Source organism: Gopherus evgoodei, chromosome 3 (genome assembly GCF_007399415.2).
Source record: "Gopherus evgoodei ecotype Sinaloan lineage chromosome 3, rGopEvg1_v1.p, whole genome shotgun sequence".
Taxonomy (NCBI): domain Eukaryota; kingdom Metazoa; phylum Chordata; order Testudines; family Testudinidae; genus Gopherus; species Gopherus evgoodei.
In genome coordinates this window covers 5,892,511-6,019,030 of record NC_044324.1, presented here as the reverse complement: position 1 = coordinate 6,019,030, position 126,520 = coordinate 5,892,511, and the positions used below count along the sequence as shown (strand labels likewise).

Here is a 126,520-nt window from a genome sequence, read left to right as displayed (position 1 = left end):
GGCTGAGCTGACCACGGTCCCTGTTAGCATGTGATGGGTGCTGACCAGTCGCAGCGTGGAATGTATCCTGGCTGGCCTGTCACTCCTGCACTAGAGAGAGCCTCCTGCAAGCCACCGCTCTCCGATCTAGGCACTGAGAAACCAAAATGTGGCAGTTTTGTCTGTGTAATGTGCTACATCTTCACTATTTATGAGCCTTTCCCACGGGCTCTAGGATTTGGTTTCAGCAAGCGGGGAAAGCTTGTGGGAAGATTGGGTCAAGTGACTGAGCCGGCGGGGAACCCTAATAGTTGTTCCACCATGTGCAGGGCGCTGAGATCAGCCTTTAGCAGCTGCCTCCCTGCCCAGGTAAATAGAGCAGGGCCTGGGGAGTTACGGCTCCTGCTGTCCTAAACTTCGCTCCCCTTGAGTCCTGGCTGTTACCCCCCAGGGACTTGGTGAAAGCTTACAAGGCGACTCCCCCTTCTCCGCAGGGATGGCCCTAGCACCCTCGGGGGCTGCCCCAGAGAGGGGCAGTGTGGTAGAGTCGGTGCATTGTTGGGGGGGATTGTATGTGCGTGGAAGCGATGGCACTTGGTGCTCTGTTCCAGCAGACGGACATACATGGACAGCAATGAGCAGACATGTAGAGCGAGTCTGCACAGGCCCCTTATTGGTGATGGCTGTCGTCAGATGCTACCGCTGTGGTGATCTGCTCAATGTTGATATCAGTCGGCTGCGTGTGTGCGTGTGTTCCTCTGTGTGCTGCCCCAGCTCTGCGCAGATCGCTGACACCGCAAACCCCGAGAGAACCCCCAGTGACGCCAGACTCTAGTAAGGTACGAAGGCACGTTGGCCAGGTTTATTGTCAGAGAAACGTAGTCTCCAGCTTTCCCTGGCATAGAAGTCCAAGCTGCTGCTGAGGTGCGGCTAGCTAGTACATATGTGCCCCCTAGGCCGGACAAAGGCACCACCCCAGGGATGCATTCTTATACACAGGTACAAAGACATTACACATCACTCCTGACATTGAGATGCAACCCCACTACATAGCAAGATGCTGCCTTTCCCCTTGTACATGTTGGTTCGAACAAAACAACTTTATATATCATATTAGCCTTTTGGCCCTGTCATTGGGATGAGTCAGCCTGTTCCTTGTTATCTGTGTGGCGTGTACGAGGATGGGAATGTTCTGATATCTGGGGTCCAGTACCTTTTAGGTGTGTCTCTTTTCGCAGCATCAGCCCTTTCCTTGCCAGCTCCTATGAGCAGGGCCTGCCTGCCTCTGGGTCACAGCTTCACTTTGCTTTGTGTTAGCAAAGTCCTGACCTTTACTTTAGCTCAGGCCTTAGGCCTCATACTGGGCCTCTGATCCCAAGGTTTGTATCTCAGGTCCTCCTCTTACTACAATGGCTAGTCTGCAGCCCGCCCCCCTGGCTGCTGCAAAGGGCCCATGGTTACAATTCCCCTTTGCCCCAGCTCTCCATTGTTACCCCGGCTTAGATCGTCAGTTCAGCCCAATGCTGTAGCCGGGAGACTCCATCCGGTCTCGGGTTGTGCTGCAGCCAGGGGGTGAGGGATTAAAGCCCTGGCTAATTTCTGCTTCCCCCTTGTTTACACGGAGGCAGCTCCTTGGAGCGTCAGAGCCTTTCATGCGCTGCACTGCTGGAATCAGCGCCCGCCAGGGCCCCTTTCGGCCCAGCCCCTCGCAGGGAAGTCATACGGCCAGGCACTAGGTGAATAAAGTCCAAGCCCAGAACAGACCATGGAGATTATCTAGTCTGACCCCCCCGCCATATAACAGAGGCCAGAGAACTCCCCCAAACTAATTCCTAGAGCAGAGCTGGAAAACAGTCCAATCGTAGACATGACCATTGCTGGAGGATCTCTCAGGACCCCGGGTGAATTGTTCAAGTGGTTAATTACCCTCACAGTTACAAATTTACACTTTCTTTCCAGTCTGAATGTGTTTAGTGTCAATTCCCAGCTGTTGGATTGGGTTATGCCTTTGTCTGCTAGGTCGGAGAGCCCGTTGCCGAATATAGGAACTTCCAGACTCAGCAAGTCACCTCTTAACCCGCTCTGTGTTCAGTGCAATAGATCCGAGGAGCTCAATCTGCCTGTGTCTGTGTAACAGAGAGCACTGGAGCAATGCTCCCCCCATGGAAATGGTCTTCATTAGGGCAAGTTTGATGCAGGTGGGAGCTCAGAGGCTGGTGAGGGTTGTTCACTTCTGTGGTGTTTGTGAGCTGCTTGTCTGACTCTCCCCCAGTGGTGGGCTTTCCAGCTGGCAGCCCAGTTCCTTGCAGACTGTACCGTGCCACACCTGCCTAGAGCACATAGTAACAAGACACCCCTCTCAGCCAGGGCAGCTCCGTGCTAGAATCAGCCGGGCATGGCAGAGGTATGCAGAGGACGTCTTGGCTGGACGCTGCTCTTTGCAGATCGGTGGTTGTGAGAGTAACGTGTACATAGAGTCCCATTCTGCCCCAAAGCTTCCAGTAAACTACACGCCCTTTGCCGCTGAAAGGCAGCCAACGCAGGCGCCAGTCACCCTGAGAGTCTGTACCTGGGGGGCTGAAGATCTGTGTAATTGACTAACTTCCTCCCCCTCCCCCCCAATCACTTTATCTAACCTGACCGGCTCATTGCATCTGCCCGAGAGTCCGACTTGTGGGTCCAGGAAGTCTAAGCATTGGAGTCCCTGAGTTTAGGCCTGTAAACCATTGCCCCTGGGAATGGATCCCTGCTCTTCCTGCCTTTACGGAGGAAGAGCCTGTGCTCATTTCACACTCAGGTTCTGGGTAGCTCTGGAAATAAGTGAGGATTTGGTAGGGTCTGATCTGTAATAGGATGGGGAGCAAAAGCCCCTGTCTTCCCCTGCTGCCATCTGCTCTGGTGTGCCAGCCCCAGCCTTTGTTTCTAACGCACTGCTGCAGGCAGATGGCACCAGGCCTACCCTAGTGTGGGGGTTACTTATGTTCCAGCAGCTGGAGTGGAAGCCTGGTAAGCTATCACCAAGGCCCGAGGGATGAACTTTCTAGCTGCAGTGGTGTATTCAATCAATCAGAGCTGGCTTTAAGCCCACAGGGTTTTGTTTAACCGGGGAGGCTCTAGGCCAGCAACGCAAACACGTAACTGCAACAGCAATTATCCTGTTTGCAGAAGAGACACTTTGAGCTGGCTTTTACAGGCAACTGCAGCCATTTGCAGAGTGAGCCTTTTTTAGCAACTGGAGGCTGCAGGAGTTAAGTGGCCAGACAACAGAGGACATGTCTAGCTCTGTGAAACACCTTGGAAAGCATGGCCATCCAGATTGAGGGCGTGGAGATGGCATCACTCTGTCCTATCGCTGTCGGGTGGCTTAGATGGAAGCATTTCTTTTGCTTTGTAAAGAAAGTCGGCTCTGTCTTTGCCACCTGGCACTGTAGCAGTTAAAGCAAGGGATTGGAAAGCAGGACACCTGGGTTCTGTTTCCCAGCTTTAGGGAGTGCTGCCAAGTGGTTCGAGCCAGGGGTGGGGAGCTAGGACTGCTGCGTTCTACTCTTGGACCAGTATTCGGCACACTGTGGGACTTCAGGGAAACAGAGGGTGGAAAAGCCCAAAGCACCAGACTGGGGTATTCACCCCCTCCTTGGAACAGCTGTTTTATAGCAGCATCTCATGAGCCCTCATCTCATTTCAAGTTCCCTGTGACCTTTTTTTGCCTGTTTAAAAGAAACATCTTCAAGCCGTTTGGGACACAATCTCTGTTGTAGTCAGAATGCCAAAGGATCCAATCCTGCTCCAACTGAAATCAGACTCCCCGATGACTGCAGGAACAGTGTCCTGGGAAGTCGAGTTTACACAGAGAAGCTTGGTGAGTAAAAGCAGGGATTAGGTAACCTGTAAAACTGGAAGACCAGAACGGTTGCTACAGTCAACTGTGGACAAGAAAAGCAGCTTTGCCCATCACACAGGATCTGTTCTGCAAGGGAAGGACAAATAGTCTGGCCACAGCCGTGCTGCTGCCAGGAAAGCTTTCAGCAAGATAAGCCTATAACAAGAAGACACAAACATGCAGTTTGCAGAATCAGAGATTTTGCCCAGAGAACAACATGGAAAGGAGACAATGTACAAGGCACTAGCCTGAGTCAGAACTGCACTGGCTTCTCCAGCCTGGCCCTGGCTGGCCTGCGTGACCTTGGGCCCACTCTCTATGGCCTAGTTTCCACATCTCGAAAGCGGCGATAACGATACTTTCAGGCCGTTGCAAAGCGTTTTGAGATTGATGGATAAGAGCGAAATGAGTCCTATCCTATAGCAATCTTCCTCGGGCCTCAACATTGCAGCTGTGCCACAGAAGCCACACAGGAAGTTCAGGGGGTTGGGGAGGGGGTTGTCACATTCCTCTCCCCAGCACTTTGAGTCAAAATCTTCACAAGCCACCTGAGTAAAACCCTGCCCTGGTTCGAATGTCAAAAAGGGAGAGATTTTTCACACCAAAATGGTGTGAAATTGGTCCAAACTGCAGCCGTTCCGGAGGAAAAAGCTGGCCTGCCTCGGTGTAGGTCTGCAGAGTGCAGTGTGTTGGGGCAGGAGCCTGGGAGAGCATGGGGCAATGCTCAGGGGCTTTGCAAACGCAAACATGATGCCAACCCCCCTGTGACTCGGTGCAAGAAGCCACGGCCTGGAAGCGGAGCCTGGCCCTGAGCAGCCCTTTCCCCCGGTTTCAGGTTAGCTCCCGAGCTGGAAGTGGGGCCACTTCCAAGCCAAAGCATGAGGCCCAGGCTGGGTGCCCAGCGGCCGCCCCTCCCAGCCAGGGGCCCCTGGCCCAGGCCCAGGCGATGCTGGAGCCCAGCCCCATGGCCTGGCCCACGTGAGGTGGCCTCAGCCCTCCCAGTGCAGGGCGGGGCGAGGCCCTGGACAGGCTCAGTGTAGAGACCAAGGGAGCCCCACCTGGCTACTACATCTGTATCAATGTCACTAGCCCCGCCTACCCGCCCTTTCTGGCCAATCATCAGGGCCTGCCCCACCCGGTGTAGCTGTCTGACCAATGAGGGGGGAAGAAGCGTGGTGGAATGCTCACTCAGCCCCGCCCATGCTACGGACCAATCAGAGCACGAGGGGGCGTGACTTTTACAGAGCCCGTCGGAGAGCGAAAGGGCGAGGCTGCGCCAAGGCCCCCCCTCCTGCCCAATCAGGAGCAGAGGGGCGAGGCTTAGGGGCCCCAGACCCCGCCCCTTCGCCGGTCTGACCAATGGGCCTGCGCGCGGGGCGTGGCCTGCGAGGGCCCCGCCCCCGGGCTGCCCGGCCCGGGCTCTGCAGCTGGGGGCGGGCGCGGCCAGAGCGGCGGCCCGATGGAGCAGCGGGAGGGTCCCGGGATCGGGCCCGGCTCGGGCGAGGCGCTGGCCGCCCTGGCCGCCTTCGGGAAGCTGCTGCTGAGCCTGGCGCCCGTGTACGTGGCCGGGCGGCTGGGCCTGAGCCTGGGCTTCGTGCTGCTCGGCCTGGCGCTGTACGCGGGCTGGCGGGCGGCGCGGCGCGCCAAGGAGCGGAGCCTGCGGGCCGCCCGCCGCCTGCTGCAGGACGAGGAGCGCCACGTGAGCGCCGCCGCCGCCGGCCTCTGCCTGAGCGCGCGGGAGCTGCCGGCCTGGGTGAGGAGGGGCCCCGCCCCCCGGGGGTTCCCCCTTCCCCCGGGATCCCCCACCTCCTTCCCCCCAGGGGTCCCCCGGGATCCCCCACCTCCTTCCCCGCCGGGAGCTGGCGGCCTGGGTGAGGAGGGGCCCCGCCCCCCGGGGGTTCCCCCTTCCCCCCGGGATCCCCCACCCGCTTCCCCGCCGGGAGCTGCCGGCCTGGGTGAGGAGGGGGCCCCGCCCCCTGGGGTTCCCCCTTCCCCCGGGATCCCCCACCCGCTTCCCCGCCGGGATCCCCCGGCTCCCCCCCGGGATCCCCCACCTCCTTCCCCGCTAGGAGCTGCCAGCCTGGGTGAGGAGGGGGCCCCGCCCCCTGGGGTTCCCCCTTCCCCCTACCCCCCCGGGATCCCCCCCTTCCCCGCCGGGATCCCCTGGCTCCCCCCCCGGCATCCCCCACCTCCTTCCCCGCCGGGAGCTGCCGGTCTGGGTGAGGAGGGGGCCCCGCCCCCTTGGGGTTCCCTGGCGCACCCCAGGGTTTCCCCATCCCCCCGGGATCCCCCCTTCCCCACCGGGAGCTGCCGGTCTGGGTGAGGAGAGGGGCCCCCAACCCCCCCCAGTATCCCCTTTCCCCTGCTGGGGTTCCCCCGCCCCCCTCGTCCCCCGGGATCCCCCACCCCTTTCCCGCAGAACCTGCTGGCCTGGGTGAGGAGAGGGGCCCCACCCCCCTGGGATCCCCCTGCCCCCCCTGGGGTTCCCCCGTCCCCCTCATCCCCCCCGGATCCCCCACCTCCTTCCCCACGGGAGCTGCTGGCCTGGGTGAGGAGAGCAGGACCCCCAGCGATCTCCTGCCTACTCTTCATCACCCTGGGACCCCCCTGCCCGCCTGGGTGAGGAGAGCGGGCCTCCCTGGGGGTCCCCTGCTCCCCCAGATCCCTGTAACGTCTGGGACCCCTGGGGATTCCCTCACCCCTCTGTGTTCCCCCATCCCACCAGGGATCCCCCATCCCTCCCACCTCCTCTTCACCTCCATGGGGATCACTCTCCCTAGAGCTGCTCGCCTGGGTGAGGACAGCACCTGCCCCCCCCCCGTTCCCTCTGCCCCACCCCTGGGGGACTTCCTGTTCTCTTCACCCCCCTCCCTGCCCTGAGCAGACCAGGCCTCCCTCAACTTGGACCCCTTCATCTCTGCCCCCCCCTTCACACATTCACTTCCACCAGGAGCTGCCTCAGCCCTGCCTCGAGATCCTGCTCCTTGGTCCCTGCCATCCTCTCTGCCTGCCCTCACCCAGCCCCTTGGGCATGGCACTCTCCGTCCTTGGCTGGGTCTGTCTATAGCAACCTTCTCCAAGGGCATCACATGCCCGTGTCCCTCCCAGAGACTGCGCCATTGCTTCTCCAGGAGCCCTTCGCTCTGGGCATCCAATTCCCTGCCTCTTCCTGTGCCAGGCTCCATCTCATGCCAGCCCTGCCCCATCCTGCCGCGTCCCTTCTCCTCTTCCCTCACTGCTTCTCCTTCTCCCCTTCCCAGTTGGCCGGGCTTTTCCGTCTCTGTGTGTGGGGAGCAGGTGGGGGTGAGAGGCTCGGGACTGGATCAGTGACGATGCAGGAGGGGCATCACAGCCCCCTTTTCCAGCAGCGGGAGCAGCCGGCCCTGGATTTTGCTGGGGCTCCCCAGCAGCTGGCTGCTGGTTCTTTTAGCACCGGCCATTCTGTGCTGAGCTGTGGCTCCAGCCAGAATCGAGCCAGCACGGAGCACCGGGCGCTCAGCTGCCAGCGAAGGGACCAGCTGAAGGAGGCTCTTGTGGAAGCGAAATCCTGAGCAGCCAGGAACAGAGGTCGGCAGCTTCAGTCTTAGGTGCTGAAAGTTAGACGCCGACATCCGGACAGGGCCGTGATCCGGCAAAGGCCCCAGGCTGTGTCACCGAGTCCATCCCTATTCAGGGGGACATGGGGCTTAAAGGCCCCTGGGCTCTGAGCATGTGCTTATGTGGCTTACTGAATCCAGGCCTTGGTTATTGCATCTGAAAACTAAACCAGTTCTTTGGGTGCTTCCGTACAGACCTGGTGTGAACGTTCTGGCTCGGGGCTGGGTTGGCTGGCATTAAACCTACGCTGAATTCCAAGTTAATTGGAGTAATTAACAATCGGTGCAGAGCCCATTTCACGCATTCTCTGCTGGGGCTTAACAGAACTAAAATCTAGCGACAGGGGAGTGTTTGTGTCCTGGTGCTTGTGCGGTTTTTACTTCTCCTTCGTCCCTCTTTGCCCACCAGAGTGTTTCAGGTACGCCTTGGACAAGATGGGGCTGGAGCAATCTTTAGAGCTCTGTTTTGTTAGGAAATAAAATAAAAGGCGGTGTTATATGTGGATTGAAGCTAGGAACCGCCACGGTGGGTCAGAGCAGGGGTCCATCTGAGTCTAGTATCCTGTCTCCAGCAGTGGCTTGACCCAGCTAATTCAAAGGGACAATTGTGGAATGACCTCCCCAGAGGGGAAGTTCCCTCCTGACCCCTATCAGTCTGAGGTTGACATGGGTCCTGAAGCATGAGGGTTCAGATCTCTTCCAAACTCTTCAGTAGGCTTTTTAAACCCTACCCCTGCAGTGTCTGCAACCAAAACCTCACAGCAAGGTGCTGCAGCAAGAGAACCTTAGCGTGATATGGGAAATTGCTCAGTTCACCAGCTCCTTGGGGCAGGGTCCAGAACAACAGCTGATCTGGTTTACGGACCCAAAATGGATGAAGATCAAGATGCTCTACACAGCATCAACAGTGACAAACAAAAAATCGATGTTGAAAAAAGTTTTTTTTGGCCACTGTGGTCAGGAACTGGGGCGGGGTGAAAGGAAGTGAGAATACAGATCTTTGCCTCCGGACTGGATGTCTTTCTGCCAGAGACGCACTTGCTCACCCAGCAGTTGTGGGCTGGGGGCAGGAATCAGGGCTGGGTGATTAGAATGGTGCCTTCTGCCCTGGAAACCCAGGATTTTAATCCTGAGTGATAAAGAAGAGCCGAAGTCTCATCTGTGGTTTAAAAATGTGTTAGGCCCTGTGTGTCTGGCAGCTGGGGTGGGGGAAGCGGGATGGGATGTGTGTGCGCTCGTCCCCTGGGATAAGGGATTCCTTACACACCATACATGGAGAGATTTCCCTGCACTGGCCTTGTGTTGCTCCGGGATGCCAGGAACATGAACCCGGCTACGCATGGTCCAACCCTGAGTGTGTTGGCCCCGTTTCCCCCCTCCTGTGGCGGAGGAGTGGGGATCGTACAGAGGCAGTGGGGAAGAGGCAGATCCCTTTTGCAAGGGGGCAGGGGAAGCCTGGGAGCCGCACATTGGAGTGTGTTCCTGTGTTTTCCGGCTGCCTACCTCGAGCCGTCTCTCCCCTGCTGGGACCAGCCAGGTGGGGCCGCCCCCTTCCCCAGCCAGGCTGGTGTAAAACGGGAGCGATCTGCTGCTGGGGTCTAAAGGTTGGGTTGTGAAACAGGCAAATGTCCTCTGGCCCTGGGCAAACCTGCCTATAAGGCGCATTAGAACGGAGCTCGGTCTCCAGGGCTTGTCCCCTTCCAGGCTGCCCCTCTGGGGCTGGCTAGTGCCAGTTGGCTGGGTGGCTCAGAGGCTGGTGGTCTGGGCCTCAGGGGACCTGGCTTTGCTGGGTGACTCTGAGCGAGTCACTCTGGCTCTCGGTGCCTCAGTTTCCCCACTCAGCCTTCATCTGTTTATTCAGCTCATGAGCTGTTTGGGGCAGCGACCGCCTCCTGTGGCTCCTGGCACAGCAGGCCCCTGAGCCTGGCCGGCCTCTCTAGGTGCTATCACAGTCCGACACTGCGTGCTGCAGCACCCTGAGGCCTGGTAGACTCGTTTCACAGGCCAGAATCGCTCCTGTCCCGGCTCCGCCCCGCTGGCCTCCAGAGGATGCCGCTGCTCTAAGCTGATGCATCCCCGCTCCTGACACGCATGGAATGCGGCTGAGTCACTGCCAGCCGCCTCCTCTGTTTTCTGCCATAACGGAAACACTGCTGCTGCGTCTTTCTCAGCCGCGGGCGCCCTTGGCAGCTGCTCCCCATCCACCTACCCGGCTCCGCGAACCTGCTGGGGGTGCGGGGGAGCGGCTGTGATGGACGCAGGCCCCTGTGGCTTGCTCATCCGTTGTCTCTAGACAGCTGCTTCCTGCCTCTTCCCCCAGACCTGCGGCCTCCAGGCCCCATGGGGAGCTGGCCCCACGGCCCAGCCCAAAGCCTGGGGAAGGGGGCAGAAAGGCTCCTGCTGGCTTTGGGTCAGGGCCACCGGCGGGGAGGGGGCAATAGGGAGCCCCTGGCTGACCCCAGCTGGGGAAACGGGTTCCCCCACAAGGTGCAGGTGGAGCCCAAAGCTGGGGGAGACTGAACTGCTCCTATAGAGACCCCCCGAGCTCCCAGCTGGGCGTGTGTGCAGGGCCAGGTCGCTCAGCAGCAGCTGTGTGACGGTAGCCATGTGGGGTGTGCCCGTGCGGAGCCCCTTGTGCAAAGCCGCGCGTGCCTGGGGCACCCCACCTCGATGGGAGATGCTCCCCGTAGTACAGGTGGGGACGGGCAGCCCTGACCAGAGCTGGGCTCTGCTGAGCCGCTGGCCGGCCCTGGAACTGTGAGCCCCAGCTGGGCTCTGCCTTCCTGGCGCCGGGGCAGGTCGGTCCCGGGAACAGACCCGGCAGGTTTGGAAGTGTCTCCTGGGCAGTGTTTGCTCTGCGGGGTGCAGCTCCTGCCCCATCCCCCAGGAGTGCTAGTCAAGTGGGGACGGGGGGGGTTGCGCTGCCTGAGCTGGGCCTGGTGTCTCGGTGCCAGCCTGGGGCACTTTCTCTTACGCTAGCTCTGCCGAGCCCTCCCTTGTGCTGAGCACAGGCCTCAAGTCGCCCTCACCAGCTGGCCCCCTCTCAGGTCAGCTTATTGTACAGATGGGGAAACTGAGGCACAGCAGGGCCCAGGGGGGCGGTGAGCTGGGAATAGAACCCAGGAGTCCTGACTCCCAGCTTGTGCCCACAACTCTCCCCTCTGCAGTGGGGCATAGGGGCGGTCTCTTGGCTTTAACCCTGGTTCCTTCCAGACAAACTCACCACTTCAGCAGATCTCCGAGCCGAGAAGAGCTCCCTGCCCGCCCCCTGCCAGTCGGCTTGAGTGCCCAGATGGTGGAGCCCTGGGGTGACCCAGGGACTTGGACTCTCAGTGTCTGGACAGTGGAGAGGCCTGCTTGGGTGGCAGGAGATCTGGGCTGTGTTCAATGGCTGCGGGTGCCCCCTCTCTGTGCCTCGGTTTCCCCATCTGGCCTGAGGCCAATGCTTTCTAGCAGCCCCGGACTATGAGAACTGCGGCTGCACTGGAGCAGGGCTTGGCAATCGCTCCCTGCTCCCAGTTTGCAGTGCCCCAAATATGTCCCCTCCAATGGACATGGGGTTTGTTATTGTAGGGTCACTCACAAGCACTGCTGCTCTTGGCGGTCTGAGAGCAGCGGAATGAGTGTGCCACCTTGTCACTGGAGCATCTGTCACGGGCATTAGGCAGGGCGTGCCCGTATGTTATTGTAGGGTGTCTCACAGGGCCGGGGCGGAGTGCTTGGCATATCGGTTTGTTTTTGTAGGGTCTCTCATGGGGGCTGTTGATCTTTTGGTTTTGCACTAATCCCCAGGTCCCTCTCTGGGCTCCCAACTCACCCTTGATCCGCTTCCCTGCAGGCGTCGTCCCCTCCCCTCCAGATCCCCAGAGCTCAGAAGGGTTGGTACCCCCCTGCCAGATCAGCCCCCCCTTCCCAAAAACCTCCCTGGCCACCCCCTTCCCCAGTGTCATTTCGGGGGGGGGGCAGGTCCCCCCTTTCCCGAGCTCTTGGCTTGTGCCACTGACCACTGGCAGCTCGTTAATCAGATGTTCTGGGAGCCCCCCCCAGCTGTGGGATCTCTGCCCGCTGGGTCCCATGGTTACCGCCCTGCACGTGATCTGCGGTGGCAGCAGCTCAGCACCGTATCTGGGGCCTGATGCCTCCCTTGTGATGGGTGAGGGAGGGGTCTAGTGTATGGGGGGTTGGGAGCAGAACTCCTCGGTTCTGCCACAGCTCGGGGCGGGGAGTGGGATCTAGGGGGATTGGGAGCCAGGACTCCTGGGTTCCATTCCAGCTCGGGATGGGAAGTGGGATCTGCTGGTTAAAGTGGGAGGAAGTGGTCCCAAGTCCACTGCTCATGCCTCGTATGGGAGGGTGCAGCCCGTGCGCCACTGGTCCCCTCCCCTCCTGTGCCCAGCTCCATGTGCTGCTCTCTGCCTTTGCCTGCGAGGGGAAGAAATGAAACAGCTTGTGGGAGGCTCTGGGCTCGCGGCTGCAAGGCAGCTGCGGGCCCCTTGGCTGCTCCAGCCGCCACCCTGCACACCCTCGTGCATAGAGCTGACAAAGTGGGGCAGGGTTTGGCTGGGGGCCAGGACTCTCTGTCCCCCGGCATCAAACCGTCACCTCCTGGTGCTGGGAACACACCCAGCCAGAGAGCCCCAGACATTGGCTCTGCGTGCTGCTCAGATCCGGCCCAGAGCCTGCTCGACGGCGACTGTTTGTGTCACTCATCTGTGTCTGTTCCAGAGCCCTTCGCAGGCTCTGTGCCAACAGGGAAATGCAGCCACCTCTGGGGTGGGACACGGGCTGGCTATCTAGGGATCCCTCACCCGGTGCTGAGCTGTGGCTGCCTCTGGGGTGGGACATGCGGGCTCTGTCGGGATCCCTCACCTGGCACTAAGATGTGGCTGGCTCTGGGGTGAGGCACTGCGGCCTGGGCACACCATGCAAGCGGGATTTTGAAGGGCTCAGCCATGCAGACAGGATGAGGTCTGAGCAGACACCCCCCCCTCTCCCTCCGGCCAGGCCAGGCCTTTTCAGCTCCCTGCGTCGCTGTCTGTGACCAGGATGCTGGCATGGGAGTAGGGACTGGACTCCATGGGCCCCCTGCCCCAGGGCGCACACCCTTAGCTGATGGGCTCTGAAGGGGTGGGAGAAGGGGAGGCTGATTCTGCGGTGTCCCCCCTTGATCCTAGCCGGCATGTGGGAGTCATGCCCCGGAGGCCCCCTCTCCTCGTACTCGACGCCTTCTGCCCACTCCTGACTCCCTGGCGCCTTCTCTTCCCCGCCCCGGTCACCACTCCTCCTTGGCCCGGTGCCGGTCACCGTGCCCGGCCCGTCCTGGGCTCCCTGTCAGAGCCGTCTTTTCCATCCGCACCCCAAGCTCCTCAACCTCCAGTCACTGGCCCCCAAAACTAGCTCCCGGTCCCCCTGTCCCTTGGGGAGGCCAGGCCCAGGTCATGGGGACAGAGGAAGCTGGTGCCCTCGGGGTGACAACCTCATGGGTTTGGTTTATGCTGAGCCCCCCAACCTCCTGCAGCTACGTTCTTAAACCTGGATTGAGGGGGGAGTGTGGGGCTGAACATGTGAGACGGGCACCCCGGGTTTTCCTTTGATTTGCCTCGTGGGGAACCCGAAGGGCCCCTGGCACCCCTGCTTCCTGCCCTGCCAGCAGCACTGCGGGGGCACCACCCCACAGCCCCAGCAGGCCAGCCTGCGTCTCTGTAATGCTGGGGGCTGACTTGCTCCACGGGGCGGGGGCCAGGCCCGGGGTCTCATGTGCCGCCACGTTGCCGTTTCCCCTGTCGCCAGGCCAGGCCGTGCTGCAGGCAAAACATCTGCACACACAGAGCCCCAGTGCCCAGCTCGTGCCCAACGTCGCTGCAACCCGGGGCCCTCCTGTCTCCCTGTCCTGCCCCCCACCCCTTCGTGCCACACGTGGCGGGGAGCCAGGGGGCTTTGCCTTTGGGGTTGGTGCTGTGCACGGACAGATGGGGCCAAACTCCCTCTGAAGCCGGGCCCCAAAGAAATGGCCCCTGGTTCAGTATTGGGGGCGCCCAGGGCCTTCTCCTCCGGCGCTGGCAGCTCTCCTGCACCCCGGCATGATGCTGTGCTTCGGGGCTCGCTTGATGGGTCAGGCGTCTCCTGTGGTTTCTCTCTGCGGCCCCCACAGTTCTGAGAAGAGAGATGAAGAAACCTGCCCTCGGCCGCAGGCAGAATTGCTTCACGCCCTGGGTCTCCCTGATAAGCCGCCCTGGGGGCTGCAGCCTTTGACACTGAGGGTGCAACCGCTGCATCGTGGCCTCATTCCCGGAGCCCTCGGCCCATCCACTTGCTCCCCTGGATCGGGGCTCCTGGCCCGGCCCCTCCCTGCCTGCTGACCCAGACCTCCCTGCAGCTGGAATTGAAACCCCCGGCCCTTGGCACGTCTCGGGTTTTCCCTCCCCATGATAAGAGCCTGGTGCAAAGTGCAGCAAGAATCTCTGGAGCCCTTGGTACACGAGCAGTGTGGGGCCCCCATGCACTTCCCAGATCTCTCTCTCTCTCTCTCTCTCTCTCTCACACACACACACACACACACACCCTCTCTCTGTGGCTGGGGGGGGGGGTGTAACCCTGCTTTGCAAATGGGGAAACTGAGGGAGAGAAAGTGACTTACTCATGGTCACAGAATGGACAAGAACCCAGGAGTCCTGGCTCCCAGCCCTTCCCCCCGCTCTAACCAGCAGCCCCCACTCCCCTCCCAGAGCTGGGGAGAGAACCCAGGAGTCCTGGCTCCCAGCCCCCCCGCTCTAATCAGCAGCCCCCACTCCCCTCCCAGAGCCAAGGAGAGAACCCAAGCGTCCTGGCTCCCAGCCCTTCCCCCTGCTCTAACCACCAGCCCCCACTCCCCTCCCCAAGCTGTCTGATGGGCTCCGTCTGCCTTTGCAGGTCAGTTTCCCGGATGTGGAGAAGGCCGAATGGCTCAACAAGGTGAGTGCGAAGGGCGGGCAAGTGTCTGTCAGCCATTTGGGGCGGGGGGGGCTGGCTCTGCCCCCCAGCTAACACCCCTGCCCCCCACATGTCCCCTGCAGATCCTGGCCCAGGCCTGGCCTTTCTTCGGGCAGTACATGGAGAAGTTGCTGGTGGAGAATATCGCCCCCATGATCCGCGCCTCCAACACCCACCTGCAGACCTTCGCCTTCACCAAGGTTGACATGGGCGAGAAGGTAGGGCCCCCCTCTCCCCCGGGCCTCTACCTCACCCCTACCCCGCATCTCCTCAGCTGCTGCTGGGCCTAGCAGCACATGCAGCCCTGGGGGGCTGGCTGAGGCTCGGGGCAGGAGGGAATCTCTGCCTTGCTCCCTCCCTGCTGCAGGCCGAGACAGATGGAGCTGGGGGAGGGGGAAGGCATCCCAGGGGTGCACAGTCAGTGACCCCAGCCCTGTTAAAGCAGCCCCCCCACGAGCATGGGGGAGACCCTCCCAATCACATGGGCTGGGTGCACGTCCATCCCCTTAATTCGCCCGCAGCACGTGGCTTTCTTAAGCAGCTGCCATGTCCTGCCCCAGAAGCAGCCGCATTTCAGGGTTCGAGCCCTCTGGGGAGCCAGGATCTCTCCAGCGCGGCACGGGGTGGGTCATGCTCCCGTAACCGTCTGCCTCCTGCTTCCATCCAGCCCCTCAGGGTCATGGGCGTGAATGTTCACACTGGCCAGAACAAGAAGCAAATCCTGCTGGACCTGACTATCAGGTAAGGAGCCAGCTGCCTCCGCGCTGCCCCTAAGCAGCCAGCCCCAGCAGCGCAGCTCAGAGACTCGCCCGGGTGCCGAACGGGCCAGTTCTCAGCCCCTGCCCCTCTGGGCCAAGGGCCTGGTCGCGGGGACCAGGATCTCACCAGGAGGGACCGCAGGGTCTGTCTGTGGCCTGCAGCCTCGGTCCTTAAGCCTGGCTGCCCTGTGCAGTGCCTGGGGGGCAGGGAGATGGGTCTTGGCTCTCTGCTAGGGAGAGGATGGGGGTCCCTGATCTCGGGGGGAGCCAGTGTACGGTGAGGGGCATGCGAAGGGTTAAGCAAGGCGGGTGCCCCTCATGCTCCTGTCTCTGCAGCTACGTGGGGGACGTGCACATCGACGTGGAGGTGAAGAAATTCTTCTGCAAGGCTGGGGTGAAGGGGATGCAGGTGAGACAAGCCTGCGAGTCGGACCCAGCGGGGCAGGGGGTGTGGATCGGGGGCCAGCCCCCACTGCGTTGCTGGGACGGGCGCCAGCCAGGACCCAGTGCCTCCCACAGTCTTAGCCGAGGCTGAGAGGGTAGCTGGGATGGGGGAGCTGGTCGGGGGGGAGCTGGGGTGGGGGGAGGTGATGGGGGATTGCTGGGGGAGGCGTGGGGGGTTACTGGGATGGGGGAGCTAGGGGGAGGAGTGGGGGGTTACTGAGATGGGGAGCTGGGGGAGGCATAGGCGGGTTGCAGGGGTGTGGGAAGGTGGTGGTGGGGTTGCTGGAGGAGGCATGGGGGGGTTGCTGAAGGGGGGGAGCTGTGGGAGCCGTGGGGGAGTTACTGGGATAGGAGAGCTGATTGGGGAGTCATGGGGGGGTTGCTGGGATGTAGGGAGCTGGGGGAGTTACTGGGGTGGGGGGAAGGTGGTGGTGGGGTTGCTGAGGTGGGGGTTGCTGGAGGGGGGGAGCTGGGGGAGGCGTGGGGGGAAGTGGGGGAGCCATGGGGGAGTTCCTGGGGTGGGGGAAGTCTGCAGGGGTGGGGCCAGGCGCTCACTTTCCATCTCACCCCCCAGCTGCACGGGGTGCTGCGTGTCATCCTGGAGCCCCTCATCGGGGACATGCCCATCGTGGGGGCCCTGACCATGTTTTTCATCCGACGCCCCGTGAGTACAGCACCCCGCATGCCTGGGGGCTGCAGGGAGACCCGGCTCCGAGTCCCCCCCGGCTGAGGAGTGTGTGGGGTGCTGGGGACGAGGGTGGGAGGCCAGAGATCTGTGCCGGGGCAGGACCCGCTCTCTGGTCTGGAGGTGCAGATGGACTTGGGTTTCCCCTGGGCTCTGAGCACCAGGCTCTCCCCCCAGCGCAGCGACTTGGGGCTGTGGGGCATCAGTCCCTGGACGTGTCGTGACCCCACTGTCCCCTCCCCAGACACACACCTCTGCCCCCCGGCCTGGCTCCCGCTGTGGGGCAGGCCCAGGCTCTGGCTTGCTGGCCGCGGGGGGTTGAGTAAGGGGCCCCTGGGAGATGCCAAGATGCCTTTAGTGGGGGGGTGCTGATAAGAGCCCCCACCCCATCTGTCTGGGATTCCCAGTGTGCCCTCCAGCTGGGGGGAGCAGCTGGTGAGTCTAACCACCCCCCCCCTCACTTCTCCCCCCCCTCCAGACTCTGGACATTAACTGGACTGGGATGACCAACCTCCTGGACATCCCAGGGCTCAGGTGAGTCCCTGCACCCCCTACCCCAGGCTGGGGGGCCCCGTGCCCAGTGAATGCCCCACGCAGCAGGGAGTGGGATTGGAGGGCAGGGAGGCAACGCGGGGGGAGGCAGCGAGGTCCTTAATAATTTCTATCGATTCCCTGTCGGGTGGGGGTCTGCAAACCCCCCAAGCTGTGTCCACACCCCCATCCCCCACAGTCCAGCCGTTCCTTGGGTGCTCTCCCCACCCCCCACATTTTGGGATTGGTGGGAAACTGGCCCAGCCGGCTGAGCTCTGCCCATGCCCCCCCCTTCCCCCCCGCAGCTCCCTGTCGGACTCGATGATCATGGACTCCATTGCGGCTTTCCTGGTGCTACCCAACCGCCTGCTGGTGCCCCTGGTGCCCAACCTGCATGATGTGGCCCAGCTCCGCTCCCCGCTGCCCAGGGTAAGGCCGGCACCGTGCCTGGGGAGAGGGGCCAGGGCGCCAGGGCCTGGCTGAGTCTCTCCCCCCCACTCCGCAGGGGATTGTCCGCGTCCACCTCCGGGAGGCCAGGGACCTGCAGTCCAAGGACAAGTACGTGAAGGGGCTGATCGAGGGCAAGTCGGACCCCTACGCCCTCGTCCGCGTGGGCACCCAGGTCTTCACCAGCCAGGTCATCGACGAGAGCCTGAACCCCGCCTGGAACGAGACGTACGAGGTGAGCATACCCCACGGCCGGCCGGTGGGACTCAAACTTGGGGCGCCGAGCCCGACTCACCGGGGAGCCTCTCCGAGAGCCGCCCCTGGCCCGGGCGCTAGAGGGGACGGAGCCCTGAGTGGGGTGCATGTGGGTCTGGGCTTGCTGCACCCCTCCCCCATGCACTGACCCCTCCCACTTCTTCTGCCCCCCTCCCCAGTTCGTGGTGCACGAGGTGCCGGGCCAGGAGCTGGAGGTGGAAGTGTTTGACAAGGACCCCGACCAGGACGACTTCCTGGGCAGGTGAGAGACACGAGTGGGGGGCACCAGGCCAGGATCTGCTTCCGGGGCGGGAGCCCTGTTCTGGGGATGGGCAGAAACACAAGGGCTGAAGCCATGGGGGAGGCTGGGGCCAGATTCAACCCCCCCTCGAGCGGCGGGTTCTGACTGGGCGCTCACGGCGTCTGCTTCCGTCCCTTCCAGGATGAAGCTGGATTTCGGGGAGGTGCTGAAGGCCCGCGTGCTGGAGGAGGTTAGTGGAGCGGCAGGAGGGAATTGGGGCAGGTTTGGGGACGGCAGGGCTAGGGGGTGTGCATGGATCTGGGGCAGCAGGAGGGAATTGGGGTGGGTTTGGGGATGGCAGCAACGGAGAGAGTGCTGGGGCTGTGCATGGATCTGGGGCAGAGGGGGCGGCAGCAGGGAATTGGGGTGGGTTTGGGGACCGCAGGGCTGGGGGTGTGTGTGGATCTGGGGGTGGAGGGGGCGGCAGCAGGGAATTGGGGTGGGTTTGGGGACCGCAGGGCTGGGGGTGTGTGTGGATCTGGGGGTGGAGGGGGTGGCAGAAGGGAACTGGGGCAGGTTTGGGGACCGCAGGGCTGGGGGTGTGTGTGGATCTGGGGGTGGAGGGGGCGGCAGAAGGGAACTGGGGTGGGTTTGGGGGCAGCAGGGCTGGGGGTGTGTGTGGATCTGGGGGCAGAGGGGGTGGCAGGAGGGAATTGGGATGGGTTTGGGGACGGTAGGGCTGGGTGTATGTGTGGATCTGGGGGCAGAGGGGGCAGCAGGAGGGAGCTGGGGCAGGTTTGGGGACGGCAGGGCTGAGGGTGTGTGTGGATCTGGGGGTGGAGGGGGCGGCAGAAGGGAACTGGGGTGGGTTTGGGGACCGCAGGGCTGGGGGGGGGTGTGGATCTGGGGGCAGAGGGGGCGGCAGGAGGGAATTGGGATGGGTTTGGGGACGGTAGGGCTGGGTGTATGTGTGGATCTGGGGGCAGAGGGGGCAGCAGGAGGGAGTTGGGGCAGGTTTGGGGACGGCAGGGCTGAGGGTGTGTGTGGATCTGGGGGTGGAGGGGGCAGCAGGAGGGAATTGGGGTGGGTTTGGGGGCAGCAGGGCTGGGGGTGTGTGTGGATCTGGGGGCGGAGGGGACAGCAGGAGGAGTTTGGGGACAGTAGGGCTGGGGGTGTGTGTGGATCTGGGGGGCGTCCAACCAGGTGCGCAGGTGGGGGAGCTGGCTGGGAATTTCTTGACTCCACGTTTCCCTTGGGAGAGGCGGGTCGGTTGAGAGCGTCTCTCCGGGGACTGCGGGGGGGCGCCTGGGAACACTTGGGAAGGGAGACGGTTCCAGCCGTGGGGGGCCAGGCCAGGGGGCGGGATTGTCGGGTCAGGCCCAGCGTTTGGCTTCAGAAAAGGCCGGCTGAGTAACCCGGTTCAGGAAAAGTGTTCAAGATTTTGACTTTTTCTCCCAATTTGGGGCGGGGAAATTTTTCCGGGCCGAGAAACCTGTTTGCTGCTAGGCTCTGAGAGACACTCGGCCCGTGGGTGGGTGGGGGATCTGGGCGGGTCAGAGAGGTTCTCTCGGGATGGGGAGGTGAGTGGCTGGAGCAAGGTGAGGGGCACGGGGGCCTCAGGGGGGCTGAGGCTGGGGAAGGACAGACGGGGCTCAGGAGGGAGGTGAAGGAGCAGAGGGGGGAAGTGGGGGGCTGGGGTCTCTGGGATTCAGGGGCTGACCCATGTCCCGTCCCCCCGCAGTGGTTCCCGTTGCAGGACAGTGGCCGGGGTCAGCTCCACCTGCGTCTGGAGTGGCTCACGCTCCTGTCCGACGCCTCCAAGCTGGAGCAGGTGAGACCTGCCCCCCCCCCCCCCGAATGGGACCGGACCGAGAAGAGCGGAGTCTAGTGGTTAGAGCAGGGGGCTGGGAGGCGGGACTCCTGGGTTCTCTCCCCAGCTCTAGCAGGGGAGTGGGGTCTAGTAGAGCGAGGGGGGGTGGGAGCTGAGAGCCAGGACTCCTGGGTTCTGTCCCCAGCTCTGGGATTCCATCATCAGTTGACCACAGCCTCCATTTGTGCAGAGACCAGGGCGGTTGCGAGGATGGATAAGTTCAGCTTAAGATCCATGGGGGTGTTGGGGGAGACCAACTCCTGGGCAGACAAGAATGGGGGGGTCTATTGGGCCAGAGCTTTCAGGGGTGACTCTCCCCCTGCCCCAGGTCCTCCAGAGGAACCGGGGAATCTCCTCCAAGCCGGAGGCGCCATCGGCTGCCATCCTGGTTGTCTACCTGGACCGGGCCCAGGAGCTTCCCGTGAGTATCGGCGCCGTGGGTGGGGGGGCTGTCTGGGGCAGTGGGAGAAGGGGATCTGTGCTGGGGGGGGCTTGTCCCTGGAGGGTTGGGGGAGCACATTGGGGGAGAGGGTGTTTCCGGGGGAGGGGGAGGAGCCAATCTGGCCCCTGGCCCCTGGTTACTGTCAGTGACCACCCCCCCCCGTCTCCCCACAGCTGAAGAAGCCCGGCAAGGAGCCCAACCCCATGGTGCAGCTCTCGGTGCAGGACGTCACGCGGGAGAGCAGAGTGAGCCAGGGCTACGGGGCCCCTGCCAGCCCCCCTGGGCCACTGTGTGATGAGGGGGGTTGCAGAAAGAGCGGTGCCGAAACAGAGCCCCCCGCTCCTCCTGGCCCAGCCTCCCCCAGCAGGGGCCACTGTGGGAGCGGGGGCAGGAGCTGGGGGGTGCTCCCAGGAGGGGGCGCTGTGGGAGCACGGCAGGAGCTGGCTTGGGGTTCCCAGCAGGGGGTGCTGTGGGGTGGGGACAGGAGCTGGGGGGTGCTCCCAAGAGGGGGCGCTGTGGGAGCGTGGCAGGAGCTGGCTTGGGGGTCCCAGCAGGGGGTGCTGTGGGGTGGGGACAGGAGCTGGGGGGTGCTCCCAAGAGAGGGCGCTGTGGGAGCGCAGCAGGAGCTGGCTTGGGGGTCCCAGCAGGGGGCACTGTGGGAGCGGGGCAGGAGCTGGGGGGTGCTCCCAAGAGGGGGTGCTGTGGGGTGGGGGGCAGGAGCTGGGGGGTGCTCCCAGGAGGGGGCACTGTGGGAGCGCGGCAGGAGCTGGCTTGGGGTTCCCAGCAGGGGGTGCTGTGGGGTGGGGACAGGAGCTGGGGGGTGCTCCCAAGAGGGGGCGCTGTGGGAGCGTGGCAGGAGCTGGCTTGGGGGTCCCAGCAGGGGGTGCTGTGGGGTGGGGACAGGAGCTGGGGGGTGCTCCCAAGAGAGGGCGCTGTGGGAGCGCAGCAGGAGCTGGCTTGGGGGTCCCAGCAGGGGGCGCTGTGGGAGCGGGGCAGGAGCTGGGGGGTGCTCCCAAGAGGGGGTGCTGTGGGGTGGGGGGCAGGAGCTGGGGGTTGCTCCCAAGAGAGGGCGCTGTGGGAGCGCAGTAGGAGCTGGCTTGGGGGTCCCAGCAGGGGGCGCTGTGGGAGCGTGGCAGGAGCTGGCTTGGGGTTCCCAGCAGGGGGTGCTGTGGGGTGGGGACAGGAGCTGGGGGGTGCTCCCAAGAGGGGGCGCTGTGGGAGCGTGGCAGGAGCTGGCTTGGGGGTCCCAGCAGGGGGTGCTGTGGGGTGGGGGGCAGGAGCTGGGGGTTGCTCCCAAGAGAGGGCGCTGTGGGAGCGCAGCAGGAGCTGGCTTGGGGGTCCCAGCAGGGGGCGCTGTGGGAGCGGGGCAGGAGCTGGGGGGTGCTCCCAAGAGGGGGTGCTGTGGGGTGGGGGGCAGGAGCTGGGGGGTGCTCCCAAGAGGGGGCGCTGTGGGAGCGTGGCAGGAGCTGGCTTGGGGGTCCCAGCAGGGGGCGCTGTGGGAGCGGGGCAGGAGCTGGGGGGTGCTCCCAAGAGGGGGCGCTGTGGGAGCGTGGCAGGAGCTGGCTTTGGGGGTCCCAGCAGGGGGCGCTGTGGGAGCGGGGCAGGAGCTGGGGTGTGCTCCCAGCAGGGGGCGCTGTGGGGATCCCCCGTCTCCTGCCCCAGCCTCCCCCAGCAGGGGGCGCTGTAACCCCTCCCCATCTCCTCCCCCCAGGTTGTCTATAACACCAGCTCCCCAGTCTGGGACGACGCCTTCCGCTTCTTCCTCCAGGACCCAGCCAATCAGGACATCGACATCCAGGTGGGCCCCGCCCCCTACTGCCAGGCTCCACCCTCTGGCCCTAGCCCCGCCCTTTCCCCGTAACGGGAGCCCTTCTGCCCCCTGCAGGTGAAGGACGACACGCGCCAGACCAGCCTGGGCTCGCTCAGCGTCCGTCTGTCCCGCCTGCTGAGTGCCGAGGACCTGACGCTGGACCAGTGGTTCCAGCTGGAGAACTCGGGGCCAGGCAGCCGCATCTACATGAAGCTCGTCATGCGGGTGAAGCCGGGCTGGGGGGTGGATCTCGCGGGGGCGGGAGGTGTCCCCCAACAGCTGAGATCTCTGCAGCCACCATCAGCTGCCCCCAGGGAGGGGGGTTGATCCCAGCTCTGCGGAGAAGCCTCCTTGGCCCTCTGCCAGTGGCACCCCAGGGCCGTTAACGTCCGGCTGCCCCCACCAGGCAGCCGTGTCTGTCGTGACGCCCAGTGCCACTCTCCTCACAGATCCTGTTCCTGGACGCCCCCGAGGTCTGCAACACTCCCCAGCCGTGCGCCCCGGGGCAGTTGGACGGGGAAACCAGCACCTTTGCTGGCAGCAGTGTGGACATGCCGCCCCGGCCCAGCCGAGCCAGCCCTGACGCCCAGTTTGGCACCGAGGTACAGCTGCGGGGGGTTGGGGGATGGGCTTACCTCCCGCGGCACATATGGGCCCCGCAATCCGCCCCTCTTGTGGGGTACTGGGACGTCGAGCCCTGCACCCCGAGGCGACTGGTTCGAATCCAGCCCAGAGTGCTGTGTGCTCACCAGGCCATGGAGACCGAGCCCTCACGGGGGCTGCAAGCCTAGGGCTGGCGGGGGGGGCTCTCCTGTGCAGCGTCGGGGGCGGCTGTGGGGGGGAACCTGCCCCCGAGCAGGTCATGTGAACACCCCCTCCCTCCCCAGAGCGTGATCCGCATTCACCTGCTGGAAGCCGAGAACCTGATCGCCAAGGATAACTTTATGGGCGGCATGATCCGGGGCAAGTCGGACCCCTACGCCAAGGTGCGGCTGGGTGGGCAGAGCTTCCGCAGCCACGTCGTCAAGGAGGAGCTGAGCCCCCGCTGGAACGAGGTCTACGAGGTGAGGGGGGCGGGCTGGGGAGAGCCCTGGGGAGCAGAGCGGAGGGAGGCCGCTCCCCTTCCCGTGGGGCTCCGATGGGCCAGCGGGGCTGAGCCTGCCTAGGTCGGGAGGGGGCAGAGAGATGTTCTCCCCCCCCCCATTTTCCCTGAGTAGCCCTGAGGGGCAGAGGAGGTCCCATCCATCATTCTACAGATGGGGGAGCAGCACAAAGGGGGGGACTGCACAAGGTCATGCAGCGGTCAGATCTGGCCATGGAACCCAGGAGTCCTGGCTCAGCCCCCCCGCCACATCTAACCTACTAGGCTCCACTCCCCTCCCCTCCCCTCCCAGAGCTGGGGAGAACCCAGGAGTCCTGGCTCCCAGCCCCCCACTCCCCACCCCCGGTCTGTGCTGGGAGCAGGACCACGGCCGGGGGATGGTGGCTTCTGGTGACCCCCCCCCCCCGTCCCCCAGGTCGTTGTGAACGAGATCCCAGGCCAGGAGGTGGAGTTCGAGATCTACGACAAAGACATTGACAAGGACGACTTCCTGGGCAGGTGGGTCGGGACCAGAATCAAGCTGGGGAGGGGAAAGAATCAAACTGGGGCTCCTGGCCTCCCCCGCCCCACTCATGTCCTCGTGGGGTTCCCTGGTTCGGGGGGTGGCTGGGCCCCCCCAGGGCGTCTCTGCACCCTCTGCCTGGTCTGCAGGCCCCTCCGGCACACGACTCGGCTTTGGAGGGGGCCCACCCCCCAGACTGACCTGTGTTCTCCCCCCAGGTGTAAGATCGCCCTGAAGCGAGTCCTGAGCAGCCGGTTCATCGATGAGGTGGGCGCTTGCGGGCCCCCGGGGGGAGGGGGCAGGTGGGGGGGAGGGGGCAGACAGGGGGATCTGACCCCTGCTGCCTTTCTCCTTCCAGTGGCTCCCCCTGGAGGATGTGAAATCCGGCCGCCTCCACGTGAGGCTGGAGTGCCTGGCCCCCACCCCCAACAGCGCCGAGCTGGAGCAGGTACGGGGGGGCCCCCAGGATCCCAGGCAGGCTGCTGTGGGCTGGAGCAGGGGGACAGCCGCTGGGCGAGGGAGGGGGGTAGCGTCGGCTCTTAGCCCGTGAGGAGGGGGTGGGGCTAGAGCGATACGAGGGGGTTCAAGACACAGCAGGTGTCACAAGTGCCACGAGCTTGCTGGGTCTCAGCTCAGCTCACTGCCCCCCCACAGCAGAGTTGGCACCGGCCCATTGGGTATTGAATCCCCGAGAATCCCCAGCCCTCGCTCTGCGGGGGGGAGGCATGTGCTTGGCCCAGGGTTGGGCCCAGGGTTTGCTGTGTAGCCGGGACCCCGGGGTCACAGCCGCACCGCTCAGGCTGCAGGAGCCGTCCAAGACAGGGCCAGCACTGGGCTAGTGGAGGGCTGTGGGTCGGCAGTGAGGGGCACCAGCAGAGCTGGGGGTGGGGAGCCTAGGGCTGGGCTAGCAGGGAGCTGGCAAAGGGGTGAGCCCAGGACTGGGCTAGCAGGGGCTGTGGGTCGGCAGTGAGGGGCACCGGCAGAGCTGGGGGCGAGGGGATGTGGGGCAGGGAGAGCTAGGCTGCGTGCTAGGCGCTTGCTGTGAAGCCAGCCCTTGTGGTGGGAGTGCCAGGCCCCCCTTCCCTGCCTGCTGTTCTGGGCAGCCCCCTGGCACTGCCCCCCAGGGCCAGGGCTGGGGCTCACGCTGGCTCCGTTCCAGGTGCTGATGGTGAACAGCCTGACCCAGACCCAGCGGAGCGCGGAGCTGTCGTCCGCCCTGCTCTCCGTCTTCCTAGACCGGGCGGCTGACCTGCCGGTGAGCGCGGCCCCACCCCTCGGACTCCTGGGTCCCAGCCTCACACAGGCCTCCTGCTTCGCCCTCTCCAGGTGCTGGGCGTGGGGGGCGTCAGATCCCCCGTTTGCAGCCAGCCGGCCCCAGGCTGGGGGTCTCAGACACAGCCTGTTGTGCACCCCACTGTCTGATCCTGAGGGTGGGGCTGGCCCAGCTCCATGGGGCTTGTGCCCCCCTTGGTTTCTTCCACTCACCACCTCCCTTCTCCCCAGCTCCGGAAGGGCTCCAAGCCCCCCTGCCCCTACGTCAGCCTTTCCGTCCGGAACGTCTCCTACAAGAGCAAGGTAAGGGGGGCAGGGGGAGAGGCAGAGTGTGGGGCTTGTCCAGAGGTGGGGGCTGCCAGAGAGGGAGAGGCATTGGGACAAGTATGGGGGAGACTGGGGGGGTCCCTGTGGGGCCAGGGGATTGGTCTAGGGGGCTTGCCCTGTGCTGGAGCTGCTGGAGAGGGAGAGGCATTGGGACAGGTGGTGGAGTGGGTGTTGGGAGGGTGGGTACTTGTGACCAAGGGGGTGCCATGGGGAGGGGCACCCTGTGTGTTGGAGTGGGGGGTCCTGGCCTCTCTGCTTTCACAGGCTCCCCTGCCACCCCCCAGACCGCCACCTCCACCTCGGAGCCCATCTGGGACGAAGGCTTCTCCTTCCTCGTCAAGCGCCCCCACGTGGAGTCCTTGGAGCTGCAGGTAAATCCCAGTGCCCCCCCCACCCCGCCCCGCCCCCTCTCCACTGTCTGAGCCAGGCCTGAGCTCTGTCCCGCCCGCAGGTGAAGGACGAGGGGGGGCAGGGCCTGGGGTCGCTGAGCCTGCCCCTCACCCAGCTGCTGGCGGCTGAGACGCTGACGCTCGATCGCTGGTTCCCGCTCAGCCGCGCCGGCCCTGGCAGCCAGGTCCTGCTGCGAGTGCAGCTTGGGGTGAGTCACCCGGCGGGGGGGGGGGGGCTGGGTGCACTGGAGACTGAACCCCTCTGATCCCCTTGTCTCTCCCCGCCCCCCAGATCCTGGTCTCCCAGCACTCGGGGGCGGAGCCCCGCAGCGCCCCATCAGCTGGCGAGGAGGCTGAGAGCCCCCCCGGGGGGTCGGAGCCGGAGCTGTACGTCGGGGAGGACGGGGAGCCCGGGGCTGCCGGGCCTGCCCAGGAGCTGCGCCAGCGCCTCACCCACGTGGACAGGTGGGGGGCGCCCGAGGGGGGCAGAGTGCAGCTGCAGAGTCCGGCCCCCTGGATTCCCAACCCTTTCCTGGGGGACCCTGGGGCTCTCCCTGGGCTCGACCTGGCACTGCCAGGAGCCACCACTTGGGGGGCTCCTGTAATGCTGCTACTAACAAGCATGATATCATGGGGCTCGGATCTCAGCTGGGGGCTCTAGGGGCTACCGTAACACCACTAATAAAGGGCACACTACAGTGGTGCTACCGTAATGCAGCTAATAAAGCTCAAATAATAAAGAGGCTCAGCTGGGGCTTTAAGTGCTACCGTAATACTGCTAATAATGCACCCACCCAAACGGGCAGGATTCCGGTGCCCCCCCATAATGCTGCCCCCTCTCTCCTGCGCAGTAACTCGGAGCTGGTGGAGGGCCCCCTGGGCCAGCTGCAACTCACAGTCTGGTACCACATGGACGAGCGCAAGCTAGTTGTCATCGTACATTCCTGCAGGTACGATGCATGGCGCATGGCGCATGGCGACGCGGAGATGTCGGGACTCCTTTTAGGGCTGGGGGGAGGTTTCCCAGGACACCTGGGTTCTCCAGCTGCCCTGTATGAGCCTAAGTTCCTCTTGGCCAGCGGGGGGCTTGGTTCAGCCCCTTGTTATGGAACCAGCTGCCCTGAGCCGTGTGGAGCTTGCTGGACAGGCACGACGTTCCTCCTCCCGCTCCCAGGGGACCAACTCAGGCATGACCCCAGGGCTTCCAGGATCTCCCACCACTGGCTGGAGCTGGTGGGAGGTGCTGGGTGCCCATCGTCCCCCTGCCTGGAGCTCCCTACCAGCGGTTGTAAGGTCTGGGCCTTTGGGGTTCACCCCACATCCCTACGCAGGCTGGGCACCCAACGGGGCCCCCCAAGAGCTTGGCGCCAGCCCCCATCCGTGGCTCTCTGGGCACGTCTCTGCAGTGGCGGGGTGGCCAGCTTGGAAGGCAGAGCTTTGCTGCCCTCTGACCCCATCGCACTGTGTGTGTCCCCCTCCCGCACCTCCCCAGGAAGCTGAGGGCCAGTTCGAAGGACATTCCTGACCCCTATGTCTCTCTGATCCTCCTGCCTGACAAGAACCGCGTGACCAAGAGGAAAACCACCGTGCGGAAAAGGACTCTGAACCCCGAGTTCAATGAGAGGTGATGGGGGGCGGTGATGGGGCTAGGCAGGGGAGGCTTCTTCTCACTGGTGTGGGACCTGTGCCCAGGCTCCTCTCACACCTCTGTCTCCCCCCCGCCCCGCCCGGCAGGTTTGAGTGGGAACTGCCCCCGGAGGAGGCCACCCGGAGGAGGCTCGAGGCCTGCGTCAAAAACAGCGTCTCCTTCATGTCCCGGGAGAAGGAGCCCCTGGGGAAGGTAAGGGGGGGCCATTGCCATGGTTACCGCTGGGCTGTCGTGTTTCGAGGGGAGGAGAACAATCACCTGATTCCTGCTTCTCACCCCCCAGGTGCATCTTGACCTGTCGCAGATGGACCTGGCCCAGGTCAAGGCCCAGTGGTGAGTGGGGGGGAAGGGGCTGGGAACATCCCCTGCCCCAGCTGAGCAATGGGGGAGGCGGGCTGGGAAATCCCACAGCTGAGCAATGGGGGAGTCTGGGAATCTTCCCTGCCCCTCCCCCGAGCTGCAGCAATGGGGGGGGGGTCTGGGAATTCTCCCCCTTTCTGGGGAGAGCAGGTGAGTCCCCCTTGCGAAGTCCAGGGCCAGTGGGGCTCCCTGATTGCTGTGGGGCAGCTTCCCCCAGGCAGAGCAGCGCAGGGCCCCAGCCAGGGCGGGGCTCCCTCCAGAATGGGGCCCCATGTCCTGCATCCCCCAGACCTGAAAAATCTCAGGCTCCCCAGGAAGGATAGGGAGGCTCGGCTGCATCGGGGACCCCGAGCGCTGTGGCCAGAAGCAGCGGGCGCCCAGCTCGGCTCAGCAAAGACACCTGCTCCATGGGGCGGGATCTGGGCTGGGGGAGCGGTTCTGGAGGCAGCTGCCCCACCCGTTCATGCTCTTCCCCCTTGATCTTGCAGGCACAACTTGAAAGAGAACAGGAGCAGCTCTTAGTCCCCGTGACAGCCCCCGCTTCCCAGCAGGGCCCAGCCCACGCCCACCCCCCGTGGCACCAGCCTTCGCTCGCCTGGCTCTGAGCACTCGCATCTCTTCTGTTCTCTTCAGTGTAAAGCCATGCGGGGGGAGACACTGGGGGGAGGCTGTGGACAGGGGTGTCGCACGCCCCCCATTTCCTGCCCTGTGTCACTGATCAGGGATGCCAAACGCAATCTGCCTTTTAACTGACCAAAGAAAATGGACCCGCGGGCGGAGCCAGGTAGGGGCCTGGGGCCTTGTCAGCAGGCACTGGCTTTTGGGCACGATCCCAGATGTTGCAGGGGTCAGGCAGCAGGATGGGGCGTCCCCCACAAGAACCCCACCCACCTGGTCCAAAATGCAGGCCCTGCCAGACGGCACCGCGGGGCGGGAGTTGCTCGGCACCGGGGGACTCTGGCTGAGCTGCCGCAGTGTGGTAGAGAGAGCAGCCCAGATGCCATGGTGATGGGCATGGGTGAGACCCCGCCGAGCCGCGGAGGGCAGGGATCCCGTCCTGCCCAGCGAGAACCACAGGGGGTTTATCGCCCCAAGAAGGAAAGATCCCCCCTGACCCTGTACCCAGCAGCAGAGTTCCCAGCTCCAGCACAGAACCCCCTGGCCCCACTGCAAAATGTAGCCGCTCCTGCTCTTCGCTAAGGGTCTGGACCCCTCCCCCCCCGTGTCTCGCTCTCCCCAAGGTCCTCACCTTGTTTTTCTTTGTTGTATTTCTTTGTGCCAGTTTCTCGGCTTTTTTACGTTATTTATCTCACGTGCCTTTTAATTCTTGTTTTAAAAGCAGCCGGCTCAGGGGGGAGAGAGGCGGACTCCAGGCTGGCTGCACGGGGCAGAAGGCCTCTGCCCCCCCCCCCCCCCCCCGGGCATGGGTTGAAGGTAGATTCCTCTGGATGATGCCCTGGTCCCTCCCCGGGGGAGCCGCCCCCTGCTCAAGCCAAAAACTCTCATGCCGTATTTATCTGTATTGTGAAGACGCTGCTTTCTGAGTGTTTGCACCACGAAGGTCTCATGTGGCTGGCGTCAGCCGGGCACCCCCGCTGCCTGTGAGGCCGGGCCCACGCCTGCCAGGCCAGCACCGCTGTAACCCGCCTCTGTCAATAAAAGTGAGGAGTCGATCGACCCTGCGCCATTCATTTAACCCTCGAGGGCTGGTTCAAAGGGGAACCGCCCACATTCGACGGGGCCCCTCCAACCTCCCACCCCCCATGAGGTTCGGGCCTGGTTCTCAGGGGAGGGAGAGCTCAGAGGTTTGAGCTCACTGGCCTGCTAAACCTGGGGTTGTGAGTTCAATCTTTGAGGGGCCATTTAGGGACCTGGCGTAAAAATCTGTCTGGGGATTGGTCCTGCTTTGAGCAGGGGTTTGGACTCGATGACCTTATAGACTCTAAGACTGGAAGGGACCTCGAGAGGTCATCGAGTCCAGTCCCCTGCCCTCATGGCAGGACCAAATACTGTCTAGACCATCCCTGATAGACATTTATCTAACCTACTCTTAAATATCTCCAGCGATGGAGATTCCACACCCTCCCTAGGCAATTTATTCCAGTGTTTAACCACCCTGACAGTTAGGAACTTTTTCCTAATGTCCAACCTAAATCTCCCTTGCTGCAGATTAAGCCCATTGCTGCTTGTTCTATCATTGGAGGGGAAGGTGAACAAGTTTTCTCCCTCCTCCTGACGACACCCTTTTAGATACCTGATAACTGCTATCATGTCCCCTCTCAGTCTTCTCTTTTCCAAACTAAACAAACCCAATTCTTTCAGCCTTCCTTTGCAGGTCATGTTCTCAAGACCTTTAATCGTTCTTGTTGCTCTTCTCTGGACCCTCTCCAATTTCTCCACATCTTTCTTGAAATCCGGTGCCCAGAACTGGACACAATACTCCAGTTGAGGCCTGACCAGCGAAGAGTAGAGCAGAAGAATGACTTCTTGTGTCTTGTTTACAACACACCTGTTAATACATCCCAGAATCACCTTCTGAGGTCCCTTCCAACCCTAATCTTCTATAATTCTACCCCAACCTGGTAGGGAGCTGCCCTGGGGCTGGGCAGAGGTTAGACATCACCATCCTGTCTCTTGGCAAGTTCTCTGCTGTAGCCACGCTCTGCCCTCCCGCACCAGGGCCGGTGGATCAGAGCTGATGGAGGAGGACGCATCGTCTCTCAGGCGGCCCCTAGGCTCCCCCCTTGCCCCTGGGAACAAGCTGGGCCCCCGTTAACAGTGTTGCCAATTTGAAGGTTAAATCTGCAGATCTGGGCCAAGCCTGGCGTCCCCCTCCGCCTGCCGACCTTGGCCCCGGTGCCAGCGCTGGGCAGAACTGGCTTTCACCTGGCAACAGTGCTGCCGAAAGGGATTGTGAATCCCACGCTGCAGGGCTTGCACCCGGCTGGAGTACGGGGGCTGGCTTATCTCCCCGCGGCTGCCTGGCTTTGGCCCCCGTCAGAGACAGGCTCTTGGGCTCAGTCGGGCCGGGCCAGGCCGGGCACTGCCCCAGCGTAACAGCCCCTCTGCCCAGCAGAGGTGCCAGTGGGGAGGGCTGAGCCACAGGAGGGGTGCGATTTGCAGACTAAGCCAGGTTAATGCCCCGTGTGCGGCCTGGGGCTGTCCCTGAACAATCCTCTGGCTCTGCCCCCGTAGGCACCCAACCCCCTGCCGAGCCCAGGGATTACAGCCCCTAATCCCGTCCCCTGCTCCTGCCAATCGCAGCTCCTCCGGTGCCTTTCAGCTTCCCCCTGGGAGGAGCTGGGGTTCTGGGCTGAGCGGCTGGGGTGGCAGGACACCCCTCTGCCCCCGTTTCAGGGCTGAGGATCCCCTCCCTCCAGCTCTGCTATCTCTGTCCCCTCCCCCTGCTAGGGGGTGGAAGGGGCACCCCAGTGCTGGGCCCACAGCAGCGGGAGGAATGGGAGACCTGGGTGAGAGTGGCAGGCGGGGCCCAGAGCTGAGCTGGGGTCACACCTCCTCCCCCAGGGCCCAACAGGGGACCCTGCCTCTGCCAACCCAGGCCTGCTCCCCAGCTCCAGTGTAGGATGGACCCTGGGGGGCTTGTCTTGGGCCCCACCCCTCCAATGGGACAGGAGCTCTCAGCCTGCCCAGAACAGCTGCTGCGTGGGCCCCAATCCATGGGGGAAAGGGGGCAGCCGACGACTGGGTTCCAGCTGTGAATGGCCCATAGATCCCCACCCTCAGCCACGGGGGCAGGAGGAAGCTGCCCTGTTTAACAGGGGAAACTGAGGTACAGGGTGGGCACAACCCCACCAAGGGTGTGGAACTGGGGGGGAGCTGGCTTGGGTGACACCTAGCCGCCCCCTCCCCCCCACCTGGATTTATGCTCCAGGGCAGTGGAGCCAGACCCGCTCTTTGTGAGAGGGTGGGGGTGTGAAGGGGGTGTTGCATCTCCCCACCAAGTGCCAGGCCTGGACACCCCTCTTCCCTACACACCCCCCCAAGGCTGCTTGGCCTGACTCTTCCCTTCTGCTCCCCCACCTGCTGCGCCATGGGCCCCGCCCCCTGCTCAGCACTGCTGGGGCCCAGCCAGGCCGTCTTGTTAATAATAATATACGGAGAAACCCGCTTCATGGGACTGGGGGGGTACATAGCTCACCGATGGCCACCTGGACTTTTCCATCAACCCCTGCTTAGCTGGCAGGGCTGGGCCCAGGGCCAGAGCTGGCCAGTCCCCGCCTGGCCCAGGCATTTTCATTTACACTCAGGGTAATTTCCAGGTGCTAATGAACCCACCCAGCTCCTCGGGGGCTGAGGGAGCACACACCGATGCAGCCACCTCTGGGGTGGGCCACACCAGCAGCTTAGACATTGCTGCACCCAGCCCTGGCTAACTGGAGCTGGCGACGCTTCACAGCAGGGTAGGAAAGGCAGCAAATCATCAGCTGAATTTAAACCGGGGGGGGCACCTTCCAAAAGTCCTCCCCCCACCCCTGGAATATTACTGCCCACAAGGAGCTGCCCACGGGTTTATCTGAATTCTGGCACCACCACCTAGGTGGGGGGCGGGGGGACAGGTCAGAGGCAAAAGCACCCCCCCCCACAGCACAGCCCCTTCACAGCTCCACGTTGGGGTCACAGCCACCCCATCACTAGCCTGCAGCTCCCTGCGCATCACCCAGTCGCATACTGTGCCCTCTGCCCAGCTCTCTGCCCATGGCCAGCAGAGCAGCCCCCCACCCTCCCTTGGAGGGGGAGGGGGCTGTGTGGCCAAGTGCTGAGAGTGGACCCCGGACACCTGGGCTCTATTCCCGCGCTGGGAGGGGGCGGGGGCTAGTGTCTGGCTGGGGGAGCTGACGTCAGGGCACCTGGGTTCCAGGAGTCCTGGGGCCTGGGATGGGGGAGGGGGCTGGGAGCCAGGACTCCTGGGTCCCCGGCCCAGCACTGCGGCTTGGTCCCGGTGCCATTTGAGCAGAGGAAAGGGCCCTACTAGGTCCCCATTGGGCCCCATCTCCAGGGCGGGCAGTGCCCAGCCCTCACCGCCACCAACCCGTGTTCATGCACCTCCAGGCCCCTCGTGCTTGGGGGAGGATTTTCTCTGATGGGGGGGCACCGTGCTGGGGGCCTGGCCTGGCTCCCTGGTGCATGCTTGGCATGGCTGCCCCCTTGAGCTCGTCGCTAAGAAAAGCCCTGGAGCTGGGGGGGGGGGAGAAGCTGTCACTTCTGACAATGAATGATGCTCCCATTTGTAGCCCCCCCACCCCTCCCACTGCCCTTATCTAGCACTGCTACAGCCTGACGTCACCCCAGGCTATTTAAGCCAGGCTGGGCAGGGCCAGCCCCAGGCTGGGACTTCACGGCCCCGCAGCCTCGTCTGCCAGCCCCGCTTGCCTGGGCACGTGCCACCAGGCCCAGCCATCATGCCCCCCAAGAAGGATCTGCCCGTCAAGAAGCCGGTGGCCGCACCAGCCAAACCGGCCGTATCCAAGCCGGCCGTAGCCAAGCCAGCGGCTGCTGCAGCTAAGCCCAAAGCCCCAGAACCAGCCCCGGCCCCAGCCCCAGCCCCGGAGAAACCCAAGGAGCCACCGATTGACCTCTCTAAAGTGGTGGTATGTGGGGGCTGTGAAATGGGGGGCGGAGAGAGATCTGGGAGGGGGTGCATGGGGCCAGGACTGTGGCTGGGGGGGATCCCCACCCCCATTTAGCAGCAAAGCCGAGAGGTTTAGACCTGCCATGCGAGCGGGCCAGGGAGCCTGGTGGCTGGACGGCACAGAGCCAAGGACAGACAGGGTGCCCCTGACCCGGTCCACTGCACTGCTGCCTATTTGCCACAGGCGAGACCGATAAGAAAATGTCCCCCATCAGCCCCCCCTCCCCCCCAAGCTGCTTCCTCACGGCCCAAATACTGACCAGCACCTGCATTTTCAAGGAGTGGGCTGGAGCCCCTCCCCCCTACCTAGTGTGCCCCCCCCCGAAAGGGGCATGACCCAGAGGGTTCATGGGGTGCAGGCGGATTCCCCCAGACTCCATCAGGGACACAGCAGCTACCCTGGCCCCAGTGGGGAAGGGCCAGTATTAGCCCCTTTACAGGTGGGGAAACTGAGGCCCAGGCTGGGGCTTTGACTTCCCCCGTGTGAGTCGACAGCAGATCTTGGTCCAGAACCCAAGAGTTCTAGCTACCCCGCCCCCGTCTAACCACTTCCCTGCCCCAGCGCAACCCCTAGGTGCTCAGCAGTGGGGCTGAGGTGGGGCCGGGGACCGCAGCCAGGGGAACTTGCTTCATCTAACTGGGTCCCATCTAAGCAGCCAGAGACCAGCTCCTGGGTTCTAGCCATGGTGCCAGGAAATGGGGGGGGGGTCTGGTGGCTTGGAGAAGGGGTGCGGGGCTGGGAGCCAGGACTCCTGGGTTCTGTCTCTCGGTTGTTACTGCCTTTCTCCAACAATGGGCAGCGGCTCCACTCAGGCAGGAGCAAGCTGGGGGGCAGGGGGCTGTTAGCCAGTCATAGCTGGGGGGGGGGGCTGAGCACAGGTCACTGGGGCAGATAAATTTAGGTGGTGAGCAGGGCCCTGTTATTTTCATGACAGGCTGGAAGTGTCGGGGGGGGGGTGCTGGCGTGGGCCTGCATTCCCAGGCAGCCGGCTCGGGGACAGGTGGCTGCGGCCGGGGGATTAGCACCCGCTTTTCCGGGCAGATTTCTTCCAGCCCCAGCGCCAGGCATCGCTTTGCCAGGCCGCGCCAAGGGGGGGGGGTCGAGTTGCTGTGGGGTGGCCCAACTGGTCGCGGCTCTGTGCCGGGGGGGGCCGGCAGAATGCAGGCAGATTCCTGAGGCAGTGAGGTAGGGCCCCAATAAAGAGTGTGACCGGGGAGGGGGCGATCAGGCCCTTATATGAACACAGCTGCATGCATGGCCCAGAGCCCCCTGCTGGGAGAGACTGGGGCGGGCGAACCTGGACATCCCCGCCCCACAGCCAGGGCCCCCACACTGCTCCCCACAGCGCCCCTTGCTGGCGGACAATGAAGCGGGCGAACCTGGGCACCCCTCACAGCCAGGGCCCCCACCCTGCTCCCCACAGCGCCCCCTGCTGGTGGACAATGAAGCGGGCGAACCTGGGCACCCCTCACAGCCAGGGCCCCCACACTGCTCCCCACAGCGCCCCCTGCTGGTGGACAATGAAGCGGGCGAACCTGGGCACCCCTCACAGCCAGGGCCCCCACACTGCTCCCCACAGCGCCCCCTGCTGGCGGACACTGAAGCGGGCGAACCTGGGCACCCTTCACAGCCAGGGCCCCCACACTGCTCCCCACAGCACCCCCTGCTGGCAGAGACTGGGGCAGCGAACCTGGACACCCCCCCGCCCCACAGCCAGGGCCCCCGCCCTGCACCCCACAGTGCCCCTTGCTGGCGGACACTGGGGCGGGTGAAGCTGGGCACCCCACCCACAGCCAGGGCCCCCACCCTGCTCCCCACAGTGCCCCCTGCTGGCAGAGACTGGGGCGGACGAACCTGGGCACCCCTCACATACACAGCCAGGGCCCCTGCCCTGCTCCCCACAGCGCCCCCTGCTGGCAGACACTGGGGTGGGTGAAGCTGGGCACCCCCCCCATAGCCTGGACCCCTGCCCTGCTCCCCACAGCACCCCCTACTGGCAAACACTGGGGCAGGCGAACCTGGGCATCCCCTCACAGCCAGGGCCCTTGCCCTGCTCGCCACAGCGCCCCCTGCTGGCAGACACTGGGGTGTGCGAAGCTGGGCACCCCCCCCCATAGCCTGGGCCCCTACCCTGCTCCCCACAGCGCCCCCTGCTGGCAGAGACTGGGGCGGACGAACCTGGGCACCCCTCACATACACAGCCAGGGCCCCTGCCCTGCTCCCCACAGCGCCCCCTGCTGGCAGACACTGGGGTGGGCGAAGCTGGGCACCCCCCCCCATAGCCTGGACCCCTGCCCTGCTCCCCACAGCACCCCCTGCTGGCAAACACTGGGGCAGGCGAACCTGGGCACCCCCTCACAGCCAGGGCCCTCGCCCTGCTCGCCACAGCGCCCCCTGCTGGCAGACACTGGGGTGTGCGAAGCTGGGCACCCCCCCCCCATAGCCTGGGCCCCTACCCTGCTCCCCACAGCACCCCCTGCTGGCAAACACTGGGGCGGGCGAACCTGGGCACCCCCTCACAGCCTGGGCCCCTGCCCTGCTCCCCACAGCGCCCCCTGCTGGCAGAGACTGGGGCGGACAAACCTGGGCACCCTTCACATACACAGCCAGGGCCCCTGCCCTGCTCCCCACAGCGCCCCCTGCTGGCAGAGACTGGGGCGGACAAACCTGGGCACCCCCCACAGACACAGCCAGGGCCCTGCCCTACTCTCCACAGCGCCCCCTGCTGGCAGAGACTGGGGCGGACAAACTTGGGCACCCCCCACATACACAGCCAGGGCCCCTGCCCCGTTCCCCACAGCGCCCCCTGCTGGCAGACACTGGGGTGGGTGAACCTGGGCACCCCCCCCCACAGCCTGGGCCCCTGCCCTGCTCCCCACAGCGCCCCCTGCTGGCAGACACTGGGGTGGGCAAAGCTGGGCACCCCCCCAATAGCCTGGGCCCCTGCCTTGCTCCCCACAGTGCCCCCTGCTGGCAGAGACTGCAGCGGACAATCCTGGGCACCCTCCACATACACAGCCAGGGCCCCGCCCTGTGCCCCACAGCGCCCCCTGCTGGCAGAGACTGGGGCGGACAAACCTGGGCACCCTCCACATACACAGCCAGGGACCCTGCCCTGTGCCCCACAGTGCCCCCTACTGGCAGAAACTGGGGTGGGCGAAGCTGGGAACCCCCCCAATAGCCTGGGCCCCTGTCCTGCTCCCCACAGCGCCCCCTGCTGGCAGAGACTGGGGCGGACGAACCTGGGCACCCTCCACATACACAGCCAGGGATCCTGCCCTGCGCCCCACAGCACCCCCTGCTGGCAGACACTGGGGCAGGCGAAGCTGGGCAACCCCCCCCCAATAGCCTGGGCCCCTGCCCTGCTCCCTACAGCGCCCCCTGCTGGCAGACACTGCAGCGGACAATCCTGGGCACCCCCCCACACACAGCCAGGGCCCCTGCCCTGCTCCCCACAGCGCCCCCTGCTGGCAGACACTGGGGCGGGCGAAGCTGGGTACCCCTCACAGCCAGGGCCCCGCCCTTTACCCCACAGTGCCCCCTGCTGGCAGAGACTGGGGCGGGCGAACCTGGGCACCCTCCACATACACAGCCAGGGACCGTGCCCTGCTCCCCACAGCGCCCCCTGCTGGCAGACACTGGGGCAGGCGAAGCTGGGCACCCCCTCCCCAATAGCCTGGGCCCCTGCCCTGCTCCCCACAGCGCCCCCTGCTGGCAGACACTGGGGCAGGCGAAGCTGGGCACCCCCTCCCCAATAGCCTGGGCCCCTGCCCTGCTCCCCACAGCGCCCCCTTCTGGCAGAGACTGGGGCGGGCGAACCTGGGCACTCCCCCCCCAGCCTGGGACCCTGCCCTGCTCCCCACAGCGCCCCCTGCTGGCAGAGGCCGGGGCGGGAGCAGACTCAGCCCTCGCCTTATATTGAGCAAAACTCACAGGCCCGTTCACCGCCCCCAGCAACTGGGGCAGCTTCCTGTTTGCACCTTGGCATCAGGTCCTGTAAGGCCTCACCCCCCCCCCCGCAACTGAGCTCAGCCCCCAGGGCTCCCTGCCCCCCAACTCCATGGTAGACAGACGCAAAGGGGGGGGGTCTCTCAGCACCCCTCCCCCCCCGGAAGCTATGAATTTTGGCCAGCTGGCAGCTGCTTTCTCTCCCCCCGAAGAAAATGGCTGCCAGCCCCACTGAGCCTGAGGTCAGAGCGGTGAGGTCCGAGGCTCGCCCAGTGAGGCGTTTAGTGAGGTCAGGCTGGAGGGGTCCCGGGGGCCGAGCTTGGCCCCTGCAGCAGAGAGCTGGCGGGTGATACCCGGAGCATTCACCCCACTGCGCCCCCGGTCCTGTCACGTAGGCGCGGTAACGGACTTTGTGCAGCTCCCCCAAATCTTCATTCATGTCCCTGTTTCTGTCACTTCCTCTTTGCAGATTGAGTTTAGCAAGGACCAGCTGGAGGGTAAGTCGCTGGGCCGTGTGTCTGGGGGGTGGGGGGGTCACTCTTCTACCAGCCCTCACCCAGCTCTGGCCCCACTAAATCCAGTTGCTTCTCCCCCACTTATGCGGTTCCTGCCTTGGGCCTCTGTCCCCAGCAAGCTCCTGTGAGGTCCTAACCCATCCCCTGGGGGCAGAAACCCTGGGTATGTGGCATCTTCCATTAGCCTGCCATGGGGCGGGACCTGGGTGTGGGGGGCTCTGTCCAGGGAGCTCTCTCAACGTGGGGGTGTCGGGTTAAGATGCAAGCACCTGGCTGGCTGGCTGGCAGCTCCTGGGCTCTGAACGAGCCAGGCTCCTCCCGACACTCATCCCAGGCTCATAGGTAAAATGCAGTTCTGGTAGGGAGCTGGGATTAGAACTCCTGGCCTCCTGCTCTAAAACCACCGCCCTGGCCAGGTGAGCTAGAGGATTCCCTTCTTGGCCTGCAGCAGTAGCAGGTCTCTGCCACTTGTGGGCGTCCTGTCGCGTACAAACCAAGGCAGCAGGCTTTGGTGCCCTTGGGTGGTTAGGGGAGATCCCACAGCGACTCTGGGCAAGGTATGAACCCCTGTGTCCAGCATCACAATTGTGCATTAATTCAGCCACAACACCCCCCGCCGTTTCAATCCAACGCAGGCATGTGCTTCGCTTCCTGTCCTAAACCATCCTGTGGTGTTGCTAAGCAGCTGGCAGGCTCCACCCCAGAGGTGGCTGCATTTCAGTGGCGAGTGAGTTGAATCAGCAGCTGCCAGGCTCCACCCCAGAGGTGGCTGCATTTCAGTGGTGCATGAGCTGAATCAGCAGCTACCAGGCTCCACCCCAGTGGTGGCTGCATTTCAGTGGCGAGTGAGTTGAATCAGCAGCTGCCAGAGGTGGCTGTGTCTCAGCGATGTTCCCTGTGTGTAGTCTCAGATTTCGATGGGCTCTGGGGGTGATACAAGCGTGAGCAGCACGTCACGCCCAGAGTGGGATGCTGCCCCCTGGGATGGGGGTCTCTGGAGCTCTGTTCCTGGGTGAGGACTCCCGACTCCTGCTGGGGTTGGTGATCTCTGGGCTTTGCTGGCTGCTGGCAGGAAGGGCACTCCGGACTGGGCTGAGCCTCCCGCCATCCCGTCTGGCCCCGATCCTGGCATGAAGCAGGCAGGTTAGACTGGCAGAGGATCGCCAGTTCCAGTCCCTCTGACCTGTTCTGCTCCCCGCCTCCAGATTACAAGGAGGCTTTCCAGCTCTTTGATCGGGTCGGGGATGGCAAGATTCAGCTGAGCCAGTGCGGGGATGTGCTGCGGGCCCTGGGCCAGAACCCCACCAACGCCGAGGTCATGAAGGTGCTGGGCCACCCCAAGCCCGATGGTGAGCGAGCAGCCTCAGCAGCTGTGGGGCCAGGGTGAAGGGTGGGATTTGGCTTGGGCACTATCAGCCTGTGGCCAAAGCCCCAGCTTCTGGAGTCACGTGACATCACAGCCCCAGCTTGCACTGTGAGAAGGGAAAAACCTGGAATTCGGTGTAACGGCATCTGCCTGAGTCTGCAGAGAGCCTGAAACAGTTGCTCCAAAGGGAGAAAGGAATTGCCCCATGCGTCTTGGAGGGGTATTACTTCCAGGCACCCCTTGCTCTGGGGGGCTCCCCTCAGCCCCACCCGAGCAGCAGCTTGTGTGTGTGGTGGGAGTGGGTCTGGACCTACTAGCCCTTCAGAGACCCCCTGACTGCTGGGGTTAGCAATGGGAGTCCTCCTTTGGGTTTGGTTAGGCGATGTGATGGGGGGACATCAGGGGCCCCATGCAGTGCCATGGAGGCCAGACTGCCCTCCTCCAGCCACATGGGGGGGGCTGCATGGCAGGGTCCCTGGGGGCTCGGCCCGGCCTCAGTTTCTCCCTCCCGTGGCAGAGCTGAACTCCAGGCGGGTGGAGTTCGAGCAGTTCCTGCCCATGCTGCAGACCATCGCCAAGAACAAGGACCAGGGCACCTACGAGGACTACGTGGAGGGGCTGCGGGTCTTCGACAAGGAGGGGAACGGCACCGTCATGGGGGCTGAGCTGCGCCATGTGCTCTCCACGCTGGGTGAGCACCTCCTGCTGCTGGCAGAGGGGCCCCCGAGGCTGGCGAGGCTCAGCAAGTCTGGGGCAGGGGCCCGTGGATACGGTGCCAGGTCAGGGGCACCCCACCCAGGTGTCCTGCCCAGCACCAAGCACTGGCTGTGCTGAGGCTCAGCGTCCCTGCCGGGGCTGGGCAAGGCCTGTGGGCAGGGACGGGGAAGGAGGCAGCGTGCCCTGCTTCGGGTGGTGGGCATGGCTGTCGGTCAGGCACTGAGTGGGGGGTCAGGGCCCCCCAGAGTGAGCACCGGGCTGGGGGGTGGAACAGGGTTGTCGGTCTGGTACTGGGCAGTGGGGAATGCTCCCGCCCCCCAGGCTGTCAGGCAGGCACCGGACAGGTACAGGACCCCGCCAGGGATGTCAGTCTCGCACTAGATGGGAGGGCAGGGCTCCCCAGAATGGGCGGGAGGGAAACGCCCCCCCCCAGGGCTTTTGGTCTGGCACCCAGCAGGGACAGGGCCCCCTGGGCTGGTGGACGGGCACTGGGTGTATGGGGGGAACATCTCCCCAACACTAACGCGCTGCCCCCTCCGGCTGCAGGTGAAAAGCTGACGGAGGAGGAGGTGGACACCCTCCTGTCCGGGCACGAGGACGCCAACGGCTGCATCAACTACGAAGGTGAGAGCCCGGAGTCAGGGACCCTCCAGCCGCAGGGCTGGGAAACATGGGGGGGTGAGGCTCCCAAGGGAGGGACATCCAGGTGCCCCTGGGGGCCTGGTTCCTCTGCCTAAAACCTCTCTCCTCCCCCCCACAGCCTTCGTCAAGCACATCCTGTCTGGCTGAGCGGGGGCTGTGGGGTAAGTGCCCCCCGGGGCTTTTACTTTTCTGACTCTGTTTTGGGGGGTGGCTGCTCCTTTCTCCCCATTTTGCCATGAGTCTTAGTGGCTCTGCCCCTTGGCAGAGACCCGGGTGGACCATCTCCGTGCCCGGCGGATAATCTCTAACGTGTGTGTCTAATCCCTCTGCCCTGGAAGAGGTTCGTGTTTTTGGGGTGCTGCTACCACCCCCTAGCACCTCCCAGCAGCAGACCTCCGAGTGCAGGAGCCTCAGCCCCGTTCTGCAGAGGGGGAAACTGAGGCACAGGGACTTGCTCCGCTGCCAGCTGAGGTCCAGTGCCATCAGACAGGCACAACTCATTCAACGTCTCCTCCTGCTCCTCTCTGCAGCGCCGTGTCCCTCGCGGGGAACCGAGCCCGTCCCCAGGGGGACAGCCCAGCCCAAGCAAACCGAACACTTCTTGTGGGGCCCTGGGAGCTCTGTCCAGGGCACCGGCGTGGAAGGGCCCCATGCAAAGGGGGCAGCGTGGCTTTGCTTTAATCACTCAGGATAGGGCATCAGGACGCCTGGGTCCTATTCCCAGCTCTGCCATGTGCCTCGGTTTCCCCACCCACGAACATACTCACCATGCAGGGCTGCTGAGTGCTCTAACTCCTCAAAACCATCCCGACTCCGAGGGCCTCTGCTAGACCAGGGTCCTGTGGGCACAAGTCAAACCCGCCGGCCCAGCCATGCCGGGAGCACGATTCCCTCCAGCCTCTGGTCCTGGGGACAGAGATTCAGAACAAACTTGAGCCCTAGGTCCAGATCCTTCTCCATCCCCCACCCCCATGGGATCCCAGCTCCCCAGCCTGGACCCCGCCGGCGTCTCACTGTCTCTTCTTCTCTCCCCAGGCCGGGCAGGATGGGCCTAAGCAACTGATGCCTCCTCATCCCATTGCTCTGCGGGGCGGGGGGTCATATTCCCTGCCCCCTTTGTCTGTCTCTCTAACCCGCCCCACCCCCCACCCAATGGCTGTTGCGAAGGATTTCTACCACTGCCCAAGGAGAGCCCAAGACCTCAGGACTCCAGCGGCTGAGGATCCAGTGTGGGGGGATGCAGGCTCCCCCTGAGAGCAGCGGCCCAGCCTGCGGGTGCCCACCAAGCCGAGCCGTGGTCCCAATCCTGGGTGGGAAGGGACTCGATCCTCCCTGCGCCCGTCCTGCGTTTGGACAATAAAAACCGTTGGTTTGCAGAAGCTTCTGGCCCCTTGGATCTTGGCCACAGGGCCCGTCTCAGCATCCCTGGGTCGACCGGGCTGAGTTCTGCATCCCCTTTCAATGAGGGACGGCGGGGTGGGAGGGCCAAGCGTGGGAGCGCAGGCTGGAAAAGGCCCAGGGGCCGGCCCTGCAGGGCCCTGTGGGTCTCCCTGCACCCGGCCCAACGATTTCATTCCCATGCAGAAAGCAAGAGTTGGGAAATGAACCCCTGCTCCCCCTCAAAGGCTCAGCTGCGGGGCAGGGTGGAGGCAGGAGCCCCCCGCGCCAGCTAAGGCATGAATTGCAAACGCGACAGTTTATAGCAAGAACCGAGCGCCCCCCGGGAGGCGTTATGCCGGCACAGCCCTGGCGGGGTACGGTCACACCGGGTGCTGGCAGGGCGCGCCGGGTAGACAAGCTTCTCCAGGTGCCCAGAGCCAGGCCATGGCAGGGGGGCCTCGGAGGATTTCAGGGAATACAGCTGCCATTTCCTGTTCCTTAGGGGGTGAAAGGCTGGGCCTGGAGCAGCGGGGATCTGCCCCAGCAGCCAACCCGCCTGCCCCGCGCCCCGCAGCGCCCCCTGCTGGGGGTGAGAATTCCTGCCCATCTCGGGTGGTTTCCCCGCACTCAGACTTCACGCTCTGCTCTCGGCTTATTCACTGGTTCTTTTGCTGGGGTCTCAGGCTGCTTGAGTGTCTCAAAAAGCGTCAGCACAGGACGTCCCCCCGCCCCCCCAGCTTGCAGCAGCTTTCCAGAGCGAAAGCTTTTTGCAGCCCAAGGTCCCCTGGAAACTCTGCCCCGCAGTCACCGGGCAGCCACTCGCTGGGTCATTGCCCGTCCAGCGCATCTTCCCAGCCCAAAGCTGAACCCAGCTGAGGGCACCCGGGCTCCCTCCTCCCTATGTGCCCCCAGTCCCCCGCTGGGAACCCCTGCTCCCCATGTTCCCCTAGAGCCCCGCCTGGACCTCCCTGCTACCCATGTATAGTGCCCCCAATCCCCTGCTTAGACCCCCTGCTCCCATGTGCCCCCAGCCGCCCACTGGGCCCCTCCCTGCTCCCCGTGTGCCCCCAATCCCATGCTGGGACCCCCTCCTCCCCGTGTGCCCCCAGCCCCCCCGCTGGGACCCCCTGCTCCCCATGTGCCCCCAGCCCCCCCGCTGGGAACTCCCTGCTCCCCATGTGCCCCCAGCCCCCCCGCTGGGACTCCCTCTGCTCCCCGTCTCCCCATGCACCCCCAGACCCCTCTCTGGGACACCCCCAATCCCCGTCTCCCCATGCACCCCCAGACCCCCCTCTGGGACACCCCCAATCCCCGTCTCCCCATGCACCCCCAGACCCCCCTCTGGGACACCCCCAATCCCCGTCTCCCCATGCACCCCCAGACCCCCCTCTGGGACACCCCCAATCCCCGTCTCCCCATGCACCCCCAGACCCCCCTCTGGGACACCCCCAATCCCTGTCTCCCCATGCACCCCCAGACCTCCCTCTGGAACCCCCCCCGATTCCCGTCTCCCCATGCACCCCCAGACCCCCCTGTCTCTATGCCCCCCCGCCAGGCCCCATCTCGATGACTATCTATAGGCAAAGCCGGGGCTGGCTGATTCAGCCCCGCCCCCTCGCGGGGCCCTTCATGAATAATGCAGCAGCTAATTAGCATAACAAGTGACGCAGCGCCCTGCCTTGGGCAGCCACTGGCGCGCGGATGCCTGGGCGGTGACGTCAGAGCCAGTAGAAAGGGGCTGGCGGAGGCGAGTCCGCGCAGGGGCCATTGCAGGGAGCGGAGCCGGAGCAGCCATGGTGGGGCGAGCTCCGGGCGGTGCGCGGGACTGGGGGGGCGAGATCCGGGCGGTGCGCGGGACTGGGGGGGCGAGATCCGGGCGGTGCGCGGGACTGGGGGGGGGCAGCTCCGGGCGGGGGGCCGGTGCGCGGGACTGGGGGGCGAGCTCCGGGCGGTGCACGGGACTGGGGGGGGGCAGCTCCGGGCGGGGGGCCGGTGCGCGGGACTGGGGGGCGAGCTCCGGGCGGTGCACGGGACTGGGGGGGGGGCAGCTCCGGGCGGGGGGCCGGTGCACGGGACTGGGGGGGGGCAGCTCCGGGCGGGGGGCCGGTGCACCGGACTGGGGGGCGAGCTCCGGGGGGGGGCCATTGCAGGGAGCGGAGCCGCAGCAGCCATGGTGGGGCGAGCTCCGGGCGGTGTACGGGACTGGGGGGGGCGAGCTCCGGGCGGGGGGCCGGTGCACGGGACTGGGGGGGGCCAGCTCCGGGCGGGGGGGGGCGGTGCACGGGACTGGGGGGGCGAGCTCCGGGCGGGGGGGGGGCCGGTGCACGGGAGAGGGCAGGGTTAGGTTCTGGCCGCCCGAGGCCAGGGACATCCCCCAGGGCCTGACTCCAAGCGGGCCCCCCCCCCCGGAAGGGAGCCTGGTGACAGCGCTTGTGGGGGTGCGGGGCTCGCGGGAAAGGGGGGGCCGGGCAGCCCCGCTGACAGCGTCCCCCCGCCCCTGTGTTTGCCTTGCAGTGCGATTTCTCCGAGGATCAGACGGCCGGTAAGTGCCCATCCCCCCCTTGCGCGACCTCCGTCCTTGCGCGCTATTTTCATTTCGGGGGCGAATCCCTTGCGCGTCCCGCCGCCGCGGATGCACTTACCGCTCTCTCCCTCCCTTGCAGACCTTCCTCCTCCTCTGTCATTAGCCTCCACTCTCCTCCCGTAGCCTCTTTCTAGCCGGCCGGTAAGTGGGGCGGGGCGTGTTTGCTCCCCCCCCCCCCGCCCGGGTTAACACCGGGCCCCTTGTTTCTGAGGCGCAGGGGGTGAAATCTCTCCGGGCTGCTTTCGGCTCTTGCTGCTGTGGGGTTCCTGGCCCCCCCCAGCCCCGGGTCTGGGGGTGACTCACCCCCCCCTCCCCCCGTGCGTGCATGTCTCACCCAGGAGCAGTTTCCTGGCCAAGCCCTACGGGACCCGCCCAGCCTGCGAGTCTCCTTTCTGCGTTCCCCCAGCTAGGCCGGATGGGGCGCAGAGCTGGCTTTAGGGGCGCTGCGCGGCCCCCCTCGCCTGTGGGTTGCGGGGGGGGGGGCGGGGTGTGGCAGGCTGCGGGCAGGGTGTGATTGCACAGAGGAAAATGGCTGCAGAACTCCGCTCTCTGCTCCAAGTTGTGACAAACTCCCAGCCGAGCCGGCTGGTGCCCCCCAGTGCCCCGCCGCTGGGGGAGGGGGGGGCGGCTGCCCCACGGGTCGCGCCTGGAATGTTGTTTTGGAGGCGCAGCGCAATTCCTGCGCGGTGCCTTGCGCCTACTTCCTTATATGGGCACAAAACCCCGGCTGAGCGCAGGCTGTGCGCGGGGAGCGCCCCGCCGCGGGGAGGGGGGGAGGGCAGGGTTTAGCCAGCCCGGGAGCCGGGGGAGAGTGGGTCTCTGCGAACCCACTGGCCAGATCCTCTCTGGGTCCCTTTGCCAGTGTTTGCTTTGGCTAAAGCAGGAAGTGACTTCGGACTCCTGGGTTCTTTCCCCGTCTCTGGGAGGGGATTGGGGGTCTATGGGGTCAGGGGGCTGGGAGCCTGGACTCCTGGGTTCTTTCCTCATCTCTGGGAGGGGAGTGGGGTCTATGGGGGCTGGGAGCCTGGACTCCTGGGTTCTCTCCCCAGCTCTGGGAGGGGACTGCGTTATGCCTCTGTTCCATTCCTATCTTTGCCACTGGCTCTGGCCTGGGGCACTCTGCTTTCCTATCCGTAAATCCTGTCTCGCTGCCATGAGGCAGGCAGGTGGCTGTAACGTCTGTGAGCCTGTCTCATAGGAGGTGGCCCTACGGCCTCTTGCCCAGCCTTGGCTGCTGCCCTGTGGTCAAGTCTCTGATGCGAACCCCACTGGGGCTGGCCCATGGGACCTTGCGTGAGCCAATCCCCCACCAGGGTGAAGCCGGCCCTGGGACCAAGAGGAGCTAACTCGCTAGCCAGGGTGGATCTGTCCCCTGGCTCAGCCGTGGAGCCTGTGCGTTTCCCCTCTGAGATGGGGCTGATGCAGAGAGACACAGTGACTTGTCCCTGGGAATCTGGGGCAGAGCCAGGAATTGGAGCCAGGGCTCTGGTCTGGTGCATTATCCCTGAGGCCAGGCGGCCCGTCTAGCATGGGTTGCTGTAAAGGCAGGACACTAGACGTCTGGGGCCCACTCCCGTGCAGGGATCCTGGCCGATGCTGTCAGGAACCCTGGTGGGGAAGTTATCGAGGGCTCCTGTCTTATCGTGCTGAAGCGCCTGCTTTCCTGTGGGCCCCCAGCTGCCTTGAGGGGGCTTGGGGCTAATGCGGCTGCCCCGGCGCGTGCGGTTTGACTGGAGCCGGCTGGGTACCAGGAGGCTCAGGGCTGGCCAAGGGGAGTTTGTTGTTTGAACCAAGGGGCGCAGGGGGGATCAGCACTGGGGCCACAGTGACACCCTCCCTGCTTCCCCCCCCCACAGAGTTCAAGGAGGCTTTCCAGCTCTTTGACCGAACCGGAGATGGCAAGATCCTGTACAGCCAGTGCGGGGATGTGATGAGGGCCCTGGGCCAGAACCCCACCAATGCCGAGGTCATGAAGGTGCTGGGGAACCCCAAGAGCGATGGTGAGTGACTGGCAGGTGCCCTTCTCCCCGCCCCATTGGCTGGAGTGAGACTGGCTCAATGGGGTCAGACTGGGCACTGGCTCTGTTGCTCAGAATGAGGAGGCTAATCTTGGGCCTGGCCTCCCCAGACCAATGGGCTGGGCTGCGGGCGATCTGGGTTTGACTCTCCAGTGCAAGGGGCTTGAAGCTGGGTCTTCGCCATCCTAGATGTGCCACTGCCCCTCCCAGGCTGTGGGGTGCAGAGGGGGGTTCTCTATGAAAAAACCCCTGGGTCTTGGTTTTGTCCTAGTGTAGAATGAGAATTTTTTTCCCCCCAAATCTCAAATTTCTCACCCAGCTTTATGGTACGTGTCCCCTGTCTACACGGCACCCAACTGCGCAGAGCCCTGTACCCAGCATCACTCCCCCCGCCACCCTCAAACCTCTGCAGAATGGCTGGCATCTGTGGGGGCCTGCCCATCTCTGGGGGCCTGGAGCCTGGGAGGCATCGTGGTCACTGCTGTGAGCGTTACCATCCCATCCCATCCTGTCCCTCGCTGGGTCCTGGCACAGGAGGGATTTGATGCTGCGGCGAGCGAGCCCGTCCCCCTGGCAGGGTGCCCGGCCTGGCAGGCGGCTGCCCAGAGAGCTGGTCTCAGTCGTTCCCCCTTCTCTCGCCAGAGATGAACATGAAGACGCTGAGTTTCGAGCAGTTCCTGCCCATGATGCAGACCATCGCCAAGAACAAGGACCAGGGCTGCTTCGAGGACTACGTGGAAGGGCTGCGGGTCTTCGACAAGGAGGGGAACGGCACTGTCATGGGGGCCGAGATCCGCCACGTCCTCGTGACCCTGGGTGAGACACTGACACCGGCCTGGCAGAGGGGGCTGCTGCAGCTGGGGGAAGAGGGTAGCCAAAGGCCTGTGGCTGAGTCTCTCCCAGAGATGTCTGGGTCAGGGAGAAGCAGAGAAGACACCCCCCCCCCCCCCAAGGGTCTCTCCAAGGTGGCTGGCGCCAGCCCCCTGCTCCAGTTGCCACTTGGCAGATGCAGGGCAGTGACTAGGAGGAAGGTCCGTGTGTCTGGTCAGGGAGGGTCACGGAGGCTGGGTTTGCTGGGAGGGGGCCTGTAGTGAAATCCCATCTGTCCCACGCAGGGGAGAAGATGACAGAGGAAGAGGTGGAGATCCTGGTGGCCGGGCACGAAGACAGCAACGGCTGCATTAACTATGAAGGTGAGGGCTGGGGGGGCATCGGTGTCTTGGGATCAGCAGCTCTGGATTTATCTCTAGAGGTTGCTTAATCCTGTGGCACCCGGTGGCTTTGGCTCTCCTGCTGTGCTGGGGGGAGGTGGGGGTGGGGCTCCAACCTGGGGAGGGGGTGGGGTGCAAGTTGTCTGTCCCATGGCCAGGGTTTATTTTGGGACTAGCCCAGGGCCTATGGCTTGTTGTTTCCCTCCCCAGTGAGGACACTGCAGCTCCTCGGGGCATCTCCCACCCAAGAAACGAGGAGCCGGGGGCTGTGCTCAAACACCAGCCCCTGACCGTGCCTCTGGGGGCGAGGCCAGCTCCCCTCCCTGGGGCACGGATGCTGGGCCCGGCGGGTTGGGAGCTGGAGGCAGCTGGGCGCCGGCATGTCCCCAGGGATCGATCCCCTCATGCTCGTTTGCTCCGTGTGTCCGGTGCGTTTGCTTGATGATGTCTGTTCCTTCCAACAGCGTTTGTGAGGCACATCTTGTCAGGGTGAAGCCGAGCGGGGTATGCCTCTTCCCGAACCCCTTCCCTTACCTCCCCCTGCCCCCCTTGGTTTTGTTTTAAAGGAAGTCTGGTTTGCGCTCCCCCCCGCCAGCGTACCCCCCCTCGGCATGTCTCTGCATGTAGCTGACTCTGTCTAGTGGGGGAAAGAGGCGGCTCTGCTGGGGGGCCATCCACCAAGTTTAAAGCAAGACTGTGTCACCTGTGTGGGTGCGAGGGGAGATGGGGTCCAGGGGGAATCAGATGCAGCCTGGGCTGCTTGTGTCCTGTCTGGGGGGAGCTGCGTGTGCCTCTACCCCAGCAGGGCAGATGCACCCCACACACACCCCGCTCGTGGCTGAACCCGGGGCCGCTGGGCGTGTACTGTGGTGGGGAACCCCGGGCAGGAGGCGAGCGGGTTAACCCGACAGTCTTTCTTTAGGGAGCGGTGTAGTGGCTGCCTGCCTGGCCCCTTCTCTCTGTCTGATCCTCCCCCTCGAATGGCCTGGCCCCCGCTGGCCCTTCTCTGCTGTAGATAAAGTCAAGCTCTCCCCTCGCCTGGGGCAGGAAGCCATGTGGCTTGTAGGCCTCCTGTGCCTGCCAGTAGCTGTAGAAACCATGCTGCCCTCTTCTCTTCTCTTCTCTTCTCCCCCCTTCCCCCTCTGCCATTGCGGGGTCGTGTGCTGCTGCTGCGGACGGAAGAAAGTGTCCTGGGGCCATGGGCTGAAGAGTGGGGCCTGGGGCAGCAGCCGTGGCCTGGAGAGGGAGAAAGGGGCCCATGCTGTGGGAGACCTAGTTATTATCAGCTTTAGAGAAAGGGGCCTGTGCATGCCCCCTGGGCTGGGAGCCAGGAGCCCATATGGCTCTGGGGGGCCCAGGGCTCTCTGGGGGGGGGGGAGTGAAAAAGGGGGCCACTAGAGCACAGCTGCTGAAGACTCCTTGCAAACCCTGGAAGAACCTGCCTGGAAGCCCCAGGCCCTGGTCAGATTAGCCCCAAGGACCCTTTCTCCCCCAGCTACCAAGGCGCCTCTCCCGCTGTGGGGCAGCTGCCCGCCCTCATGCACACCCTTCTCTCCACAGAGCTTGTCCGGATGGTGCTGAGTGGATGAAGAGTCCAGCCGATCTCCCTGTCCTGTCCTGTCCCCCATGAGGCCTCGGCTCGCCGCCGGGCGCTCAGGTTTATTCTGTTCTGTGCCTTTTCTAGGCCCTGTGTAAACTTCTCCCTGTGTGGACCAGAAGGAGACTTCCAGTGCTGCAGGGGGTTGTCCTGGGGGTGCCCCTGGAGGTGGGGAGGGGGAGGATAAGTGATCCCTATTTTTTCTGGGGTTCCCTCCACCCCCTTCTAACCCCTGCAGCAGTGCTCAGTTGTTTCTCCTTCCAGTTGCTTTCACTTAATAAACGGTTTGGAAAGTGGTGGCTCTTGGCCCTGTTTGGAAAGCGGAGCGCAGGGCCTGAACACAGCTCCTGGAAAGGGAGCAGGAGCGTGAGAACAGCTCTGGAGATGGGTTCTGGAAAAACACACGGGTTACATGCCTAGCAGGATCCATATGGTCCAGGTCAGAAACTCTCAGCCTGGGACTCCTGCCCCTGGAAGCTGGATTGTTTGGAGCTGGAATTGTGTCAGTCTACCCTGGCCCTGACCGCTGGGCACCTTCTCACTACGGTATCTGGCCCTGTCCTCCAGAGAGATGGTATGTGCCAGCCCTGCCCCCCTTAGGGGCATGACAGGGCAGGAGGGGTGGGAGCCCCCTAGCAGGCTGTGATCAGGAGGCACTGGCCTGAGGGGCTGCTGGGTAAAGGGAGTGAGGACACCTGGACCCTGCCTATAGTAATGCCAACTCTTAAACCCTTTACAAGGGTGGGGAAACTGAGGCACGGATGGGGGGGGTGTTCCCAGCAGGTCACTAGCAGAGCTGCTGAGGGGTAGGGATGTGTTCTGCCCACTAGGCTGAGTGATGGAATAGAGGTGCATAAAGCAGCAACCCCTAATCCCACCCCTACCCCCTGGGGGCCAACTGTGTAGTGGGGAGACCCTGCCCTGCACAGCAGACCCACTGTCTGGCAATGGAATTAAAATGGCTGGTGTCCGATGATGAGGGGCAGGGGTGAGAGTGGCCCACAGCTGCTGTGCGTGGGGGGTGTCACCTGGCTCCAGTGACTGTCTGCATGGAGGGGGCACACACTGCCCCGGCAGGCAGCTAGCTATTAAATAGGGGACTGTGAGGGCAGGAACTCCAACCCCCTAAAATAATCCTGCAGCTCCTGGGGTGGGGGTGGTGTCAGGGGGTGGGCACGGTCCAGGCTCCTGCAGTGCCAGGGGGCTCCGGCCCTCCTTTGGTGTGTCACTGCTCTGCACTGTGCATCGTGCATCTTACAGCAGGGAAATGGAGGCACAAAGCCCCTTGCCCAGCTGCCGCCCCTTAGCCCAGGCCTGCAACGCCTTTCCTGCTGCTCTGCTCCAGCAAGTTTGATGTTTCCCAGCAGCGTCTATTTTTAGCCTGACCAGCGTTGGGAGCCTCCCAGGCGCCGCATCCTTGCAGCCAGCACCGTACATGGAAGGAAAAGCACCTTCCCAGCACCCTGCCTCCCCCGCAGCAGGGTGGGTGCTGCAGCCCCTCAGAAAGCCAACAGTGCCCCCTGACCTGGCGCTGCCTGGGGTTAACGTGTGGTGCAAGGGCTGAGGGACGACCGCCTGCAGGAAGCTGGCCACTCGCCCAGCAGCCCTGCCGAGTGGTGGGGCCCCGCCTGGCACATGCAGGGCTTGGTCGCACCTCAGCCCCAGGCTGCGTAGCCGGGAGCTCTGCTCATGGGTACCCAGGAGCAGCCCCCTCCGCATGGCAGGGGTCCTGCGTGGGCTGCCTCCAACCCAGGGCTCTGGTGTCTGCACCATTTGTCCAGGGGATGAAGGCCTGTGAGCACCGGGCAGGCACCGCTTGGGCATCCAGCAGGCTGAGCATCCCCCACCCCCCAGGGCTGGTACCACTTGGCCCAGGACGTGTCTCCCTCCCCCCCCCGCCCCCCAGCATGTCAGTCTGGGCACTTGGAGCACCCCATGGGGCCCACTGGGGCTAGGGTCAAAGCTCTGATTGCTGATCCTTGGCTGCTGAGGGCTCCAGCCCCCCTCCCACACACACTGTGTAATCTTCCCCCCCCTCCCCCCCCCAGGCAGAGGGAGGTGAGAAATGCCCTGGAGGGCTCCTGTTAAACCAGCACAGGGCCAGGTAGGCGGTTGGCACCATCTCCCCTGCCCCCCCTGTCCAGAGCATCCCCAGCACTGTTTGCTTCCTAGCCCAAGGAGAGAAGGGCCCAGCTGGCTCCCACCCACCTACCCCCATCTGCCAATCCCCCAACTCCCAGAGAGCTTTTTGGCCTCCATGGAAAGCTACCAAGCACCAGAGACCCCAGCCCGGCCCCCACCAAGCCCATCCCACAGCCAATGCTCCTCGCCAGCTGCAATTGGTCTGACTTCTGCTCGTCACCCATGGGCCCTGCTCTGCCAGCCCTGTGCCCTGGGGCCCTTGCAGATGGGGGTCCACTCCCCTCCTTCCCTTCTCTTACCCAAACCAGACCAAGCTGCTTGTGGCTCCACCAGGACACTGGTTTCCCAGCCCGCGGCTTCATTCTGCCTCCCGTTCTACACCAGCAGGGTCGTCATCCTCTAGCGAGGAGCTGGCGGAGCAGCCAGTATCCAGACCTGGTCCAGCCCGCTGCCCCTGCCCTCCAGCACCTAGTGCCCCCCACACCACTCCCACCGACCATGCCAAAGCAAGATTCCACCCCCCAGGCAGAGGGGACATGGCCGTAGCACCCCCCCGCCCCGACTGCACTGTGAGCCTCAGACCAGCTCCCTGCACCGAGGGGGGAGCCCTATGACCTTAGCAAGGGCCACCCAGGGTACACATCCCTTGTACCAGGGAGGGGAGAGAGGCTCAGATCTCGGCCTTCGCGATTTCTGTGGCTTTGCAGAGCCTTGTGGAAGCTCTAAAATACAAGCCTGTGCCTAGGCCCAGCCCTTGGGGGGGGGGGTGGGGGGCAGTGACAGCCAACAGCAGGGGGTCCCACTTCACTGAACTTCTGTCAGCTCAGGATCAGCGCAGTAGCTGTGTTAAGGTGTATCCACCAATAAGATGCGCCTTAAAGACTAACTAATTTATTTGGGCATCAGCTTCCCTGGGTAAAATACCCCTGGCTGAGCTTTGTGGCTTTGTCCTCACCCCCAACCAGTTCAGATTTGGGACAATGCAGGCTCCCACCGTTTGCCGACGTTTTTATGGCTGACTTAAACAAATGCTTCCTCGGCTCTCGTCCCCTAATGCCCCTCCTCTTGCGCTACACTGATGACATCATCGTCTGGACCCACGGGAAGGAGGCCCTTAAAGAATTCCACCTGGATTTCAACAATTTCCGCCCCACCATCAACCTCAGCCTGGACCAGTCCACACAAGAGATCCACTTCCAGGACACCCCCTATACCGGAAACCTACTGACCACTGTACTTACCTACATGCCTCCAGCTTGCATTCTGGACACACCGCACGATCCATTGTCTAGAGCCAAGCTCTTAAGATAACCACATTTGCTCCAGTCCCTCAAATAAACACTTTCTCAGGCGTTCTTAAAATTACAATACCCACCTGGGGAAGTGAGGAAACAGAGTGACAGAGCGAGATGGGTATAACAGACCACCCCTGCCCATCACCTACAGCCCCCAACTAAAACCTCTCCAGCGCATCATCAACGATCTACAACCTATCCTGGAAAACGATCCCTCACTCTCACAGACCTTGGGAGACAGGCCAGTCCTTGCTTACAGACAGCCCCCAACCTGGAACAAATACTCACCAGCAACTACACACCACACCACAGAAACCAATCCCTGTAACAAACCCCGTTGCCTACTCTGTCCCCATATCTATTCTAGCAACACCATCAGAGGAGCCGGGCTCATTCACCTGCACGGCTACTAATGTGATATACGTTGTCATGTGCCAGCAATGCCCCTCTGCCATGTACACTGGCCAAACCGGACAGTCCCTACATGAAAGAATAAATGGAGACAAAATGGGACATCAGGAAAGGTAACATACAAAAGCCAGGAGGTGAACAGTTCAGTCTCTCTGGATATTCTGTAACAGATGTAAACGTAACTATTTTTGAACAAAAAGACTTCAGAGAGAAAGTGCAGAGCTGCAATTCATTTACAAATTTAACGCCATCAGTTTGGGCTTGAACAAGGACTGGGTGTGGCTGGCTGGCTACAAAAGCAACTTTCCCTCTCCTTGAATTGCCACCTCCTCATCAGCTATTGGGAGTGGGCCACATCCACCCTGATCACACTGGCCTTGTCAGCACTGGTTCTCCGCCTGTGAGGTAACTCCCTTCTCTCCATGTGCCAGTATATCTACGTCTGTAGCTGTAATTTTCACTCCAGTATCTGAAGAAGTGGGTTTTACCCACAAAAGCTTATTCCCAAATAAATCTGTTAGTCTTTGAGATGCCACCGGACTCCTCCTGTCAGCTCAGTGGCAGAGGGCAGACCACTGGATGTTTAGGTTCTCTCCCAGTCCTCCCCTGATCGTTACGTTGTTTTAGGCTCCCCGAGACACCCCAAGTCCATAGGACTAGGAAGAATTAACAACCAAGAAATCACCACAGTCGGAAGGTCACTGAGCACACGTGGGTCTCATGACCTCCAGCTCCAGGGGAATGGTCCCCTGCAGTCCCATTTGCTTTGGGAAAGGGTGGGAGCCTGGAGGGTGAATCCTGCTTTCTGCACGCCCAAGAAACGGGGACACCATGAGCCACATGCCCTAAAGGGACATTGCATGAGGGGACAGGGGACATCCATCCCTCCCCATCCCGAGCAGACAGATCCCCCACACGGTGCCGCTTCTTCCCACCCCGGGAAACCTGGAATTTTTATTTTATTTTTATTATTAAAAAAAAAAAAAGAGAAGACACAGAGCTTTAAATGCCCAGGAACCAGGTAAATTCAGAGCCTTCTATAAATAGCCGTCCCCTCTGCCCCAGCAGGCCCCTCAGCACTGTCAGTGGTGGTTCTCAGCGCATTTAAATAAAAGTCTCGGGACGATTGGATACAAAAAAAGCCCGGGGGTGGCAGTGAGGGGGCAGGACAGACAGACACAGCGGGACTGAGGGCTGAACAGCCCTTTTTAACCCCATGATCAAAGTGTTTTTTGAAACCAATGAAATCCCCACCCCCCTCCCTCATCCCAAACAATCCCAGGCAGGTTTTACGGGTTGCGAAGGTTTTTGTCCTGTCAAGTGGCAGCTCCGGGCGGTGGGTGGAGCAGCCTCACTGCGTGGGTGGGACCGGGGTGGCCGTGCTGGGTGCAATGGGGTCCGTCTGCAGAGGGGGGCCCTGGTCTGTGGGAGAGAATTGACAGGTTGCAGCGCCCCAACCTTTGGGTAACAGAAGGGGTGGGGGGGCGCAGCAGCCCTCCAGCCTGCACCCGGCGCACGTCACAAGGACAGGATGGAGGTGAATAGCGAGGGGTCCTCACCTCCCTCGCCAGCCAGCAGAACGTGCAGGGGCAGGCGGGCGCAGAGCTGGGCAGTGGCCAGGCAGGCTTCCCTGCCCACAGCGACCCCCAACCCTGACCTGCAGAGGGAGTCACCGAACGGCCAAGCCCAGAGCCCAGCCGGGGGCAGATAGTGGCATCACTCGGTGCCTTAGCGCCCCCCTGCCCTGCTGCGGAGTCTCACCTGGTGCCAGGGCGGCGTTTGGAAGGAGACTGCCCTGCATGGCCGCCACAATGGCTGGACTTTGGGCAGCTGCCGAGGCCAGTCCCGAGACATGAGGCAAGGCGGGCGCGGCGAGCGGCGGTCCGTTGGTCGTCAGCATGCTAGGGTGCATCGCGCTAGACACGGTGACGGGCAGGTTAGGCGGGGCCAGGGCACCCCCGGCCAGCATGCCGCACGGGAGGTTACCATGCATTGGATGAGCGGGCGTGTTAGCAGGGAGGTTAATACTGATGGAGTCTGCTACATTACTAGCCATGCTAAATGGGATGGATGGAGGCATTCCGAAAGGCGGAGCCGCTGGGAGATTACCGGGCACGCCGGGGTGACAGCTCACTCCAACCGTCCCAGGGAGCATCTGAGAGGAGGGCTGCTGGCCAGGGAATGGAGGCTGGGCTGGAGAAAGAGAGAAACCAGCGATACAGGGTTACACGTGGCAGTGCAGTCCTGGCCCTTTACAATCCTCCTCTATGGCTGGCCCCAGCCCCGCAAGGCAGACTCAGCGTCCAATCCCTCTTGCTGCGAGGTGGGGTGGGCAGGAGGCTTAGGGACAGCAGGGAGTGCCTGCCATCACCTGGCACCCCCAAGCCTCAGGGGTAACATCTTGTACCTCAAAATAGCACCTGTACCCACGTATGCACCAGTGCTCTATGGTTGTGATATGGGGGTTCTCAAACTTCACTGCATGGCGGCCCCCTTCTGACAACATTACTGCTTGACCCCAGGAGGGGGGACCAAAGCCTGAGCCCACCCGAGTCCTGCCATTCTCGGGGGCGGGGGGTGTGCAAAGCCAGAGCCTCACCACCTCAGGTGGTGGTGGGGGGACCACCGCCAAAGCCCAAAGGGATCCTGTAACCTGAGTCCCGATACCAGGGCTTCAGCCCTGGCGACCCCATTAAAACAGGGTCCCGACCCACAGTGATATCTCATACAAAGGATGCCTTGTAAGGTATCATGAAAAGTCAGGACTTGCTGAATCTCCTTGTTCTGTCACAGCAGGTACATCCCCATTGTACAGGGAGTGAGGAGATTTTGCTCCCTGGTTGTTGCTGTGGGTCTGGGAGACGCCTATAACTGGTTCCTCAGTGGCAGCAAGGCAGGTGGCCGACACCCAGACAGGTGTTAAGTGACCATCAGCAGCCACTGGCGAGCAAGGGATTGGAAACAGATTTACAATTTAACAGCGTGGATAAAAATCAATGATTTAAAAAAAATAAATAAAAATCGCATTATTTTAAATTTAAATCGGATTTTTTGATACAATGCTTTTTGAGGAAAAAACCTATCGACAGATAGTTTTAATTAGGATAGATACATTATAGCTCAAAGATATCTCGTCATGGAATAGGGATTGTAAATTCTAATTCTATAGTATGCGACAATATATTCATATCATGTTTAAGAAAAGTTTTGCAAATGAGTCCCAATAGTTCATGGATTAGGGTTCCACAGGCTTCTTATGGGGTTCCAGGGGCTTCTGTATAGATTTAGGTTAATCTTTCCATCTACCCAATGGGACTCAGTGCTCAGGCTAGAAGATACCATCAGAGATGCTTAGTTTTGCAGTTCTCAGACTGTGGATTTGTGTCTCCAGAGATAATGTGGTTGTTAACAGCAAAAATGTTTTTAAAGAAATAATATAGAGAGGTGAGAAATAACAGCCCTCAGCCCTATTGCACCTCTGGAAATCTGTGTACGCAAAGTCAATCTCTTTCCTCTCCCTAAAAGTGCAAAGTTTCAAAAAGTTCAATGAATAGAAGATGGTTGAGGGCGGAATAGATCTGGATAAGGAGGAATCTGGAGATCAATGTGAGAAGCGAGGGACATATGCTTGTTTTGTTAAAATATAATATGTTTGCTGTTGAAGAAAAAAATCCAGAATACTTAACGTTGTTGTTTTAGTTCAATAAAACAATGTAAATGTCTGTCTGGTGACGTTCTCCTCCTAATACAGCATGGCAAGAAAATCCTCCAAATATTAAAGATTAACCTGTTGAATTGGAGCTAGTTCACCTCCCAATGACTTCATAAATATCTGCGCCAATTACCTTTGGTAAATGAAATAACCAAACAATCATTCATTTCCTGATATAGCTGTAAAACTGATCTGAAAAGTTTTCAAACTAAATGGATAGTGTGTACCTTCTAAACAGGAAAGCTACATCTACCTCTGAGTTGTGAAGAATATGTAGTAAGGTTATAACAACCAACAAGAATGCACTTCTACGGAGAAAACCCTGATTAAATCAAGTCTTCCTGACTAGTGATTTAAATCAATTTGGTTTAAAACAAATCCACCCTGCAATTTACCAAGAGACAACTGCTCAAGCACCACACAATAGGGACCGCGTCATTATCTGCTGCAGCTGGGCACCTCATGACTCTCGACGCTTGACTCCGTTTCCGAGCCAGTATCTTCCCGGCATGTGAACGGAGCGTATAAAATAAGGGACCATGGCATTGTGAGTCCACCTCTCTCCTCCCCCCTACGCTGAAGGCAACGAGAAAGGGTGAGAGGGACCCTGAGGCAGACAGTCAAAGGGGGCACGGTGGTCCCACAGGCCAGCTTGTACCCCGGTTTCTGGCTGGCTGGCGAGAGGCCACTTACCGTGAGGGCCGGCAGGGGTCTGTCCCTGCTGAGCCGGTACTGTGTGTGGAGCCCCCGGCGTGGCCGGCACCGCCTGGCCGATCTGTTCCGTTTGAGCTAGGCTGGGCTGGGGCACCAGGCTGGCTGCACTCGGTGCCCCTGGGGCCTGGGCCACGGTCATGGAGTGGGCGGCTGGCGCTAAGGGAGCCCCGGAGGACGGGATCGGCTGGGAGCCGGGCGGGAGGGGCGGAGGCGGCTGCTGCTGCTGCTGGTGCATCTGCTGGAAGTGCTGCTGCCTGGCACGCATCTCAGCATATTTGAGCTGCTCCATGTGGAAGGCCTGTCGGTCTGCCAGGAGCTGCTGTCTCTGGTACTCCAGCTGCAGAGAGGGCACCCGCCAGTCACTCGAGCCAGGCTTGTGTGGCACTGCTCCTGGACAGCCTCCCCGGACACCCCCCTTGGCTGCATGCCCTGTATGGGTCCTTCTGTCATCGGGATCTCCCCCTTTACTCTGCCCAATCCAGGATCCAGGCTCTCCACAGCCCCCCACTTCACACAGCCCCACTTCCATGATCACCAGGCCCCAGATTGGATCAGGCTGGCTGAGGGCTACACCCCCAGACTCCGGCGTCACCAGGGCATAGGCAGAGGCTTGTACTGCAGCTGACAGGATCAGATCCCTTCCCCAAGCCCCATTAGCTAGGACCTCCACTAAAAGTCCCTTCAACACCGATTCTTTCTTCACTTCCTAACCTGCAGTGTCATGCCACGCTGATGTGTGATTGGTTAAACAACTGTCATACCCCACCCAGAGGTGGCTGCATCTCAGCAGTGGGTGATCTTATATAAACAGCTGTGCCCCACCCCAGAGGTGGCTGCATCTCCGCGCTAGGTGAAGTGCGCTCTGTGTGGGGTGGAGGGAGCTAGAGCAATCTGTGCACCCCCGGAGCCTCACTCACTGCCTCGCGCTCCCGGTCCATGATGGTCTCCAGCTCCTCGAAGTGTCGCAGCTTGATCTCCAGCTTCTTCATCTGGGTCTCCACCAGCAGGGCCACCAGGGACTTGATCTTGCGCTCCTCCACAGCTGCCAGGTGCTGCACGGGGCGGAGCAGGGGAAGGATGGGGCAAGTTAGGGCTCTGGCACGACACAGCTCAGAACCTCCACGAGGGCAGCAGAGGAACGACCACGGGGCATTTCCGACTCAGGGACAGGAAGGGAGGAAGCCACTATGGCAGTGGGGAGCTTGGGTGCTTTCCTTCTGTTCATCTGCCCCCCGGGATTCAAAGGGAGAGCAACTGGTTAGAGCAGGGGGGGCTGGGAGGTGGGACTCCTGGGTTCTCCCCTGGCTCTGAGAGGGGAGTGGGGCTGGTGGGTTAGAGCAGGGGGGCTGGGAGCCAGGACTCCTGGGTTCTCCCTCGGCTCTGGGAGGGGAGTGGGGTCTAGTGGTTATAGAAATGGGGCCTGGCTCAGCCTAGGATCCAAGGCTCCAAGCCAATCCCTCCAGCTCAGCCCTGTCCATGGGGCACTGGGATCAGAGCAGGGGCGTGGCTGGTCCTGGCCCCTCACCTTGGCCTTCACGGCGGCAGCAGCCAGGGCAGCAGCGGCCGCGGTGGACAGGTTCCCTTCGCCGATGTCTCGTTCCACCTTGGTCTTCCTCTCACCTTCTGCCTCAGCCAGGTCCTTGGGCACCTCCTCCTGGCTGTCCTTGGGCTCCTTCTCCTTCTCGGCTGGGGTCAGGGGAGAGAGACGGGCGGGGAATGAGGGCTGGGTGCTGCTGCCATTGCCCCCCTGGGCGAGTGGGCTTGGCCCGCTGGGGGGCGGGGAAGGGAAATGTAGGTTTGGCCCTGGGGAAAATCAGGGAAGGGGCTGGCACCGCTGAGATAGGGGGAGGAAAGGGAGAAAACCCACCCCACTGCCACAACGGCCACATGCAAATTTCCCTCCCTCTGCTCTGCCAGTGCCCCTCAATCCCAACTCGCAGCCCCCTCCAGCACTGGCCTCTCCTGAGCAGAGGCTGCTGGCTCGGCAGAACCCCTCCCCCCGCGAGACTGGATCTCAGCCCCCGGCTGGTGCGTTTGCCTCCTGCTCTGCCCGGCCGTGCGACGCTCACCCATGCTGTCACCGTCGCCCTTCTCCGACTCCTCGCTGTCCCCCTCCCTGCCTTTCTCCTCCTCTTTCTTGGGTGCTTCGCCCAGCTTCTCCTTCGCTTCCTCCTCCACGCCTCCTTCCCGGGGCTCCTGGATGGACGGACGGAGGGATGGGACTGATGCAAAGGTCCCGGGAAAGAGAGTCCTCTGGTCTGCCCCGATGGAACGAGAGCTGCCCCCTGCCCCAGCCCCACTGCAGGCGGCGCGCCCCCCGGCCAGACAGGACCAGCCCTGTACAGAGAGGCCACTGGGCATGAAGGGGTGGGGGGGATCTGTCACTCCAGTGGTTCACTTTTCCCCGTTCCTCACTCCCCCCAGCTCCGCACCCCCCAGGGCTCCCCCTAAAGGCACAAGGTGCGGTCATGCTTCTCCTCCCTTCCCTCTGTACCTTCAGCTCCTTCTTCTCTTCCACCGGCTGAGTGTCAGCCCGCGTCTCGTCAGCGCCGCTCTCCTCTGGGGGGTGGGGGGTGGACAGAGACGGCCAGGTCAGAGCGTGAACACAGGGCTCCCCCCACCCCCCAGCAATGACAGTCACAATGATGGAGGGGGGAGAGGATGCACTAAAGGGCACGGGGCCGCCTGGGGCGCCAGCGCACAGCTCCGGGCTGCATTCAGGCCAGGGGCGGATTCTGCACTGCTGCCGGACTAGACCCAGCCAACTCATTGCACAGAGGCCGCCCCACACTCCCCAGCGGCAAGTCTCAGCTGGGCTCACGCCGGGGCTAAAACCAGCAGTGCAGACTCCACTCGGGCTCCCCAAACCCAGCGAGGGGATGGGGCTCACAGACAAGCTCCAGCCCGCGTGGGAATGTCTGCACTGCTGCTTGGAGCCCCGGAGCACAAGCCGGAGTCAGGCGACTTGCTGACACAGACAGGGGTGCTTCCAGCCACACCCCAGCCTGGGCCAGGCTCACCAAGAGGGAAAAGGCCCCGTGGCCCATGCCCTGCCTGGAGCCAGCTCGTCCCCACGCCCGATGGCCAGATCGGAGACAGACCCCCTAGAGGGTAAAGGCCCCATGTCCCCTTCCCCCATGCCAGCCAGTCCCCCATCCCAGGGGCAGATTGGAGCTGGCGCCCCCTAGAGGGGAAAGGCCCCATGGCCGGATCCTGAGCCCGCCACTGGGTCCCGCGGGGGTTCTCACGTGCACATGGGAGGGAGGCGGTGGTGACGACGGGGTCCCTTACCCTGAGCCAGCCGATTGAGGGTGAGCTCCAGACCGGAGGCCAGGCCAGCTCTGGTCTCCTGTGGCTCCTCCCCTCTTCGCTCATTACCCTTCCTACTTGCTGCGCACGGAGCAGCGTCCGACGGAGGCGAGATGGCGGGCGCCTCACGGGCCAAGGCGCGGAAGGAGCCTCGCTCGCCCCCCTCACCTATTCTCTCCGGCTCGTCGGACGTGGTCCCCGCGATCCCGCTGCTCTCCAGCCCGAAGGCCGGGTCGGCCTTGCCCGTAACCTTGGCTGCCTCCTCCACCTTGCGGACGTGAGCTTCCACCAGCGCCGTGGGCACCTCCTCCTTCATCTTGGAGAACTCCTCTGCCAAGCACAGCACCGGGTCAGATCACTGGAGCAGGATGGGCACTGCCCTCCATCCATCCCCCTGTGCCCTGGGGATGGGCCGGGCCGAGTAAAGGAGATGTGCCCTGCCTAGTGGGCTGGGTGCCAGGATAATGGACTGGACACCGTTCTGAGCCCATGGACGTTCCCCCTGCCCCACCAGCGTCTCCTTGGGACTGGGACAGAGTCTGCAGCACCGCCAGGAGCAAGAGACTGGGCACTTGGGGGCTGGGCGCAGGCTGGTGAGCCTGCCAGGCCCGGGTCCGAGGGGGTGGCTTGAAGGCTCTCAGGTGATCAGACTGCCCGGGTCTGGGTCATGCCGCCTGGCTAAGCCAGCGTGGCTGGGACTGACCCGCGGGCCGGGCACTGGGGAGCCGAGCGGGGACGAGGCATTACCGAGAGCGGACTTGGCCGCCGCGGAGGCCACGCGGGGGTCCACGACAGATGCCAGGAAGGCCACGGTGCTCATGACGGGGTTGCCCGACTGGCTGAAGGGGATGGGCTGGTAGGCCAGGGGCCCGAGTGACGCCTCCGAGTCCTCCAGGTAAGGGTCCTCGATGGGCAGGCGCAGGAAGTGGAGGATACACTCATCCTGGGTGCGGCTGCCCACGTGCTCCGACACCTTGTTCCAGTCGTCCTTGTACATCTCCAGGGCCTGCAGGGGGAGGAGGAGACAGGGAACCAGAGGGGTGGCATGGCTGGTGCCAGCCCAGTACCATGGGGAACCCCGAGAGCCCTCCCCTCTCACCTCCAGCAGCAGCAGCGTCTCCTGCTCTGTCCACTCCCGAGTGGCGCTGGCGGCGGCTTTGCTCTGCGGGGAGAGGAGATGGTGGGGGTGAGAGCGGGCAACGGTGGCGCGACGACAAGCCCTGGGACGGGCAGGGAGCCACTCACTGCCCGTGCCTACCTTGGAAGGGACATTCTTTTTGGTGTACATGTCCGTGCGCAGGCCGAAGTTCTGCAGGTCCGTCGGCTTCTCCTTGCCCTTGTCGGGGAAGCTGAGCATCTGCTGGGAGGCCGAGGTCTGCTGCAGAGAGAGGAGGGGGCAGTGAGCCACTGCTGGCTCCCCTATGCTGGCCTCTCGCCCCCACTTTCGCCTGGTGGCTGACTCCCAACAGCTCAGCCCATGGGCCAATGCTCCCTGCCTCTGACCCGTATTGCTGCTGCTCCTGGGGTCGGGGGCTCTGACTGAGGTTCCAGCTCTAGGCACTGGAAGGTCCTGTCACCCAAACCTCACCCACTTGTCTACCATCCCACCCCAGCAGCAGCCCAATGCTTCAGAGAAAGGCAAATATCCCCTGCCCCTTTCCCCAGCTGGGCTGTCCAGGGGCAGAAATTCCTTCCTGACCCCCTAGCAGCTCAGCCCCTGGAGCCTCATGACCTCCACCTTACCCACCACCAGTTAGCCCCCTGCTGAACTCCGCAGCCTCCTGTGGCGGTGAGTTCCGCAGCTCTCCAGGACACAGCGAGGAATCCACGTGCCCCCTCGCTTCTGCACTCCTGTCAGCTCCCCCCACGGGGTCACTTGCCTTCTCCCGCTGCAGAGATGAGTCCTGGGAGTCCACCTACCAGCTCGGGCTTCGCTTTCGCCACCTCTGGGACCAGGTCCTCGATTTCTTTGCTCTTGCGGCTGGCCTTTGTGTCGCTGTCGCTCTGGCGACCCTGAGGGGACAGACAAGGTCGCGGTGAGCGTGCCTGCTCCCCAACTCAGACAGAGACAGAGGGGTGAAGCGTATCCCACAGATCAACGCTCTCCTGCCCCAGTGGGAGGTGCTGCCGCCCATGCACAGAGGGACCAGCCGGCTGCAGGCCCTGAGCAGAACACAGCAGCAGAACCAAGGGGGGGAAGGGATGAGCTTCCCCCTCCAACAGGGGGAGAGATTCTCGCTTTCTCGCCCTACCTGGGGCGTCTTGGGCTGCAGCGGCACCAGCCCCGAGGGGGTGTCGGCCAGGACATGGAAATGCGATGTAGGGGGAGGTCCCATAGGGGTTGGCCGGCTCTCCGCGTCCACCTGATAGTTGATCAACCCCCACTGCTCCAGGAAGGCGTGGACCCTGCAGAGAGCAGCGGGTTAGATCTGGCCCCAGCCCCCCAGATCAGCCCCCCAGCTGCGTTGTGCCGGCGGGAGAGATGGATGTCTCGGAAGCCTGATTTCGTCCAGGCCCCACTCCTCTGTGTGGAGGGGGCTGGGCCAGGCGATCAGCCCTGGAGACCAGAGCGCGATCCAGGGCCAGCTCACTCCCCCCATCCCCACCCAGCCTGGCGGTCACTCTCCTGCCCAACCAACCGCATGATGGCGCAGACGTCCCCGGCCAGGTTCCGGCGGCAGGCGGTGGAGGTCAGGTACTCCTGGGGGTTCAGCCGGTAGGTGTCGATCATGAAGTTGCGATAAGCCAGGTATCTGAGGAGAGGGGAGGGTTAGCATGAGCCAGGGTGCGTGGGAGCTCCGGCATCACTCTGCATTCAGAACCCACAAGGCCCAGTAACAGATTTAATGCTGGTGGGGAGGGGGGGGTCTCAAACTTATGCGCTTGGTCAGCATCACTATCCCCCCCACCTCAACAGAGGGGGAAACTGAGGCACAAAGGCAAAGTGACTCAACTGAGGTCACAGAGTGAGTTAGTGGCAAACAATAGAACCCAGGAGTCCAGGTTCCCAGTCCTGCCCCCCCTGCTCTGACCACTAGACCACATTCCACTCCCAGAGTAATAAACAGAACCCAGGAGTCCTGGCTCCTTAGCCCCACCCCCCCAGCTCTAACCACTAGACCATGCTCTGCTCCGAGAGCCAGGAACAGAAGCAAGTCCCAGTTCTCTCCCCACCCACCAGTTTCATTTCATGCCAGCTGCCCAGCTCAGCTGCCTGGAGAGCGCCAATGCCTGCAGCTTTCACAGGGCTCGGGGGCCTATGGGGACTGCAGATCCCAGCCTGCAATGCTCCATCCGGCGCCTGCTCGCCCAGCACGCTCAGCCCCTCTTGCTTTCACAGCCCCAGAAACCAAACCCACCCCTGGTCTGGGGCCACTCCCCTCTCCCTGCAACAGGCCCTCAGTGTTGTCTCTGGCAGCCAGGGGCAGCTCTAGGTATTTTGCTGTCCCAAGCACGGCAGGCAGGTTGCCTTTGGTGGCATGCCTGTGGGAGGTCCCGGGTCCTGCGGATTTGGCGGCACGCCTGTGGGAGGTCCGCTGAAGCAGCGGGACCAGCAGACCCTCCACAGGCATGCCGCCGAAGGCAACCTGCCTGCCACCCTTGCAGCGACTGGCAGAGTGCCCCCCGTGGCAGGCCGCCCCAGGCATGCACTTGGCGTACAGGTGCCTGGAGCTGCCCGATGGCAGCGCCACGCACAAAGCACCAGCGTGGGGGGAAGCAGCCTTACATTTCGGGGGTCTTGGATTTGTTCTTGCCGTTGAAGAACTCGGGCAGGGCTCTGCGCTCGATGGCGTGGACGCTGCAGAAGAAGCACAGATGGAGGCGTTAGAGCCACGGGTCTCGGAACAGGGGGTGGCAGGGAGAGGCCCCCCCCATACCTGTTGTAGTCAAACCAAGCGGCGTAGCTGGGGATGATAATATGGTGAGTCTGCTCCGTCACATTGTCCTCGTGCAGGTCCGGGTTCTTGGCCTGCTCCCCTTTGTTCCCCGCACTGTTTTCCTCCTCATCCTGGAATCAGACAGCCGCAGGTGGGTGGGGGGTGGCGCCCCACATGCTCGCCCCTGCTCTGACAGCCCGGCAGGAACTCCACCAGGGCTAGCCCAGCGTGGTCCTCGGCTCCGGGAGTGGAGCTCTCGCCCAGCGGGGCACCAGCAAAGGGACTTCGGAGACTCAGCCGAACCAGGGCTCTCACTCGGAGAGTCCGGGAGCCCTGCGGCATGCCTTGCGACCCAGGTACCCCAGCAGAGACCCGGAGAGCCCCTGGTGCCACCGCTGGGGTGCAGGCAGGTCCAGCAACGGGGGCAAGGGGCGTTTCGAAGGGGGAGTGGGAGGCTGTTCCCAGCACAGGGGGCTGGGCTGTTTGAAAGCAGAGGAGGGGGGACAGGTGCTGCGGCACGTGCCAGGGCTGAGCGAGGCCAGGACGGAGAAGGGCAGAAGTGGGTGCAGGGCAGAACGGGGCAGCAGAGAGGGTGAAGCTGCTGCCCCTGCCCCAGTCTCACCTTGCCAGCGGTTTCCATGCTCTCATCCTCCTGCTCATCTGGAAGGGAAGGGAGACAGACCAGCGATCAGGGAGCCCAGGCCAAGCGGGGGAAAGAAATGTACCCACCCTGGACCGCCGGCCTCCCTCCTACGGTGCCCAGCTGGGGACAGACACAGCCAGGCCACAGCATGGAGCTCGTTCTGCCTGCCTCCGCCGCCGGGGAAAATTAACCCCTTGGGGCAGGGAATGAGACATTGCCCCAGATTGGCAGGAGCAAGCCCCAAAGTGCCTGGGAGCGCCCCTCCGTGCTCACCACAGGGCGACTGCCAGGGGCTTCGGACAGAAGTGGCCCATCCCTAGCCGGGGCCCCGTCTCCTTGCTAACAGAAGTGAGGATGCTCAGGGGGTCCTTACCCAGGTCGGTCATGGTGCCCCCCTTCACGGGTGCAGACTCTGAGTCCTTCTTGGTGTTCACTGTACCAGGGAGAAGGGGAAAGGCTTTACTGGGAGGCCTCGACCTTGGAGACAGACTCTGCCTGCCCTCCCCAGCTCAGCAACTCGCCCTGGGCCCGGCCAGAAAACGCTCCTGGCTATTCCAGCCTCAGCCTCTGCCAGCAGGGGGCACTACACAGCATGACACAGGAGCCCTGGCTGTGGGTCCCAGCTATTCCAGCCTCAGCCAGCAGGGGGCACTGTGCAGCGCAGGGTGGGAATGGGGGCTGTGTGGGGCACTGACATTTACTCCAGCCCCATCCTCCCCCCCAAAAGGGGCACCGTAAGGGGTGAGGTAGGAGCGCATGCTGTGTGGGGAAGTTCCCAGCCTCTCCCCTCGGGGGCGCTGTCAGGCTCTGGCGGGACTGCTGCCCAGACCTGTTTTGGGCAGCGTGACCTCCTCCACGTTGGGGACAGGGGAGGGCTCGTCCATGTCCTTCGTCAGGTCCTCCTGCTCCTCCTCGCGGTGCCCGCGCTTGGACTTGGTGTACGGGGTCGACGGGCTGCAGGGAAGGAGAAACCCAACACGCCCCATTGCTGATGGCTGCAGCGGGCACCAGATGGCCTGATGGGGCACAGCCTGCTCCAAGTTCACCAGCCCCGGGCCGGGCGCTGCCAGGGCCCCTTTGCCGGAAGGGCCAGGAGCAAGGACGGCCCCAGGTTCAGACACGAGATCACTGGCCACGCACCCAGTCCCGCCCCGGCAGAATCTCTGAGGGGGGGATGGCGCCGGCCTCACCCTTTCTTGGCGTTCTTCTTCTTGGCCTCTGGGGTTGGGGACGGCGAGGGTGAGCGCTTTCTCTTTTTGTAGTTCCCACCCTTCTTGTCGCGCCGGTCCGAGTCGGGGCTGTTCACCTGGGGGGGCAGAGAAGTTCATCTGCACGCTGCTCGGGCCAGAGGGCAGGCAGGCTCCAGCTACCCTTCCCCCAGCCATTTATTTGCCCTGGCTTGGCTTTGCAAGGGGTGACCACACCCCAGGGCCCCCAATGGCTGGCAAAGCCTAGCACATGCCCCAGGATGCAGGCAGCAGCTCCCTCCCTCCCACAGGTGGAGAAACCGAGGCACAGACTGGAGTGATTTATAGATTCCGAGGCCGGAAGGGATCACTGTGATCATCTTATTTCCGGCCTGAACTGGCTACTGCCCCTTCCAGCCATCCGCTCATGTGAGACCTCTCTCGGCTCGACCAATGAGCCCGTTGGCCAACAGTTCCTCCCCAGGCAGCTACGTACAGACCAGGATCAAGTCACCTCTGAACCGTCTCTTTGCTAAGCTAAACTGATCGAGCTCCTTGGATCTCTCACTACAAGGCAGGTTTTCTACCCTTTAAACCATTCCCGTGGCTCGTCTCAGAGCCCTCCGCAATTTTGGCAACACCCTTCTAGAATAGTGGGCCGCAGAACTGGACACGGGATTCCAGCAGCGGCCACACCAGTGCCAGATACAGAGGGAAAAGAACCTCTCTGTCCCTACTCAAGATCCTATTCATGCATCCCAGGATCGCATCACCGCTTCACCGGGAGCTCGTGTTCAGCTGATAATCCACCATGACCCCCACATCTTTATTTCGGAGTCACTGGTTCCCAGGAGAGAGCCCCAACCTGTACGCAGAGTTGGCACTCTGTTCCTAGATGTGTACAGTAACTCATTTAACGTTGTCCCACTTAACATTATTTCAATGTTACGTCCCTGCTCAATTAGGGAACATGCTCGTTTAAAGTTGTGCAGTGCTCCCTTCTAACGTCGGTTGGCTGCCTGTTCGTAAGATCCTGTGGCAGAGCAGTGACTTTACAAGTGAGCATTGCACAAGTTCCGCTTCTCCGCCTCCTCCCCCTCCCTCCCAGCGCTCCCCGCTTACGATTTTCTGGGAGGGAGGGGCAGGAGCCAGGATGCGCTGCGTCTCCACTCCTCCCCTTCCCTCCCAGAAAGTCTTCAGTGCCGCCAAACAGCTGTTTAGTGGCACTTAGGACTTTGCGGGGGGAGGGATGTGGCGTGCTCCAGGGAGGAGGTGGAGTAGGGGTGGGAAGAGGTGGGCCTGGAGTGGAGCGGGGACAGGAAGAGGAGGCCTGGAGCGTTCCCGGCAAAATCCGAGCCTGTTCTCCAGGAAAGCTGCCGCTGGAAAGGTGCTTCCTAGTGCCCTTGCCTGCAGCGGGCTGTGCCTGTGTGGGGTAAGCCAGGGGCACCTCCCAACCACAGTACAGTACAGTATACAGTGTAATGCCTTTTGTCTGTCCCAAAAATATGTCCTTGGAACCTAACCCCCCGTATTTACATTAAATCTTATGGGACAATTGGATTCATTTAACATTGTTTCACTTAAAGTTGCATTTTTAAGGAACATACCTACGTTAAGTGAGGAGCTACTGTACTTACATTCAGGCCTGGTACAGCATATACTGGGGGATGTCCAAATCTACATACTGACTCAGTGACAGAACAGAACCCAGGAGTCCTGACACCCAGTTGTCTACTCTTTCCATTAGAGCAATGGTTCTCAACCACGGTATGTGTACCCCTGGGGGTATGAGAGGTCTTCCAGGGGGAAGTCAACTCATCTAGATATTTGCCTGGTTTTACAACAGGCGACAGAAAAAGCCCTAGTGAAGTCAGGATAAACTACAATTTCATACAGACAATGACTTGTTTAGATTGCTCTGTATACGACACACGGAAATGTCAGTACAAGATTCCTATTCCAGTCGATTTTATAATTATATGGTATTGTTCAGTAACAATGCGGCTGAGACACTTTTGTAGTTTTTTGCCTGATCTTGTAAGCAAGTCATCTTTAATGGAGGCGAAACTTGGGGTCCACAGGATAAATCAGACTCTGAAAGGGGGACAGTCAACTGAAAAGGTTGAGAGCTACTGCACTAGCCCCCCCTTCCCTCCCAGAGCTGGGAACAGAACCCAGCTAGGATCTTACTTCGTCAGTGAGCGTTTTGGCAGAGATTTTCTTCCTGCGGGAGACGGGGCTCTTCTCGTCGGTCACCTCGTAGTCTTCCTCGTTCATCCACTCGTTGAAGGTGTCCATGTCGAGGATCCACTTGGCATGGACCTGCAGGGGCAGAAAGGGCCCGGTTCTGGGGGTGAGTGCCATGGGGGATGGGGAAGGAGAAGCGAAGGATCGTTCCCCTCAGCACCGAATGGTGCCATGGGGAACAGAATGAACCCCCTCAAAAGCTTGGTGGAGAGCCCATGCATTCGGGGGATGGGGCTATTAAGACACCCCGAATCGACTGCACAGGAATTGGGGGAGGTTCCGTCAGGAGGCCAAGGCAGAGCAACCAGCCTGAACACGCTAAGAGCACAGGCATGTGCAGGAATCTGCTGATGTCAACACAGTGAGAATCCAGAGTCAGGACCCAGAGCCCACTGGCCCTCCAAGGCCAGTCGTGAGCCAGCCCTGGCTCCGTTTACACAAGTCCCAGCCAAGGGAGCCTCATTACCTTCCGGGGTTTCTCTGGGGTGGGTGCGTCCTCGACAGAAGCTTCGATTTCACTCGCAGGGATCCAGGTGTCGTAGCTGTGGGGGAGGAACACAGGGAGTGGGGGGGAGGCTGCATGTCCCCCACATCCCACGCACATCCCCTTGGCAGGCCTGGCCTAAGCGCTGGAGGGGTTTGCATGCAGCTCCCCATGCTGCCCTCCAGCACGATGGTGCAGGGCAGCTGATCAGTCTGGCCCTCTGCCCTGTGTGAGACACGGTGCAGGACGCACCCCTGGGGGCTCCTGTGGGCGACTGCAGGGGCGAGGAAGGGGGCCACACAAAGACTGAACGAGAACGTGCAAACCCAGGTCTGCATCCCGGGGCTGCAGCCAGGCTGAGAGGGTCTCTTGAAGGTGGGGCCCACTCCTCTTCGTCTCCCACTCACCTGTCCGGGAAGTAGCCCCAGTGCAGAAGGACCTGCTTGTCTCTCTTCATGACAGGTCGAACCCATTCTTCTACGAGAGACACAGAGAGGAGTGAGTGGTGGGGTGAGACACAGAGGGAACTCTGGGGTCCCAGAGGCAGCCCGGGGGTGCAGCTCCGGCACCAAATCAACGCCTCCTGGATGCTACCAACTCCTGTATAATCATTCTAAGACTTCAGCCTTCTCTCTTTCATCTAGACCCGCCTGCCCGCCAGCCAGCAGGGGTAAAGGCTATAGACACATCAGCCACCTTCCCCACCACCGACAGCTCCAGGCAGCGGTGCCAGGCACTCTTTAGGACAGGAAGTGAAAAGCAGGGTCCTGCAGCCAATGGAAAGTGTCAGGGCAATTCACAGAGGCAGAACGGAATCGCCCAGCCAGACCCTACACCTCGGCTCCCCAGGGACCAGGCGTGGTCAGTCTGCATGTGTCGTCTCCTCTGGGAGATGGGTAGCCATGTTAGTCTGGATCTGTCAAAGCAGCAAAGAATCCTGTGGCACCTTATAGACTAACAGACGTTTTGGAGCATGAGCTTTCGTGGGTGAATACCATGACATGCATCTGACGAAGTGGGGATTCACCCACGAAAGCTCATGCTCCAAAACGTCTGTTAGTCTATAAGGTGCCACAGGATTCTTTGCTGCTTCCTCTGGGAGATGGTGTCTCTAGCCGCACAGACCCCCTGGCACCCCGCTAGGGCACTGCGTTCAGTGTCAGAGCTGCTATTAAAGAACCACCTGCTCCCACTCACCATATCAGCCCAGCTGCTCTTCCCTTGTGAGCACAAGCTACTGGCTTCGCGGTTCACCAGCCCTTTTCCTGCAGGTCTCTAGGTTACTCCCCTCCCAAGAGCAAATCCCCCTAGGGGCCATTCACTGCATGCAGCCTGGCGGTGGGTCCGACCCTGCTTTGTGCCCCAGAGTCAGGCAGCTGCCCCTCTGCAGACGGGGCCCCGCCAACCCAGAACGCAGGTTCACGATCAGCTATCAGTGCTAGCCTCTGACACCCACATGGCCTGAGCCAGGCCCCAAAGAAGCCAATGGGAGCCGGATTAGACCCAGACTCCCCCCGCCTGGTCAGAGGCCGGGAGGAGTGCACGGGCTGCCGCCTCACCCTCCTCTAGGTTGCTGAGGACCGGGCAGACGACATGGGAGGCGTTGTTCCGATCCTCGGTGACCGTCCCCTGCAAGGAGATCAAAGGAGAGCGTCAGAGGCACGGAAGCTGGGCCTGGCACCCTGGAGCCGGGAGACACCCATCCCCAGGCGGATGAGGCAGGCGTGTCCACGACATGCCAGTCTCCACCTGGCACGGAACTAGCCCCACGGGCTCCCACCTACCTGGTGCCGCTTGATAATGTCCTTCAGCTTGCCCAGCAGCTTGGGTTCGATCTCCTGGTGCAGGAAGATGTTAGGCCGGGCCAGGCAGTTGTTCTGCAGGAGGAAGAGGAAAGCGGAGCAGTGAGGGCCAGGCGGGGCTGGGGGACAAGGAGCAACTCGAATGGAGGGGAGGGGGGCGACCAGACCAGTTACCTGCACCAAGGATTTCTCGATGGTCATGAACATCTCCACGTTGCGATCCATCCGCGAAGGGTTCTGGAAATCGAAACGCCGCCTTATTGGAAGAAAAGAGCGACTCTCATGAAAGCCACAGCTCAGGCCTCCTGGATCAGCCACCCTTCCAACCCTGTCTTGGCCTGGACCAGGGGATGGGAGATGACACCCTGCCTGGATCCAATACCTGAGCCCAAGCCACATGGTGGTGCCATGGGAGGGCTCTTTGCTCCCTGGGAGGGGGGCAGGGCACTGCCTGCTGGTGGCGGGTGCTGAATCCACAGGATCCTTCCTCTCATCGGACGTGTCTGTGAGCACAGCCTGGCACCTGCTTCCTGTGGCGACGGGCACTTGGGAGTGGGCACTGGACTGGGTCCCACTGCACCTACCCCACTGCTGGGGCCGGCCAGCCAACCCACACCCTCTGTGGAGACTCATTCAATCAGCCGCCGGGGGGGCACCATGCACCGCAGCTCGTTACTGAATCCCCTCCCCAAATCCATGCCCCCTGCCAGGATCGGGACTGGGAGACAAGAGCTGCCCCTCGTCCCATAGACACCACCCAGGCTGGTTTGACCCCCAGGTTCACAAGAACAAAGTCTGGCCCTTGAAGGTCCACAGTGCAGGTCTGCGAGCCGAGGGCAGCACTGCCCCAACAAGGTGCATCCGCTGGTGCACGGGAAGCCTGGTGGGGGGACCTGCCTGCCCCCCGCCCTGAGCAAACCAGGAGACAAGCGTGCGGGGACGAGGGCAGCTCACCATCCTTGGTCGCTCTTGAATTTATAGGCTGCAGCAAGGATGTGGCACAGGGATCCTCCTGCTTTGAAATCCAAAAAGCATTTTATCTGCAATAGAAGGACATGGGAGGATGGGAGAGGCTGAGCTGACGGAGAACACGGCGGCCGGCCGGCGAGGGATTAAAGGGCACAAGCTATCTCTCTCGGAGCCACGGCTGACAATCCAGCCCCCATCCCAGCACCTCCTGCTGGGTAACAGGAAAGGCAGCACCTCCCTGGGACCTGCGTCGGGGGGAGCCTGGTCTCGGTAGGGGTGGATTTCACAAGCTGAAATCCCCCGTCACCAACCCGTGTGGCAGGGTGATGGCGGCTGGCACGGAGCAGGCTGTCTCTTGCCCAGGCTGCCCCCCTCAGGGTGTGCAAGCGGACGGGTTGCTCCGTTAAGGGCCATCCCCCTCTGCCCCGTACGGCTCGGCCGGGTTGCGGCACTCACCGGCAGCTTGGTGAGCGGGGCGTTGCTGACATGTTTGCCGAAAACCTCCTCCTGGAACTGCAGCAGCTGCACCACCAGGCTGGAGAGGGATTTGTTGGTGGGGGGCTCTGCCTGGATGTACTGTGGGAAGAGCAAGAGAGGACGGAACGGGGCTGTAACACACTGCGCTCGAGGGCTATTTCAATAACAGAACGGGACCCAGGTGTCCTGACTGCCCACCTCCTGGCTGGCCTGGACACACAGGTTGTTCCCTTAGAAGAAGAAGGAGGGTCAGCAGCAGAGGACTTGACCGTGAGCCAGGCAAAGCTGTGCCCAGTGCTCAGGTTGTGTCTCTCCTTCCTCACAGCTGGCAGCCTGCATTTGTATTTTATTTGCCATTCCACATTGCCCAGAGACCCTAGAATGCCCGATCGAAATACACAAAGGGGAGGAAGGGAAACCAAGGCCCCGAGAGGGAAAGTGACTTGCCCAAGGTACCACAGCCGGTCAGTGGCAGAGCTAGAACTAGAGAGCAGGTCTCCCGAGTCTCAGTCAGGTGCTCCACCAATTAGGCCACCTGGCACAACCTTTCTGCATTGGGGGTGTTTCTGCCAAGCACACGAGAACCGATCTCCCTCAGCCCATTACCGTGCTGGGCAGCCGCCCCCGGACTGGCAATGAACAGCTCTTGGGAACACTGGCCCTGCCAGAGCGGGCTGGTCCCTCCAGTGTCCCCTCTCCAACACGGTCAATACAAGTGCTCCAGAAAACAGACGACAGTGACTTTTTGCGGCCAGTCATGGAATATGGCCCGTGGGAGATGTTTTCTCCCAGCCCCTGCCAGTCCAAGGCTGGTTATCCTTGACGTAGGAAGGTTTGTGACCCCTTTTGTCCTACTACTAGAGCTGTGGACATGCTCAATAGCCAGAGGAACAGGAAAAGAAAACCTGCTAAGCTCTTGGCCTCCACAAGACGTTGCAGCGTGGAGTTCCGCAGGCTAATCATGCCTTGTGAGTAAAAATATTTCCATCCATTGCTTTCAAATATGTTGCTTTTGTTTCACTGGATGACTCTCCGCTCCACCAGCTCTTGTCCAAACACGAGAGGGAGGAGAGAGGCATCCAGTCGATCTTGTCTAGCCCATTCCTCACATCATTCGTCTACCATGTCCCCGCACGAGGACGAACCGCTCCGTTCTTTCCGCTCTCTCGGTGGTCTGTGCTCTGCCTAGGTTTACAGCAATCAGATGTGCTGGGTTTTGCAGGGCTGCCAACATCTCAGTTCGGCACCTAAATACCCTTGAGGACCTGGGCCTTAAACTTTATATTGGACTGGTCTACCATCCTTCTAGTCCTGTATCCCATCTCAAGCCCTGACCAGCAGCAGCTTCCCTTGATTCAGTTTGGACAAACGCAAGGCACTTTAACCCTAGGGAGAAGAGCTGTGTCCTATGAAACCCTCACCCCTGCTGCTCCCCGGGCCCCCCAGCACAGCCCCAGCAGGTGGGGAGAATCTGAGGGGGGCGCTGGCTGTGATCTGTCCTCTCCTCGGTGGTGACTTTTGTTAGCCTATGCACGTCTGTTTTTAACGCAGGCAGCAGTGGGTGCATGGTCCCCGTGTCTGTACAAGAACCCAGACTACAAAGAAGTATACAAGCCGATCATATTGGCCCTTCCATCTTCAAAGCACTCTACAAAGGTTCGTTCCCTGAGGACGACGGGCTCCGTTGGGCAGGACAGCAGACAGGAATTGGCTTCTGCCCCTGGCCTGAGGAATGGCTTTTACTTCACCTTTCTCTGGGCCTCTTTCTCCTCCCACTGCTTGTGACGACTGTAAGCTCCTCGGGACAGTGACTGTCTCACCATGTGTCTGTCCCACACCCAGCCCGTCGTTTGGGTTCCCCCAGTGCTACCGCAATAATCCATACCAATACGCTGCGTTTATGGACTAACAGATGTATTGGAGCATGAGCTTTCGTGGGTGAACCCCCACTTCGTCGGATGCATTTCAAGGGGTGGCCTGGCATGCAGCCATATTCATCGCCACTCAGAGGACAGAGCTTTCAGCTGAAGGTAGCAAGGGAGGGGAGCAGCGAGGGACATAGGACCGGCCACGCTGGGGCAGATCAATGGTCTATCCAGCCCAATATCCTCTGACAGCGGCTGGTGCCAGGTGCTTGAGGAAATGAACAGAACAGGGCAATTAGCCAGCGATCCTATCGGCCAGTCCCAGCTTCTGGCAGTAGCTCAACCCTGTGGGGGTGGGAAAAGGCAAATTCCCAGGGAGCGGGTGAGGGTCAGGTCATAGCCTGTCACTCCAGACCCAGGAGCTGTCTGGTGACTCAGCCACTGGCTACAGTCGGAAGGTCAAAGGTAACAGCCTGGGAACCACAGCCCCATGCTTTTGGCATGACAGCCGAGGGACCCAGGGGTCTGGAAGGGCCAGATGGAGCCGGCAGGACCCAGCCCACGGGCCCTATGCTGAGAGAGCAGGGCAGGTGGCTGATTTATCGTAACACTCGCAGCCCGGCTCTGCTGCAGCTCCTGGGCAGAGGAACCAGTGGTTTCACCAGGGAAGAGCAATCCCAAGCCATAGGGGGCCTGTTCTCTCGGTAACTTTCACTTCTCGGGAGACAGGACAGCCTTGGTCTGGGCAGAGGCACTTGGGCGAAAGATGGGGACGGATGTGAGGGGAGACGGGGCATCATCAGCTGCTGGGCAGGGTGCCCCCTCGGACAGAAGGGACAAGGTTAACAGCCAGAGTGAATGAAAGAGCATCTACTGTGCCCCTACGCACGGGGGACAAGGTAGGAGGTTAAGGGGAACCCGGAGCCCTTCCCAGGACAGCTGCAGTTGGGTGGGGAACAAACTCCCTTCAGGAAGAGGATGGGCTGTGTACAAATGGGATCAGTCCCCAAACCCTTGCAAGGCCTCTGCTCAGCTGGGGGGAGCATTGGAAGGGAATTAAGGGTGGTGGAGGGGTCAGTGGGGCTGAAGGGGATGAATGAGGGGGAGGCAGGGCCAGGAAGGGGGGACCCAAGCAGCTGGAAAGGGGGTTGCAATGGATGAGGGGGGAAGGGATTGAATGGGGGGACAGAGGGGGCAGGAAGGGGTGCCTGGAGCCTTGGAGATTATCCAGGCCCAGGGGGGATTCAATGGGAACTGAGGGGCTGACGGCTGTCAGTGGGGCCCAGGGGTCAGCCAGAGGTGGGCATTGAGTGGGGTTCAGTGGGGGGCTGACAGCGGAATTGGGGGTCAGTGTGCCAAATGGGTGTCAGTGGGCATGGGGAGCTGAGGACTGGGGCAGGGGGTGCCAGTGGGGCAAGGGAGCTTTGGGCAGAGGGGAATGTCTGTGGGGGCTATGGGAGGGGGCTGTCGGGGGGCCAATGGGCAGGGCCCCGGGGGACGTGGGGAGGTAGTGGCTGTAGGGGCCGAGCTGGGGATAGGGGCCTGGCCGGTGGGGAGCAGGGGTCGTGGGATCAGGGCTGGGGGGCAGCAGCAGGCGGGGGGACCGAGCTGGGGATGGGCCTGGGGGGGCACGGCCTGGGAATAGGGTGGGCGGGGGTGGGCGAGCTGGGGGGGGGCAGGAGATGGGAATGGGGCGGGGGCTGAGCTGGGGGCCTGGCCAGGGCCGTGGGGGGGCGGTGGCGGGGGCCCAAGACAGGGCTGGGGGTGCGGGGGAGACCGGGGGCCAAGCAGGGATTTCAGGGGGGCCGGGAATGGGGGGCCCGGGGCCGAGCTGGGAATGGGGGGCGGCGGCGGGGGGGGGCCGGGACCGAGCAGGGGGGCCGAGCGGGGGGGGCCGGGAATGGGGGGCCCGGGAACTGGGGGGCCCGGGGCCGAGCCGGGGCTGGGGGGGCCCGGGGGGGCCGGTACCTTCTTGTAGTTCTTGCCCAGCCAGAGCCGCGCGCTGTCGAACTGGCTGACGGTGTCCGCGGCCTCGTAGTACTTGACGTTGGGGCCGCCGTCCTTCTTCCGCACCGCCATCTTCCCGCGCGCCGCGCCCCCTGCCGGCCGCCCGCGGGCCGGGAGGGGTTATGGGCCCGGGGGGGGCGCTGTGGGGCCGGGGGGGCTATGCGGGGCTCAGGGGAGGGGTTATGGGGCCGGGGGGGGCGCTGTGGGGCCGGGGGGGCTATGCGGGGCCCAGGAGGCCCGGGGGCTGTGGGGCCGGGGGTTGGGGGGTCCGGGGGGCTATGTGGGGCTCAGGGGAGGGGCTGTGGGGCCGGGGGGGCTATGTGGGGCTGGGGGTTGGGGGGCCCGGGGGGGCTATGTGGGGCTCAGGGGAGGGGTTATGTGGCCGGGGGGGGCTATGTGGGGCTCAGGGGAGGGGTTATGGGGCCCGGGGGCTATGGGGCCGGGGGGCGCTCAGTGGGGCAGGCCGTGGCCGGGGGGGCGGGGCAGGCCCTGCGGGGGATTCCGGGGGGGCGGGCTGAGTCGCTCCCCCCGCCGGCCCGGCCTGTCTAGGCGGCGCTCGGCGCAGCCCCGGCCGTGTGTCACGGTGGCCGAGTGGTTAAGGCGTTGGACTCGAAATCCAATGGGGTTTCCCCGCACAGGTTCGAATCCTGTTCGTGACGGCGCCGCGTTTTTGTGGGCGGGGGGGGGGCCTGAGCGTTCACCCCCCTTTTAATAAACCCCCTTTCCAGCGGGGTGGGGGCCGGGAGCGACAGCTTTACCCATACGCACCGGTAGCGCTGCAAAGGCTGGGGCTGGAAACCTGGGGGGCACATCTGGATTGGGGGGTTGCACAGTTGGGGGGCACGTCTGGATGGAGGTCCCAGAGGAGGGCAGTGATACATCTGGGTGTGCAGGAGTGAGGTGCTCTGGGGTTGCAGAACTGGTTCTGGGGGGGTGCACAGGTGTACTATTTGCTGGGGTGGGGGGCACATGCCATTTTTTGAGGGGGGGCAGTTGCAGAATTGGCTCCAGGGGTGGGGTCACATCTTGATTTGCTGAGTGTCGTGCAGAGGGGCAGGGGATCTCTGAATTTGAAGGGGGGTTGCTAGAATGCTGATTGTGCTTTGCCAGGGGCTGGCAGAGTGTGGGGCTCCCCAGCAGTGGGGAAGCAATCCCCTCTTTGCCGGGGTGGGGGGTACAGCTGGATTTACAGGCGCTTTTCTCTGGGAACCTTCACCCACACCCACCCAGTGCGGAGTTGCCAGGCTGCGGGGCTATTTCAGGGCAGGGAAGGGGACCTGCCAACAACCAAAACCCAGCCAGCCCCACTCCCCAGTTTTTCTCCTGATCCTTTCAATAGAACCCCAGCCCTGCCCCACATCCCCGGGCCTCTGGGTGCCCAGCCAGGGGATATTTGTGCCCCTTGTTCGAGCGGTTACTTTTTGTCTCAGCAGAATCACAGCTGCAGACCACAGCTGGCAGAGAGCTGGAGTGAATCTATAGCTGAAAAGGCCTGAGAACAATTGGGGGGCGGGGAGCAGAGAATTAGGGTTTGTCTGCTGAAGTCAGTTTCCCACAGCACAGCTACACTGGTACGACCATATCCGTGCAAACCAAGGGGCTCGAAATGTCGCACCAGTGTAAACAGTGACTCCCACCAGGGCTGTGCACATAGCTGGGGGCTGGGGATCCTCCCCCAGAGCAGCTTGGTTCTCACTCCTGTTATTAAAGGGGGGCTCTGTTCTCCAGTCTCCTCAGCACACGGCAGAGCCTGGGCTGCCCCCTGCCAAACGGGAGCGGGACCCATGGCAGCTTGAGCCAAGCCCACCCTGTCCACTCAGGGCAAACCCAGAACAGATTCAGCCCCGTTTCTATAAAGCAACAATCTCGCTTTGCTCCTTGCTCCAGCCCCTGCTTGCAGGCAGCACCTCTGGCAGGAGATAAAACAGGCCGGCGGGTTTCATTAGCGCAAATAATATCCCTTCCTCACCCACCCCCCCCAATCATATTGTGAAAATGACTGTGAAAAACGCAGGCTCAGGCAAAGAGCAGCAGGGAGGGTCTGCAAAGGGAGGCCAGGATGCCCTGCCAGTGGGCCACTTCCGCTCCTTTTTAAGCACGTGCGTAAGGACGTGGCTGGCTCGGTGGCTAATCTCTATAAACTTTGTACTTCGTGCTGGGGCGACCGCTGGTTCCTTTTGGCTGACTCTAAGCAGCGTCACACCGTTCCTGGCCCACGCCGAGCCCAAGCAGCATCGCAAATGCATTCAAAGAAAAGCCCCCCTCCACTTTCTGGCAGGAGGAGGAAGCATTTGAGATCTGCTGTGGCCTACATTTTAGGTCCATCCCGGGCCTGAGTGGGTCAAGTCATTTTCTGACCCAACCCCAAACCCGCGTTACCCGCAGGAGGGGGCACACAGCCGCCGCTATGCTGACCCCATGGCCAGGAACAGGAGAGCCCAAGTGACCTGAGCCGGTGGTTTTCCCACCTGTGACCCAGACCTGACACTGGTCAGTGGGTCCCGGCGGGTCACAGGGCTCCGGGGAAGGATCCAGCGGGGGGAAGTGCTAGGTAACGAGTTTGTGGATTGCTTCCCGGGGCCCATCCCCGATCGGGAGCTGGTTTCTATCTGGCACGGAGCCATCTCCCTCCCCCATTCCGGGGTCTGTGCCAAGGGTTTTTCTGGAAGTGCAGCTGCGGAGCAAAACTCAGCTAATGGCAAGAAATCTTGACTCGTTCCTTGGTTCTTCCCCGGCTGGACCCAGCAATTATCTTTTGTCCTGTGCTTGGAGGGGCGGCACGCTGGGGCCTGGCCTGTCATTCTGTTGTTTGTCCAGCGCCTAGCGCGGGGGGTCCTGGTCCGTGACAGGGACTCCCAGCTGCTACTGAAACACAAATCATTAGGTGTCTTACGGCAGCAGGCGGGAGCCACAAGTGCGGCCTACCACGCCGCCGGCCCAGTGCCGTGCCGACACAGAACACAAAGACAACTGGGAAGAAATTGTCCCATTCCAGCCTCGCTGGCAGCCCGGCTGCGGCAGGGTCAGAAACATGAACCTGGATCTCCCGCAGCCCCGTCCTGGCCTTTAGCTCAGCTGCCAGACCGTCCTCCCAGAGCTTGGGGATCTGGAACGGGAGTCGAGTCTGAACGAGCTGGGCATGCCCACACCCACAAAGCTGCCACCTTCCCCGTCTCATTTAAAACCTGCTTTGCCAGGCTGCCTAGGAGACCTTGACCGTGGGCAGGCTGCTGACCACAGCTGGCTCAGTGGTTCGCTGTGCTGCCCCAACTGTCCTCGTCCAGTCGACGGCGCTTGTCTGATTAGATCGTTAGCCCAACCGAGTACAGCAGCGTTGGGGTGTGTGTGTAAGTCACACTACTGCAGGGTGGGGATCCTGGCAGGGTTTGACTCTCCCCCCAGTCTCTGCGCCACGACCTGATGCCTGGGGTGACAGCTCTGACCCAGTTCAGTGTCACGGGCTGCAGGCCCGCACCTCACCCCACCGTGCCCCTCACCCCTGCAGCGCCTGCACCTTGAGCCCAGGGAGAGTCTCCGGGGAGCTGCGGAGGATTGCATGGTTTATTCCCCCCAGCAGGGGGCAGCCAATGCATTAGAGTATAAGGACACAAGGGACACCACCGTCACCCCCAATGTATTTTATTTGTGGGTGGCTCATAGAGCCCCCCTGAACAGGGACTGAGGAAAAGCAGGGGCTGGTTGTTGGGGTAGGGGGAGAAAATCTTCCCATCTTGGAGTCTGTGGTCTGGGCACAGACCCCTCGCTGCCTGCCCGCGGTGGCAGGGCGCAGGGCTGGGGGGGTGGCTCTCAGCAGCCCAGGGAGTCAGATGCCCGAGCTGCCCTCTGGCTCCTAGCATAAGCACAAGCTCATCCCCACCCCACCCCCACCAATCCTGGACAAATTAAAACCGAGGAAAATAAAGCCGAGTCCAAGCTAGGAGCAAGTTGGTGCCCGTGTCCAGGGAGATTCTCTCTCGTGTAGCCCAGCCTTGCAGCCATCCAGCGTTCGGTGCGGCCTCACACCTTTGAGCCTCGGAGGATTTCCCTGCTTGGCCCCGGCTCCTCCTGGGGGGTTGGCAGCCTGCTGGGGGGCAGGCTGGCAGCTGTCTGAGGCCAGGTGAGCTGGCAGTCAGGTAGGTACCGCAGCAGCACATGCAAGCTCCAAGAAGGGATTGGGGCCCCCGTTGCTTAATTTGTAATGAAAGAGCAGACAGGGCTTAAGGATTATTTTTTTGCATCCATAATGGATGCAGCCAGGCCCAGAGGGGCTCGGAACTGCCAGGCCCAGAAGGGACAGGGCACAAATTAAGCACTGCCCCCACCCCCCATAACAAAGCCAGGCCCTATGCCCAGGAGCCAACAGCCTGTGATGAGACACAAGAGGTGGATTTAGCTGTGAGGCACGTGGCAATTAGCACTCCCTGCCCCCCAGCCCCATGAGCAGACAGCAAAGGGGGGGATGGGATGGAGATACAAGCTGCTGCATCTCCCCTGCTCCCAGCAGCATCACAACAGTGGCTAGAAGCCCCAACAGCCATCGGAGGTGCAGGGTGCTGTACGTACCACTGAGCATGCCCCTGCCCCAGGCCACTTGCCAGATACAGCAGCCAGACCCCAGGGTGGGAGGGGAAACAGAGGCACAGAAAGCAGCAGCAAGGTGCCCAGGGTCACAGAGGAGCAGCAGAACCAGATCTCTTGAAGCTGGAATAGGCCTCACCTTTCCTCTTCTGGAGCTGGAAGATGGGAAGTAAACGCACCCGCTCTCCCCGGTGCACCCTGCCAGGCCCGGCGGCTCATTAGCAGAGCAGAGAGCGAAAGGGGGAGAACGTGGACACCCACGGGCAGCGCAAGAAGGGGGAGCCCTGGGGGACATTGTAACCATGAAATGCCAGCAACTCTCCCTAAAGGCACATGGTGACCCGCTGGCCTGGCTGGCTGTCAATCCCAACAACGAGTGTCTCTTCCAGCGACAGAATCAGCTCCTTGTGCCCTGGGCAGAGCCCATGTTTGCACCTTCCCCGCATGCCCAGCCTCGGGCAGGACGCGTCGAGCCCAGGCTGTGCACGCGTCATGGTGACACGGATTAGATCTGGGTCGGTAAGAATGGGTCTGTCAGCTTCCGAGCACCCAGGACCTGCCCCCAAACCAGCTCACACAGCAGCAAAGCGAGAGAAACGCTGCTTGAGAAAGTAGCATGGTGATTTCCAGTGGGGTTTGAGGCCTGATATTGACAAAGTTTCTTGAACCTCATTCAATCATTGGGTCTTGACCCCTCCCTGCCGTAAGTTCCCAGGAAATGTAAGCGTTGTTTTTTAATTGATTGAAGACCCAGAATTTTGTGCCACTGAAAATTTAAAATCGATAAATAAAGAGCTAAAATTGTCAATATTATCCCTCAAAATGATAAAGCAAATTCTGGCAGGCAAGGGGCAGTAGACGGGGGCGTCTGGACTATAGGCTCTTGCCTGCCCTGCCCTGCAGGCGTTTGCCAGGTGGGTCCTAGCCCACCCTGGAGGGGAGAGACAGAACAAGCTGCTGCGTTTCCTGGGAGGGGCTGGGCGCGTCCCCTCCTGTAAGCAGAAGCCAGGTTGTTCCTATCCTGCGCAGTGTCGCTCGGGAGAAGGGACCTTCGAGGCGATGGCAGAGAAAACGCAGCTAAGTGGAAGTCGCACCTGACCCCTCGCCACTCCCGCTCGTTCGCTGGCCCATGACTCTTCACCAAGAATCTGTGACCCTGGCTAAGATCCCACCCGTCCCCTGCCGCTGAACCTGCACCCGGCCTGATGGTCATTGCTCCAGCACACCGGTGCCCAGTCTGGGGCCAGGCCTCCCGCGGACCAAGCTCTGTCCAAACACATCCTGCCCCTGGATTGCGGTGGTGCTAGGCACTGCTTAACCCGCTGCCATGCTCCCCCCCCAGCACAGAACAGGGCAGGGGAAGGACGGTTAAGGGCCGGGGGCTTGGGAGATTCAAGACAGAACCCGCCGCCCCAGGGTAAGCATTTAATGACGCTTCTCCCTCTCGCAAAACACTCCAGGGGCCAAACTAGGGAAGGAGGCGGCGGTGGCCTTTCTGTTGCCGCAAAGCGCCGGAGGAGGGTGCAGCAAGCAGAACCCAGCTTAACGGCAGGAGCCTGAAGAGCGTCTGGCCTTTCCCCAGCTGCACAGGGTGAGGGGAAGGAAACGGAGGAACTAGACGCTGCCAGCCTGGTGCCTGGAAGAGCCGCAGGCTCTTTGAACAAGCTCCGAACCTGTCGCATCATCCTTCCGTCACTGGCCAGCCGGCAGCCTTGGGAACCAGCATGCACCAGAGCTGGTCCCCATGGTGGGCACCCTGCCCAGCAGCTGGAATAGAGCCAGGACCACAGAGGTGAAGAGAGCAGACAGTGGAATGGGGCCAACCTCTGCTCTCCTCCCCCCCGAGCATGCAGGGCCCCCAGGGGAGCTTCCCATCCCATATGCACGACTACGGCGCTGTTCCCCGGGGTTCTTCCACAAGGCTGCTTCCTGGCCACAGGCCGGCCTGCTGCCATGGCTGCCGTGAGCAGTAAGCAATAGTGGTTTCAGGCACTTTACTGGTTTGCCAGAATCTCCCTGTCCAGAGGGTAACGAAGACGCTGATGACAGCGCTGACAGCAGCAGGTCTGCAGGCCTCTGCTTACAAAATAAAATCACCTGGAGAACATCAAGGAGCTATTCCAACATCCTGGATACAGATTCCACCACACAACGGCCTGGGAAGGAACCAGGGTCCCAGAGCCTGCAACACGGGGGGTGGGGCTGAAGGGAGTTTGTCACACACACACAGAGTGTGTGTGTGTGTGTGTGTGTGTGTGTGTGTGTGTGTGTGTGTGTGTGTAAGTAACGGCTCCTGATTTGTACGCTGGCTGTTTGCCCCCAAGCCCCTGCAGCCTGTGGGGAGCCCCAAGGGAGGGAAAACAAGTTTTATTCAGACTATTTCAAAACGCTGCTTTTGCCAACACCTGTTGGGCTCAGAGACCCGTCAAACGCTTGAAGAAAGAGTCACCCCCCCCTCACCCCCGGGAAAGGGCTCCCAAACCCACATCCAGCAAACCATCCATCTGAGCCAGGCACTCGGCCTTCCTGAGACTTGTGGCTTAGGAAGAATCAGGAGAATTCACACACCCACTTTCCTAAAGTATAAGCAAAAGATCCAGTCCCAGCCGGCCATGCCCCCGTACCCCTCCTCCCACACTCTAGGACACTCCTGCTGCTAACTTTGCAACGGCTCCAGCAGTGCAGCCTCCAACCTGGGCTGGGTCTGGGATAAGTGCTGGCCGCCAGGGGCTCCTGCTGGAACAGAGCCCTGCAAAGCAGATCTTTCCTCCCCACTGTTACCTCTTTCACGGCCTGCAAGAATGGGGACATTTCAAATATCCGTACTGACCTCTGAATTAGCATTGCTGGGCTTGATTGGGGGTAATTCCACCTCAGAGCCGTTGTTTCAGGCTCTCTGCAAACCCAGGCAGCGATTGGCGGCACTTCCAGCCACCGGCTCAAAAGTTCTCTTGGCAAACATCTAGGGACCTTTTTTTTTTTTTTAAGTGGTCAGAGTGAACAACTAAGTTGCCCCTCCCCCCCGATTTAACCTGTTCCGGTCCACTGGTGGGGGTGCACCCCCCCTCCAGGAAATGCTAGGAGTGGGTAAAGGCAGCAGAGCCACTTCTCTCCAAAAACAAAGATTGGCAGCTAACATGCCAAGCCAGAGCCGAGAGAAGCCCAGCGCAGAAGACCCCAGGGGGTGCAGCAGCCATGTCACCCCTGGAGCCAGAGCCCAAACCCGGGGCAGGAGAGCCGAGGCGACTGTTCCCTGGTGAAGCAGACAGATTACAGAGAAGCCATTTTCGTGATTAACACGAGTTGCGGTCTGGCAGGACTGGGGACCACGTGAGCACAACAGTCTGATGTTCTCTTCCCCAAATACGCTCGCCTCTACCCCCCCGAAATGCTGTGTGCTGGCACAAGGTGTGGTGGGGACGGGCCACTTCTCGAGGAGTCCATCATAATTTCGAGCCATCAGCCAGCTTGCTCCAGCCCCTTCCACACAGCGTTAACCTCCCAGCTCATCTGACAGAAACCACCCAGGGCTTTGCGAGCTCCTGAAGTGGCCTGGTTGGATCAGCAGAAGAATTTCGGTTGGCAAAGCCCAGCCCAGCTGTCCCCGCATCAGCTTCCTGCAAAACCCCAACGAAACGCCAGGCTCGTCAAGCGCTCAGGCTGGCGTCGCTGGAACACAACCCTGCCAGCAACCCAGAGTCAGTGCCAACTCAGCCTTGATCACCTTTACCATTTCCATGGCAGTCTCCATGCACGTGCTGGCTGGGCCCACCCTGTTAAGCTCCCCCCGCACTCCAGGGTCTTTTCTGGGATTTCTTTGTGCAGCAGGATAATCCTGTCCGCTGGTTCTCCTGCTGGGAGAGCTCCAGCTGCAGTGCACAGCACTTAATGGTTTCTAGTCGGCACCCAAACAAGGGACTTGGCACAGAGAACTAGCTACGAGGCTCATTGATGTGGGCCATTTCCAGGGGTAGAAGCCTATAGAGGGTATATAGCGAGGTGCGAGCTGCAGGCAGCGGAAAGGAAAGGTCACGGAAAAGCAGACGCAGTTTTTGCAGCGTTCCCATGCAGGAGAGCGCGCCCGGGGATTGGAATGAAGGGTTGGAGAGTCAAGAAAAGGCAGTTTATTAGTGCAGTCAACACAATGAAACAGCGCACACAAGACACAACCAGCAACTTTTATGGACCAGCAAAGACACCATTGCAAGTCTAGTCTGATTTCCGAGCACCCGGGTCCTCCAGTGGAAACGAGACGGAGGCCATCTCTGGAAGCGAAGGCCCAGTGGGGGCAGGGAATCAGTTTTGTTTTCTTTTTTAAAAAGTCCAGCTAGACAGATGCAGTTACCAGGTTGGATTTAGCAGCTTTTTCTAATTCCTGAGCATAAGGGTCTGGGTTGGACAGAGTTCCCACCCAGTAATTCCCCTTCCACACACCTCATGGAGACATGAATTCAAATACAAACCGCTCCGTACCTCTAACTGATCTGACTTCTGAAGAATGTGCCAGGTGCTTGTAAGGTAGGATACGAGACACACGGAAAACTATGGAGTTACCCAACAAAGAGCTTCTACACCTGCAGGGGGAAAGCCAGGCCATGCCCTGAAACAGAACCAGCTGGATTTCCTCAAGAAATAAGGCGGCATTAAAACAAAAACAAACCAACCCACACCAGCCAATGTGCCAGTTGAAAGAGGAAAAAAAGTGCGAGAAGGACCTTAAACCCCTGCCCCCGGCGGGCCGGGTGGTAGAGGTGAATGCCAAACGGAAATCCTGCAGCAGTTTACAGAGCCTCTGAAGCGGACACAAAGGCTTCCCTGGATGCCCAGCAAACAGCAGAGGGAAAATCGGGGACAGCGTGTAACAAAACCCGCCGCCGGGTTCTCACGCAGCGTCTCCCTGGGAGCCCTGCCGTGGTGGAGCGCCAGGACCAGAAGAAAAGGGGACAGGCCCTTTGTGACATGCAGCTGGGCGAGGGGCGTCCTGCTCCGCTCAGAGTGCCAGGAAGCACGTCCAGCTCCCTCCACGTGCCTCAGCCACCGTCTGGGCCGACGCAATCGGACTCAGCCCCTGGAAGAAGCTCTCTAGTGTCAGACAGCTGGGCAGAACTAGGTCAATCAGTGTGAGGCATGATGGGAAATGCAGTTCTTACAGAGCCTACATCTGGGCAGCCTCCCATGGGCCGCAGGGTAATCACCCACTGGACAGATGTTGCCCCTGAAGATGGTCTCCAAGAACCCCCTCTTTTGCAGGGCTGCTCTGCCAGCTGGGGCAGGGCTGCTGCAGATGGCAGGGGCAGAGGGGTGGGTGTCATACTGAGATCAGACTCCTTTCCATCGGTGGAGGCAGCTCCGCTACTGACCTACAGAGAGTGGGAACCCAGGAGAGCTGCTTGTTTGTGGAGCTGTTACTGGGAATTCAAACTCTTACCCCACCAACTATCTGCAGCTTCCGGCTGGCAGCTGGGGAGGGCTCATGCTGTCCAGAGGACCAAGGAGATGCGAGCAGTCTCCGAAGGGATGGTAGTGTCAAGGTCTGGATTAAAGCAATCAGAACCTCTTATTTATTGACAATTCGCTCCCTGTCCCACATGCAGCCACCTTGGGCACAAAACAACGAGCTGAAGAGAAAACAAAGTCTCCAGGCAGGACAAAGACCAAAAGGAAGGAACAAAAACCAAAAATCCCCTCCCCACAAATGCAAATAAATTAAATTCCCGACAAGTAAACTTAATTGGACCTGGCAGCATTTCTGGCCACTGTATTTAAAAAATAAAATAAAGGGAAAATACAAACAAACAAGGCAAAAAAAGGTACAAAAAACCGAACCACAATCACAAGTGTCTTGAAAAAAAAAATACATAAAGCTCTTTGTGGCCCGTTCAACGCACACACAGACAGGACAGCTGGACCCAGGTTCCGGGCAAGAAGTGGAGGCAACCGTCACTGGCAGGCAGAGAGGCCATCCACATTACAGGCTTCTGGAGTCCGGCGCCTCCCTCGGGTCTCCGGCTCCGAGCGGGAGGGGAGAAAGGAAGGAGGCGAAAGGCCATCCAATGAGAGTTTAGTTCCACTTCGAAATCCCCCTTGAAGCCGGGTTTCTCCCCGCCACAGCATAAGGCCCCACGGCCAAGCTCCAGAGCGCGTCTGCTCGACGGCTCAGCTGTCTGGCTGCAAAACGCTACTCGTTTGTGAGGAGCGGTTATTTGGCATCGCTCGTGTCTGCAGCTTAGCCTCCCGGCCAAACCGTCGGCGTATCTGAGCAGGGTCCCCCTTTCCACCTCCCACCAAAGGCGGCAAAGCGAGACCGTGCAGGCATGTGAGAGCCCGGCTGGAGAGCTGTGGCTTTCACACAGGTATCTCAGAGTGGGGAAAGAAACTGGGGGTGTGGTGCGAACGTGAACACTGTGTGGTCGGGTCACCCCAGGGCAGCACCACGCCAAGATCTGCGCCAGGAGGTCGGGACAACGGCAGAGATGTCAGCAGTCAGGCCCACTCCAAAGCCCGCAGCAGTTTCAAGGGGCTGCGCTTTTCAAAGCCAGTCAGAAGCCACACGGACACCGGACTGGGAGGCAGATCTGCTACAAGGGACAAACCACATTTTGCCTATGATGCTGGGTGACTGCCCAGCGCTACAAGGGAGCGTTTGCCAGAGGCCTTGAATCGCGTTTTAAATTACGAGCCACACGCTTGGAGGAATAATGCCCTGATATAATGCCGTGACTGACGGGGACTGGAGGGAGATGTCAGCGGTTTAGACAAGTTATTCTTTTTCAAGCACAAAATGTTTCTCTCTCTTTAAAAATCTTTAGATCTCCTCCACTCCGTGTGCAAATATCATCACCAGGCCCGGCTCGAGCACCATGTCCTCCCCCATGTGCTGGTTCTCGCAGGCCATCACCACTACGGCCTGCTTGCCGGGGATGCGCTTGGCCACATAGTTCTCATAATAGCGCCGGTTCATCTGGCGGGTTTCCAGGGTGGCCAGGCCCTGCGGCCAGTTCCGCTCGTGGGCGTTCTCGATTAGCTCGTTGATGACGGACGTGGGGCACCCGCTTTCCACCAGCGAGCGCTTGATGACCGCCTGGAGCACGGCATCCGGCGTGGAGATCATCCCGCCCCATCGCGTCACGCGCGCAGGCTGCAAGGAATTCACCCACCTGTAAGACACCAAGACACCATGAGAAAAGACAGGGGCACCCAAGAGACAGTAACTGCTAACGGGGAGGCAGGGACTGCTCTGCCAGAGAACGAGAGACAGGCAAGCCGGTTACTTCAACGTGATCCTCAGAGGCAGGCTGGCCACATCAAGGACTTGTCAGAGGCTCTGCGGTGTCTACAGGATATTAATGGTCTCAGAAAGGGCAGCGCTAAATAACTCAGATGCCCCCTCGGGATGGATCCAGAAAACTCACCAGCTTTCCTTCATAAAACCTAGAGAGAACGGACGTCAGAGCCAGCCGCTCTCTCAGGCGCCGCTGGGGCTGCACCCACTTCTGGTGGAGAGAAGGGACGAGGCCGGGAGGAGACCGATGCAGTTAGAGATTGTTTTCTGTCATGGGCACCATCTGCCAGACTCAAGTAGCTAAAAGCAATGCTGGAGGGACATCGGGCGACCCCACCCAGGACCGGTGCTAGTGTTTTCAGAGCCCTAGGTGCACAGCCATTTCGCTGCCCCTCGTGCTGGTCCTGCAGCCCCAGTGGAGCTGCCGCAGCCGTGCCTGCAGGAGGTCCACTGGAGCCGCGGGAGCAGTGCACTGTCCGCAGGAATGCCTGTGGTAGCTCCACCGGAGCCGCGGGACCAGGGGACCCTCCGCAGGCACGAATGCGGCAGGTCCACCGGAGCCGCCTGCCACCCTCCCCCAGCAAAATGCCGCCCCTCAATAATCCTGGCGCCCTAGGCGATTGCCTAGGCCACCTAAATGGAAGCGCCAGCCCTGACCCCACCACTTCCTCACACTAACTGCTAAGTCTGTCGACACGGAGCTCTTTGCCCCACATCCCTGCTCTTCCCCTTTCTCCTTAACTCACAGTACAGTGCTCCTGAAGTCAGAGCCTCAGAGTTCTTCTGGACCTTAATCACGGTCCCCGCCCTCACCCTCTCCCATCAAAATCCTTTTCCAGGCCGTAACTGCAGTGTGGCAACGACTGAAAGTCCTCTCTCTGGTCCTCCCCATGTGAGCCAGCCAAGCATGTTCCAAAGGTCTTGCTCCAGAAAGTGGGGCCATATCCCTGGCTTCCCAGCTACCCCCCAGCTACCCAGGATGGCCTTCAAAGTTCTTCAGGGGCTTGCTTCCCTCCAGCCTCTCAGATCCACCGACCACGACCATTTAGCATCTTGTCCCTGCCCAGGACAGCGTTAACCTCCGACGGCAGCAGATGCAGCAGGGAGGGAAGCTGCCATTTCCCAGCTTGCCAGGCACCTGAGGACGCTTCCCCGCACTAGAACTCCAGTAAACCCTGGTGTCCGAGAACCCCTGGAGTAAAACCTCTCCCTCTTCTTTTGATGCCGCTTTATTAACCCTGGTGGAATTCGGTTTTCCTGAGCTGGGCTGAAACGACCCTTCCACCAGGTCCCATCTGTGGCAGTACGGAGCAAGGATCAGCTTCGAAGCCATTTCTTCCAGCCCCCCTTTCACGGGCAGGACACGGGCCAGCAGCTCGCTGGTTTCAAACTGGCTGCAGGTGTAGAATTTTACAGCTGGTGGGACCCGTAACATTACCAGGGCTGAGTTGCCTTAGCAGTGTCCTGCTTGCTTTAAGATTATGGGTTTTCTTGTGGTTCCCTTAGCTCGGTCCTTAATCTGCTGGGGGGATTTAATGACTGTTCCCAAATCTCGCCAGCTGAGCCGACGCATCAGTCCCCTGCGTCTGCCTCCCGAACACCCACTCACCCCCCGTCACCGGGATCATGCATTGGCAGTGGCACTTACTCTAGGATTTCATTGTATTCAATGGTTTCTTCCAGGTTCTGCAGGTTGGGGTTGACGCTGCGGATGGCTCGCATGTAGGCCTTCAGCAGCTGGATGTCCCGTTTCTGCAAGAGGCAGGGCAAATGGAGAGATGTTTGCAACAGGCAGGAGTCCCTCACATGCACAGACCTGCCCCTCTTCCCGCGGGGACGTAGGGCTGGAAGTGGCACTGAACACAGAGTCTGTTATGTTCAGCCCCACACGGGACAGCAGGGGGGGGGGGACCTGGCTGTCTCATCAGGTGGTGGAAGCAGAGTTTTTAAAAATTAACCCTTCACTATTTTTCCTGCTCACTCGCTGCTTCCCAGCGGGTCCGCTCGGGGATCCTCAGAGCTCATGAAACAGACTGGGGTCAGAGTGCCTGGAGCGCTAGCCATCCTCCCCTGCGTCCCAATCTTGTGAGATCATAGTGCAAAGTGTGCTGCTCCCGCTGGGTGGGGGGACCTCATGGGACAAGGATTTTGATGCAGGACAACAGCCTGGAGCTGGGAGAGGAAGCTCCCATTCAAACAGACACTGCACAGAACTAAGGGAATGCTAGAACATAGTAGCCTATCAAGCTGCCTTTGGCTTTTAACCAGCAGATTCATTTGTCCAGTATTTGTGCCAGGTAAGAGTCCACCCATCAAGAGAAGCCGTTTGCCTAGAAGGCCAGAACAAACTAGAACCCCATCCATGGACACCCACGTGAAAGCAGCTACCTGCTCGGCCAGCTGATGCTTGTGCTCTGCTGAAGTCTTCTCCAGCTCAGCAATTCTCGTCTGCTGCTGCTGCACCACCGACCTTAAGTGCTTGATGCAGTTGTGATTTGGCAGCTCGTCTTTGGGCATTTCCAAGCTGCAGGGAGAGAGAGAATGGACGGCAGGGGAGGACAGAGCAGGCCAAGGCTCGGGATTAGCAAGGAGCATCAGTGCTCACCCAGCTCCCACGACAAACTCAGAAGTTTGGGGGACTTACAGCGAGATGTCAGACTAGCCTGAATTATAATTAACCACAGATGTTTGGGATGGGATCGTAAGCTGATCTAACCACTAGGGATCAGGATGAGGTCGGGGGAGAAATCCCACATCTGCCCACCGCAGGGCTCTTTCACTCTCCTCTGTCTGGTGCTGGCCACCGCTGGAGACAAGGCCTTGGAGTAGCTGGACCTACAATACAGAGCCACCCACCTCCAGGTCAACCGGGATCACTAGGCCCGCCCACCTGACTGGACAGCCAGTGGTCTCAGCACAGCTTGTGCATCATAATAGCCAGCCAACAAGTGGGCTACCTGGGCGGCAGCCTCACAGAGAAACCGAGGCTGGAGACCGACTGCCTTGCTCCAGCCGACCTGGGGGAAGCGGGCGTGGGTAGGAGGCACTGCTCTTGCTACACTGTGTTTGGTGGATAAGAGCTTAGCTGTCTCGCTGACTTAGGAACCTAACTGCCACCTGGACTTAGGAAAGTCTTCCCCAGTCTCCAGGGCTGGAAATCCAGGGCATGGAAACCAAGTTTAAAGACGAGCAAGACCCCAGCTGCCAGTGAGCTCAGGGAGTTGTGATGGCCAAGGCTGGATAGCCCTGCCCAGCGCAGCACCGCTGGCATTTACCCAGCCCTGTGCACTCCCAGCCTGCGGGGAGATCAGCCTTCTCCCCAGCTCCCAGCAGCACATAGCTGGCCAGTGTCCCAGCTCTGTCACTGCTCGCGGGAGGCTACAGCTCCTGGCCTCATCCCCAGGAAAAGGGGGAAACAATCCAGCAAGAACGATCCTCACCCGCATCCTTGCTCGCACGTCACCGGCCGCTTTGGATTATGCTCACAGTCATTGAGGTGAGACATCAGGTTGTCAAGTCGCACGACCGCCGTGCAGCCGAAAACCGCGTTGTCGCAAGTGATCTGCAGCTTGGAGAGCATGTTCCGCATGATCCGGGGGACGGGGCGGAGGTGGGCCACGGTGACTACGCTGCGGTCCACGGGGCAGGTCTGCTGCTGGGAGAACCACTGGGTGATGCAGGCATTGCAGAAGGCGTGCTCACAGTGTGGAGCCTGCACGGGGAAGGAAATGCAGGATGCAGCGACTCGCCCCGACCCCCAGCCTCCGTCTCATCCCACAAAAGCCCAGGGCGGATGGGCAAAGCCAGCACTTTTCACCTGGCCTGCAAATAGTTCATCCCGCCTCTCAACCCCCACTGGGATCTGAGGACACGCTCTTCCCATCCGTACCACAGGCACAAACCAGTGCCCCAAACACAGCAATCCCCTGCTCTACCCACTAGATGCTGCTGCCTCTTTAAACGCAGGGTTGATGGGCCACGAAGGGTTGGCAGGCTAAACTGACACTTTTCTGGAGCAGGTTAGAAGGGAATTTCCGTGTATTTACCCAGCTGGGCATTACAAGGACTGCGGTGGGAAGGCGAGAGCTGTCACTGGACTGAAGTTACGTTTAGGGGCAAGAAACACATCAGCTCTTCCTTAGCGATCCGGCCAATCTCCTCTCGGAAAGCAAAAATCCAGAGCCACAAGCCCACACAGGGTGGGTCAGACACTCAAGGGTTAAATCTGTCCCAAAGCTGCAAGACGCTGGGCGGGGGGGCAGATGGGAACTTTGCTGCCTGAGTCCAGTAAGCCCTGAAGTACCCAGTGGGCAGAAGGCTTGGGGCCCATTTGGTAGCATCGTTAGTAACATTTCCGTAAGCGCCCTTCAGGGACACAGATCCAGCTCCATCAGACGCCCCGACTGACTGGCCTCACCGCCTTGGAGAAGGACGGCAGCTGAGGTTGCCAGAAGACAACAGAGCGAGTGCAGAGCCTGGCGCAACGGAACGCTGAGGGTGGGACTGACTGCTTTCCATCACGGTCTCACTGGGCTCCGCAGGGTGGCCCAAGGCCCCCGAATCGAGTGGTTTTGTGGGCTTGCAGCGCCACGCAGGTTTGGCCTGGACACCCCAGGGAGGGGCGCTGGCCCCAACCCCTCTCCCCTTGGTAGCAGTTTTTTGAAAGGGGGAGGGGAAGACCCTCAGTTCCAGATTTTACTCTGGGTGGCCTGGTGGCACTGCCTCCCCTTCATGATCTATTTGCTCTCTTGGCCTTCACACCCGCCTAGGTCGCTGCCCCCTTCCCGAGTCCCTGCTCTCGCCCTCGGTTAACACCGGGTCTTGCTGCAGCGAGTGAGAACCAGCTCTCCACAGCCGGCGTGTCCCCCCTCCGGCTGAAATATTTCCCCTCAACTCTGCTAACTCCTCCCACCACCGGAAATAGATGGACACAAGCCAGAGCAGAACCCAAACCGCACCGGGGAGTCAGCTCCCGGCATGTTTGGTTGCCAGGGTTGTAGCCATTACCAGGGAGCCCTTTTCTGGGGGGTCAGTTTAACAGACCATGACAACACCAGGATCCCGTTTACACACTCATGTCGCTAGGAGCTTTCCAGCAGGGCTTCTCCAGCCACAGCAAACCGATTTCTTTTCCCCCTGGAAACGGCGCTAGCCAAGCTGTGCCGTACCGCGTTCCTCCTTCAAGCATACGAATGCCCCCTTTCCAGCCAGGGCAAGGAAGCGACCACGGAGGTGCCAGATAACTAGACTGGGACGCTCCCTGAGCGGCAGGGCTGTAGCAGAGCAGGGCATGACAACTCCAGATTCCTGAATTGACTCTGTGCAGTATGGACTTGCTGGGTGGCCTTGAACAAGACGGTTAATTTCAGTGGCACATGGCGTCCCCAGCTGTAGCGCCGGTCTAGTGCTGTGCGTAGCCACCACACGAGGATGTGTCCAAAAGATCAGAAGTCTTGTCTTCAGGACGGACTGAGAAATCACAGAGCCCACTGACTTTCATGGGGGTGGCGGGTGGCTCAGCTCTCTTGGAAAGGAAATCAGGGGCCAAGCTGAATAAAGTTCTGATTTTTAAAAAGTGCTTTTATTTCGAACATTTACAAAATTCCAACCCATTTTTAACGTGTTGCTAGTTCTTTACTTTCTCCCCACTGGACAGTCTGAAATTGCTGAAGTGGAGGGGGGAAAGTGTTACCTGAATTTAGGCCCCTCTCTCCAGAATGAGGTCATTCTGGAGCTTCATAAATATCCCGACTTCGAGGTCACCACAAACTCAGGCACCGATATGCAGACAGCTTGTGCTGTACCTGCGACCAACAGCACCTGCCAACAGAGCAAACTTCCACATGCCAAGAAAGGTGGGTGAATGCTTCTGCTAGACTCCTCCACCAGGGAATGCAGCTTGAAGTCAATGGGACTTGAACGCTTATGTCACGTCGGTGCCTAAATACCTTGAAACACCTGGCCTTTCCGCGTCGAAAATCTCACCCTTTGGAGGTTAACTTCAGGCTACTTTTGAACATTTTGCTGCGTAGGAACATTCATAATAACGTCAAGAACATATTGAAAGGTTATATAACTTTTCACTGTTAACACTGGAAACCGTTCTGAAGGGACAGATGTCATGCCATTGAGAGAACAGTTAATAACAGTTTTTGTATCTGTTGCTACAAACACTGAGGCACACAATGTTTGCAGGATCAGAGACTCACATTTCCAGTATTTTGTTGTTTTGCTTGTAGTAGTTTTGTAAAATTCAACAGCCTCCGAGTTCTGACATTTAAAATCCAGCATTTATAATCGAGTTCATTATAAAGCGTTAAGCTAAACATACAATGGGTGCACGTTTTTAAGTCAGCGTCACCCTGATTTAAATCACCATGTTTTATTTTAAATCAGTAACTTAGTCAGTGGTTTAAACTTGCCTAGATTTACATCACTCCAGCCCATCGAGAAACCAACTAACTCGTGTTCAGAGTGCTTCTGAGCAAATGGAAGTTATTAGATGTACAACGTGTACTGCCCTACCACGTGGTTACCCCCTGCATCCTCTTGTCCTTCTTGTCAATTGCACAACATCGGTTCGGAGAAAAATGCAGTGAACGTGTCTGTCACAGATGCAAGATCTGTAGAGAACAAACGACACCCTCTCCCACGGTCACGGTAAATTGTTTATAGTGATACGATCTTCAGATTTCATTTTTGCCAAGCACAGACAGCTTAGCAAGCCACAAAACACTCCAACCAGCAAAGCGTCGTGCCTTGCACTTTGCCCACAACTTACTGGCACTGCAGAACTTTCTGATCACGAGTCCCAGCTGAACGTCCCTGTGCGGCTCAGCTTTCCATTAGCCGCACTGCAATGTATTTGTTCGTGGCAAAGGTTTGTGTTACTGTCACTCATACTCTAACAGGCCTTTTAGAAAAAAGAGTTACATCACTCAAGTAGCTCAGAGCAGGCCCCCAGCTTTGCAGTTCTTTGCCGGAGTCCCTGCTATCAATCAAACCCTGGGTTGGTTATCTGGCAATTTCAGGATTTTTTCCGCCAGCCCCGAAAATGCTCAAGGGGGTAACAGAGCAAACCCTAAATCCTCTTGTGTCCCTGCATGGGTGACAATGCAAATAAGGGGCAGGGAAAGAATCCACTTCCTAAAGGGAACAGCACGTCTGCCACAGTCAGGCGTAAGGACACAGGAAGAACCTGGGGTCTGAAAATCCTCGTGCACAGGTGCGGTGTGATAACACACCGTCAGTACTGCCGGGATCCTGCCTACGCACGGCCTGACTCTGAACTGGCTCCAACAAGCTGGTGAATGGGTAGTGCCCCCTAAGGCTGCAAGGAGGACTCCTCACCCTCCCACTACCTGTAAGAGACAGCTGCTAAGATCTCTAATTAAATCTATCCAAGCCCTGGGGACAAGTCTCAGCCCTTGTGCCCACAGCTAGACCACCCACCGAACACTAAAGCTTTCCCCAGTCAGGATTTCCTGCTGCGCATGTTACGTAAGGAGCAGAGCAGTCAGGGTCACAGTATTCCCAGACTCCCTTCTTGAACGATTTCCCCCTTCCAGGACCCAGCAATCTTCTCCCAACGCAGAGCAACGGCTCGCAGCAAGAGCAGTTCTGTAAATATCTGCAGGCTCACCTCTGCTAGGCCTCGGGCTCTACACAGGAACGCAGCCCCCAGCTCTCCCCCGGCCACCCGCTGTACAGAACCCAGAGCAGCCCACCCGCTGTACTGCTCTGGCCGTTGGCGAGCTCTGCGGCTTCACCGGCATTTCAGAGGAACACTCCCAAGACGGGCGGGGGAGCCAAAAATCACCACGACCCACAGTTAACGGCTGAAAGAGGCGCTTCGGCTGACTACACTCCCTATTGCTTTTGCTGCTGGCCTGGCTCTGTGCAGGCGGCTCTCGCGTCTGGATTGTGTGCGTGTGTGGGGGTGGTGGGAGAAGACAGCTCTGAACATACTGAGCTATTAACGACGTGCCAAAGGAGCACAATGTTCACAATCTGCATCCCCTCCGCTTTCCTGGGTTGAACATTAGCTCCTAACAGGTGGCAGGGAGGAGGGCAGGGGGAGATAAGACTCAGCAAGCCCAAAATCTTGCTGCTGCTAGAAAAGAATGGTCGTCAGATACCCTCCAGGAACGGCGGTTCCCCAGATGTCATGGGTCCTACGGGAGCTGCACAAGGCCCTCACACATGCGCGATTGGAGTTATTTTTTAACAGGAGCATCAATCGGGGCAGCACATGCACCCGGACCTCCTCATGCACCCGGACCCAGGCAGAAGGGAGAAAAAGTCCCTAACGATTCAAAGCCCATGCTGCTGAGGGCCCTGAAGAGCCAGGACGGAAGACACATGATGGGATCCACACGGACTCCAGCATCTCCAAGAGCCACAGTTCTCGCCAGGAACGTCAATGTTCTCTCCCCTCTTCGAGTATGGGTCAGTGTGGAGCCCACTCTAGATGCCTGGCAGGCTGTATCCTCCTGGGACCACAGGAGGGGCGGGGAGGGGGAGTTTCAGCTGCATCAGTCAAACAGGGATTGGAGCCCTGCTCTCCCGCAATGGATCATCACGCCTGGCAGCCCTCAGGCTGGCACGTTCCTAAAGCAGGCGGAAGACGGTGCCTGTGCCCCGGGGGAGCACGCTTCGAAGTGCGGAGGGAGAGACCTGCCAGCCTGCGGATAGTAAGTGGAAATACACTGAGAGCCACTTAGCGAGTCTCTGCAGCAAAACAGTCTGGCCTTTCAATGCGCAGGATACGGGCACGAGGAGCTGGGGAGAGGCATCAGAGCAAGACTCTGGAGTACGCGGCTTCTCTTCTGCTCGTGCGGAGCAAGACTTCAGGAAGAAGGCTGGTCTGGTGAGCAGCTGGTTCAGGGGAGGTCCTGAGAAGTCGGGCTGAACCCTAACCCTAAGAACACACCCCATGCAAATACACCCGGAGAAGTTTTTTATATAGAACCATCAAATGCCAATGCACACGCCAGCTCCAGAGCCTCGGGTAGGTCTCAGACACCTGCGTCGGCTTGGCAGTCGCATTTTAAAAACGATGAATTGAAATAGCCGGGGGGTTCATATACTAGCAGCTTCCAGCAGATTTCCACCAGTACTTGTTAGCTCGCAGCCGTTTAGCCCTGGGTTGGCTGATTTTGGCAAGCTGCTACTTTCAAGCAGCGATCAGAAGGGTCGGAGCTGCACGTGTACATTAAACGTCTCTCTTCACACATGCAGGGCTGTGCGTTTAACATCCACCCACCCTCGCTAGAGCGGAGATGAAACTGTAGTACGGAATCACCCCTGTAAATTTCTCCGATCATGACAGCAGAAAGGAAATCATTGCTCTTTTCAGCACCTACCTGCACCGGCTCCTCCAGAACCCCGCTGCAGATGGGGCAGATAAGGTCTTCATCAACATCCCCCTGAAAGCGGGCTACATCATACCCCATTGCTCACCACAGTCGCCAGAACCCTGGAGAGAGAGAGAGAAGGAAGGAGATCAGGGGCAGGCAGAGAACTGCAGGGATCAGACTCATGTTCTGCTCCTCTGAAGGCAGAGCCTGATTTGGGAGTTTAAAGTCCCTCTTTGCAATGCTGAGAGTTGGAAACAGACCTGAGCCTGCTGCATGCTAAGCCAGGGGCTTGCAGACCCGCTCCAAGCCCTTACACAATAGGGTGTGGTGCAGTGTTCTCAGCCCCACTTCCATGCATTGCTCTCCTGCTAGCACCAATTGCACACTTCCCTCCCCACAAGGCATTACTCATCCCTCCGCACTTGTCCTCGCTACGGAAGGATTTGTGTGCGAGAGGGCAGAGGGGGTGCCGAGTGCCCAGGACACTACGGACATGTAGGGGGAACACCGGCCCACCAGACATGCTCAGACCACCGAGAGTCTAGCTCTGGGCTCTGCCACTGACAGGATGATCTTGGGCAAGTCACTTTGCCTCTCTCTGCCTCTGTAGCTCTGTCAGTCCCTGAGCAGGTGTCTGAACCATGCCTGGCACAATGAGCCAGCAAGCTCAGACGGGGTCTCGAGGCGCTAGCATAATTTGACTAGCACATGCCCTGGCCCACTGCCCGCTACAGGAACTCCGTCTGGAAATCCTCACAGCGAGGCCCTGGCTGGATATGTTTATGAATGGGATGTCTGCGGTGGCAGGGGACTGGACCTGATGACCCAGGAGGGTCCCTTCCAGGCCTGACCCTAGCCCTAATTTCTCAGCTTTGCTCCCCCACAGAACTGCATCCTGATTATCCTCAGCAATGCACGGATTCCCTTTGGCTTCCATTCCCTTTCTCCACCTCCGGGTTCCCATGCAGGGAACTAGAGACACTGCAGTCAACCTGAGCTGGTTACCCAGCGCTGTCCTGCCCAGTACTCAGGGAGCCGTGTCTCCATTCATTGGTTAAAGTGCGGCCTCTCCTCCGGTAAGCCACCCCCCGTCTGCGGTTAGCTGCTCCCTGTGCCCAGGACAGCCGGATGGAGATGGGGATTCAGTTCACGCTGGAGCCCTGTAATATCTGGGGTACAGGAATCTCACAGCCCACTGGCAGTACAAGTTATTCCCATGTTCCTACAGCTCTTCTGCTCCTAAGCCAGGATTCGAGAAATGGATCCACTGATCCCAGTACTGTAAAACTTCAGGTGCTGCTCTAATTCCAGGCGTCTTAAAGAGTCCTTTATGCATCCTCAGGGCACAGCACTGCCCGAGCCCCACAGAATTTGCCAGGGCTACTGTGGGCTTCCGGGCTTTCCTACCCACGCTCGGTGTGCGGGAACATTAGAGGAAGGCAGTGGAGATTACGCAGCATGATCGCAACCAACATCAAAATGTTTCAGAGGTGGGACTGGTCTGAGTCACGTGACACCATCCACCCCTCAGGGGAACACGCTCTATTTACGTGTCAACGCCTGGGGTGTCCGCATAGTGCCCAGGGAGGTGGGGGCCCTGACCTCTTTTGGGTCTCTAGTTGTTATCACAGCACACCTAGGTAAAGGGCCAGGAGTACCTGCGAACCTCATGAAGTTCCTGCATTTACCCGCAACCTTCTACACGCCCCTGCACTGGGACAAAGGTCCTTTCATGGGCCCTCACCGACAGATCCTGCGGGAAGATGATAACCCCACTCACATCTCCAGTAGGGTTATCAGAGCAGCTGGCAGCGATGGTCTAAAAGGTCTCCCCCATTTCTTACAGAGGCTCTTCCTAGACCAAAAGTTGCTATGGAGGAGACACAAGACTCCTAACCCTTGAACTAAGAAGTCAGCACATGGCCTATGATTGGAGCTGCTCCTCTCTCTGCTCCACAAGCCAACCAGTAAGGGGGAGTGATTATGACATCAAAAGATAAGCCAGCCAGTCACCACCTGCCCTGTCAATCATTTGAAAGCCATCATCCTATTGGTGCAAATACCCCAAAAACGCATTGGAGTTTTGTCCCAGTTCCTGAACTAACCCGTCACAATCCCGTTGCCTGGCATCAGTCCACTCAGCCACTAGCGATGGCCCAGGAATGCTAGGTCAGCCCCAGACAATGTCTGGGATAGCAAAGGACGTTGCAGCTCCCCCAAAGACCAAACAGAGCCCTAGAAAGCAAAGCTGCCCATGTTTATGTCTGCAGTAACACCAAGAGTACAAAGATCTCGCTGTAACTATGGTGCATTTTCCAAGCAAGATAGCGCTCCACCCCACCGCCCAGGACAAGTCAAGTACTGCGAGAGTGGGTTCCATTAACAGGAGGGAGCTCAACATTTTTGTAAGGGTTTTCACCAACAAACACTTGGCATGTTGCATGGAGGTACAGTGTGGAAATGAACCTTGGATAAGGCATACGCTGTGGCAAAGCCACGTGAACGTGTCTCCCGCTCTGGATCTGAGAGGTTCCCAGTCAACTAGGCCTTCTGCTGGGTCAAAATTGCTTTGGGCACTATCTACAGACAGATTTCCTGTGCGTCCCCTCAATGTCCACTGGCTGGGAGGGACACTCATCTCTACCAATGCAGACCCGAGTCATCTGAAGGCCAGAGGATAAAGATCTCCATACGTATTCTGTCCCACCCAGTTCATTTTCCTCGCTTTCGTAACACCAGTTCTAGGTTTCACAGCAGCCTTGTGCTGCTGCCCACCAAGGAACACCAGGCAAGCTTTCCGCACTAGATTCATGCACCACTGAAGGTTCACGCTGAACGCTCACAGGAGAAATGTTTGCCAGGATAGACGCGTCATTTCTCTGGCTCAGCGCTTCAGAGTGCACTTCCTATCCTTTACTTGTATCTGTGTGGGGCCAATGTGGGGCTTTAAAGGCCGTTACGTGCCCTGATTACATTCAATATGGACAACACGCAGACAAGGAACAGGGCATTGGAAAGAACAGAAAGCAGCATGACTGAGCAGCAAAGTGTACTGCGAGTCTGATCGGCGCAAAATCATTCTGGCTGAAAAAAATAAATCCATGCAGTCTGCAGATGTCTGGGCTCCAAACTGGCTGTTCTGTATGGCCAGAGTATATAACCGATGGCTTGAGCGACATGGCAACAGGGAACATTCAGAGTTGTCCATTAGTTGGCTGATTGAGTATCAGAACCAGACCCCAGGCATTGAATATGACAAACTCTACCCTAAAAAACCCTGCAGCCGCTGTACGAGAGCCTTCCTCTGGAGCCGCTGTTTAAGTATTGAGCATCAGTTTCTACACGTTACCACTCTGGGTTTTTATAATTAGTCTTAATTTGATAGATCCTGGCACAGCAGGGATAGCAGCAGCACACAACATCCAGGAACCGCAGAGTAAATCTCCCAACACTCAAAGCGATATCAAGTCCAAGCGCAGATCAGAGAGGTAGAAGAGAACCATTCAGGTCCATTCCCTGCAAGCCCGAGAGACACCCCCCTGCCTTTGAAAATCCCGTCTAATCCCCCTTTAGCTGCTTTGGAAATCCCAGCTGTGACGCTCGAGTACAGAACCTCAGGCAGAAAGGAGAGACTCGAGACACCCAGTGCCCCGACAAAGGCCTTCCACAAGATGTTTTACAGCCAGAGGGGAGAGACGATGGATGGGAGGAAACAGACAACACAAACAAGCCTAACTCAAGTCTTGGTCTGCTATGAGCAGCCTAGGCCAAAAGGCTGGGAGGGAAGCAATATAGCTCACTAACAATTTCAGGCTACAGACATGCTTTGGACTAAATGCAGAACATGCAGAGTCACGGCAGCTCCTTGTTTAGAAGCCACCTGAAGTCGGAGATCAGCATCCTCGTCTTGTGGGAAATAACCCTCCTAAATGTGACATGCAGAGCAGCATGGGGAAAGCCAAGACCCAGTGAGCCCGGAGTTATAACCCTCACGTAGCGGCTCCAGCAGGCTGAGGACAATAGAACTTCGCTAACAGGGCACAAGGCCACACACTAGCCAACACCTCGACTTTGGGACCTGTCAAGTCGAATCTGGTGAGTTATTCCACCCGCCCCCTCTGACAGCAGATACACACAGCTGGTGGATGAACTGAGTCAGTATCAGATGCAAGAGACGAGTTGATAGTGGGAGCCAGAACTTGTTGGACCCATCTCCTAAATCAAACTTAATTACGGCCTGTGCTGGAAGTCTTGGATTTCCAGCTTTCCCTAGCTTTTCAGAAAACACACACCCTGTTTTTATTACGGCCCATACGAAGTCTGCCAACCGCACTGCAGCTGGGCGAGTTTGGAGGAAACCTGTTCTGTAAGCAAAGTTACTTTTTATAATCTTCCCAATTTCATAAACCCTGGGGGCCAGAAAAGTAAATTGAAACCAAAGGGAAAACAAGAAGGCCACAAGAGGGAGTGTAGTTAAAGCACAGGACAGGGACCAGAACTCCAGGCCTCTGTTCCCAGCCCTGCCACTGACTCACCTTGTGATCTTGGGCATGACCCCTGCGCCTCGGTTTTCTCATCTTTAAAGTATGTACAATACAGGAACATCTCTGGGGGAATTCCTAAGTGTTCAAAGCACTCTGAGGGCTTCCAATGAAAGACAAAAGCAAGGTTGTGGCAGTACTGGACTTTCGCTTCTGCCTGCGTTTCCCGTGGCTTCAGCCAGCTGGAGGAAGCAGTCTAGTGGTCAGAGCGGGAATGGTCAGAAAAGGGGAGCCCAGAGTTCCGCCTCTAAGAGGCAAAGGAAAGTAACAGGCATTCGACATGTGGAGGAGATGCACTGGGGCAGCTGTGAGTATCTGTCATGGCTGCTTAAGCTAGTACAGGACCAAGACAGATGAATTCTGAGGGAATCACCCAGCTGGTGTTTAGAGGGGATCGCTTACAAGCATTGCAAGGCTAGAAACACTCCTCCCATGAGCCTCTGCTGCAGTCTTCTCCTTATCTACTAGGGAGAGAGCCGGTTTGGGGAGGGGGCGGCCCAAGCCACACAGATATGGCCCTGGACTGATAAGCTGATTGTTTAGCAGAAGATGGGAGAGACAGATAGTGAATGAATCGAAGGCCTTGTGCACACTTAAGTTTTGCAGCTTTAACTCTGCGGGTGTGGATCCAGGCCAGCAGAACCCCTAATGCACAGTCAGACCAGCAGAACAGTGCTTCGGAGGCCAGTGCAGCCGAGCTTGAGGAACTATCCCGCACCAGCAGAACGACACCTACGCTGTGAGTTCCACTGGCAAAGCGATGTCAGTAAAACCCAAACTCCTCCCAATTGTCATAGTTACGCTGGTAAAACATGCAGCCCAGACCAAGCATGAGAGAAGAAATGAGCTGCTTAGCCATGGGCAGAGCCCAAGCACTCCAGCCTGCCACAGGTTTCTGACATGCAACATTTCTGCTCATCTAGCCCTGCTGTCTTCTATCCCAACCTTCACGTGACCTTGCTGCTTCGGGCACAGTCGCATCTGCTGCAGTTTCTTCTCTGCCACTGAGCTTCCCCTCATCCCAGATCCGAGTGGAACCGGTGCAGCTGAGAGATGACGACCCCATGGCTCCAACAATGACCTTTCGCTCTCCCAGTGCGCCTCTCCAGCACAAAGCAGATGCTGCTGCTCACTGACAGCAACGCGCCCCGTTCTGAAGCTGACGATTAACTGCAGTGACGTGCAGCAGAACGTCGAGACAGCTAGAATGCCGTCTGCATGACTTGGCTGGCCAGCAACCTTGTTCGAACAGTGCAATGCAGGGGACCGAACGGCGCGTGACACAGAAAGCGAATGCGAGCTGAGGTCGTTTCGATAGCCAGCACGGCGAGGTGGTGGAAGGACACACTCCAACAGCATATCAATTAGGCAGTGGGATCTAAAGTTTCCCTTGAGCTGGAAACCACAGGCACTTGCCACCTCTCTGCTCAGATGAAAATCTGAAACCCTCCCGCGATGAAGGGGAGAGAGAATTTATTATGCCAAATGCACCTCGGAGCCCATGTGAGAGGCACAAACATCAAGGGGTAAATGATCAAAGCAAGACTGAGTTTTGGCCTCACATCTCCCACGGAGATTGTGCAGCTGAACTGCCCTGCAGAGATGAGACAGTTACTCTGGCCCCGCGTGGAAGTTGGACAACAGCATATTATGGAGGGACTAACAAATGAAAGCCTGAGTTTTCTATGTGATTACAAGGCGTGCACGCGCTCCCACCTACAGCTTCTTCCTGAGCAGGGGCGGCTCTGTGTATTTTGCTGCCCCAAGCATGGCAGTCAGGTGGCTTTCGGCGGCGCACCTGTGGGAGGCCCGCTGGTAACGCGGATTCGGCGGCGCGCCTGTGGGAGGCCCGCTGGTAACGTGGATTCGGCGTACCCGCCGCTGAATTGCTGCTGAAACCACGAGACCAGTGGACCCCCCGCAGACATGCTGCCAAAGGCAGTCTGACAGCCGCCCTCACAGTGACCCGCAGGGCATCCCCCGCGGCTTCCCGCCCCAGGCACGTGCTTGGTGCACTGGTGCCTGAAGCCGCCCCTGCTCCTGAGTGAGGCTCATTTAGATTATTTGGGGGATTTTATTAAGTCTCCTACCTGGGCAGCTTCAGCCAACTGATGGGGCCTGTTTTATTGGTAGCTGGAGCCTTTATTCATGTGCCAGATTTTCCAGGTCAACCTGTTACTCCTTCCAGGGTAGCGTTACCCTTAGCGGCTGTAGGTGCTTAATGTGGCTTCAACCACACGGAGAGCGTGGGTTTGACGGTCGGACCTGGGAATGCAGAGTTCTGTTTTTAAGAGGCCAAAGCTCGTACTAAGACAGTTTTGTTGATGAGTTTTGTCTGATCTACACTTGGCCAGGGTGGATGTGGGGGACGAAGCATTGACAGACTCAATTACTTAGCAGAGATGGAGGCTGAGGCCTTGATTTCACTGCTGAAAAGGTGAATTTTTTACCAGTAGGTAACTAATGTTTGAGAGCTACACTAAGGGGGAAAACTCAGCAAAGAGAAGGCACTTTAGTTTTACTGAGATGAACGACGCACTATGTCCCTGCCTGGTACTGACCTCACCTAGCTAACCTGGGGTGAAACTGAAGTGCCTTCTCTTCACAGTGTTTTACCTCAGAAAAGCTCCCGCATATTACCCTGAGGCTAAAAACCCACCTGTTGGGTTTTTTTTTTTTTAGCAGTGAAGACTAAACCTAGTTGCCTGTTAAAGCCTAGTTAACTCCACTCCAAGAGGTAAAGAAAGATTAGAGACAGGAACACAACTTCAACAAAACCTGGGATATGCAGGATTGTTATAGCCCTGTTCTTTCAGTCCCCATCTCTGCGAGGTAACTGAGTTCTTTCAAAAAAGACCTAGATAAGTTCATGGAGGACAGGTCCATCAATGGCTATTAGCCAGGATGGGCAGGGATGGGGTCCTTGGCCTCGGCCTCTGTTTGCCAGAAGCTGGGAACGGGCAACAGGGAATGGGTCACGTGATGAGTCCCTGTTCTGTTCATTCCCTCGGGGGCACCTGGCATTGGTCGCTGTTGGAAGACAGGACACTGGGCTAGATGGACCTTTGGTCTGACCCAGTATGGCCGCTCTTATGTTCGTCCCAGGATCTTAGAGAGACAAGGTGGGCGAGGTAGTATCTTTGATTGGACCAACTTCTGTTGGCATGAGACATGACCTTTTGAGCTCACACTGAGTTCTTCCGCAGGTCTGGCTCACCTCACCCACCTTGTCTCTCTAAAACCTGGGATGAAATTTGTGCCACAATCAAGGATAATTTGGGTACTTCATTTCCTTGCTTCTTATGACCTGGAGTGGCCGAACAAAACTAAAGTTTGGGCCTGAAAGCAGCCAACAGTGAATAATGGCACCTGGTCGGCAGAGCTGGTAAGGACGCTTATTTCCATGCCAGTAACGGACGGGAGAGGGACACATTTTTGACTGAAATTCAGAGGGTTTAAGAAATTATATTCTTGTAATTTTGCAAGAGTCTTTTTTTTTTAAAGTAAGATTTTTCCACTAACTTGCTACAGTGATTTAGAGAGAAAAAGACTGCAAGAGCACATGGCTCTTCGCCCGCGGCCCAAGACAACTGTACCATTGACTGCTCAAACGCGAGCGTGACTAGGAACAGAGCTGCTCAACCATAAGCTTCAAGTCAGAGGCATCAGTTGTCTTTTCAGAGCAAGAACTTAACAGAAATTCAAATGTGCACCGAGCTGAATGGTTATCGAAGAACTCACCCACGCAGCATTAGTACAAAATGCCTTTGACTGCACTCGTCTGCATCCAGGAAGTCTGCTAGCAATCTCAAACAATGTGCGCTCCACTCAGAGGGAAAATCCGGGAATGAAAAGGTTTAACTCAGTAATAGCATTTCTAGTTTTATACACGTGTTTAACCTGCAATTATCTACAGAGCCCAACACTGTGATATTGAGGCGCTGATGCATTCACGCCAACATGTGCCCCACATACGTGTGACAGCTAACATGGATAGTGGCAATAATCGTTTGGGAAGGCATTCAAATCATAACCCACCAGATCGATCTCATTTGACATCAGTTACAGGAGAATTATGGGAACTGTGGTTTAAATTATTTAATAAGAATCTACAGTTTTTTTACTCTTCTCACTAACCCCTAGCGAGCCACCACCATCACCAGCAGTTGTTGCCCTAACATACTTACTTTGAAACACTGGTGAGGAATTAATCCCATCTCTGAATTTGTTCGTTTACATCACACTAGAAAACCATTTGATCAGGTTTCAGTGCAGCCCCTCCCACATGTATGAGGAAACCCTGTATTCAGAAGCACCAACTCCTCGTTCTAAGCTGCTTTACCCCATCAGACAGACTTCCCAAACTAACAACCGCCGGCAGTCATCTGCAGAGATTTTAGTGCGTGACATGAAGATCAGATGATGGGTCTGCACTGCAGAGAGTTACCCCGAGTGATTGGCACCCACGTTAGCCTAGCCCAGCCGTGAGCAGCCACACTGCGAAGCCACAGTAGAATACTGTGTCCTCACTGGGTCTCTGTAGCGTAGTAATTTGAGCCACTCTGATCCTTTCCCAGGAACTGTAAAAGAACTTGTCTGTCCTTCTGGGCGTATTTGGGAAATTGTGGGAAGGTGCTGGAGGACTATTAGCACTCAAGGGATTCAGACAGCAAAGCAGGCAGATTACCAGCCTGAGCGAAAGCAGAATCCAGGCTATAGCCTGCACCCACAGCCAGCCCACTAGCCGGGGTCGAAGGCACCACTAAACTCAGGGGGAAAGTTTGCATGTGTGGATGGAAGGGGGTTAAGGGCAATGGCCCAGTAAGAGCCCAGGGTAACTCTCCAGTGAAGACATACCCTGAGTGATTACACAGCATTTTAGGGACCTAAAACATGAGGCATGCTAGCACCACATATCAATGTTCGCAGCACAGTATAAGAGTACACGAGGATAGCCCCTGCCCAGAAGAGCTTGCAGTCTAAAGGCCTTAGCAATGGCTTTCACGGGAGCTGGACGGGGTCCTAAAGAACAGGGGAGACCAGGACTTTATGCAATAGAGTTCGCCACCAATATAAGTTACTTCAGGGTTAAAGCAAAAACACTTTGACAAGCCTCCTCCAGGAGGTGGGAAGCAACCTGGCTCACCAACCACCCTGAGTTATGCAAAGCCAAGTTATCCCTTCAGACCGTGAAGCAGAGACATGAAAGCACAATCCATGCAGCTTCCCAGAAAATCTAACTTAGAGGACTGTTGACTGCTGCGGATGAAAGCCAAAGGCACTGCTCCCTCGGCCTGGAAAGTCTCCTTCAAACAATCCGAGGACTCCGCTTGCTTCACGTGTCTTCCTGATGAGACACTTAGGCCCGTGTCCTTCACGCGTGCAGCACACTTTGTCCCCTGGACTTCCCTTGCCCTGGAGAGCTGCTACAGAACAGACACTTAGGCGGAAGAGTGCCCCGCCCACCTGCTAGGGGAAACATTTTCTGACTTCTTTAGAGAGGGAGTCTCACTGAAATGAACACACAATTGAATGAGGCTCTTATACAAACTCATTCTTGAAAGCGGACACCCTCCATTGTTTAAAAAAACGCTTCCATTATACCCACTTTTTAGATCGATTGAAACCAAAGAGCCACAGTACACAATGAAGTATGTATCAATAGCATTGTTAAATGCAAAAATGCATTTGCAAATACCAGTGGTTTCTCTTATCTAGGGCGTTTCATCCTTAGATCTCAAAGCGCTTTCGGAAGGTGGTCAGTATCATGAGAAAACCAGAGGTAAAGATCAGGTATGTGACTATTCAGGATGGTATATAAAAGATTTAAGGTCCCCAAAGGTACTTACCCATAAGGCATTTCTGCTCAAGTTGGAAAATATGCTTAATCAGGATGTTTGAACACACAGACCAGACGTGCTGCCTCCTGTGAATGACAGTGATTGTGATCTGTGTATTTCTGCAGCCCGAGCACATTACTGGTTACTCCCTGAGAAAAAGCACCACTTAATTATTTTCCAAAACGCCATGCTCCCGAACCCGGCCTTCATCACACCCAAGTGAATGAATGTTTCTGACATGAACCCAGACTCCAGCCTGGATGGCTTATGAAGTGGCTTTTGTTAAAACACAGATTCAGTGCTGGTGATTGATTGAAAGTCCCCTGGACTTGGGCTTTCCATGCTGAGCAGGACAGGCACAGCAGGGCCAGTGGCCAGGAATGTGCTTCTGGCATGTCCCGGAGCCCCACCTCCAGAGCCTGGAGAAGAGTTCAGTCTCCATGCCCCATTTAACTCTTTGGCCTCTCTGATGCCGCACCTAGTTATGGGCCAATTAGCAGCAAGTGTGTCTGCGAGGCACACAGCTGTCTACAGAGAGCTGTCCCAAGAGACAAACTCATTTCACGTGGGGGCACTGATCAATTGCAAGAGGTCACAGCCTTGGCCAATAAAGATCTGTGCTGAAACTGAATTGGGGCCTTTAACTTCTGGGTCACTAGGTCCCATTATACATTGCCCAAGGCCCCCCACCCCCGCCTCCCTTGCATGTACGGCTTTCCAGGCTAGGAAGTGCTTATTTAACAACCAGTAATCCCTGTGGCTGGCGGAGAAATGCAGCAGGGCACAGAATGCAGCCCACGGCACACCTACCAGCAGAGGCAAAGAGCATAGGGAGATGTCAGATTGCAGGATCACTGAGGCAGGAACCCTGCTTAGTAGATCTGTGAAAGCCCCAGGCATTCATTCCTATGGGCAGTCGCGCACACAGGCCGTGATCAGAATCAAGGCCCCTTTGTGCTGGGTTTATACAAACATACAGTAAAGAACAGCTCCTGCCACTAAGTGCTGACACACGATGCGCCGTGGATAACAACAGGGAAAGGATAACTGGTAGTAATCAGAGCCAGGAATTAAGTCAATGAATGTTTTGACATGAACTTCAGCAGGAAATCGGGTCTTATACCATTAGATAATCAGAGGGCTCCATTTCCCCAGCACTGCTAGCAATGTTCAAAATGCCCCTTACATTACTGCAGAGCCATTCTGCTGTCACAATGTGTGAGAGAGACTGTGCCACTTTTTAAAGAGTCACATTAGAAACGCTTACGTAATAGCATGGTATTTTTCAAATAAAGTTAAACATGTACAAGATTCTTCCCTTTTCACTCCAAGACAGCAAAATTATTAGTAGATACCAAATTAGAGCTGGCAAAGTGGAATTTAAATACACACAGAGTTACAAAAAAAAAAATCAAATGGCTCATTGCTTCTTATTCAACATTGGACAAAACAGCTTTTCAAAAATACGGTCTCCTTGACGATAGTTCAGTTGACACCCTACCTACAAAGGAAATATTAATGGTGTAGTTTCTAGCAGGTGCTAGACACAGTGTTCCAGAACAACAATACTTACACCAAATTTTATTTTGCTTTTTCACCTAGTCAGTTGCAGGAACTGTCATACTGCCAGAACTAATGGTGAACGTCTCAACTGAGCGTATGCAACAGCAAAACCAAACCATTCCAGAGACATAGAAAACACAGGCCATTTCTCACTGGGAAGATGCAAAGGTCCAGACTGCAGTTCAGTGAAGTTTTTCAGACTTATGATCAGATAAACATTTCAGTGGCCACTGCAGATTCACGCAGAAATATCAGGGCTGCACCTGAGGGAAATGGCACTGGCTAGGCCACCATACAGAAAACATATCACCAGAAAAGGAAACCCAGCAGTTTTTGCCTCTTAGACTAGATCCTAAGCATTGGGATGTAAGTGAAATATTTCATCTACATACTGGTGAACAAATCTGTCTTTACAGCACAAAATTGCTAAGGGCTCTATTCAGTGAGAAATATTTATTGTTTTCTGCTGTGGAGAAGCCTAGGCAAGCTGGTGGAAGTTGACTGTGCCCCAAGCTGACTGATTTATTGCGAACGCTCACATGTACTATGCAGCCCAACTAACCTTTACATTTTTTATTTTTTTAAATAATGGCCTCCAGTCATCACTCCTACCAGCTGGGAGGCCTTTCCAGATTCCAACATGAGCTCCACTGTTAAGATGTCTTTAAATAATTATGCATTTTACTGCATGTTATGTTGAATCTTCCTCCTTAGAAAGGCAGAGTAATTTTACGGGGATGTTTTAATTCCCAAATTCTAGACTATCACAGGAATGAAAAGTGCCCTGGAAATCAAGTGGAAACAGCTTGGGGTAGGTGGATGAGTATTTTTTTTAAAACCCAATCAGAACCTTAAGGTCAACCATTCAAACGAGTGCTTAAAGGACAACTTGGATTTTTCAAATAATTTACCACCCTCCCGCCCAAATCCAGTTTCTGACAGAGCCACCTTGAAATAGTTATGCCCTGGAATTGAATAACATGCTTGCTGTCCCCTGTGGCTGTTTATATGGAAAGGTTTGTAAGGGCTTTGTTCTGTGTTTGCATGCCCAGCGCAATGGGGCTCTGACCCCTAGGCAGACCCTAACCCAAACAATAACCATTTCACCACGGGAGAAGCTGACTGTACAGAAGAAACACTGAATGTGACAATACATAAGGCACTGTCAATTGCGCAAAATAAGGGCCAGGTTCTGCATCAGGGTATGAACAGGCAGATCCTCATGCTGAGCTCCAGTGAAATCAGAGGGGCTGATCATGGCCACGGGGGGTCTGCCCATAAGATTTCCAATGCAGGATCACAGCTTGTACCTGCATCTCGTTACTGGTGCAGATACAAAGTGTTTTTGACAAGTGCGATCTCAATTCAATTATAGCCCCTTAGCTTGTACAGAAAAGGGGGACTATCTTCCCCACCACCCCTACACACTGTTCTTTATAAATGAAGCTGCTGATTTGGTTCCGAACACTCCTGTGTCTGAATCTCTTTTAATTAAACGCTTCTGCTGCTCGAGATCTGGAAGAAGATTTGAACTGAAGTATTTACCTTCTGTGGCAGAATTCCTCCTGAAATGGCAAAGACACAGGGGCGGGTTTTGATTGCTTTTTTTAAGCAGCTGCTCCCAGCGGCCCATCTTTTCCCTTCCTCCTCGCTCAGATTAAAACGTCATTCTTCCCGGTGACCAAGACCTGTTCCCACAGGAATAGTCAGGAGGTCACAAACAGGCTTGATCTATGAATAGGAACAAGGAGAACAAAGTGAGTAATGTAAACAGAAATATGGCAAGGTGTGCGGCACCCCGCCCCCTCCACACCCCCCTGCCCTGCATTCCTGGCATCACGTGGGAGACGGCCTAACCTTTTCTACCCAGGAACTCCTGTTCCACTGACCACATGCCTCCAGCCACGTGCATCCCTCCCACCCCACCCGATACACCCGCATTTCTTAAAAGCCCCTTGCTGCAAAGCATTTGAAACATTTTTATAACCTGCCTAACGAGGCTGCACATCCTGTGTTGCTGATACAACCAGGACCTGCACAGTCTGAGCCTTTTCAACCAGTGATATTCCTCCTCTGAACAAGAACAGATACAAATCCTCTCTAAGGACAGGAAACTGAAGCATGTGAGCGACCTGGGAAAATACCGCTTTGTTCCCAAGACTTGTTCTCCAGGCAGCTAAAAGGCTGCCCACTGCATCATTTCAACAGCAAGATATTTGCATCAGGTCTGGATGCCACCAGGTGTTTTAGGGAACAGACATTTAGTCGGGTGTTCTGCAACATGCTGGATACAGGGGAGCTTTCAGCGTAAAAGGTTCTCCCAGCGGTGTGATAAAACCACCTCTGTGAGGGCAATGGCCCCCCAGCGCTGTACCACTATCTACACAGGCTCTTTACAGTGCTAAGGGGGGGTGTTTTTTCACACCCTGAGCGAAGAAAGTTTCAGCGCTGTCGGTGGCAGTGCAGACAAAGCCTACAAGAAGTTTTCAGCGTGACTGATGCTCGGTAGGGACATAACCCAATTTCAGATAACAAAAGAATTTTCAAATCAGGAACGTTCTGTCCTGGAATGATTTCACACAACAGAAAGGGAAGCACTGGGAGAAGGCGTATACTCCCCTATAGGTAAATGCAGCACTCTAGAAGCTAAGCAATCTGGTCAAATATAGTTCTTCAAACCACCACAGAGCAGGACACCCTAATGATCTCCCTGTGATATTTACACAGCAATGAACTGGGAACCATCACACCTTGTATTTTTTGTAAGTCTAGCACCCGAAATTCACTATCACAATATGAAGCACATTTATCACTACTGTACTGCATTTTCCATAGCGGGTTAAGTAATTTCACATTTACCTCTGAAACTATATAAAACCCAATTCCACTTCAGTCCCCACTCCCCTGACCCTTCCTCAAATGCCTGCACAGACAACTGAGCGCTGAAAGACAACGGATTCATATAGCACTTAGCAAACCACAATGTGCTAAATGTTCTCCATATTCCCTTTTATCAGTGTAGTGTATATATAACTCCTATATAGACAGTGTATATATCTGATCAGTTCCCTCAGCTCTTGTCTCTGTATGCCACTGTTTTCTAGACTGTGCTTTCCTATAGGGGGATAGAAAAAAGGGGCCCCGATCCTGCCTGAATTAAAGTAGCACCCAGAGTCAACAAATTTCAATAATTCACCATAACAGCAACAATTCCCTGCCCAATTAAAAAGTAACCGTGGTAAGCTATTAGGAGAGCATTTACGATGCAACACAAGGAGGCGGAACCTTCGTATTCCCCAAACCACAGTGATTTTGCCCCATTTTCTCAGCAACAATTTAGCAGCAGCTCAAGCAGCTCAGACTCCACCAACGTGGGCCAGGTTGATGCAGACGGTATGAAATATCAGCAGACATTAAAGTTAGAGGGCATCATCAGAATGAATTAGAGATCATTTCCTGGCACAGACACCCGGGGGAGGGGAAGGATCCTGGGGGTTTTAAATCGGGTTATTTGCTTAGTCACTAAAAACTTACAAAACAATCACTTTTGGCAGCAAGTGTCCCAGTCACTGCCCTGGACGAGCCAGAACCCTGTGGCCACCACCACACACCTGGGGGGAGCCCTGTATAACCACACAGTGCCCTAAGGGCCCTCGCTCAGCCTCTGTCCACAGCCCCCCACCAGACCATTCGTCCTTGGCCACCTCCCCCAGCCTCCACCCATGGCCCCCCAGATCATTCCCTGCCAACCTTCAGCCCCTTCCCCAAACTGAGCACAAAACCCTCCCCCAACCAGACCCCACCGCATCTCTACACAAACCCCACCTTGCCTGATCCTGTCCTACCAACCCCAGCCCCTCCCCCAAACCAGCCCCCCCGCCAGATCCCATCCTACCAGCCCCCTGCCCCTCCCCCAAACCAGCCCCTCCACCCTCCAGACCCCCCGCCAGGTGCCATCCTACCAGCCCCCCCACCCTCCAGACCCCCCACCAGGTCCCATCCTACCAGCCCCCTGCCCCTCCCCAAACCAGCCCCCCCACCCTCCAGACCCCCCGCCAGGTCCCATCCTACCAGCCCCCCGCCCCTCCCCAAACCAGCCCCCCCCACCCTCCAGCCCCCCCGCCAGGTCCCGTCCAACCAGCCCCCCGCCCCTCCCCAAACCAGCCCCCCCACCCTCCAGACCCCCCGCCAGGTCCCATCCTACCAGCCCCCCCGCCCCTCCCCAAACCAGCCCCCACCCTCCAGACCCCCCGCCAGGTCCCGTCCTACCAGCCCCCCGCCCCTCCCCAAACCAGCCCCCCCACCCTCCAGACCCCCCGCCAGGTCCCGTCCAACCAGCCCCCCGCCCCTCCCCAAACCAGCCCCCCCACCCTCCAGACCCCCCGCCAGGTCCCGTCCTACCAGCCCCCCGCCCCTCCCCAAACCAGCCCACCCACCCGCCAGACCCCCCGCCAGGTCCCATCCTACCAGCCCCCCGCCCCTCCCCCAAACCAGCCCCCCACCCTCCAGACCCCCCCGCCAGGTCCCATCCTACCAGCCCCCCGCCCCTCCCCAAACCAGACCCCCACCCGCCAGACCCCCCGCCAGGTCCCATCCTACCAGCCCCCCGCCCCTCCCCCAAACCAGCCCCCCCACCCTCCAGACCCCCCGCCAGGTCCCGTCCTACCAGCCCCCCGCCCCTCCCCCAAAACCAGGCCCCCACCCTCCAGACCCCCGCCAGGTCCCGTCCTACCAGCCCCCCGCCCCTCCCCCCAACCAGGCCCCCACCCTCCAGACCCCCCCGCCAGGTCCCATCCTACCAGCCCCCCGCCCCTCCCCAAACCAGCCCCCCACCCGCCAGACCCCCCGCCAGGTCCCGTCCTACCAGCCCCCCACCCTCCAGACCCCCCCCGCCAGGTCCCATCCTACCAGCCCCCCGCCCCTCCCCCAAACCAGCCCCCCCCACCCGCCAGACCCCCCGCCAGGTCCCGTCCTACCAGCCCCCCGCCCCTCCCCCAAACCAGGCCCCCACCCTCCAGACCCCCCGCCAGGTCCCATCCTACCAGCCCCCCGCCCCTCCCCCAAACCAGCCCCCCCACCCGCCAGACCCCCCGCCAGGTCCCGTCCTACCAGCCCCCCAACCGCCAGACCCCCCGCCAGGTCCCATCCTACCAGCCCCCCGCCCCTCCCCCAAACCAGGCCCCCACCCTCCAGACCCCCCGCCAGGTCCCGTCCTACCAGCCCCCGCCCCTCCCCAAACCAGCCCCCCCCACCCTCCAGACCCCCCCCGCCAGGTCCCATCCTACCAGCCCCCCGCCCCTCCCCAAACCGCCCCCCAATACTCCCCGCCCCCCCGCACGTACCGCGCCCAGCCCGGCTCCCCGGGCTGCTCCGGGTCCCTGCAGGGCTCAGAGGCGGCCGCAGCCTCCCCGGCCCCCGCCCGGCCGCGGCGCTGCTACGCAACCCCCCCCCGCCGGAAACACGGGGGCGCCCCGCCCGGATGCGACGCTCCAGCCAGCCGCGGGGGGAGGGGGGGACGAGGACTCTATGGTCGCCGGCCGCTCTACCCCACCACAGGGGAGTGAGGGGACTCTATGGTCGGCGGGGCGGGGCTTTCGGAAGGGGGCGGGGCTTCCTCTTCACGCTGTCTGGGAGTGGGTGGGTGATTGGCTGGGGCGCGGTCCGTCCGTGTCTGTCTGTCCCTGTCCCCCGCCCCGTCCTCCCTGTGTCTGCCCCCCCCGTCCTCCCTGTGTCTGTCTGTCCTGCCCCTCCGTCCTCCCTGTGTCTGTCTGTCCCAGTCCTCCCTGTCCCTGCCCCCCAAGTCCTCCCAGTGTCTGTCTGTCCCTGCCCCCCATCCTCCCTGTCCCTGCCCATGTGTCTGTCTGTCCCTGTCCCCCAAGTCCTCCCTGTGTCTGCCCCCCCCCGGCCCCCTTGTGTCTGTCTGTCCTGCCCCTCCGTCCTCCCTGTGTCTGTCTGTCCCAGTCCTCCCTGTCCCTGCCCCCCAATCCTCCTTGTGTCTATCTGTCCTGGCCCCCCAGTGTCTGTCTGTCCCTGCCCCCCATCCTCCCTGTCCCTGCCCCCCAAGTCCTCCCAGTGTCTGTCTGTCCCTGTCCCCCCATCCTCCCTGTGTCTGTCCCTGCCCCCCCATCCTCCCTGTCCCTGCCCATGTGTCTGTCTGTCCCTGCCTCCCAGTGTCTGTCTGTCCCTGTCCCCCCGTCCTCCCAGTGTCTGTCTGTCCCTGCCCCCCATCCTCCCTGTCCCTGCCCATGTGTCTGTCTGCCCCTGTCCCCCAAGTCCTCCCTGTGTCTGTCCCAGTCCTCCCTGTCCCTGCCCCCCAAGTCCTCCTTGTGTCTATCTGTCCTGGCCCCCCAGTGTCTGTCTGTCCCTGCCCCCCATCCTCCCTGTCCCTGCCCATGTGTCTGTCTGTCCCTGCCTCCCAGTGTCTGTCTGTCCCTGCCCCCCCGTCCTCCCTGTGTCTGTCTGTCCCTGCCCCCCGTCTTCCGTGTGTGTGTGTCTGTCCCAGTCCTCCCTGTCCTTGCCCATGTGTCTGTCTGTCCCTGTCCCCCCATCCTCCCTGTGTCTGTCCCTGCCCCCCCATCCTCCCTGTCCCTGCCCATGTGTCTGTCTGTCCCTGCCCCCCCCGTCCTCCCTGTGTCTGTCTGTCCCTGCCTCCCCCGTCCTCCGTGTGTGTGTCTGTCTGTCCCAGTCCTCCCTGTCCTTGCCCATGTGTGTGTCTGTCCCTGTCCCCCCGTCTTCCCTGTGTCTGTCTGTCCCTGTCCCCCAAGTCCTCCCTGTGTCTGTCTGTCCCTGTCCTCCCATCCTCCCTGTGTCTGTCCCAGTTCTCCCTGTTCTTGCCCATGTGTCTGTCTGTCCCTGCCCCCCAAGTCCTCCCTGTGTCTGTCTGTCCCTGCCCCCATCCTCCCTCTGTCTGTCCCTCCTCTCTGTGTCTGTCTCTGCCCATGTTTGTCTGTCCCTGCCCCCATTAGTCCTCCCTGTGACTGTCTGTCCCTGTGTAATTCTGTTCCTGACCCCGTGTCAGTCTTTCCGTGTTGGTCTGTCTGGCCCTGATCCCGCCCCCTGTCTGCCAAGTTAACAGCAAAGGCCGTGTGGCCTCCCCTTTCTTTACCCGATGAAAATTATTCCACAGGCTGGAGCTGTTCCTGGCCTGTGAGATCCCTGGAGAAGGGCCTTTTCCTTCCCTCCGTAAACCAGCTTGGGCCTCTGCTAGTGGCAAATGTTAAAAACCATCATTATTTATGATTAGGGTAACCAGACAGAAAGCGTGAAAAATCAGGACAGAGGGTGGGGGGTAATGGGAGCCTATATAAGAAAAAGCCACAAATATCAGGACTGTCCCCTATAAAATCGAGACATCTGGTCACCCTATTTATGATGAACCTCACCTATAGTCCACATGTGCCTCTCCCAGGCCTGGCCGTTCTATGCTGGAACGCATGGACCACCTGTGGCATGCATGATCCACGCCATCACAGCACACATGATTCACATGTGCCCGCACATGTCTCTCACCCACAGAGGCTGGTCCTATAAAAGATATTACCTCAACCCTCCCGGCCTCCCTTTCTCTCCGAAGGGCCATCACAGCATGGATGGAGACCCACTTCGGGAATGTTTTTGTTCTGCGGTTCTACATGCCTGGTACAACGGGCCCTGGGCCATGACTGGGTGCAGGCAAGACACCTCCTAAACGGGAATAACAATGCATGGCTCGTGATGCTGCCACGCCGTGATCCACACGTCTAGCCACAACATCACGGCGTGAGCTGGGTCCATGCACGGTAACGGAACTTGTATGATTCATGCACTAGGTGTGTCTGGCCCAGGCACAGCAGGGGATTAAATCTCGACTCCCCTGCTCCGAGTACAGTACATAGGAAAGGCTCCCATCTCCCCCCCACTGGGAAATTTCACACACGTGCCGGGGACGTCGCTGTCCCTTTAATTCCTCAGTGCCAGGGCTCCCCCTGCAATGCAATTGGCTGGCGGTGTAGCACGTTCAGACCTGTCGAAGAGCGTCCTGCGACTGTGATTGGCTACTCAGAACGCAGCTGGATACTTCCTGGAATGTCTGCAACCCAACGTTCCATCAGGTCAGTTGTACAGGGAAAGTGTGTGTGGGGGGAGCAAACCGTCCCCTCCTGATCTCCCCCACCCCCCACTAGCCCCTTCTGCAGCAGCCTCAGGAGCTTTGCTAAGGGGGCCTGATTCCCCTTGCAGGTGGTGCATTGCAGGGCAGGGGGCATGCATGTGGCAGGATACATGCACCACCCCAGCAATTTTCAGTCCCCAAATCGTGTCTCCTGTTCCCCCCTCCTCTGCAAGAATTTCCACCAACACGTGAGCGAACTGATCCTCCCAGGTGAATGAGCCTCAACTCCTCCACCCCCGGAGAAAAGCACTTTGCTTGCTCTAGGGTGAATGGGGACGGGGTTGCAATTTATACAAAATGAGAAATAGGTATTTTCCTGGCGGGGGTGGTGTGAAATCAGGGCTGTGATTTGTGCCAAAGATAAAATGCATTTTCTCGGCACAGGTGGTTTTTCAGGGTCTGTCTTTTGTTTTAATTAGCCTGTATCTGTTTTGTCCAGGATGGTGACTTTTGCAAAAGAGCAAGATGAACTATTGCGGGTCGGAATCAGGGTTGCAGTCCATGGGGGTTTTCTTGCCACCGTCTGACTCCTGGCCACAACTTGTGCAAAAAGAAAGTGATGCAATTTTATTGTAGGGCTCTAGACTCAATGATAGAAATTTGAGCAGAAATGAAAAACAGATGCACTTTTCTTGCAAGAATCTTCAATTGCAGTTGCCATTTTGTATTTTCTTCCGTTTGGGGATAAATTAACAGCAGGATGTTTCTTTCTTCCTACAGGGCATTCCCCTATTGACTAACTTTGGGAGGGACCTGTGCCAATTAACCCCCTGATCCTGCACATTTCTCCATGTCCCTGCATTCGCTCCGCCTTGGCTGCCTTTCCATTCTGTGTGCTGACTCTCGCTTTCTTTTTAAATGTGGTTATGTTGTTTTATTGTTATTTGCACAGATAACGCAGTGGAAGCCAGACGCCGCTCAGGATGACGACGGAAACCTTTGTAAAGGACATTAAACCTGGCTTGAAAAACTTGAATCTTATTTTTATTGTACTGGAAACAGGTGGGTATTAATGATGTCTGAGAGATATCTATTCAATATCTTACTGCAGTGGTTCTCAACCCCCAGGAGTCCGTGTGCTCCTCGGGGTAGCAGAGGTCTTCCAGGGGGTACATCAACTCATCCAGGTATTTGCCTAGTTTTACACCAGGCTACAGAAAAAGCCCTAGTGAAATCAGGACAAAGTACAATTTCATACAATGACTTTTTTAATACTGTTTTATATACCATACACTGAAATATTAGTGCACTATTTATATTCCAGTTGATTTATTTTATAACGATATGGTATAAACGAGAAAGTCATTTTTCAATAAGTGTGGCTGTGACACTACTGCACTTTTATGTCTGATTTTGTAAGCAAGTAGTTTTTGAAGTGAGGTGAAACTTGGGGGTAGGCAAGAAAGATCCAACTCCTGAAAGGGGGACGGTCGTCTGGAAAAGTTGAGAGCCGCTGTCTTGCTGAGATTCCATTTAACAGTTGCAGTCAGTTCTCAACCAATATTTGTGGCTAGATTTCACCCCCTCCCCAGCTGCTTAGTGATGTCGGTGTCCATTTCTGAGACACCATAATTGACACAGGGTGACTGCACATGCTTATGTTTGCTGCCGTGACCCGGCTCAGCATTTGTAGGCTCAGGACCTTAGACTGTGAATTCTTGAGGCCAGGGCCACCTTTGTGGTCTGTGTTTGTACAAGGCCTCGTCTAGCCCAGAGGGGCTTCTCGGTGTTACCCCAGAGATATCCCGTGAACTGGATGGTTTGCTCCCCTCTGCAGGTCGGGTGACCAAGACAAAGGACGGCCACGAGGTGCGGACGTGCAAAGTAGCCGACAAAACGGGCAGCATCAACATCTCGGTGTGGGATGACGTAGGGAACCTCATTCAGCCGGGGGACATCATCCGATTGACCAAAGGGTAGGCCAGGCCCTGCTGCGGGACAGGGGAGCCACCGGACCTGGTCGTGTTGGTGCCTGCTGGATGCCCAGCCCGTCAGCCTCAGGCCCCCCAGGGCTCCCGAGACGAGCTCATTCAGGGTTTGATAGACCTGGCTGGGGGCTCACCTGAGCTCCCCACAGCTGAGACTGTGCCGCCTGCCCTTCCAGGGGGCGGAGAACGGCCAGGCTGCTCCTCTCCCTGGCCTTCATTCCCAGCGGAAGCGAAGCGTCCGGTCCCCTTCCTCTGTCAAGGGAGATAGAAGCCTGAGCAAACAGGCCTGCGCCTGCCTGCTCAGAGCTACACTTGAGCTCTGGCTCCTTGCGGGATCAGGTCATCTCTATGCTCCGAGATAGCCCGAATCTCCTAACTTTCTAGGCAGGCTGCAGAAGGGGTGGGGTGGGTTCTGGAGAAGGCCGAGGGCAGTGGCTGAATTCCTGGTGATGACTTCAATGCTGAGGGTGCATTGTAATGGAAGTATGGTGGGGTCAGAGCACCTTGGGTAGGAGACTTTATGATTTTAACTATATAGATACAATTAAAAAAAATAAATCCTGTGAAGTCCCCGGAAAAGATCCTTCCCGCACACCCACAGAGTTAATCTCAGAGGACCAATCGGACCCCATCTCTCTATCCCTGGACATTGGGGGTGGGGGGAAGTTACTGGAAGCGGGTAGGACTGATCTCAATGGATTCATCATGTCGGCTTAACTTAGACATGACGTCAAGGCAGGATTTTACTGTCCCTGTATCCCGAGGAGAAATCCTTGTCATTCTAAGTGTCTGGATCTTCCCCCAGCCTAAGTATCGCTGCACCCGGAAACTGCGACTGCTTTTGTGGGAGCCACTTGAAAGAATAATTAGGGCACCCCCTGGTGGCACTGCCGAAGCAGCACACAGTGCTGCGGGGTGGGGGGGGTTCTTCTGTCCTTCTATAGGGGGTTGTGAGAAGCAGAGTGTAAGTCAGAGCAGCCTCAGGGCTGCTCTAAGTTACATCAGGGGGTGTCCCTGGCCAGCCCCAGAGCATTGGGAGCACAAAGGTGCCTCCCCCAAGTGCAGGTTCAGGGGAAGTGAGAATTGGGGCCCCTAGCTCTGCACCCAGTCCAGGGTGTGTGTCCTGTGTGAGGTTTCTGGCCTGCAGCTGCTGGGCGAGCCCCGTGCAGTTAACCACACATCTCGGCATTCCTCTTGCTTTCAGCTACGCGTCAGTTTTCAAAGGCTGCCTGACCCTCTACACAGGCCGCGGAGGAGACCTGCAGAAAATCGGAGAGTAAGGACAGCCTGTCGGCTTCACTGCAGGAGCCCTGGGGACGTCACTCACTGAAGCCTGGCTTCTTAGAGGCTGGGGAGGGGAGAAGTGTGGGGCAGCGCCAAAGCTGGAGCAATTTGCCTCTAGGGCTGACCATGCAGCCAGCCCAGCTGGCCCTGTAGGTGTCTCCTCAGGAGTGGCTGGTGTTTAGAGCAGGGTGGGGGCAGGGATCCAGGACTCCTGGGTTCTGTTTCAAGCCCCAGGAGGGGGCCTGGCCTGGTGGTTAGAGCAGGGGAGACTGGATGCCCAGGCACTCTATTCCCTGCATAGTTTGCATCAAGATCCTGGCCCGAGACGGTCCAGGACGCTCCCCGCTGGAGAGTCGGGGCATCCCCTTCCCCGGGATAGGGCTGAGTGCGAGGGGAGGAAGGGGTTGGCCAGTGTCCTGGTGGCCTCGCTGATCTGCCATTTCCCTCCCTAGGTTCTGCATGATTTACTCCGAGGTCCCAAACTTCAGCGAACCCAACCCAGAGTACGTGACCCAGCAGTCTCAGAGCAAAGCCGTGAGTCCCAGCTGGGAGGCAGAGGTCTGAGGGGGCCCATCTAGTGGGATAATCGGATCTGCTCACTTGCGGGTGCCCATGGGGACTCCTGTGGCCTCGGGGCTTCCTGCTGCTGCTGACCCCAGGGGCCAGGAGGCACCGGAGCGTTGCTGGAATCTCCCCCTGCTCCGCTCCTGCTGGGACGGGCTGGGGTGGGGGTGGATTTGTGTATGTTGCAGACATGCGGCTGCTCTGGCTGCTGCCCAGAAGTGGATGCATCTCTGGCCAGCGGACAGCTGGGGAAGTGTGCCAGGATCCTGCGAGATCCGGGACCACGAGTTCTCACTTCCGTTTCCTTCAGGTCCAGAACGACAACGCGACCCCTGCTGCTCCCCAGACTACCCCAGGCCCCGCCGCATCATCCTCAGGTAAGGGAGGCCCCTTCGCCCCACGGGCTGGATGTCCCCCCGTCCCTGAGCAAGGCAGGTGGGACGTGGCCCTGCCTCAGAGCCACTCAGCACTAGCCACTCGGAGGCATTCACAACTCGAGCCAGTTCTCTACTCCAGTAATTCGGGGAGGGGAGTCTATCAGGTTAGAGCAGCGGGGGCTGGGAGCCAGGACTCCTGGGTTCTATCCCCAACTCGGGGAGGGGAGCGGGATGTAGTGATTAGAGCAGCGGGGGATGGAAGCCTGAACTCCTGGGTTCTCTGCCCAGCCCTGCCTTGGCTTCGCTGTTCATTTCCCTGTGGAATCTGTCACTTTTGTTTTCAGCTGCTGACAACCAGAACGGCAACGGGCTGAGTGCCCCAGGCCCCGGCGCCCTCCCCCACCCGCCAAACGTCCCATCCCACCCCACCAGCGGCCGGATCACCAGGAGCCAGCCGAACCACCAGGGCACGGGCTCATCCGGGTCCAGCTCGTCCTCCAGCCCCATCAGCAACGGCAAAGAGACCCGGCGAAGCAGCAAGAGATAACGCCATGGGGTTGGGACCCTCCGCCCCAGCTCCGTGCTGGCTCACAGGGAGGAGGCTGAGCCAGAGGGCGGGGAGCAGGGGAGAGGCCATGGCCGGCTGGCACTACGGGCTAGATCAGAGACAGCGAAACCAAGAGCGTTTTCGTCGCTGCGGTCGTGACCATTTTAACCAGGACTGTGGCCTTCTCCTGAGCAGTGATGGGGAGGGGGGCGCCCCCTCCCATTGGAAACCAGCCCTTTATCTTCACCGCTCTGCTCTGAGACTAATCTGAACCACAGCCAACCACCCTGCCCCCACTGGGATCCCTACGTGCCCCTCACAGAGGGGGGTGCCAAGCCCCCCACCCAGATTTAATTTAATTTTTTTTTTTTTTTTTTTTAACAAATATCCTGAAACTTTTTAGCAAACTTTAAAAAGCTGATTTTGCCAGGTGGGGTCAGTGGCCACGGGGCAGCTGGGGACTGCTGAGGCTTCTGGGCATAGGATGGGGGGGCAGAAGCGGGGCTCCCCCCCTTGCCCCTGGGAGGGGCCTGTTTGGGTTTTGGTGTCTCAGCGGAGCGGGGGCGAAGGGGTGAGGCACTGGCTGCAGCCCAGGTCAGCCGTGATCCTCGCCTGGGCCCCCTGCATGAAACGAGCTTGCTGGGTCTCAGCCGGGTTCCTAGGAGACAAATGACTCTGTCATTACGAGCGCCCCCCGCAGCTGGCAGCCCCCTCGCAGGCTGCCCTGGGGCAGTGGCCAGATGGAGGATTTGGGCTCCCTCGAATCACTGCGATGGGAAGGGCTGTCGTGTCTGCCCACCCGGGGAGGGACTGAGCCTGGCGCTGACCTGGGAGCCGTTTTCCCTCACCTGACGGTTTGGGGAATGCTGCTCCCCCTTTATTCTGTTTTAACCCCCCAACTCCCTTGTCTCCCCCGAGCGGAGTCGCTGACCTGCCCGGGCTCCACTGGAATAAAGACCGTGCCGCCCTCCCCCTCCGCCTGCCGTGTGGTCACTTGCGCCCGGGGGAACCTTTGTACCAGTTGCACCAGGCCTGGTTTCTCAGCACCAGAGCAGCTTGGAGTGGCAGAGATCAGCCCCCTCTCCCCCAGCCCCGTAGGCTGGCGCCCCCACTGGGCGTTATACTGGCCAACCGGCCCAGTCCAGAGTCCTAGATTGAAAGGCCAGAAGGGGCTGCTGTGGGCAGCTCCTGCCCGACTCGCACTGAAATCTCTCCCCCGGGCAGGATGAGGCCCATCGCCAGGCACGAGTGCCCCTGCCGCTCAGCGAGCCCCAAGGGGGCATGAACTGCGAAGGGAGGCAGCGGGGCCCAGTGGGTAGGGGGCTGCACTGGGCGACAGGCGACCTGGCTCGTGGCCCCCCAGCTCTGTCCCTGACTGGTGGGGTGACCCTGGGGGCTCTGGGCGGATCTGACCCCAAGAGCCACAAGAAGACAGTGCCCAGGGTGGGTGCAGGGCTGCAGCTTGGGACCAGCCCCCTCCCTCTGCACGCGCCCTGCAGGCTGATAGGGGCAGGAAACCCACAGGGACTCGCCCTGTTAGGCTCCTCCCCACCCCTCCCTTCAGGCCCCCTTGGGTGGGGGGGGTGAGGGGCCGGGCTTCAAGGAGACCTGCCTGACCCTTGCCCCATAGGCACTAGAGCAGCCAGATTTTGTGCAGCAAGGGGCAGGGGACCGAGACACTGCGTCAGGTCAGTGCATTTCCTTTCCCCGCTTCTGGGGGGCCAGATCCCCCATGGGTGGGGGGTGAAGCCCCAGGACTAGCCCCTGGCCCTGGGGCAGAGTTGGAAGCTGATGGTTTTGGACCGGGGTGGGGGAGGTGTCTGGCACCGGCCCTGGCCAGACGCAGCCCTCCGGGTGGGTCTGCAAACAGCACCAGGGTGGTTTCCCGGAGGCTCGTCCTGGCGTGTTTGCCCGGTGCCCTGGCTGGCGAGGCAGAAACCTCGTGGCACGAAGTCAGCGCTGAGGGTGGCGGCAAGGCACCCCCATGGGAACACTGCGCTGTTTGTGCAGCACCTGGCGCGCTCAGGCCCGGCTCTGGGTGGGGCTCAGCTCTGCTATGGCTAATAAGTGCACTCATGACGCTGGCCCAACTCAGTGGGTCCCAGATGTGTCCTCAGGCTCTTGAGGGGCAGATCGAGCGGGTTGGTAAGACCAGGGGGTGGATAGGAAGTGGCGGGGGGGTAGGACGCCCTCCCGCGGGAGCATCCAGGCTAGGACCTGTTCCTGGGGCTGGTAGCGGTGAGGGGTCCAGGCAGCCCATCAGGCCCGTGAGCCAACAGCGCACCAGCTTCCCCGCTCATCGGGTAAATTCCCAAAGCCCCAGCACCCGGAGTCACGTGAAAACGAGATGGGCAATGTCTAGGCTTTTACCCCCGTGACACCTGGGCGTCCAGCACCTGCCCATCCCGCACGGGGGCTACTGGGGAGACTTCCAGGCCAGCAGGGATGGGGGGGGCACAACCATGGGACCTGCCCTAGATATTGTGCAAATGGACAAGTGGATTTACCTTGAGCCCAGACTTTTCAGGGGTGGGGGGGGACACAGGTGGGAGAAGGATTTGAGATTCCCAGGCACCAGCTCTGTCATGTGGCGGCCTACCCCAGGCCCCGCCCCCCGGCCCTGCTCAGCGCCTGCCCCATGGCTCCTGCCGCTGGAGGGGCAATGAAGTGGGGGGAGGGAGAAGTCACTGCAGCGGCCTGCGCCTCCCCCCACCCCGGGAGCTGGACACTGAACGCAGCTGCCCCAGCTCCTGGCTTTTCTGCCTCGGCCCGGAGCCTCTGGCCAGTGCGGCCCCCCACTCAGTTCTTGCTCCCCCCCACAAGAGCCAGGCTCCAGCCCCACACAGGGCAGGGCTGGCAGGTGACTAGGAGCTGGTTATCACTTGGGTGAATCATTAACGCCTCGCAATTAAGTACCTGGGCTTGCAAAACTGCCTGTCAAGGACACGCTCCCCACCCTTCTCCAGGGACTGGGGCGGGGTGGCCTTCCCCAGGCTGGGACCTCCTTCCCCCCTCCCGAAGCCCCATCCCATCATGCCTCGGTCTGTAATATCAGCGTGGGGCTCCAAGGCGCTGCATGGACCTGCCACAGAAAGGCAGCCACCTCTGGGGTGGAGCGTGGCAACCCAGGGGAAGGGAAGGGGAACCGAGCGTCTGGTGGGAGCTGGTAAAGGGCCAGATGAGGGCCAGGGCGTTTTAATAACCCGAGCCACTCAGCCCTCCCGAAAGACGTTGCCTCCAGCTGCATGATGCCCCAGCATGCTGGAGGGCAGAGGGGGAAGAGAACCCCAGTGCCTCATTAGCATCAGGCTGTTATGCCGGATTTCTCCCGGGGGGGGGGGCTCTCATGTGCCCCTGCTTAGCCTGCAAGACCAGGGTCTGCAGCGTGGGGGCCCTCAGGCCCAGTCGTCATGGGGGGGACTTTGACACCCTAGTCATTAGCTTTGTTACCCTGCCCAGACTGGATAGCGGGCGGGGGCCAAATCTGGGTCTGGGATCCCTGGCCCTGCCCCAGGCAACCCCAGTCTGAGTGGCTCCTGGCCTGTCCGGGAGCCTAGAAGGAGATGGCTGGGCAGCTGAAACGCGTGATCCCCGGGGCCTGGGGACGCTTTGCCCCACCGGGGCCTAGCAGGGCCAAAAGAGACGCAGGCCGATGGCTCATCTCCTCCTCCCAGCCAAAGGCAGCCCCCCCGCAGCAGCCCACGGGCCAGATGTGGCTTCCTGGGCGGGGAGTTTCAAGGCTGCCAAGCAGGAAAAGTTGCACCTTCACCTCCTGGCACCACAGCCGATCGCTCAACACCTGCACACAAGGCCGATGAGCAGAACCAAGCCCGGCGGCTGGCACCAGCTGCTGCCGAGGGAGGTGCAAGACGCCCTGTCCCAGGCCATTCCGGTCAGTTCCCTCCTGACCCCGGAGAGCCGCCGTCGCACACGGTTAGTTTTGTAGCACTCACCTCGGTGTCCAGCGCTGCCCGGCCTCGTTCCCTCCCTGGGAATACTCAGCCCATGGCCTTCAGCCGATCTCTGGATGGGTCTCCCTGGCGATGGCAAGAGGACCCGGCCCATCGCGCTAGGTGCTGTACACCTAGAACAAAGAGAGAATGCCGGGCCGGGGGAAGCCCTGGGGAACAGTGAGGTGACAATTGCAGTGTCCACATCTCCGAGGGTGGATTTCTGGGTCTGTTCGTTCATCCCTAGCGCAAAAGGGTCTCAGGCAGGACACAAATAATA

General features: G+C 59.8%; 6 protein-coding genes and 1 non-coding gene across 16 annotated transcripts; 5 read left to right on the top strand and 2 right to left on the bottom strand.

Moving 5' to 3' along the window:
- The first annotated feature begins 5,316 nt into the window (after positions 1 to 5,316).
- Positions 5,317 to 29,185, top strand: ESYT1 (extended synaptotagmin 1). 2 transcript variants are annotated; one of them, XM_030554740.1, is made up of 31 exons: positions 5,317 to 5,612; positions 14,365 to 14,406; positions 14,508 to 14,642; positions 15,092 to 15,165; positions 15,519 to 15,591; positions 16,201 to 16,290; positions 16,790 to 16,845; positions 17,148 to 17,271; positions 17,348 to 17,524; positions 17,724 to 17,806; positions 17,987 to 18,035; positions 19,527 to 19,616; positions 19,984 to 20,076; positions 20,271 to 20,342; positions 21,809 to 21,895; positions 21,983 to 22,132; positions 22,357 to 22,509; positions 22,795 to 22,971; positions 23,425 to 23,507; positions 23,730 to 23,778; positions 23,870 to 23,959; positions 24,671 to 24,766; positions 25,015 to 25,086; positions 25,395 to 25,481; positions 25,562 to 25,708; positions 25,792 to 25,964; positions 26,351 to 26,449; positions 26,992 to 27,123; positions 27,234 to 27,339; positions 27,431 to 27,480; positions 27,996 to 29,185. In XM_030554740.1, exons 1-31 carry the CDS (start codon positions 5,319 to 5,321, stop codon positions 28,027 to 28,029), a joined length of 3,237 nt encoding a protein of 1,078 aa, XP_030410600.1. In that variant the 5' UTR covers positions 5,317 to 5,318; the 3' UTR covers positions 28,030 to 29,185. The 2 variants fall into 2 exon arrangements, with proteins under 2 accessions (XP_030410600.1, XP_030410601.1); XM_030554741.1 differs by lacking the exon at positions 5,317 to 5,612 and adding an exon at positions 13,866 to 13,928.
- A 3,654-nt stretch (positions 29,186 to 32,839) lies between these two features.
- Positions 32,840 to 41,725, top strand: LOC115647905 (myosin light polypeptide 6-like). The gene is made up of 7 exons (XM_030554831.1): positions 32,840 to 33,116; positions 37,576 to 37,603; positions 38,827 to 38,970; positions 39,505 to 39,678; positions 40,251 to 40,328; positions 40,465 to 40,507; positions 41,382 to 41,725. Exons 1-6 carry the CDS (start codon positions 32,928 to 32,930, stop codon positions 40,491 to 40,493), a joined length of 642 nt encoding a protein of 213 aa, XP_030410691.1. The 5' UTR covers positions 32,840 to 32,927; the 3' UTR covers positions 40,494 to 40,507; positions 41,382 to 41,725.
- A 1,683-nt stretch (positions 41,726 to 43,408) lies between these two features.
- On the top strand, positions 43,409 to 49,435 carry MYL6 (myosin light chain 6). 3 transcript variants are annotated; one of them, XM_030554838.1, is made up of 7 exons: positions 43,409 to 43,522; positions 44,241 to 44,268; positions 46,167 to 46,310; positions 46,971 to 47,144; positions 47,444 to 47,521; positions 48,004 to 48,043; positions 49,100 to 49,435. In XM_030554838.1, the coding sequence occupies exons 1-6, from the start codon at positions 43,520 to 43,522 to the stop codon at positions 48,030 to 48,032; spliced, it is 456 nt and encodes a 151-aa protein (XP_030410698.1). In that variant the 5' UTR covers positions 43,409 to 43,519; the 3' UTR covers positions 48,033 to 48,043; positions 49,100 to 49,435. The 3 variants fall into 3 exon arrangements, with proteins under 3 accessions (XP_030410698.1, XP_030410697.1, XP_030410699.1); XM_030554837.1 differs by lacking the exon at positions 48,004 to 48,043; XM_030554839.1 differs by lacking the exons at positions 43,409 to 43,522; positions 48,004 to 48,043 and adding an exon at positions 43,855 to 43,899.
- A 4,497-nt stretch (positions 49,436 to 53,932) lies between these two features.
- Positions 53,933 to 76,370, bottom strand: SMARCC2 (SWI/SNF related, matrix associated, actin dependent regulator of chromatin subfamily c member 2). 6 transcript variants are annotated; one of them, XM_030554730.1, is made up of 29 exons: positions 76,240 to 76,370; positions 72,386 to 72,505; positions 71,915 to 72,000; positions 71,135 to 71,216; positions 70,943 to 71,035; positions 70,718 to 70,787; positions 69,566 to 69,635; positions 69,141 to 69,216; positions 68,618 to 68,749; positions 66,431 to 66,546; positions 66,070 to 66,194; positions 65,614 to 65,673; positions 65,220 to 65,257; positions 64,598 to 64,728; positions 64,447 to 64,518; positions 63,359 to 63,472; positions 62,972 to 63,125; positions 62,640 to 62,732; positions 61,978 to 62,097; positions 61,819 to 61,881; positions 61,467 to 61,725; positions 60,888 to 61,049; positions 59,905 to 59,969; positions 59,480 to 59,606; positions 58,936 to 59,096; positions 58,328 to 58,462; positions 57,390 to 57,747; positions 54,746 to 55,177; positions 53,933 to 54,406 (listed from the first exon to the last, which is right to left on the bottom strand). In XM_030554730.1, the coding sequence occupies exons 1-29, from the start codon at positions 76,348 to 76,350 to the stop codon at positions 54,336 to 54,338; spliced, it is 3,696 nt and encodes a 1,231-aa protein (XP_030410590.1). In that variant the 5' UTR covers positions 76,351 to 76,370; the 3' UTR covers positions 53,933 to 54,335. The 6 variants fall into 6 exon arrangements, with proteins under 6 accessions (XP_030410590.1, XP_030410593.1, XP_030410588.1 ...); XM_030554733.1 differs by having other exon boundaries at positions 55,094 to 55,177; XM_030554728.1 differs by having other exon boundaries at positions 60,702 to 61,049; positions 61,978 to 62,094.
- A 485-nt stretch (positions 76,371 to 76,855) lies between these two features.
- On the top strand, positions 76,856 to 76,937 carry TRNAS-CGA. Its single transcript has one exon. It is a non-coding gene; the product is annotated as a tRNA-Ser (tRNA).
- An 8,028-nt stretch (positions 76,938 to 84,965) lies between these two features.
- Positions 84,966 to 114,871, bottom strand: RNF41 (ring finger protein 41). Its single transcript, XM_030554816.1, has 7 exons — positions 114,784 to 114,871; positions 110,987 to 111,172; positions 97,504 to 97,616; positions 91,579 to 91,850; positions 90,527 to 90,662; positions 89,787 to 89,890; positions 84,966 to 88,013 (listed from the first exon to the last, which is right to left on the bottom strand). Exons 3-7 carry the CDS (start codon positions 97,591 to 97,593, stop codon positions 87,662 to 87,664), a joined length of 954 nt encoding a protein of 317 aa, XP_030410676.1. The 5' UTR covers positions 97,594 to 97,616; positions 110,987 to 111,172; positions 114,784 to 114,871; the 3' UTR covers positions 84,966 to 87,661.
- A 1,924-nt stretch (positions 114,872 to 116,795) lies between these two features.
- NABP2 (nucleic acid binding protein 2) lies at positions 116,796 to 123,262 on the top strand. Of its 2 annotated transcripts, none has more exons than XM_030554716.1 (7): positions 116,796 to 117,531; positions 118,483 to 118,592; positions 119,368 to 119,506; positions 120,723 to 120,794; positions 121,255 to 121,336; positions 121,677 to 121,743; positions 122,088 to 123,262. In XM_030554716.1, exons 2-7 carry the CDS (start codon positions 118,514 to 118,516, stop codon positions 122,288 to 122,290), a joined length of 642 nt encoding a protein of 213 aa, XP_030410576.1. In that variant the 5' UTR covers positions 116,796 to 117,531; positions 118,483 to 118,513; the 3' UTR covers positions 122,291 to 123,262. The 2 variants fall into 2 exon arrangements, with proteins under 2 accessions (XP_030410576.1, XP_030410577.1); XM_030554717.1 differs by lacking the exon at positions 116,796 to 117,531 and adding an exon at positions 117,552 to 117,800.
- Positions 123,263 to 126,520: the final 3,258 nt, after the last annotated feature.

Bases quoted from the DNA above. Each gene is read 5' to 3' on its own strand.
- ESYT1 (XM_030554740.1), top strand. From the start codon at position 5,319: ATGGAGCAGCGGGAGGGTCCCGGGATCGGGCCCGGCTCGGGCGAGGCG. The intron at 26,450-26,991 runs GTACGATGCATG...GCACCTCCCCAG, and splicing joins GTCATCGTACATTCCTGCAG to GAAGCTGAGGGCCAGTTCGA. The intron at 27,124-27,233 runs GTGATGGGGGGC...CCCGCCCGGCAG, and splicing joins AACCCCGAGTTCAATGAGAG to GTTTGAGTGGGAACTGCCCC.
- LOC115647905 (XM_030554831.1), top strand. From the start codon at position 32,928: ATGCCCCCCAAGAAGGATCTGCCCGTCAAGAAGCCGGTGGCCGCACCA. The intron at 39,679-40,250 runs GTGAGCACCTCC...CTCCGGCTGCAG, and splicing joins CCATGTGCTCTCCACGCTGG to GTGAAAAGCTGACGGAGGAG. The intron at 40,329-40,464 runs GTGAGAGCCCGG...TCCCCCCCACAG, and splicing joins CGGCTGCATCAACTACGAAG to CCTTCGTCAAGCACATCCTG.
- MYL6 (XM_030554837.1), top strand. The intron at 44,269-46,166 runs GTAAGTGCCCAT...CCCCCCCCACAG, and splicing joins CTCCGAGGATCAGACGGCCG to AGTTCAAGGAGGCTTTCCAG. The intron at 46,311-46,970 runs GTGAGTGACTGG...TTCTCTCGCCAG, and splicing joins GGGGAACCCCAAGAGCGATG to AGATGAACATGAAGACGCTG.
- SMARCC2 (XM_030554728.1), bottom strand. From the start codon at position 76,350: ATGGCGGTGCGGAAGAAGGACGGCGGCCCCAACGTCAAGTACTACGAG. The intron at 59,607-59,904 runs GTACAGAGGGAA...CCGTCCATCCAG, and splicing joins AAGAGAAGAAGGAGCTGAAG to GAGCCCCGGGAAGGAGGCGT. The intron at 55,178-57,389 runs GTAAGTGGCCTC...CTCTTTCTCCAG, and splicing joins GACCCCTGCCGGCCCTCACG to CCCAGCCTCCATTCCCTGGC.
- RNF41 (XM_030554816.1), bottom strand. From the start codon at position 97,593: ATGGGGTATGATGTAGCCCGCTTTCAGGGGGATGTTGATGAAGACCTT. The intron at 91,851-97,503 runs GTAGGTGCTGAA...TTCCCCGTGCAG, and splicing joins TTCTGGAGGAGCCGGTGCAG to GCTCCACACTGTGAGCACGC. The intron at 90,663-91,578 runs GTGAGGATCGTT...CTCTCCCTGCAG, and splicing joins ACGTGCGAGCAAGGATGCGG to CTTGGAAATGCCCAAAGACG.
- NABP2 (XM_030554716.1), top strand. From the start codon at position 118,514: ATGACGACGGAAACCTTTGTAAAGGACATTAAACCTGGCTTGAAAAAC. The intron at 118,593-119,367 runs GTGGGTATTAAT...TCCCCTCTGCAG, and splicing joins TTTTATTGTACTGGAAACAG to GTCGGGTGACCAAGACAAAG. The intron at 121,337-121,676 runs GTGAGTCCCAGC...CGTTTCCTTCAG, and splicing joins AGCAGTCTCAGAGCAAAGCC to GTCCAGAACGACAACGCGAC.